The 139,185-nt window shown below is 55.8% G+C and overlaps 6 protein-coding genes across 7 annotated transcripts; 3 read left to right on the top strand and 3 right to left on the bottom strand.

Annotated features, from left to right (window-relative positions):
* Positions 1-4,561: 4,561 nt before the first annotated feature.
* WNT2B (Wnt family member 2B) lies at positions 4,562-23,500 on the top strand (the record flags this gene model as incomplete). Its single annotated transcript, XM_082494451.1, has 5 exons — positions 4,562-4,725; positions 18,691-18,911; positions 20,506-20,783; positions 21,208-21,472; positions 22,482-23,500. The coding sequence occupies 5 exons, from the start codon at positions 4,562-4,564 to the stop codon at positions 22,709-22,711; spliced, it is 1,158 nt and encodes a 385-aa protein (XP_082350577.1). The 3' UTR covers positions 22,712-23,500.
* An 8,242-nt stretch (positions 23,501-31,742) lies between these two features.
* On the bottom strand, positions 31,743-55,620 carry ST7L (suppression of tumorigenicity 7 like; the record flags this gene model as incomplete). Its single annotated transcript, XM_082494721.1, has 16 exons — positions 31,743-32,275; positions 32,528-32,605; positions 37,446-37,585; positions 40,403-40,495; positions 40,653-40,803; positions 43,899-44,001; positions 44,645-44,717; positions 46,541-46,655; positions 47,490-47,587; positions 48,109-48,263; positions 49,101-49,179; positions 50,807-50,922; positions 51,593-51,647; positions 52,641-52,800; positions 54,394-54,476; positions 55,422-55,620. 15 exons carry the CDS (start codon positions 55,618-55,620, stop codon positions 32,552-32,554), a joined length of 1,674 nt encoding a protein of 557 aa, XP_082350847.1. The 3' UTR covers positions 31,743-32,275; positions 32,528-32,551.
* Positions 55,621-55,978: 358 nt separating this feature from the next.
* CAPZA1 (capping actin protein of muscle Z-line subunit alpha 1) lies at positions 55,979-68,705 on the top strand. Its single transcript, XM_082494673.1, has 10 exons — positions 55,979-56,020; positions 62,203-62,266; positions 62,524-62,575; positions 63,408-63,471; positions 64,312-64,518; positions 64,926-65,005; positions 65,455-65,533; positions 66,028-66,099; positions 66,737-66,799; positions 67,373-68,705. The coding sequence occupies exons 1-10, from the start codon at positions 55,982-55,984 to the stop codon at positions 67,511-67,513; spliced, it is 861 nt and encodes a 286-aa protein (XP_082350799.1). The 5' UTR covers positions 55,979-55,981; the 3' UTR covers positions 67,514-68,705.
* Positions 68,706-71,087: 2,382 nt separating this feature from the next.
* On the top strand, positions 71,088-78,202 carry MOV10 (Mov10 RNA helicase). The gene is given in 23 exon segments (XM_082494614.1): positions 71,088-71,269; positions 72,338-72,434; positions 72,556-72,689; positions 72,781-73,019; positions 73,098-73,338; positions 73,580-73,702; positions 73,810-73,963; positions 74,044-74,198; positions 74,329-74,505; positions 74,573-74,720; positions 74,810-74,971; positions 75,066-75,224; positions 75,226-75,357; positions 75,359-75,494; positions 75,586-75,705; positions 75,791-75,893; positions 76,091-76,214; positions 76,295-76,486; positions 76,629-76,703; positions 76,790-76,915; positions 77,067-77,155; positions 77,326-77,447; positions 77,702-78,202. Coding segments are annotated over 22 exon segments (3,135 nt in total). The 5' UTR covers positions 71,088-71,135; the 3' UTR covers positions 77,441-77,447; positions 77,702-78,202.
* Positions 78,203-78,588: 386 nt separating this feature from the next.
* Positions 78,589-100,128, bottom strand: RHOC (ras homolog family member C). 2 transcript variants are annotated; one of them, XM_082494722.1, is made up of 6 exons: positions 100,117-100,128; positions 86,977-87,049; positions 80,450-80,607; positions 80,062-80,182; positions 79,592-79,722; positions 78,589-79,410 (listed from the first exon to the last, which is right to left on the bottom strand). In XM_082494722.1, exons 2-6 carry the CDS (start codon positions 86,981-86,983, stop codon positions 79,237-79,239), a joined length of 591 nt encoding a protein of 196 aa, XP_082350848.1. In that variant the 5' UTR covers positions 86,984-87,049; positions 100,117-100,128; the 3' UTR covers positions 78,589-79,236. The 2 variants fall into 2 exon arrangements, with proteins under 2 accessions (XP_082350848.1, XP_082350849.1); XM_082494723.1 differs by lacking the exons at positions 86,977-87,049; positions 100,117-100,128 and adding an exon at positions 88,314-88,334.
* PPM1J (protein phosphatase, Mg2+/Mn2+ dependent 1J) lies at positions 91,563-99,192 on the bottom strand (the record flags this gene model as incomplete). The annotated part of the gene is made up of 10 exons (XM_082494674.1): positions 91,563-91,710; positions 92,024-92,175; positions 92,324-92,431; positions 92,597-92,660; positions 92,884-93,002; positions 94,574-94,658; positions 96,011-96,123; positions 96,685-97,008; positions 97,529-97,655; positions 98,951-99,192. The coding sequence occupies 10 exons, from the start codon at positions 99,190-99,192 to the stop codon at positions 91,563-91,565; spliced, it is 1,482 nt and encodes a 493-aa protein (XP_082350800.1).
* Positions 100,129-139,185: the final 39,057 nt, after the last annotated feature.

Consider the following 139,185-nt stretch of genomic DNA (forward strand, 5'->3'; position numbering starts at 1 on the left):
GCGCCTGCCAGACAGCACCGGCACGGCCGCCGTCGGTGGGAGGGAGAAGCCGAGAGCGGAGGCCGGCAGGATTTATGGCCGGTTTCTCCCCGGCACGCTCTCCCGCGCTCCCCGCCGCACACACAATACACAGATGCCTCTGGAGGATGACGGAAACCGGGGCTGCTTTGCGTGGCGCGGGTATTTTTAGGTGTTATTGCACCGTTTCTGGCCTTCGGTGACTTTTATGACTAACGCAGCTGGCTTTGCGGCAATCAATCTGAACCTGGGCGCTGGTGCACACCGAGCTGCGTTTCGCCGGGCGAGAGGAGCCCGGCGGGCTCAGGCGGGGAAGGGAGGGATGGAGCCAGGTCCAAGCTGATGCCATGGTGCAGGACGGGTCCCGCGATGGGAAACTGGCTCTTCCCAGGGCACCGCACCCGGCAAAGGCCTCCAGGAAGGCACAAAACCTCCTGGGTGGAAACCCGGCTCTGACACCAGGCAGGGTTTTGATTTTACTTTTCAACCTTTACCCCTGCTTGCTGCTGGACCCGCTGCCCGAACGCCTTCCCACGCTCGGCGGGCAGGAGCTGCCCAGCGCCGGCCGGGCACCAGTGGGCACGCACGGGAGGGGACTGTCCCCACGGTGTGCGTGCCCAGGCATCAACGGGGGCGGAAGGGGGGACATCAGCACACGGCTGCAAAGCTGGGCGCTGCATGTCCACACAGCGATTCGTCAATTAATCTGAGAAGGAACAAAGCAATTAACAGGGGAACCAGGGGACAGACTAACAAAGCACATGCCGTGGCTCTGCTGAAAGGGCTGCCTCGTGCCTGTTTGTTTGGCTCCTGTTTCTATGGTGGTGGAGGCTGTCATGAAGGGTCAATTCATCGTTCTGGTTATTTGTAGCTATATCTAAAGTGTATTCTTGGCATCTCGGACCTCGCAGAGATAGCCAGGGCCTGACCGGGGACTGCTCGGCCGTTGGAAGTTGTCGTTCTTTTGGGGGATAAAAGACCTTTCTTTCATAACCAAGTACCGAAGCCGTCAGGGCTCAGCACTAACCCCACGGTCTCCGTTACTGCTTGCAGAGAGCACTCGGCTCTCGTGGCCGCTGTGTCCCAGTGCTGCCCCCCGCAAGGAGCCCCTTACCTGCCTCCAGCCAGCCTGGGACTGCTTCGCCCCACGCATCCTCCTCGGCATCCTCCTCCACCTCGCTGGGCGACGCGGGGGCCCGGGGCCAGCTCTGCCGGCAGCGGAGCCCCCAGCATGGAGCAGGACACCCTGCCACGAGCACGGCTCCCGCCTGGGGCTCCGCTGGTGCCGCTGTGCTGGGCAGTGATGATGTCCAGCACCGCGTCCCCATGGTGCCCAGGCCCGGCTGTGCTGTGCTCGAAGAGGACAGGGGCATGGCCTCTGCCATGGTCACTTTTGCACGAGTTCAGGAGCTTGGTTGGGCCTTGCTATCCATCCCAAAATAAGTTCCCAATAAATATGTTTATAATGGGGCTTTGTTGCCTCAGAAAGTAGGTTTCCCGTGAGGTCAGCAGGCCTGGCACCGAGGGTTATCTCGGGACAGTGATTTTCCCCCTTGGGGTTCCAGGCGGCTGCGATTATGCAAGGCTCTGAGTTATTCCTGGGGCTGCCACATGAAAGGTTAGCGTCCTCGCTGTGCCCAGCACGGGCATTTTGGAGGTGCAGCGATCCCTCTGCAATCTCCGCTCGCTCTGCGCGCTCCTGGCGCAGCCCCAGCACCTGCGCCTGCAGTCAGAGCAGGAATCCAGCGCCGCGGCGGGGGGAGACAGCTGGGGAGGGAGAGCGACCTCCCCGCTCGCGCCGCCGGAGCCGGCCCTGCTCACCCACGGGAACATGGCGCAGGCAGGCAAGACCACGCTGCCTTCGCCCCTGTGGAAAGATGGGGAGACTCCTGCAGTGCCGGCGTGGACCCGGTACGCGTCCCCGGCTTGCAAACCCTGCCCGACGGCGCCCCAAGCACGCTGCAGGCTGGATGTCACCTATGGGGCAGCTCTTTGGGGCAGGGAATGCCACAGACTGTTCTCGCCTGAGCGTTTCCTTACCCTGCTTTCCTCCCCAGGGGTAACACCCACCGTGGACTGTCCCTCTGCCCCTCACCGCAGCGCCATGCCACGCAAGGGGTGGCACCGGGCCCTGCCCGGCGTGAGCAGCCGCCACCTTCAGCTCCCGGAGAGAGTCTCCAGAGTGACCGACCTGCTAAGAAAATAGAGAGCCCGTTCCTTTGAAGTTAATGAATCGTGAAAGCCTTTGAAAGCAGAGCCTTGTTTATTTACCCACCGCAGCTCATGTGGACGAAGCACCCAGACATCCTGAGCGCACTGCTAATTTGAATGGAAGATCAAATGCGAGTCTCTGCCCGGCTGAGCCGCAGCCGGAGGAGCGAGGGCTGCCTCCCTCGCCACTGAGGGCAGGCAGACACGGGAGAGCCTGACACAAACCCGGGGAAGTGGACGGGACAGTCCATGGGCTGTCAGTCAGGTCTTGTGGAGGAGAACATCGAAATAAGCAACGAGGTTGACAGAGAAACTCAGCACGCTGGGTGCGAAGCTCTGTGAAACCCGGCGCAAGCATTCCGCTTCAACACCTACGACCCCCCATGCAGACACCCATCGCCCTCCCCTCCCAGGGCTGGCACCACTGCCTGCACCGCTGCCTGCACCGCTGCCTCATGCCCTCATCCCAGAGCCAGCTGCAGCCCGACCCAGAGGTCTCCTGCCCAGCACCACGTCACAGCCGAGACCCGCACGCCCAGATGAACACGGCACTTGTCACCTCCTCCCCTCCCTTTCCCATCAGAGCAGGATACAGAGAACTCCTCTCTCTGAAAACAATCCAGTAACAGAGAAAAGCCCATGAAACGGCAACAGCAGAGACCCCAGCACGCTATCCGCTATGATGGGTCTTCTAAACAAACGCACAGCCTTCCACACCAGTCTATAAATATCCGCCTTTTCAGTGCAATCGCTTTATGAATAAGCTGCAATGCAATATTCCATTTGGGCTGTCAGACAAAAGGACAGCACCCTACCAGCACCGGCTTTCTGTCGCTGCAGTTTTCCAAAATATAATTGGATTATAACCGAGTGTGAGTTTCTAGTCCCCGTTTCTCTCGGGCCGGGGCAGTCGCGCTCTGATCTCCAACAGGAATGGGAAGGAAAGAGCAGAATGAGCTGAGCTGGGCAGAGGGGAGGGGGTGGCTGCCGCCACCATGCAAAAAGGACTTTGGTGGATAATGAGGTTTACAATCCCAGTAAATAATTAGGCCTATTGGGAAGTGCCGGCAAGGAGAGGTTACCCATTGCAGCCTCATGCCCGCTCACCTCCAGGGTGTGGACGGACCAGCCAGCCAGGGACCACTCGGGGAAGAGGGAGCTCCCAGGTAAGGTTGGTCTTCACCAGCTACCAGCCAGCAGTTCTAGGGCGCTGAAGGAAGGAGAGCTTAGGGCCAAGGGCAGCTGGTCCACCAGCGCTGCCAGTGCGGCAGCCACAGGCGGCAGAGGCGCGGCAGAGGTGGGAGACCTCTCGCCAAACCGGCACGAAGGGCTGCGGCTGCTGCTCAGACACCGGCCGGCCCAGGGGAGGAAGGCGGTGGCGCTCGCTGGGGACATCACCGCCCCAGGGAGTGCATGTCCTTAGAACAGCGACTGTGCCCCCCCGTCCCCGTGCAGCTGCGGGGTCCGCACCGCCCCCGGCGCCCGCCCGGCTTCCGGCAAGCCGACGGCGCCGCCCGCACCGGGCCCGGAGCAGCCCGCGGGCGCGGTGAGGGGCGGCGGACGCGCGGAAGGCCGCGGCGGCGGGCGCCCCCCCCCCCCCCTCAAGGGGGTGCGGAGCCCCGCGCAGCCCCGCGCAGCCCCGCCGGCCGTTTCCCACCCTGCAGTGACACCTGGCGGGGGCGAGCGCGGGAGGAGCCGGCGGCGGCCCCGGCCCCGAGCATCCCGCCGCGCCGCTGCGCCCCTTCCCCGGGCGGAGCCCGACGGGGCGGCCGCGGCCGGCGGCTCCGCGCCGCGTCCCCGCGGGTGCGGGTGCGGGCGCGGGCGCGGCGGTGGGAGCGGCCCCGCCGGCGGTGGGCAGGGGCCCGGAGGGGGCTGTCCGACCTGCCCTCGGGGAGGTGGGGGTCGGTCCGGCCGGAGCGGCGGCTCCGCGCCTCTGACTCTGCCCAATGAGAGCCCGCAGCACGGCGGGCGCTGTCAATATTTGGCCGCGGCCCCCGCGCTCCCATCCCCAGAGCGTCCTCGCCCTCCGCGCAAAGACCTCCATGGCCCGGCCCGGCCCCGCCGCCCGCCCCGCGCCGCTCGGGGGGCGCCGGCCCCGCTGAGCGCCCCGGCCCGGGACCCCGCGGGGAGCGCCGCCGCCCGGCCCGGCCCTGCCCCGCCGCCCCCCGCGCAGCAGCATGCGCCTGGCGGCGGGGGCCCAGCCGGGGCTCGCTCAGCAGCGCGGAGCCGGCAGCCGCGCCGCGGGGCCGTGACGGGCAGTGCCCCCGAGGGGAGCGCGGGCAGGACCCCCCTCCCCGGTCATTTCTGCGCCTGGACCCCGCCCCGGAGAGATATGCTCAGCCCAAACCGCCTGGAAGCGTCTCCTGGGATTGCCTTGGCCCCCGGGCGTGCGGAGTGCGGAGCCTTCCCTCGGACGGCGGGCGCGGCCCCGCGGCTTTGCCTCCCCCTCGTCCTCCTCCTGCTCGCCCTGACGCCCCGCGCCGACTCCTCGTGGTGGTGAGTCCCCGCGACGGGGCCGCCGCCCCGACGGTCCCCGGGCATCGCCGGCGGGAGCTGCGCGGGGCTCGCCCGCGGGACGGGATGGGACGGGGATGGGGATGGGGACCGGGACGGGGTGGGATGGGGATGGGGATGGAGCCCGGCCGGCGGCTGGGGCAGCGGCGGCGGGAGCGCAGCGATCCCCGCCGAGCCGAGCCGGGGCCGGAGCCCAGCGCCCGACGTGCGGCCGTGGGAGCCCCGCGCGGGGCTGCGGGAGCCGGCGGGGACCGGCCGGGGGTCCCCGGTTCCCCCCGGTCCCGGCTGGGAGCCCCGCGGCGGGACGGGCTCGGGGCTGCTCCGGCTCCACCTGCGCGGCGGCGGCGGCGGCTCCCGGGGAAGAGCGGCGGAGGGGGAACCGCCCGCGCCCCCGACCTGCCGCGGCGCCGGGGCTTTCCCCGAGGCGCTGCCCCGCGGTGCTCCCCCCTTCCCCGGGCACCCCGCGCCCCGAAAGCGCCGTCGCCGCTCGTTTGCCCCCGGTCCGAGACTTGCCGCGGGGACCCCCCCCGCCGCCCGCCGCCTCTGCCGGGGCGCCCAGACCCACACGCCGCGCCCCCCCGGCAGCCACCGCTCCCCGGGCGGGGGCAGGATCGGCCCCTCGGTGCGGTTGGACCCGGGCAGCGGCAGCAGCGAGCGGCCCCCGCGGTCCGCCCTCCGCAGCCGGAGATCGCTGCGGCTCCCGGAGCCGTCCGGCGGCGGGACTGCCCCGCGCACTTGCCGTGCAGTTTCTCGTAAGGCGGCAAGTTGCGGTTCTCCCCCATTTGGATAAGATGAGGCTCTGTAACGGATAGAAACGATGCCGCAGAAAATATCAGCCTTCTAGAAATTAATCTCCTTCTGTCCCGATTCCTGTAACAATGAAAATGCATGTATGCAGAATGAGAATAATTAGGAAAACGGGGAATGTGAAGTTTTCTAAGTGACCCTGTGCTGCTTTAGTAGTTCAGTAACACTGGATAAAAAACCAGTTTGCTGGAGAAAAGTTCTAAGTGTCCTCCACCTTCTAAAAGTCCTCTCTAATCTTGTGGAAAACACTGTTTTCCATGCCAATCTCATCATCGTTAGCACATTGCAGTGGATGAAGCAGAACTTAATCAAATTCAACCCATCTGCCACCAAAAGAGAACAGTTGTTTCTGGAATTCCTCAACTACTGCTGAGCACGTTGCAAGGGCCTGGGAGCACTTAATAGTCGTGCCGATAGCACAGGTATTCCTAGCGCTTGAGAGCACGTCTGGGCGTGTGGCAGTCGTGGCCAGGCTGGCATCCCTGGGAGAGCGGTTCCAGGGTGAGGAAGGCAAAGAGGGAAGCTGTGGGGCTGGGAGGGAGTGGGGAGCCCAGGGGGATGTGCCGCTCGGGCAGCGGGTTGCAACCAGGCGCAAAAGGTGGATTGTGTGAGGAGCAAATTCTTGCAGGGGGCACCACAGGCTTCGGGGGGCACATCCAACACAAACCAGCAACAGCAGTGCCATTCCCAGCCATGCCCGGAGGAGAACTCCTGCAGCTCACTAGGAATTGAAATCACTGGGCAAGAAAATGAGTCACCGTCAGCGAGTCTCAGGTTGATCCAGGCGCTGGCGTGGCTGCCAGCCGCCAGAGCTGCCCCCACCCAGCGGGGCAGGCAAAGACAGGACGGCATCTCTGCGGAAGGTGATGTTGCCGACACGCTAAAAGCCGAGCAAGGAAGGAAGGAAGAGCCTTAGGGCAGCAGAGAAGTTGGATTATTTCACTTCATTATCGAGGAGGCAAGAGGAGGGGAGGCTCGTTGGAGCTGAGGAGTGGGTGCGTGGGGTAAAGTAGCAGGAAAAAGATGAGCTACTGAGTAGTCACAGCATCGTCTGGCCAGAGCTGGGCAGTTCTGGTAACACACTTGGATGCTGGCTGAAGGGTGAAAACTCTTTCTTTAGGAAGAGTATGAAAACCACCTCTTTCCCTTGTTCTTGGGCCCCACTTCTCCCCACGGTGACCACCGCGGTGTCTGCCCTAATTCCAAGCGCCCGGCTCTTCCCGACAAGCGGGAGGAAAACCAGCCACATTTTAAGCCGCAGTAGCTGTGGCTTATTTGGAGGCAGCTAGATTTAGCTCCCGCAGCAGTTTGTGTTCTCAGCTTGCAGACCGGCCCCTCGGCTGGCGGCCTCTGGCCGAGGCAGAAAGGGGAGCGGGGGCAGGAGCCCAGCCCGGGGTGCCCGGGGCCCCGCAGCTCCTCTGCCGTGGCGCACCCACGCGCGGTGCCTATCAACGTTTTCGGCAAGCAGAAATGGTCCCAGGGACCTTAAGTCCGTGACTTTTAAAACAACAAAAATTAGAAAACAAATCTGTTAAACTCACATTTTTTCACTTTTTCGATCGCACTCTCTCTTCTGTAGACCAGAATATTCCTAAGAAAAGCCTTCGCTGAAGCGAGCGCCATTCTGCTGGACGTGTCAGTTCTGATAAAATAGGGTGTTTAGATGAAATTTGTGTTTTACTGAAAATGGTTTCAGCCAGCTGTGGTTTGGGAAAAAGTTATTCAGTGATTTACATAGGTTTCCAAGCACATCTTTAGCACTACTGATATTACAGTAAATACATTTGGTGGTGCATCATCGTTCCTTATTTTTATTATTATTGCCAAATTCTTCTAGGGATTCACACACAATAAACTTGTGGAAATAGAGGAAATGCTTCTCATTTTCAGGGTTGACTTTTAAAGTAGATTAATAGAAAAAACTGGGTCAGTTCTGATCACAGTACATGGAAAGGAAATATCAACCAAATGTTTCTTCTAAACAACTGCAAATTATTAATTTTCAGTGACGTCAGGCATGGCCCGCGCTGCCGCACAAAAACGCCAGGAATTGGTGAACTTTGGCGCTCGAAAAAGCGTTGTGTATGTGCGCGTGTGCTCGGAGCATGTAGCGGCGAGACCGGGGTTTGCGCGGGCCGAGGGGACGGGCTGGGGCTGGCCCCGGGGGCTGGCGTGGCCGTGGCCGTGGCCAGCGGCGCTGGTCGGGCTCCGAGGCCGCGGTGGCTGACCACGGCGGCGCGATGGCCGTGGCTGTGGGGAGCCGCATCCATGCAGAACCGCTCCCAAACTATAACGCGTTACTTAGCAACAAAATACCAACTGAAACACAGACGGAAATTAAGAAGGAATGCACCGGGAAAATCCCTAAATCCCATTTTCGCTTGAGCGCACTCAGGCAGAGAGAACGGCATCGTCGGGGGACGGCAGCTCTCCCCGGGCGGGCGCCCGCCTGGCAGGGCTGTGCCCCGCGCGCCGCCAGAGCACGGCGGGCCCCAAAAGCGGCCTCTGAAATTCCTTCTGAAAGATTTGGAAGATTAGACAAATGTTGCTTATAAACATCAACTGTGCAATAAACAAACTTGGTGTAAATAACTAAGTAGAGTTTACTCGCGACTGAGAGCCCCGCGGGCGGCGCTGGTGTGGAAAGCCATTCCACGTTGAAGGTTTGGTTAAAGAAAAATGTACACAAAGCCGTATGCACACACCCCCCTGCACCCCACCCTCACACATACCCGCTTGCCTGCGAGCCCGCCTGAGCCCCCCCAGCCCCCGGCGCACCAAAGCCTCGTTAGCTAACTTGTTTATTGCTAACCACAGCCCTTGGAAACTACAAATATTTAATTTCATCTGGCATTGGAACAGATGGGAGGCATCAGGCCCCCAAAGAGATAAAACAAATCTGTGGAAGGAAGACTAGCGCGAGCTTGGGCGCGGGTCGGGGAGCGTGCGGGAGCTTGGGGGCCACGTGGGGCTCCTCAAGGCATCGGCGGGTTACGGGGGCTCCTGGGGAGCCGCTGCACCCTGGGGCACGATGCCCGGGCGGGCACTCACCCTCAGGGATGCTCTGGTCCAGAGTTCGGCAGCCGCCCTGCTCCGGCTCCCCTCCTGGGCCGGGGAAGGGGGTCTGCGCGCGCGGGCAGGGAGAACGCACCCGGGGCAGAGCGAGAAGGAGGAGCGCCCATCCGGCGACCCCGGGAGCTGGCGTCAAGCCTGTCCCATGGCCTTGGCGAGGCCACCCCCGTCGCAGGTGGAGAAGGGGCCGTCCCCGCCACAGCTCCCGCGGCTGTGCCTCTCCGGGCGTTGCCGTGTGTTTCTGTCGCGGCACCAGTGCTGCGTCCCGGTCCAGGTGCAGCGGACGGGCACAAGGAGCGATGGAAAAATCGAGCCGCATGTCTGTGGGTACAGGAGAGAGGGGCTCGTTTAAACAGGCATCCCACTGAGGTGTGTGGGAGGGGAAATAGCATCAATAGGAATGTTTGAAATTAAGCCAAGGGAAAGACAGCTGCGTGGAGGAACTCCACAGCCCTGTAACCCTTTGGGGCGCGCGGGGGTGTCGCTGCCTCCCCTCCGTGCCAGCCCCCGCAGGGCAGACCCGCAGCTGCCCCGGGAGAGCTTCGCTAGCGGAGGGTCTGGCAGCTTACGCGGCGGCTCCGAGGAGCGCGTGTCCGTAGCTCCCGATGCCACCCTGCACCGCGGACGAACCATTCCCTCCTCCGCGCGCGCCCCCGCCGCAGAGCAGCTCCGCGTCCAGCCGGCCCCGGTGCAGGCGAGGTACCGGGGGGACCGGCCGTCTCGAAGGGGAGAGGACGTGCAGCGCGGCAGCGCTCGGGGCATCTGCGGGGGGTTCGCACCGGCTGCACGTTTGTTGTTGCAGAGCGCTTCGCATGGCAATAAAAGCCGGAGGTCAGCGACCAGGAAGTCTTTATCCCGAGGCGCTCCGCAGCCCCGGCTGTCCGGGCAGCCGCGCTTTGAAAAATAAGTTTTAAAGTAACGTCAGACTGATGGAGAATGAACCCTGTGGCCTTTGCAGCAGCGCTGGTGTTCGTGGTTGGGGTGTATTGAACAGATGGGTTCTCTCAGTCACTCTGCGCCGTTATAATAATCCTAATTGTGTTTCTTAGTTCATTTTTCATTAGGGTCACTTTCACCTATAGGAAATCTTTCTTAGAAAGAAATGCAGAAGAAAAAATCCTTCTGCTCCTCCAAACTCATTAGCTTTTGCTATGACTGATACCGGTTTCAGCAGTGCCTGCAGCTCACCGTGAGGAGCTCGGTGCTGGGCTGCGTCCTGTGGAAACACGCGGCCTCTGCCCTGGGCAGCTCGCGCCCGCTGCACAAGGAATGCCACGGACCAGAGAAGACTCATCCGTCCCACTTTAGCCCCAGAGACTGTCTTACCTCCCCACGTCTTAGCAAAGTGCTTTGAGATTTGGGGAGCAAAAAAAAAAAGATACTTAAGGATAAAGCATATTTTTGATGAGCAATTTGTGTTGTATTCACACATCACCAACAACGCCGCCGAGGAATAGCTTTCACTCAGCGCCGAGTGAGATTTTGGCCATTCCTGCAGAAGGCACCAGAGTCCTTTTCTCCCGCTGCTTTTATAACCTCCCTCCCTCACCCCTCCTCCGGCTCTGCAGCGGCCGCGGCACTCGGGGCCTTTGTGCTCACCCGATATGTGTTCTGCACACACCGTGTCTCACCTTTGCACCACGGCACGCAGAACAGCCCTCGATACGAGTCACTCTCCATACGAGGTGCCAACAGCAAACACTCCCACGTCAGCCGAGGGGCGCAGGGCAGGGCGCCCGTTTGGGTCCAGCTCCCCGGGACCGCAGCATCTCCCGGACAGTTCAGTCCTTCCCACAGAAACCGCATCCCACCGACTGCGCGTGGGTGCAGGAGAACCAGAGGGGGGGACCGACACGGAACCAAAGGCACACAACTGGGGAAAGGGAGACACACAAGGAACAGAAAGATCGCGGTGCAGAAAATGAAAAATATGTCCCTTGAATGGCACTGGTAGTGGCTCAGCATAATGATATTAAAAATTATTCAAGTGAGACTAACACTCTCAACATACAGAGTAGTGGCTCTAAGTGAGGAAATGAGGACTATTAATCATTCCAAGGCGTTAACAATTCCAGCAGGCCAGGATGGCCCCGTTCCGAGAGGGGCTTAATAAAATACTCAGAGTTTATAATAATAAAATAATATCTCAAATGTCTATAGCACCTTGCAACCCGAAGTGCTTTGCAGTTGGCTATAAATTGTCTGCCCACAGCCAGGGAGAACAGAGGAAGGAAAGCGCAGCATCCTTGGGAAGTATGCGAAGAACTTGAGGAGGTGCAATGCTGCCAGGCGCGTTGGAATTCGCTCTTTATCAGGCAGAGAGGCAGGGATGTTGGATTTGATCCTATCTGAACGAGGTGTCTCCAACAGCTGCCCAGGGCTTTCCAGCCTCCCACCAAAATACAGGTTTTGCGTTGACTCAACGGGAAGGGAAGAGAACAGAAGCCAAGACAGTTTGGCTCCCACGTGGATCTTTCAGGACTATCGAAGTGGTTACGAGGGCAATGGGGAGGTGAGTCAGTTTTCCAGGGGAAGGACTCCAACAGCCCCGGATCCCCCGGAGAAGCCAGACCACGCTCTCATCTCGGGCTCAGCAGCAGAGCTCTTGGAGCACCAGTCAGCAGCGACGAGGCTCCGTGCGAAAGGAGCTCACGGCCCCTGTGGGACGGGTTGCACAAGAGGCTGAGCCTCTCCCGACCGAGGAGAGGGGCACCGGCGCTCCAGCAGCTGCGGGGGCTCGCGGCACTGCCGTCCCCCCGTGCTGAGCCGGGGGAAGAGGCTGGAGGTGTCACAGCACAGTGCTCGGGCACACGTCGGGTCGGGAGAGGCACAGCTGGACCACGCTGCACCCCGGCACGGACAAGGGGAACTCCGGGGGTTTCACAGCACTCGGCTTGCAGAAAGACCTAGAGAAACCCCCAACGCCATAAGTGGTGGTGGAGCCTAAACCAGTGCCAGGCCTCCCCTGCCAGGGCTGTTTTCGGGAGCAGGCAGCGTTCGCAGTTGATCGCAGCACAGCATGGTCGGGGGCGAGAGCAGAGCCAGTGCCGAGGGGAACGTCCCGAGCCGGGACCAAGCCCCAGTTAGAGCTGGGCTCGCAGGTGTCTGATGGCACCGCCTGGGGCTGCGGAGGGGCCCGAAGCTCAGCGTTTCTCCCAAATGGGGCTGAGGTTATTTGCCCGAGTCACGTTAGGTGTGAGAGCTACGCGTGACAGGCGGTCGGTGGCCATCAGAGGGTACGGAGCTGAGACTCAATGCGTAACATGGGCAGGAACAACACCTTGGCGCTTTGCTTGCTTGCTTGCTTGCTTTTTTGTTTTGTGGTGGTTGTTTTAAACGTGGTTTGGTCAAGTTCAGAGCCCCTGAGCGCTGCTCTGTGCGTCACCGGACAGCAGGAGGCTGCCCACGTCTCTGTACTGCCCGTAACGAAAGAGGGAGCCCGTTAGGAGCCCCGGGAGCAGTTGACGTGGCCGAGGGTTCAGGGATTTAAGCTGTCCAAACTGTCCTAACCGAGTTGAGAACGCGCTGCACGTGATGGGGAGAGGCGATATCGTAGAAGGCAAAGTCTGAAGCTGCAGCCCTGTTAGATGGGATGTGAGAGCCGAGCCTGCCGCCTGCGCCGAGACCCGGCTTCAGGTCGGAGGAGCATCTCTTGGTGATTGCAAAGCCATCGAGCTGGCGGGGTTGATGGTGCTGTGTCTATCCAGAGCACCTCCTGCCCCCCCCGGGCGCTGCATCCCCCCATGCTTCTGTTCCCCCCCTGCTCTGCCGCCGAACAAGGAGCTACAAACAGTTGGCAAAAGGGTTTTGGGATCCTCGGGAAGAGAAGCCATAGGAAGGAGACCTGTCAACCTGCCATCATTTTTGAGCCATGAACTCTCTCTGCATCAAGCAGTGGCAACGAGGAAGCCTCGTGCCTGCGCTCTCGGCGTGCCGCGGCGGCCGCAGCAGCCGCAGCCACCCGGGGCTGCCCCGCGCCTGGAGCCTGGCTCACCACCTCACTGCACGGACGTCCTCCTCCCAGCGTCAAGTCAACCTGCGATAGTCACCTTACATAACCTCAGCTTGCATTAATCGAATTTAAAACTGTGCCCCTTAGTGGTATCGGTGCAACCACGATTTCCCCACAGTGGGAACTTCCAACATTTCAGCAGCTGTTTTAATTCTAAAGCAAAGCACAAAAATTGCAAATTTTAAGATTTGCCTGAGAATGGCAATTCCAAAAATTTCCCTTTTGAAATCAAGTAATGCCCAAATAGGTTTTTCAATGCCATATAAAACGGAGTCAAATGAAATACTGGATACAGCAGACTGTCTACTATAAATTTCGTTAGAAACTTAATTAGCGCACTAACATACTTCTCAACAACGCCTTGGCATTACAGAAACGCAGCAACCGAGACCGAGTTCCAATTCCACTTAATTTTACCCGTTCCCATGAAATATTCCCTGTCTTCAAAACCTCATTTTCCAGGAGACATTTTCCACCCGATATCCACGAGTGAGTCCAGAGCAGTGGCAGGACGCCAGCCAAGCCTCTCCTGGTGTGGGACCTCACCGGGGCGCCGCGGTGCGGGAGGCCGCCGTGCGGCACAGCCCGGGCACGCGGTTGGCAGTGCCGAGAGCATCCCTGCTGGTCGGGGGAGCCGTGACTAGCGCACCCCACACCGACACGCCTGGGCAAAGGCTGACACCATCCACGGAGACGAGCCCTGGGCTGGCACCAGGAGGGGACGCAGAGCTTTCCGTGGCCACCGCAGCGCCCACAGCCCCACAGTGGCCGGTATTTCCATGCGACGCTCGTCCCAGCCACACGCAAAGCAAGCGGCAGCCGGGCTCGCCGCAGAGACATGAAGAGCAGGGCTTTGCCTCTGCCGGGCTGACTTACCGACTCCCCGGAGAAATGCCGTTTCGCCGGTGGCTGGTGACGGCCGGAGCTGGGTGCACACCGGGGCTGAGCTGCCGTCGCCTCTTTGGGGCTGGAGAGCCGCCCCCACAAACCACTGGGTCAGCCGGTAGGGTTTTAGCGATTAAACAAAATTACTGCCAACAGCTCTGAGTTACGAAAAGAAAATAATCTGGCGGTGGCCCAGGTCTACATTGCAGAGGGCCGGTTATCTGTAAGGAAAGGGTAACTGAATTGCCCGTTGCGGCATCCTCCTGCTTGGAGCACTGCAGAGCTGTGGTTCCCTCTGACCGCTGGCTTTGGAGAGCGGCTCCCAAGGCCCCACGAAGGCAGCCTGGTGCTCCTGGCGTCTGGAGAAACCCCTCAACAGCCCCACAGCTGGTTCGCTCGCCTGGCCAGGCTTACGCCGACACGTTTGGGGCAGGCTGGCCCGGGCTGATGGAGAGGGCCCCTTCCTCCGGCAGCAGACATTCCCCTCTGCCTGTCGCTAAGGTGCCTCAGGCGCTGGCTGTGCGGTCGATCTCCCCACTGCTACCCCTCGACTACGGGGCCTTTCCCGGGTCTTTTGGTGTTTCCTATTAAAGAGCTCAGCAACTGGGAAGCTGCCTACACTGTGTCGGGGCCAAAAGCACGGTTTGCTGATCCAGGAAAAGATTCCAGTGCAGTGAAGGCTGAGAAGGAACGGGGTGTACTGGGATCTGATCCTTGGGACAAGTTGCAGCAAATCCCGGGAACTCGCAGCCCACACGCGACCGGAGGGATCCCCTCCTCGCCCGCGGGGAGCTGCACCCACGGGCAGGAGGATAGGAAAGCCCTGAGCTCTTCAGAATCTCACCAGAGCGGTCTGAGCTGAGGGCAGAGAGGTGACGCGGGGCACAGGGCTCCGCGAGAGCGCCCTGAGGAGTCTGCAAGTCCTTTGGGACGCCGGGCCAGCTCTCGTGGGGAGCGCGGGAGCAGGACACATAGAGCACGGAGGCAAGCCTTGGAAGGGGGTTAGCGCAGAACGCATGCTGCCAAGTAAATAGATGCGTCTGCCTCTGATTTGCATGTTTATCTTAGAAGCAATTTAGGTTTCTCCTTGTTTACAAGAGTCGAAGTCAGCAGACTCTTAGAACAAGAACAACAACTGGGAGCCAACATGTGACAGTTGTCTCCTGTTCCCCGGCGCGTCGGAGCGGCCGGCGCTCGCGGGCTCTTGGGAAAGGGCCTCAGCTGCGCCGGTGGATGCGCCCGTGCGGGAGAGGTACTTGCAGAGAGGAGGAAGGCTGGCGGGGGGGCGAGGAGTACTTTACCTGCTTTACCTCGCGGGCTCGGAGGACGCTTGCCTGCGTAACGAAGTCTCCGGCCTCTGCTGCGGCTGCGCAATTGCTCCTTGCAGGGAACGGGGGGGACGGCAGAGCTCCGGTGCCACACGCGGCAGCACTGCGGCTCGCACCCACCTCCTGGCAGCGGAGCTGTAGGAGCAAATGGGAAATAATACAGCAAGCGGGAAATACAGCAAGCTTGCGATTGCACGCGTTGGGAAGAAGCAAACGGTGCAGCATCACGCAGCCGAAGTCGGCCGGAGGGATCGGTGCCAGTCCCTCGGCATGAGCTGAGCAAACAGCTCTGCCCTCGGCAAGAGGGCGACGGAAGAGCTTTGCAGGCACTGCGGGAGGACCTTGCAGCCTCCCGTGGAACCCATCTGATGGGGGGGGGGGATCGTTATCCCCACGTGCACTTAATTGCTAACTCCCTCCCAGGCCCCCCCCGCCGCGGGCTGCTCCTGCCTCGCTCCCTCTGGCCACGCGGACGTCCAGCCCCAGCAGCCTCCAGCATCAGGAGCAGTTCCCTCTCACTGACTTTTCTGAACTCAGCCCTTGGGTGTTTTGTTTTTTTTTTTCTGCTGTAAAAATGCAGATTCCCCAAGAGAGAGAGGCATTTCACAGAAATTTGCCACTTCCAGCACAACTTCATTTTTAAAAATGAAGTTCTGATAAAGCATCTGGGGACTTCTCGGAACATCCATTGTCTTTCCTATTTCAGTGTTTTTAAAATGCCATAGATTTTTTGAAATAAAATCGGAAGGGATGCTTTAATCAATCCAAAACAAATGTTTGGGTTTTTTCCCTCCCAAAATTCTGCTTGGCAGAATTTTCTGATGTTCCTTGTCTCGCTCCATTTCAGAATAACCGAACCCAACTGGAGCATTTCTCACGAAATGGAAGGTCTCGGTCCTGCCGAGATAACCGCAGCCTTTCCAAGACACGTGAGGAATTTTCCCCCTTCTCGTGCCGTGCCACTTCCCAGCGCCACTGCAATCGTGGGACAGATTTCAGTACATAACCTCGGATGGAGCCCGTGGGTAGCGCAGCAAATACGCTGCTTGTTTGCGGCCCCCGGCGGGTCCCTGGGACCCTGCGCGGCGAGGGGCTCCCGCGGCAGTCGGTGCCCTCCGCCCTGCTCTCCTTCCACTTTCTCCTGCTGATAGTGTTTGCTCTGATCTGGGTATTTGGCAGGAGAATTAACGAGAAGTAATTAGCTCTCAGTGTGAAAAAGGGAGTGCCTGGTGTTTATCTTGTCTGGAGGGTTTTCCTTGATCTCAGTCTCCCAGGGGATGGTGTCAGCCAGGGCTTCATCCGCCGCTCTCCGGTTGTGGGCGCAGCTCCTCGGCCAGCCCTGCTCACAGCCCGCCGCCGGTACCGGGGACCAGTGCCGCAGCACTGGAGGTGGCAGGGGACGGGGTCCCCGCAAGGTTCCCGGTGAGACGGCCCGTCAGAGGACGTTTTCCAGCTTTCCCCGCATCTCCTTCCTCCAGTGAAGAGGCGCTTTGTCTGCTGCTGCAGCCTCCGTCCTGCAGCCTCGTCCCAGCTCTCTGCAGCGCACGCAGGGACACGTCGGCCATCCCCGTCCTTGCTGCGACCAGGCGGGCTGGGCAGAGTGCAGTCAGGGCCAGGGTACCCGGCCACGCTCCCCCATGGAATCTCTGCATCCCCACTCGAGACCGCTGGCCTGTGCCATGGTCCAGCTGGTGGGATGCTCCTGCGACCTGCGCGCCACGGGCAGGAACCGGCCGCCCTCACAGCCCAGCACGAGTGAGGCGGTTAAACGCCCACAGTCGGCATCGCTCGATGAGCTCCTGCTGGCTTTTCTTTCCTAAACGGCTTCTGCCATCTCCCTTGTCCCACTGCTGCAGGATGAAAGGCTGACAAGCGAGCCTGTGAAAATAACGCTCGCGGGCCCTCGGTGTCGGGGCTTGCAGAGCCATGGGGAGCCGGGTTTATTATCCTCAGCTCCAGCCTGAGATGACCTTGTGCTTCTGCCAGCATTTAAACAAAATATTTTAAAAGAGGGAACAGATCCCATTGCTTTCTGTGCTCGCAGGGTTTTCCTGAGCCTGGGAGCTCTCTCTGGGGCTGATAGAATTGATAGAACATGGCCAGAGAGAGACAATGAAATATTGCCCAAGCTTATTGCTTTTTACTGTTATTAAAGGGAGGTTCTTACTTCCAGTCTGGGGGGGGTTGAAAAATTTGAATCCCACCCAAACCTCATCCCTTCCAGCCAGAATCACAGCTCCGCGTGCTGTGGCAAACATCATCCTCCGGCACACGCAGCCGCTGCCCGGCTGGGGCGAGCGGGTGGCGCAGGTGGGGGCCAGCCGGGATGGAAAATTCCACGTTGTCACCATTGTCCAGGCTGGTGCGAGGCTGCGGGGCGCAGGACGGGGCTCAGGGTCCCTCCCCCGTGTCCGTGGAAGGCTGCCCGTGGGGCTCAGCCAGGCTCCACCAGACTGCTGTTTGCACATTGTCTTTCTGCTTCGAGCTCCCGCCCTCCCCTGCGGGAGGGGACCGGGATGCAGGCAGGGTACGGGCAGGGTACAGGCAGCGTATGGGCAGGACAGGAGACACAGTGCAGTTCTTCTGGTTATCCAACTTCAGGGCACGATCATAAACGTTCACCAGTGCAAGAGATGCCCAGGGAGGACCAGAGAGCCGGGGGATGCAGCAACAGGAGGTGAAGCCTGCTCCTTTCTCCCCTACCTGAGCATCGCACGTGTGCCTGTGCCCTGGACCGTTGTCCCCGCACTGTCCCTGACCAGGGCGCGGGCAGGAGGCAGCGCAGAGCCTGCGCCAGCACCGGCATCTCAGCCGGGCTCCATCCCGCTGCACTCAGTGGGGCCGGGCTGGGATGCAGGGATGAGGGCGGGCGGGAGGGAGGGAGGTTTTGCACATCAGCAGGTTCCTCCGCTGCCTCCCCAGGAGCTCACAGTGAGCCCGGGCTCTCAGGGCCACGGGCCACGGGCCCCACAACTTGCAGCCCCCATGGCCGCCTGTCTCCCGGGGGAGATGGGCTCCGCAGGGACCGCTGCTCCCTGCCGCAGCCGTGCACGCACCGAGCAGAGCTTCCCCCACCCCGGCTGGTGCGGCTCGGGGTTATTTTGTTAAACACAAAGACCACAGCCCAGCGGCTGTGATGGCTCAGCAGCGCCCTGTCCCTGTGTCCTGCCTGTCGGAACCACAGCGAGCGACGTGCCCCACGGCCCCCGGGCTCGCCCACACCGAGGGGATGCTGCACGGTGGGCACGCCGCGGCGGGGGGACGCCCTCGGCAGAGCCCAGAGCAACTGTGACACAGCTGGAAAGAACGGAGGGAAAGGTGGGCTTCAATATAAGCCCCCCCAGCAGGGTGAGGGCCCGGGGGGGGCAGAGCCCCGCACCCTCCCCCTCTGCGGGCAGCACAGTAATCATAGAATTGTCTAGGTTGGAAGAGACCCTTGGGATCATCGAGTCCAACCATCCACCCTACGCTACAAAGTTCTCCCCTACACCATATCCCCCAACACCACATCTAAATGTCTCTTAAACACATCCAGGGATGGTGACCCAACCACCTCCCTGGGCAGTCTATTCCAATGCCCGACCACTCTTGCTGTGAAAAATTCTTTCCTAATGTTCAGTCTAAATCTACCCTGTTGGAGCTTGAAGCCATTCCCTCTTGTTCTGTCATTAATTACCTGTGAGAAGAGACCAGCACCGACCTCTCTACAGTGCCCTTTCAAATAGTTGTAGAGAGTGATGAGGTCTCCCCTCGGCCTCCTCCTCCTCAAACTAAACAGTCCCAGCTCCTTCAACTGCTCTTCGTATGATTTGTCTGCTAATGCATCGCCGTTCTCTCTCGCAGGTACATCGGGGCGCTGGGCGCAAGGGTGATCTGCGATAACATCCCCGGGCTGGTGAACAAGCAGCGGCAGCTGTGCCAGAGGTACCCCGACATCATGCAGTCGGTCGGGGAGGGAGCCAAGGAGTGGATCCGGGAGTGCCAGCACCAGTTCCGGCACCACCGCTGGAACTGCAGCACCCTGGACCGGGACCACACCGTCTTCGGCCGCGTCATGCTGCGAAGTAGGTTCTGCCCCGTCCCCTTCCCAGCGCCGTGCGCCCTGTCTGCCTGGGAGAGTCTCTCCTCTCGCCGGGCTGCCGTGCCCGGTGGCTTGGATCGCTCCCTTAGGAGAGCTTTGCCTTTCCCTGTAAATTAATCAAGCAGTAATGGGAGCAGAGCACCGCGATTGAAATAGCTGCACCAGATGAGATGGAGCAGGGGGAGCACTGGGGGAGAAGGGGGAAGGAGGAGACACCTCCGGAGAACAGGCTCATATGTAAACAGTAATGGGATATATAAATATTTGGAGAGCGGGGTTGGCCAGGACTCAGCCGTTCACGTGGGAACTGGCTGTTCCCTTGCGTGGCAGGGGAGGCAAGGCAGCGCTGCGGCTCCAGTCCTCGCTTCGGGCTCCGAGGTGGAGGAGGACGACGGCTGCGGGGCAGTCGCCAGCCCTGCAGGCCGGGCCGGGCACAGCCCCTGCCCCGGGGGGACCTCCCGCTCCAGGTGAGGGACGGGTACAGCAACAGCAGGGACGTGCCCGAGGAGCCAGGAGGAAGGGCGCGATGGGGACAGGGACGGTTCCAGAGCAGGAGCAGCATTGTGGGCTCCAGCCACCCCCGGGAGGGCTCCGGCAGCGAGCGGACCCCGGGAGCGCATCCAGCCCCGCAGTCTCCAAATCAAAGGCGGCTGGAGGAGCCTCTCCGCTCGCCAGGAGCGGCTCATATGGAGGACATGTGAGCGCCCGCGCAGGGAGCCGGGGAGCGGGGGGCTTGCTCCCAGCTGGCGGGGGGATGGGCGGCTGCCCGGCGGGGCGAGCGGCAGAGCCTGCGGGCCAGACCCCCGAGAGGAGCCGCCTGGAGGGAAGGGGGCTGGACGCGCCGGGACGCAGCACTCACCCTGCCGGGACGCAGCCTGCCCGGTCTCAGCCTCTCCATCCCCGCCACGGCACCGTTACTCCCGCCCGCATCCTCTCCTGGCGAAGGATGGGGAATGATGAAAGCTCCTCGCCACAGCCCCATCCTGCGAGGCCCAAAGAGAGCTCTGCTCCCTTTGAAGTTGCTTTCAAAGGCTCTCAGAAATGAAGATGAACATGGTTTTGATTTGCAGCTTCTTTTACAGCATTATAAAAACAGCTGCGAACTCGCACCAGAGACATGAAATAGCGGGCGGCACGCCGTGCCACGCAGGGAAAGCTGAACCCGGCCAGAGCGGCCGCCAGCTCCCGCGCTCGGCATCGCCCCGGGAGGGAGGCGGCCCCGGCCGAAGGGCACTGGCTGGTCCTGCCGTCTCAGCACCGAGGGGCACCCACACGGCCCCCGAGCTGTGGGTCAGCGACGGGGACCGGTGGGGCAGTCCCGAGAACAGCCCGACACCCTGAGCTGCTGAGCCCCGATGGTCAGTGCGGAATTCCCCTTAGTGTGAAAGGTGCCAGGGATGCCGCGGCTGGACTCGGCGGCCAGCAGAGATGACTGGGTTTGATTTCCCCATGTGCAGGACAGTGTCCCTCCCAGCCGCGAAGGTGCCACCGCACCACGCCCCGCTCCTTGGCACGCTGCGGGTACCGGCACAGCCCCGCACGCTCACTCCCCGTCCCCGTTTCTCTCCCCGCGGCAGGCAGCAGGGAGGCCGCCTTCGTCTACGCCATCTCCTCGGCCGGAGTGGTCTACGCCATCACGCGGGCGTGCAGCCAAGGGGACCTGAAGGCCTGCAGCTGCGACCCGCTCAAGAGGGGCCGCTCCAAGGACGAGCGCGGGGAGTTCGACTGGGGCGGCTGCAGCGACAACATCAACTACGGGATCCGGTTTGCCAAAGCCTTTGTGGACGCCAAGGAGAAGAAAGTGAAGGACGCCCGGGCGCTGATGAACCTGCACAACAACCGCTGCGGGAGGATGGTGAGTGCGGCCCCCGCCGCGAGCCCTGTGCCCGGCCAGCCGTGCCACCGGCACCTCCCGGCACGGGAACGGGCAGCGGGAGCAGCTCGGGCAGTGGCGCAGGACCCTGGGTGGCCACGGAGGGCAGGTCCTGCTGCAGACGGGGGCAGGACGCTGCGCTGCCTTCCCAGTGCCCCCCGCACGCTCTGCCTGGGGAACGGCCCCGTGGGGATGGCAGGACCCCGCTTACCTTTGCCCCCAGCACGTGTCCTCACTGATGCTGGCGTCAGTGACCGTGGGAACGCCTCCTCCGTCCGCAGCGCCCCTCTCCCGTTGGGAGCCCCGTCCCGCACAGGCGAGGGCTGACAAGCTGCACCAGGGACCAGCAGACGCAGGCGCGGTGTGTGGGTGACTGCTGGTCCTCACGGCATCCCTCTTCCCACAGGCTGTGAAGCGTTTCCTGAAGCTGGAGTGCAAATGCCACGGGGTCAGCGGCTCCTGCACACTAAGGACTTGTTGGCTGGCAATGTCAGATTTTCGCAAAACAGGGGATTACCTAAGGAAGAAATACAACGGGGCCATCCAGGTGACCATGAATCAGGACGGCACTGGCTTCACGGTGGCCAACAAGAACTTCAGGAAGCCCACGAAAACAGATCTGGTGTATTTTGAGAACTCACCTGATTACTGTGTGATGGACAAGTCAGCAGGTAAAAACCAAAGCTCCATTTGTTGCCCAAAAGCGGCTCTTCCTCCCCTCCTGACAGGCCAGCAGCTCCCACCCAGTCCAGCCTGGCCGGGCTGCTCGGGGACGTCGGCTCCCACCGCAGCCCAGTCCCCGGTGGGGGGGTCACGCCATGGGGGGTCACCCGACCCTCAGCGGCTGCTGATGCTCACTGGGTTCCCGCAGCACCTCGCGCCTGTGCAGACAGGACCGGGTTTGTCCAAAATCCCCAAGCTTTACACCAAAGATCCAAACCCATCAGGCCTCTTGTAATGGATGTAGCGCAGCGTTTCCTCAGAGCCTTCCTCCTGCAGAGCAAAGCTCCCCTAAACGGGCACTAAAGAGCCCGTTTCGGGCGGCAGGCTGCCGGCTTCTCCTCCGAACACAGCCCAGGCTGGGACGAGAGCGGGGAAGGCGGTGTCGGGGCTGCTCGGCCCCGGCAGAGGAGGTCAGTGGTTTCCCAGGCTGGAGCATCCCCGGTGGGGGGTTGGCAGTAGCCGCGGGGGCTCGGTGGGGAAGGCAGCACGTGCTCCCGCCGCCCGTCAGCGAGCCCTTAGCCCGAGCAGAGGGGGCACTTCCAGCTTTGCCGGCCGCAGAGCCCGGCTCGGCGGGGACACACTGCCCCAGGGCCCCCCCGGGCACAGAGCCCGTCCCCGTGTGCTCTGGGCAGCCGCAGGCTCCGGCAGCGGGACAGAGCCACGCAGAGGGTCCCCAGAGCGGCGTCCCTGGCCGGGCTCGCTGCAAGCCGTGCCCTCACCGAAGCAGGCAACGGCTCCGCAACCCCTCCCCCGCAGCCCGTGTCCGGCCTTCGGGAGCCGCGCTGCGGCACCGGCTGTGACAGGGACGAGGAGATTTCACCGCTGCTAAAGGCAGACGTATCGGAGGTCTCCGTGGCCGAGACCCAATCTTGGCGCTGCCAACAACCGCGGGGCGGGGGAAGCATTTGGACGCGATGGAGGGGGAACACGCTGACCTGCTCTCGCTCCCCTCTCCAGGCTCCCTGGGCACCGCCGGCCGCGTCTGCAACAAGATGTCCCGCGGGACGGACGGCTGCGAGGTGATGTGCTGCGGGCGGGGGTACGACACCACACGCGTCACGCGCATCACCAAGTGCGAGTGCAAGTTCCACTGGTGCTGCGCTGTGCGCTGCAAGGAGTGCGAGGACACTGTGGACGTGCACACGTGTAAAGCGCCGAAACGGGCCGAGTGGTTGGACCAGACCTGAGGAGACGGGAGCACGGAGGGGCGAATCCACTGCCACCCCTCCTTGCAATTTTTTAAACCCCTGTGCCCTGAGGGCCATGACATTCTGGGAGCTGTAGTTCAACTGCATGGCTTTTATTTAATTAATTCTGCAAAGCACTAAAGAAAGGACTACATTTCCCAGGAGGTACCGTGGACCCTTCTATTTGCTCAGCAGAACTAATCCCCTACCCAGGAGGAGTCCGCAGTCCCTGCTTGACCCGTGAAACTGCCGTCGCCCATTGTTCTCTTTGCAAAGGGACGGTGCAACCGATACGGACTCGGAGGACCGACCGTCGGGAGGCGATGGCTGAGGAAACCTGCGCCTCCCCAGAGAATTTACATTGCAGTCAAGTCTCACCGGCAAAAAACACTAGTTCAGAATAATCCACTCTTGCAGAAAGCATTCTTGCTTTTACTTTTTTCCAAGGCCAGGGAAGGGTGCTGCCAACCCCTGAGACAGTTCCGTGATCCCCGCGTTGCCCTCGAGCGGCCCCGGCCGCGCTGCCGACCCCCCAGAGCAAGGGCAGCCTCTGCACGAGGCTCCCCCGGCTCCCCCGCCAAGGTGACAAGCGGAGCTGTGAGCTGGAACTGACACCTGAGGGACTGCACAGAGACCAGGGCCACCCCCCGATGCTGGCGGCCACAGAGGGCTAGAGGAAGCAAACAAAACCTGTGAACTTACTGGTAGGTTCTGAAGTCAATGGATACAACAGCATCTCTGTAAAACTCACTTGTATGTTGTGTATACTGCTTATTATTTTAAGTCAAAAGTTCATTATAAACCTATATCAGAAAATTACGTTCTTTGCTTTTTGAATTCCTACACACCCAGTTGGGCACTTCCCCCACAGCGGGAACGAGCCCACAGCATTTCTTCTGCCGGTTTGTGGCCTTCCAGCACTTACAGGGGGCTCAGGAGAAAGATGGGGACAAACTTTTTAGCCGGACCTGTTGCAATGGGACACGGGGTAATGGCTTTAAACTAAAAGAGGGGAAATTTAGATGAGATAATAGGAAGAAATTCTTTCCTGCGAGGGCGGTGACCCCCAGCGCAGGGTGCCCCGAGGAGCTGTGGCTGCCCCATCCCCGGAGGTGCCCAAGGCCGGGATGGACGGGGCTGGGAGCGACCTGGGCTGGGGGGAGGTGGCCCTGCCCGGGGTGTGGGGGGGGAACTGGATGGTCTTTATGGTCCCTTCAACCCAAACCCTTCTGTGATTCCATGCTTGCCTGCAGCTCCCATGATCCTAAAGCACAGACCTCCCCCCCAGGAATTGGCCGTTGTTTCCCGCAGAGCCACAGCATCCAGCGTGCAAAGCCCGGGGAATCCTTCCTAAGCGGCAGCACACTCTGGGACAGCCGATCCCATAGCACTGGGTTGAGCAGGACGTGCTAGGTTAGGTTTCAAATCTTTCCCAGAAAAAAACCCACACAAACCAAACACCCGAAACTTCAACTATCAGCTAAAGCTGAAGCTGATGAGAGGAGGGACAGGCAGCTGCAGAGCTGCCGGGAGGTACGGTACAGAGATAAACCCCTCTCATCTCCCGAAATTTCCTCAACTCTTTTTTCCCCCCAACTTGGGCGAGCAACGATTACAAAGATGCTTTATTTAATGTACACATATTTTATAGACTCTGGTCAAAAGGTACCAATCCACACAAACACTTAATGTACAAGTAGTACAGTCGAACCTGCAAACTAAGTTGGCCCCAGCGAAAACCCCCTTACCTTAACCATTGGGACTGCTGAGCACGCGCTGCAGCCGACGGGGACGCTTCGACACTTCGCTCCCAGAGCTCGGCTGCCCGTTGCCCAGGGCAGGGGACGCTTTCCCCCGACCCAGGACAAATGGTCATTTTCCTTATGTTGATCATCATCGTGCTGGCGGGCAGGTAAGGACGTTTCACACGCTCAAAGCAAGTTTCCATAACAGTTAGAAGCTTACGACAACAATGGGAAAGGACAAGTCAACCGTAGCATTGATCTGTAAATACTTTTAAGCGGCGTCTGCTTTCGCGCTGCTGCTGGAGGGGCTGTCGAAGCTCTCCGAGGGGTCGGGGCTCTCTCCCGGCAGCAGCGAGACGTGTGGGCAGAGGGAGCTGAGCGCGCTGCAGCCACGACAGCTGAGGGAAGGGCAGAGCGGCAGGATGGGATTAAGGCAAAGAAGATTATTCCGGTCCTAAGCCACCCATCGGCTACTGCACAAAGAGCATCTCTGAACGGGGATTTTACCCAGTGGCCCTAGAAACATTAGTTCAAGTGGTGAGAGAAAACCACTCTGAAAACTGCTTTGATGGGAACAGCTCAAAGAATTTAAAGAGCGTGCCATGGGCCAGATCAGAGCACTTTACTCCGTGCCCCACCACCGAGATCGCTCGTGCAGAAAAAGGACCTTCAGCAGAACTGCCGCAGAGCCACCGACGAGCAAAAAGGTGACGTTTTAACAGAGCTCTTAAAACAGTTACAGGAACTGCACCTCCCCGCTGCCCAACCCGTTTCTCATAGAATTAAACCATCTCCCTTTCGAATCCCGGAGCGACAGCACCAGAGGGCTGAGCAGCACCTCCCGCCCTCTCGGCTCCTGCAGACTGCGCTCAAGCTGACGTTTACCTGGGAGGCTCCGGGGTCTCACCCCAGGCCCTTCGAAGCCCTCTGAGTTTCAAGGGGAGGCGATTTCCCGCAGATCTGCTCCGTCCCAGCTGTGCCGAGGAACGCTGGCAGGTGAGCGGGCGGTCTGAGCCGGGCCAAAGGCATTTCAAGCCGTAGCACAGCATCCGTCAGCGCGCGGGCTAATCTACCGGGAAGAGCTCCCTCATTTATCTTCATTACCGCTCCACCTACCATCAATTTACGACAGGCTTTAAAAAAATGCTGCCCCCTCAGCAATCAATCCAAACCTCCCTCCCTCCCGCTCCCAGAGCCGGACACGCTCCGCGGGCTGGGAGGGACCCAGTGCCCGGGGAGCCGAGGGCAGCCGCCGGGGAACGTTGCCTCCTCTCCAGAGCACCCCCGGGAGGTGTCCTCCAGCAGAAATACTGCTCCGGAGCAGATCTGTAGGCCCACCTGACAAGTGACACCTTAATCAATGGCTGCTGCCAAAATCTCTTCCCTTCCAATGCAGACGTTCAACATTTTAAAACAAAGGAGAAAACTCCCGAGGACAGGTTATCCCGGGTTTATTGGCTGCCCCCCTCCCCGTGTCATCACCGAGATACGGGGACGGGATGCCTTCAGCGCTCTGTAGAATAGCCACAGCTGAGCGGGCGGCCAACGCGCCGTAGCCCGGCCGGGTCCGCCGGGGGTCCCTGCGCTGTCGCAGCCCGGCAGCGAAAACACCCCGACGCAGGTACCGGTGTCACCGGAGCAGCCACGGAGGAGCCTGACAAGCTCCAGTCTGTCCGACAGGAGAGGTGAGCGTTTCTTCTGCAAAGGGCCACGCGGAACTCCGCTTGCTTCTTGTTTATTAACAAGCAATTAGCAAAAGCAGAATGCCTGAGCATCTGGTTAGCCAGAGCTAACTCCCAGCGCTTGTGCAAGACGACGTCCCATCGCGGGCCGAGGGAAATTCGGACTGGTCTATGTCTTCCCGCAGATGAGCCCCACCGAAGCTCCCCTCCAGCACACTCATCCTCAGCAAGCAGATGTTTTCCATCCAGCAACGTTTACGAAGGCTGCAGCCTCGTCAGGAAACACTCAGTTCCTCTCACAAACCCCTCTTCAGTAATCTGCCTAAAATGTGGAGGGAGCCTTTCATGCAAGACCATCTTCTAATTATCCATCCTCCAGTCAAAAGCGTGTCTGAACTCAAGGACAAGGAGCAGAATCGATTGCTTAATGAGCTTCTGAATAAATTGCCTTCTCTGAAGCAGCTGGGCAGGGCACACGGGAGAAGGCGGACGGCACTGGAAACACGGGACCCACGTCAAGGCAGGGTAGTTCTCTCCCAACCCACGTGGGAGCGAGAGCGGGCCTCGGCCCGGGGGACACCCCCTTTGGATGGAGGGACGCAGCGCCAGGACGGATCCAGGTTCGGAGCTCCGACGCACTGCTCAGCTACACCCGGTCGCTGCCGGCGGCCCTTTCTCCCCACCGCCGCGTTGGCACCACACAGGCGGCTTTGCTCCTGTACCCGGGCCGGCGACAGCGTGCGCTGGGGGGGCATCTGCTGTGACGGGGCCAGCTCAGCGACAGATTTACTGGGGCATTTTCACTAAATTTACATAACCCGTCAAGCTCCGCGTGGGAGCTCTCCCATCCCGTACTAGCGCAGCCGAGTCAGGGGGCGCAGCGCCAGCCGGCAGCAGGGGGGCTGCTGCTCTGGAATCTCAGCCCGTGAGTCAATGCAGGAGAATGCAATAGTCACACACTGTGTCACAGTTTTATAACTGACGATAGCCTGCGGCCAGACTAGAAAAGAAATCAAGAGGTTGTTAAGAGGAGGGTCCGAGCTGACGAGGTTACGCTGTGATTGCACAATTCAGTGCATCCAGAGTAAAAGGAAAATGTCACCGGCCAGAAATAACCAAAGCGAGGAGATCCCCGGTGGAGAAACGCTCACCGTGGTGGGGGCAGCCTCACAGCCTTAGACAGGGCGTGCTGTCTGCCTGTCCCCAGTGACCGCGCTCACCAAAGGGCCTACCAAAAAGCACAACACAACAATCGAAGCTGGAAATGAAGAAAATTCCAAGCCCATGAGCAGCATCCCTGGTCACCGTCGTCTTCCCACAGCGCTGAGGGCTGGGGCACGCAGAGCGCACCCCGCTGCGGCGACGCGGGGAAGGGAGGAGGGAGCCGGGAGACCCGAGACACAGCGGGGCACTGGAGCTGCCGTTCCCCTCTGTCCCCATTTCTCAAAGCACGGGGAATTCAGACCACAGAGGACAGCACCCAGAAGCCCACTGTGATGGCTACTGACCACGTCACCTCATGTTTAGATTTTTGACCGCTGAGCAGAAGATCGGAATAGCTCGTACGTCACCTCCGCGGCCAAACAGCCCTGACGGCAGGGGAGAAGGGAGGAGCCTCTCTGCCCCTTTTAAGAGCAGAACAGGGCAGGGTGGGAAGCCTCCGGGACTGGCAGCGCAGGAACCCACCTGCTCTCTCTGCCCTGGCTGCCAACACTGTCCTCTGCTAAGCGTACCGCACCAGTGCCCATCTGCTCCCTGCCTCCACCGCTGGCCCCATCCTGGAAGGCAGCACAGCCCCGGGCGGCCCCAGCCCCGCACCCCAACACACGGGCGCTCGGGGAGGTGCATCTCCCCTCCGTGTGCCATCTCCGGGCAGGGGAAAGGCAGCGTTAATTGATGTCTGTACCGGCCCCGTACGTACGTACGTCTCCTTTTCTCCAAGGGAGATTGCTCTCATATTTAACCTCTTCATCCCGCTGGCACCGGAGGCGGATGATGCAGTTCGCAGAGAGGTGCAGGCACTTCTCTCCCCCTCCCCCTGGAATCTTCCTCTCACTTGTGGTCCTTGGGATTCACCCAACGTTTCTCCGAAAAAAAAAAAAAAGAGGACCTCAAGACAAGTATGCATTTAATAAGTAGTGAGACAAATAAGCTCCAGTTATCCCAGCAGAATTACAACACCAGAGAACAATTTTCTGCATTCCTCTGAAGGCCTGAAGGAACCCAATTGCCTGCTCTCAGCCTAAATAGGTACCAGACACCAAGAGCTCCATAAGCAAACAGAGCCCCCAAAGTGCAAAAATGAAATAAGTAAAAAGCTTCACGTTACATATAAACCAGCCGTTTGCACCTTGTTATTAATGGTCTTGACTATGACCTTTAAACCCTGCCTTGCTCGGAGTCGTGGATCTACGAGCCTTGGCACCCTCACAACAATTCCAGGACGAGGAGTAGGGAATAAACAGCGCTGGCCCGCGCCGGAGGGGCTGCGGGAAGGGAACCGGCCCGCGACAAACCCGGCCGAGAACCACTCCAGCGCAGCACCAGGGCCAAGGGGCGACCGTCTCCACTAGGCATGTCTCAGCGTAACCGCAGTGCGCAGGGTTTCTGACGGCGTGAGAAGCCCTCTTGCCACATACATACACGCACCAAAGCCAGTAACGCACACGCGCATCTATCCCCGTTTCAAAGAACGAAGGGCTCACAGGGCGGCAAATAACTGCAAGAGGGCTCGTTCCCTAGAGGAGAATTCTGATGTGGCTTATAAGCCCCCATGACCTGGAGTTGCCTCGAGCAGACCCCGTTACCCAGAAATCTGTAGTAGTCTAAACCGCCTCACCGCTGCTTTAAGAGTTTTATTGTTGCAATAGCGCCAATAGCCAGTGGAAAGTTTCACCCCTTGGAAGCTGTTCCGTACAAACGCCGCCTCTGGAGGAGAGGACCCTGCGACACCAGCGGCTGGCGGGGGCCCTGGAGACACGGGGCTGGGCTCAGCCCTGCGTCCTTCCCCGCGCAGCGGCACCGGCCACCGCAGAGCCCCGCCAGCCCCCGCTGTGCCAGCACCGCTCCGCACCGAAACGGCCCGGCTCGTGAAGGGGCCCGCGGCAGCCCGAAGCCCCGGCGCTCGCTCTGCCGAACTCAGTAGTAATTCCTCCAACGAAGTAGGTACAGAGGAGCAGTACGCCCGATGGACATTTGTCAGGCTCAAAGGATTAGTGTGTCGAAATGACATCAAATAGCCCACAGCATTTAGGTATTAACTTCCAAAGACCTCATTTAAAGTCAGCCAACGTTAGAAAGTTGTTTCAATAACAAGATAACAAATCACGCTTGTGTGATCTCTCCAGATGCATATGCAATAAAATTCCCAATCCGCAAACATCTTTAGACACTTGTCATTAACATCAGTGGTGAGATAGACAAATTCACCCAAGAATTTAGTTGCTTAATTGCCTCACAAACAATAGCTCTACTATCTCTGATAACACTGCCCTCTTTCCTTCCCTTTCGGTCCTTTTTGGAGATCACTTCTGGAAAAGTAAAGCGGTTGGCAGGAAGAAAGGCAGCATTCCTCTGCCTGGGCATTCCCATCAAACTGATCTGTCGCAACACGGTGAGACTGTGAGCAACAAAAGCCAGAAAGGAAACCCACCCACCCTCAAACCCTGCCGGAATGAATCAGGGACTGTAACTACCCTGTTTTACAAGTACACGTATTGGCATCAGGTCTACAAATAAACGCTGGTTGTTGAGTTCCTTGACTTTCACTGCCTACTCTGACTAAAAGGAAAATTTGAAAAGTCTACTAAGATCCGTGCAGCCTCGTGTGGCTTTTGCCATCCCACTGCCTGTAAGGTCACCCTCACGCCTGTCTCAGGGAAATGGCATCAACGCTTATCTGTCCCAAGTCATAATTGTCTTTATATATCTATATACGTACATGCACGCACTTTAATTGCATGGGTACCGATAGGGCGTTACTCCAGTATGGATAGGTGGTAAGTCCCTGCTCCTAAGTGGCAAAGGCAGGTTCCTACAAAGCACGAGCACTCCTGCTAGGAAATCCTACCGAGAGCTCCTCCTTCCTCGGGAATTACTGGCACTTCTAGAGAGGCAGGAAGATTTTCATTACCTAGCCTGCTGCCAGCTATACTTTCAGCGTAAGCCCATCCCCTGTCTGTTACTGCTATGTCAGGGGCGGACAGTGAAAGAAAGCAGCTCTTGGGATGATGCATGGGAGGCACTGCTTCATTTGTAACCCCACACAAATGCTGGAAAATGTTCAACTTTAAAAAGCATTAGGTTGGTTACCTTATGGGCCCCTGCGGACCAAGAAGTGAAATTACACGAACACAACATATCTATTAATCACCACGATGATTCCACGGTAAGAAACAGCCCCGATGGCGTCCATTCAACTGGAAAGTTGAGAAAATTACCTACTAGTAGTTAGGCAACTCAAAAAAATTTGGTAGTACCTTTCTGCAGGGCTGCCCTCTTGACTCCTCAATGAATTCAAGTATTTAACTTGGATTAATGGCGAGTCAACAGAAATACACAGTGGAAAGTAACAATGGCATTTCTACCTGAACGCGTGTGCCTCCTCTCCACCAGAGTTACAGAGAAACCGCACTGATGAGATGCACAGGTGACTGTCTGCTTTGCAGTACTTTGTTTATGGGGTAAAGAAGGATTTAAGGACTTGAAAAAAAAAAAATTTGCAGGCTTCTGCGTCAAGACAGATTATAGGTCAATTCAAATTGACCTGTAATTGATTGATTTAGGTAGTTTTTCAGAGACTAGAGCAGGCTACAGCAAGCTTCTGCCATCCAGGATTCAGTAAATAGAATAATTTACAACACCTTTGAAAGAAGCCATCGACATCACAGCTTACATCAGTCCTTCACAAAGACCAGTGAAATTAAACATGTAAAATCTCCATAGTTATTATAGGTAAGTATATGTGTTTATCTGTAAAATGTAAGATGACGGACAACTTTTCGTGTGCTCAGAACGAGCACCTATCCACAAGCTGGTGCTTTTTTTAATCATTTCCACTTTTAAGAAGCCTTGGCGAACACGACTCTGCTTCCTCAGCACCGAGCAGCGGACCCGAGCGTGCACAAGTAAGGCGTTTCCTCTAATGGGAGAGAGTGGAAATGGAGGTCGCACCAATCGCCTCAAACCACTTGGCTGCCACAGCCATCTTTTCACCTTTGCAGTAAACAAACCCTTGTGGCGGGTCTGTATGTGAAGCAATTCCTTTGAAGAGGGCTCCAGATCTCAGTTCTCTTCAAGTCTTGATATCAACAATGACAGTACTTTGGACTAACACTTGAAAGTTCACATCTCCCAAAGACTCCCATGCAGATATCGCAACCACTTTTGGCAGTTTCAGAAACCCTCTCGTTCTGCAAGGCAAAGTGGTTTGAAAGACAAAAGATGCACAATTAAATCTAAAGAAGTAACAATATGAAATAGAGGAGTTTATACTGCAATTTCCTTGCGTAACGCCAGCTTATAGGATACAGAAGAAACAACTCTTTGCTTGCACACTATAATCTCTATTAAACAGACGCTTACAAAGTCAACAAATTCAATGTGTTAGGAAGCAACCTTTTAATAAAGAAAGCAGAACCATACTTTGCTGTTAACAAATATTTTGAAAAAGGCTTATAAAATTAAATCTAAGCCAATTATCTGGTGCATCTGCAGCTGAGAAGGAAGCATCAATATTCCAAACATCTGCTCGGTTTGTGTCTTCTCCTGTCTTACAGAGGAAGTATTAGCTTCCAGTTGTACAAGTGATTAAGAGAGCAACAAGGTATTGCTCAACAAAAACTCTTTTCTTAGATGATCACAGACTAAGGCCAAAGAAGAAATTCATATGTTAAGCACCTTTCCCAACATGGAAGCCCGTCAAAGATACCAGTTTGAACAGCACAGCTTTCTTCCTCGCCCCCAAGTCTAGGGGTGAGCTGAACACCGGGGGTGAGACTTGTGAGAACAACAAAATCAAACCATCGTGGAAAGCACACTCCAGTCACTGGGGGTCTGCTGATGCCAGAGACGGGACAGCAGGAGGACCTCGATGTCTCCACAATGAAGCTGAGGGGTGAAAGAAGAGTCCCAAAGCACTGGAAGAAACAGAACACAACAACAACAAAAAATCAGATCAGTTTCAAAACCAATGTACTTTTACAGGCTCAAGGGATGAGCAAAACCCCACCCTCTACCTGTCCCTCACGGCAACAGAGCTACGACGCCCTCAATGCCGATGCCATGAAATAGGCTTACAGTAAACATTAAACATTAGCCAAGACACACCAAAAGAAAAAAAAAAAAAGAAAACCCCTCTGGAAGCCACGGCTCCAGCCTTGTCCACTCACCCCTGCGCCCCGCGGCACGGTGTCTCAGCTGGAGGCCAGCACGCTGGGAGCACTCACGGGCCACAGCACCCGCAGCACCTAGGCAGAAGCAGGAGGGTTAGGACGGCGCCTCTCCGCGCACAGCTCTGCCCACTGCCCCGAGCGCTGCGCCCTCCGGGCTGAGCCCACCGGGCAGGAGGGCAGCGGATCTCCTCAGGCATTCAGGGATGGAATATTTATAGGTCATCGACTCAAACGTGCGAAAACTGAACAGACCATCCACCAAGACCGGCCCGCGCTTCCAGACAGGACCCGTCTTCTAGATGCCATCCAAACAGTTCCAGAAATAAAGATTAGGCTAAAACACATGGTGCAAACTGCCCTGCACCTTCTCAACCCATCCCCCAAGTACTCCGCTGGGACTCGTGTTATCCTCGTACACACCCGCTCTTCAGGAGGCAGCAATGACAGGACTCATTTACTTTGAGGGCTTTACTTTGGCCCTCCTGGCTTCTATCATAACCTCAAATATTACATTAAAAAGGCTTTTAAAACATAACATTCACAGCAGCGCAGGAGCTTTTCATTGCAGCGAGCTTCTTCCCTGCCTGTTTGCGTGTGGCACCTTCACATTAAGTGCACGAGTTAAGATGTAGATTAGCAAGGCAAGAAACCTTTGCCCTTGGCATCGACACTCAGCTGTGACAGGAAACTTCAGGCTTTTTTTCTATGAAGTGTAGAACCACTCATCGCACATTGGCGGGGAAGTGCACATCTCCAAACTATACACATTTTCTCTTAGATAAGCAAAAGACTCAAGTGTTTATAAATATGAAAAGTTCAGCAGCTGGCTAAAAAGTTAATTCTCCAGTCTCACTTAATGAGCTTTGGGAAAGTGGTAGGGGGATTTGTTCAGAAAGTAAAGCAGAGTGTCACAGAAAGCAGGACGTGCCAGACGGGCTCTGTTTAGTCCTATTTTCTGGCTCTAGATGGCTGCTATCAGCAAAACAGCGAGGAATCCTCTACCAGGGAGCTGCCGAACAACCAGAATGAGAAATGTTTTCTTCCAGTCTTGCAATCATAAGAATTAGCCAATTTTTAAATTAAGTCCCATGACTTTTCTTTCTTGTGAAAATATCAAGCGATCCATATCAAAACCCTCTGGAACATGGACAGTCTTCGGATTTTGTCCAGTTCTCTGAAGAAGGAAGCTGTTTTCAGCAGGATTCAGCAGGAACACTGCTGCAGTATTTTTTCAACGCTTTAATGTTAACTGATACTGGTCTATTCCAGTAACATAAGGCTCGGACTTAAAAAATGGAATTGATTTGTTTGGAAGGTAAACGTGTCGTCTGTTTTCAGGAACTTCTGAGAAGACTATTTACAGTGCCCACTCTCACTCTGCATCTCTAGTTTTCTTGACAGCAGACTTCTCCGTGTCTTTACAAGATATTACAGAAGGAATTGCGCAACATCGCTTTTGCACGATGATACGGAGCTACCCAGTTCTCCACCTTTCTAATTGTCGAAAAATAAAAATACATACTGAATGGAAAAACGACCAGACCCTCTCGTCTGCAGTTTCAACAGAAGCTGGTTTATGTAACAGAGTATTTTTCAGCTTGCTCAGCGAACTGTACAGGTGACTGTCGTCCCTTTTGCGTACCTCCTCCCTTCTGTCCCTCACTGAGAACATTCAACAGCAACTACTTAAGAAACAGGGCTGTCTCTGATGATCAAGAGCAGAGTGATTCTCCATGAGATCAGAAATCCGGCTGGAACAAACAGCAAGGCCGAGCTCTTACCCGCACCGCAGGTCGCACGGAGCTCTCTACCACTGCCCGTTCCCCTGTCCTCCCCGCCACCGACTCAGGCTACAGCTGCCCTCGGGCAAAGAACAGCAAAAGCCCGAGTTGCAAGAGAACGAACAAGCCCCAGTTGGCTCCAACTGCATCCGTGAATGCGAAGCACATCTGCCAGCACCAGCGCCTGGTGTCTGCCAACCTGTGCGAGACACCGAAAAGCCCCGTGGCGCCCGGTGCCGGGGCCAGGGAGCGCGGGGGGAGCACTGCCCCCAGCCCAGGGCAGCGCGCTCCCAGCCCTGCCCGCGCTCCGCTCTCTGCCGATGCCGGATTACACTGTATACATTGGAACCAGCAAATGCTTCCTTGTGATTTTTGGCCACTTGGAATATTTTTAGCAATCTGCCAAGGTTTACCCTGTGATTTATTATGGAGGAAACAAACTCAAGCACTAACAAATGAAAATATGTAAACTCAGACTTTTCAAGTCAATAGAAAGGTATTCAACCTCTTAAAACCCTTTGGAGGCATGCAGTTTGCTGTAGATTCAATTACTGGAAACAACAGTTTGATTAAGATGCAACTGAAATGTAATCTAAGGAGTCATATTTAAGTCGCTTAGAGATTTACAGTGAAAAATTCCATATACACAATATTTTCCAAATGTGATTCTGAAAACTGTGTTCTGGATTTGTTGGAGATTTAACAATTCAACAATTTGTTGGAAATATATTTTGTATCGCTTTTCCACTAAGGCCAAAGCACTCCAGGTATCTACCATCTAGAACTTTATCATCTCACATTACTATATTAAATAAGTTAAAGCACAGTACCATGAAAAAACACTTGAAATAACGAAATAGGTAAAAAAAAATCATTTAAAAACTTTAAAGCACTGGAATTACCTGCAGATATAACACTAGATCCAGCAAATAATAATTGTGTTATTACAGTATTCATGGGTGCAGAGGCAAGTGTCATCAAATAGAAGGTAAACTTCCATTTTCCATATGAAAATTCAACTAGTGCTGCCACAAACCTCCATAACACAAGAGATAATGCTTTATAAAAAGTGTTAGCAGCCATTACCTACGCTTAAAATACTGAAGCAACCTATGAATAAAATCAGAAGTGTTAGTTTGATATTTAATATCATTATTTCTTACAAGTTTTCTGAATGCATCTGAAAACGTCAGGAATGGGATCAAGAGTACAATAACCTAATAATTAAAATAAGGAAGACTATTAGCCATTAGAGTATGATTGGGAGTTAACATTAATTCTATCTAAAACAGCCGAATACTGGGCGATGGCATTTCCTTCTCAGCTGTCAATCTCAAGAGATGAATACAGAAGTCACTTTTTGTCTGTTCATCTCAATACACAGTTCCCACTTTTGCCAGTATTAAACCAGCACAGGGAGCGGCAAGAACCCCCTTGTCTGGGCCTGCCACCACCAGAACTTGGCTGGTGGAACGATCCGGCAATACGCACGCTTCTTGATCTTCATCTCTTCAGCGGAATAGACACTATCCATCCTTTGCTATAGAAAATAAGAGAAATAAACGCACTGCCAAATGACCAAACCCTGGGATTTTTTCTCCCACATTTGGACACACCACTTGACATTCAAAATGCCATTACGCAAAGCCAACTAACTCGAACCAAAAAAAAGACTTTGTACAAGAAGCCCAGCAGAGAACTTCACCAAGCAATTCTTTGTTAGCATAACATTTGACCTTGTATCTCTTTGGAAATCATACAACTTTGCTAATGCAATCCTTACAGAATTAATCAAGCAGATAGTTAGACCCTAGTTACTATCAACCCAGCCAATTATGAGCAGCACTGAAATTTGTCACTGGCATGTCCAACTACATTTTCCAACATAAAGATCAACAGAACTGTGTGGAAAAGAGGCCCCACTCCGAGACCTGCATGACTTGGACACTGTAGACTGGAATCGCTAGCAAAGCCAACGCTTTTAGGAACGAAGTATTCTTAAGAAAAAAGGCTCACCTCCCGGCTCTCCGTTACCTGCTGCATGAAAACAGCGAGAAAGCATAACGCCTTTCACTCAGTGTTTTGTCTTGCAAAGCTAGAATAAATGATTCGCTGAGAGTTCGGAGCTCTTGATTTGCCAGTCCGCTCTGCGGCACAAGATGCACACTTCAATAAAGGCCAAACACACCGCACGGCTTAGTTTGAGAAGTGGGGAGGGGAAGCTGCCTGCGCAGTTTCTCCTCGTCCGAGTAGGACAGCACAGCTTTTGGAGCCCAGGGAAAGATGACAAGGTTCCAGCCAGCAGCAATGTTAAGAGGTAAGCAAGGAAAAGAAACCCTAAAAAGAGCAGTGCAGGCGGAGGGAGAAAGGGGATGGGCTCGGAAGGCACGCATAAGAGCACATGGCTCAACGGCAGACCTATTTAGATATATTTAAAGCAGCACAGATTAGAAACGTATCTAGCTAGAAGCCTGATTGCCACTGTCAAGTCCAATTTCTATCCTTGAACAGGTACTCAAATGACAGAACTGTGGTCACTGAACACGTTCTCCATCTAGTAACCAGAACCAGATGAAATAGAAAGCTGTCGGTCTAGTTCCCAAAAGGTACGTGACAGCTAACTAACTTCTGAACCCGCCTTGGAAGTCAACAGCTACTCTACCTCTGTTCTCCTCCGTTCCCTTCACAACACGCTGCTAGTTTCCAGGGCTCAGCAACAGACCCGTTTTTGATGCAGTCCGGCCTGCCTTTTACTCATTTCTCAAAATCTCCAGTCAACAGATTTATTTTCTGAGGCTCTCACACTGCAGTCTTCCACTTCTACGAAAATAAAATCCATACTCACCACAGTGCTCTGTGGCAAAATTGCTCTGGTGCCGAAATGCTGCTCTCTCACCATAAGAGTGCAGATAAAAGCCACAGCATGTTATAGTAACAGTTTGCCTTCTTGTCAAAATAGACATTTTGTCCAAATTTCAACCAGCATTTGTCACTAATTAGATTCTTACAAAGGGAGATAAAATAATTCATGCCCCACGAGATGAGACTGACTAGAGCCGACTTCACCACGGACCTCAAAAGTCCCAAAGATCCCGCGGCTACCTGAGCACGCCCCGGAGAGAGACAACACTTACAGCTTTAGCAAAAATGACCATCAGCTCCGGGAACTGGTGCGTAAGGAGGGCGAGCATCGCCGAAAAGGAACATAGGCCTGCTGTGAAATGGATGAAAAAGGGAAGTTCCTTCTGTGGGTAAACGGAGACTTCGTGAAATGCTGAAATGAAAAAAAAAAAAAGAAGAATATTGGCATTGGTAGCTGAAGACAGTTTTCTGCATTATTTACAGTCTTGTAACTCAGTTCTCAACTTTCAGGAGGAGTAAGCATGGACTCAAGACTACTGTGCAGCACGTGTTAGGGCCCAGTACTTAAACCTCTCAAAGAGGTTTTCCCTACATTAAATGCTTTTCTTCATTATTAATAGTGATTACATCTTTCTCTTCCCAATCTTCGTTTTCACTTGCACAGGCTTTATTTTTAAAGCACTTCATCAGGCTTCATTTTTGGTACCTGCTCTTCTAACAGGACAGAGGGAAAAACTGTAAGATTCACAAGCTGTCAGAATTACCCAGACCAATTTAAACAATTTGGGTGTTTTCAGCCCTCTGAAGCATTAATCCTGTTATCTGAAGAGAACAGCACGTCTCCCCATCCTATGAGCAGCTCAGCAAGTACAAAACCACCATCGTGTTATATATACGTGCAAGGTAGCTCCTTAATACTTTTCGAAGATTCCTGGTCGGTAGGCTACAGTAAATTTTTCAGAGCAGCCGACAGAGTAGACCTCAAAGAAAACAGTACCGGGACTAGGTTATAAATTCTGTACATAGCAGCTCCTTGCAATTTCCAATCTGTGGTAACAAAATCAAAAGCAGGCGATTAGTCGGGCCGAGGGCTGGCATATGGGGCTTTCAGCACTCAAGACACTACTACTGGTTACCAGCTGAGGACCCCTTTGGTGAACAGGCAATTACTTACCGGCGCTGAATACCTGCAGCTCTGACTTCCATCCAATGATTTTAAAAGGTTTTTACATGACAAAAAACATCATGTCTATAGACATAAGTAATTATGAAAGGGCTGCACGATTCTTGACGAGCTGTTTTTAAAGTCTAACAAAAGCATCAAAATTTAAGTAAGCCTTTTTGGAAAACAAGAAATACACCTGTATTCATTTTTATTGTATTTGTTTTTCATCTTGTACTCATACTTTTCGGCTTTTGAGAAGCAGTAAACTGAAGCCTGAGGAGGAAAGAGCCACTTTCCCCTCTCAGTTACTGTTTCTCAGTGCTGGCACACAGAAAGCCATCGTTCTAAAAGCAAGCCCAGCAAACCTGGCTGGCGCTGTTGCGACTCATTAGTGGCAGAGCACTTGGGATTTGCTTCACTTTTAAGTACATGACTTTGGAGCACAACTAGGCAGACCATTTGGAGTTCCATGTCTAACGCCCATCAGAGACGTTTAATGTTATCATGTTATCCCACAGATTATCAGTTGTTCTTAACATGCAACGCAACCAGCCCTGCCAGGCCACGACGCCTACGAGAGCACCACACTCTGCTGAGCGACCAAAGAAACCCCTTGTCTCCTATGGAACGCTGCTCAGCGCTTATACTATGTAGAAACTCACCTGATTTTTAAAACATTGAGCTAGATAATTTAGGAAAGGTCCCAACCTACATTAGGAAAGTGTTAAAAAAAAAAAAGGGGGGGGGGGGGGGATAGATTCTTTTTGCACTAGATTTTCCTACATCAGGAAATTAAGATCAAACTCAAAATAGATCAGGACAACTAAAGATAATTCTATACGTTCAGAGCCATTTGGGAATTGTTACTAGTTAGGCCAATACAGGATTTTTGAATCATTAATTTGGCCAACATTATTATAAATAGATAAATTTTTAAAAAATTAAGTGTCAAGATTTCTCAAAGAAGTACTGCAATAAAAGTGTTAAGATGATTTTATTTATGGGTAGTTTTATATTTAAAACACAACAGGAATGCGTGAGTGATCGTGTTGAAATATCTGCATGTGTTGGTGTTTAATTATGCTGGGAAGTCTACAATTTAGGGTTAGTCACTAACCGAGGAATTCCTTGTGCAATATCCTGCATAAGTGCGAAACGAGTAATTTAAAGCAGTCTGGGGGCAAATTTAAATTACACATTTTAAATATAACTTCAGGCTTTTAAATAGAAACACGTATGTATAGTTTTCCTTTCCACAGCTGTGGTCTCAGTGGGTCTGATGCTGCTTTTGCAGTAGCCCTTTCCAGTCCCACGGGACTTGCGTTTCCTTAAAATGTAGAAGTTCACTCCCAAAGGAATTCTATTAACATGCACAATTAACAGTCCAATGCTAATCTATCTAATGCTATTTTCCAAAATAGGATAAGCATTGGCCCAAGTGGTTCAGTTTGTTTGCCTTACCTAGAGAAAAAAATAGGCAGGCTCATAATTGCATAAATTAATCTTGAAGTAACGGGCAGTTGGAGATGACTCACTGCTCAGCGTCGAGCGTTAGTGTAAATCCGTAACTGTCCAGCAGATAAACATGCACCAACGAATTAATGGAAGAGAGCAATACACAATCTACGAAGCTATAGATTAACCAGGGATTCTCTGTAGGATCACAGTTCTGCCAGATACTGAATGCAGGACCGAACCATGCATTTATTCCTCACCAAAAGGAAACGGCTTCTCTACGACAGTGGCCAAATCCATGACTTCTTTTACAAGTCATTGAAAGAACTGGTCCCTTCTGTTGTTCTCAAAGTTGCCCAAACAGAGTCTGAACGCACCACACACAAACTTCATCTTCGAAGGACTTCGGTTATTACAGAATCGACTGACATTCTACCGCACACACGTCAAGTGCTTCAGGATCATTTGGGAGGGACATCAACAAACAGCCGAATCCCCTTCACAGGAAGCTCAAACTAAAATATCACAGTAAGGTAAATAGAGAATACCACAAACTGAACATGTCCTTAGCTTATGTTTTATTATCATTACTGCTTAGAAACCACTTACTTGGCAACAGTTCTCTGTCTGCTGTTTCTGTGCAACTCGGGTAGGGATAGAACAGATGACCTTTCTCTAACGGGTATGGGATCATCCTAAATGCTGAAAAAAGAGTGAGTGACATTAGATCTGTATCTACACTAAGCGACCAGCTTCTCACAAAGAGAACCAATCGTGTTTGAGGGGAATAAAGGCAGAGATTAGCCTACTGTACAGAAAAAAAAAAAAAAACCCCAACCAAACAAGGAGATATACTTACTGCCTTCCCATGTGCAGTGTAGCAGATTTAGAGCCCCTTCTATCCTCTTCCAGTGCTGGAGGTGAAAAAAGGCATACGCGACTGCCTCACTGTCCCCTCGTTTCAGAATATGCTCTGGAGGTAGCACTAAGCTTTTCATTTCTAGTAAATACTGAAAGTAAAAATGGAAAGCACACACGTTTACATGGAATACTCTGAAATTTTTAATTGTGCAACTTAAACGATCATTTGAGGCATTAACTCATCACATCACACAGGGGCCGACTTCTACCTGTCGAAGAAAAGGCCCGATCCTGACCCGGCGCTCCCGTGGGACGTGAAAAGCGGCAAAATACACATCTGTGGATAAGACTCTTAAATTGGGGTTTTCACACATGAAGAATCAGGTAAAAAGACACATCTTCAGTCAGGCAAAATAAGCATACATCCTTGTGGAACAGACATGAAGTATAACGCTGCAGCTACAATACCGATGAGCTACAAGGCTAGGCTAATAAAAACAACCCCGTGGTATTTTTGCTCATCTCTGAAACTTTCAATGTCGGAGGCCGAGTACTTGTTAGCTCTCGAGCACGAGCAGCAAACCAGAAGTGTCAGCACACTAACCAAAGGAAGAATAATACACCAAACCCAGGAAAATCTTGTTTTAATGTGGTTTTGCTGAACAACCACAAAGTATCTCTGATTTCAGATTTTTTCAATTTCAGCCTTCTCTGTACATCAGCAGAATCTCTGATGCACAAAAAGGTCAAAACCCACCAGGATTTATCATTTTCCATTTCCTCTGAAACACAGGACATGAGAGTTTGTTTTCTCATGGTACATTAAAAAAAGACAGGTATTCATTAAGCATTTTAGCTCAGCAGATGAGTAATTTTTTCAAGAATGAAATGACAGCTCCAGCTCCAGTATTTACCTGCGGGTTGTTCTCTCCTACCATATAGTGTCTCATTCAATAACAGCCAAAGCTAATCCGCATCTTTGATCAATGTAGCTGGCAATTCCTTTGACTGTCTCCCCAAGTGTAAGAATGCAGCTAACTCGCCGATTTATTTCAGCAGATGCCACAAACTATGAGATTATTTACTAATCCAGTTTGAGGACTTAACTTTTCCCATTCAGTTTCTTGAAGGAATGTAGGCGGGGTTATGCCCTGGCCAAATAAAGCACATTTACTGCCTGGCTAGGTTCTTCTCTTAGTGCCTTGGGCCTGCACTCCGGAGGGTAATATTCTCGCTAATCCCCTCTAATCCTCTTCAATTTTTTTTTCTTTAATTTTTTTTTTTTTTTAACACAGTAAAGGATCACTCACACAGGGCTGCTGTGGGAAAATGGTCTCAAATATCTGACCCTTGACCCGACTGCTCCTGCTCTCCGCAGTGCCCGCTCCTCCATTGTGCTAACTGCCCGGAGAGCGAGGGAACGGCGGCGCAGCGGGATGGGGCAGCTCCACCGCAGGGACTGCCACAACACGCCAACGCCGACCTCCACGCTCCGGCTGGCTCTGCACCCGTCTTACCACATAAACAGAAAAATCCCAGAGTCTGATAGGCTTTCGCGTCTGCGTTTAACCGTAAGACAAGCAAGGCATCGGCACTGAAAGTAGCTCGGGTTTTGCAGATTTAAGTCTTTCTACACAATAAAAATTTGTAAGATATTCAGATGATGATTGGAAAAGACTGTTCTATACGTTACCAAAATGTACTTACAGATCTCTAATTTGAAACGGCTTAAGACTACCGCCAGCTCTCTAGCGCTGTAAAATGCCCTTCGCGCTCTCCAACCAAAACCCACCCGTGTAAAAGCATAACTCAGAACAAAGAGAAACAAACATTATCTCCCTTATGCTAAATGTTATGTGCAAAGACAACCACTTTCATCAGATGTGAGAACAAAGGGATTTCTACTTTACATGCTCATTTATTTTTATTCTATGGGAAAGAACAGACTGCAAATTCAAAAACCAGATTTTCTTCCCCAGTAGTCCACTGTTACCCATTGGGCAAATTACTTCCCTTGTTCGTGCCCTTGTTCACTTGTTTGCTTTGACTATGAGCATTTCAGAGCTCTAGATAGCCAGCACCACTGAAATTCTGCCCTGCCATCTAATGAATTGGTATTTCCAGGCAGTATTGTAATAATAATAATAATAAAAAAAAAAAAACACAAAGACAACAGGATAGGTATAGAATTAGAAGAGAAGATCAAATTACTGAATCAGTTTCTGTGATTGTCTGTAGAACTATGGAACACGTTTCGCAAACAGCCTGTTTGAAATGATATCTAACTTCTTTAAAAAGGTACATGAGGCTCCTGAAACAACCGAAGGATATGCAAAATAAAAGAACTTTTAGATAATGATAATGCGTTATAATCTTCTTCCCCTAAAGGCAGAGGCTAAAGGAAAATCTGTCTGAGACTGTCTGAAATGAACTTGCTACGCTCTTGATCAGTCATGCAAACAAGCAGCAATTTCTCCCAGCAATTAGCTTTCTCAGTGCACATTCTATTAGATTGGACAGGCAGACAGAACGGAGCGGCTGGATAATTCGAGCCTTCACAGCAATAGTCACTCGGACTCCATGATCATTTGCAGAGGATTAGGTCCAGGACTAAGCCAACCTCCTGCATGCAAGGTTTCAAACCGAACGCATCGCAATACTAGTACAGTAAAAAGCAACATAAGATTTTATTTTCACCCAGTGCTGAGTGGCATCCGTATCTCGGCCACTTCAAGCAATGCCAGACATCAACTACAGCCTGTAGCAGTACTGACTCTGAATCTTGTTTACACGTGGATGAAGAAAATAAGCGACTGTAGATCTTTCAACAACCCAAGTTCTGGAGCCATGCTGGCAACCACAGCAGAAATAAGTATTTTGAAATTCTGAGTGGTTATTGTTTGGAGAACTTAATTTGGCTTCAGGGATTTTAGATTTCTATTTGTTAATGCTTACCCTTACCCACCAAAGGGCCTTCATTAATACATAGTGGCTTTTCCAATGAGTTAGAAAATGTTGGGTTTAAATTTTTTGTAAAAAACACAGTTTAAACATCACCTATTGCACACAACTGATTCTGGCCACCAGCTACTTGCCATACAAATACTAGCGTGTTTAACAACTCAACGGCTGGAGTTGTAACCAAGAAAACACAGGGCTAGAAAGGCTCAAGTAACAAGACGATAACATAACTTCTTTCAGAAGACAATAAAAAGTGGTCCAATAAGAAATAAAATACTTTTACCTTTGGAACATGAGGGTTAAATTCCACAGCTCTGTGAATTGCTTCCACAGCATTAATTTCTGCTGTACTGAGCCCTCTTTTGGAGGCAGTTTCTGGGGAGAACCTGAAGTGAAAAATCCATGCTGAGCAAAAGTAAATAATAAATGCTAACGAGGTGTTTATTTGCATTGTAAACTTGGAGTTCATTAAAAATTGGCTGATTTATCAAGGAAGATAAACAAACCCTTCTAGGAGTCAAACGTTCACGTTAATTTAGGTATCTTGATTGTCATCCATGCCCATATGACAAAGTTATGTTTAACTTTTTGAAACTTAATGTCAATCACGTGAGGTAATTGAGTGCCCACATTGTTACAACATCACCTCCTCGGAGGCAAAGCCAGAATGGGCTGTGCAAATAGACCAGAACGAAAGTGAAATGCCAACATGAACTACTGCAAATATCCTGCACCCGATCCACTAAACAAAGAACTCCCTGAACATCACAAGCATGACCCTGAAAACAGAATTTACACAGAAGCACACATGCCTACCTGGCCTCTCGAAAAACGTCTTCACCCGTATTAACTTTAGGGATGCTTAAAAGAAACTTCAAATTACATTTAATTACACACACTCAGATATATATGTATATATCAATACACTTCACTCGCTCTTAGAAATGTAACTGCTACACACTGGATTTAGACTTTTTTAGTTCTTATTTTACAGCACAACCCACTGTTTTCACAAAAGTGCTTCCTTACCTTTCTGAAACAGCTCTGGCTTTTAGCAGGGCTGCTGTGTAACATATTGCTGCCGATTTTGGAAGACTGATATCTATGATAAAATAAAATAATTAAGCTGTAAGATTCTAAGACGAGACAAACATTTTAAGCTCACATCCTTTGAGCTTAAAGATTTTTGCTTGGGCAGACAATGAATGTAACATCTGGAACATTTCAGCTATGATTAGAAACTTTGAATTTCTTTGTACAGTCTTCTTTCTGGTCACCGGTCAGTCTCAGATTAAAAACTCAGAGTTGTAGTTAGGTGGTAAAGAGTGATTTTTTTCTTCTAAACATACCAAGACACTGAAACCGAATTCAAAGAGAAATGCATGTACAAATACACACTTAAGAACAGTCTACTTTCCCTGTATTAACTCACGAAGGTTTAAAATAAGCTTCTAATCTTTACCTAATTTTGCAACTGTACATTAATGCAGAGTTTTACATAACACTGAAAGAGAGACCGACTAGAAGCTGACCAAAAAAAGTGGATTACAGACAGGCAGACAAATTTTAATGAAAACACAATTTCCATTCTTTTCCAGTTCCACAGGGAAAAATTCTATTAGTTGTAGGTTTTTTTAGAATATCTGAGGCCAAGTTTGAGCTGACAATTATAGATTAGAAGGTTAGCACTCCACAGCACAAGTTTACTTTAAAAGCAGACAAAGTCTGGGGTCTAATTCCCAAGTACCATGTTGTGTATAGTCAGATGGCTCTGCTTTTTTTGTAAATCCCATCCTGGGCTTGTCCATCACTTACTAGAAGTCTGGCTGTCGCGTCAAGCAAAACACAGGGGCGCTACAGAGAGTTTGAAGCTCATACTCATTTTTCCAGACACTTAGAAAAAAATCAGCAACTTTCTTCCTTTCTTAAGGAAGGGGCGCAATTCCTGATGTTAACATAAAGAAGCACCAGGAAAAGAGCAAATAGTTTTGTTCAATTCATAAGAATCCGCACAGAAGGACGTGGACAGTGAAGTACCAGGAGCGGGCAGCTAGGGTGGCTGCGCACGAGGGGCAGAGGATTTGGGCGAGAGTATCATAGTTTCGATTCCCTGAAGCAACAAAGAACAGAGACACAAGAGAGAACATACCGACTTCTCAAGGGCAGGGAACGATTGCCACAAAATACTGCTTCTATGTCCCTCCATTCTGAAGATGATTTAAGGGACAGCTTTGACAGCAGCACTTTGTACGCTAATGATGTGGGCATTATCTAGGTGGCAAAACTCTGAGGACAATAAGAAAGTAAGTATATATTTTATTAGCCTTTATCAAGACTTGCACAACACCTGAAACGTATTTGTTGAGACGGAAAATGAAAGCAAACTACTGCCATTTCACGGACCAAAGCTCACATACCACCCACCTCTGGCAAGCGGTACGCTCGCCTGTTGCTGATCTCTGGCTAGCAACCTCAGTGTTACAGACTCACGAGGCCAAGCCTGGAAGATGACAGAAGAGAAAACTACCTTTTCCAGCTTAGTTACATCAATTGCTTAGGGGGGCTACATGCTGACTGAAAAAGGCTGAGGAAATTAGGCATAACCAGGGATGGAGAAGAGATTAAAAAATTAAAATAATCCCTGAATTGAAGCAAAGTGAGCTCCAAGATTTCTTTACAGATTAGAAGTAACTTAAAAACATTAAAAGTAATTTGTATGCAATTTAGCTTGCCTAAATTTGACCTCATCATTCAAAAAAAAAAGAGAGACTTGCACTCTGGAAGTGCCTATTTGTGCCGATGAAGAAAATCTAGTCAAGTAGCTGAGACCATGGGTAGACATCTGCTTTTGGATAGGCACACCTTGCCCACTCCACCTGTACTTTTATACCAAAACACCAGTATTTCCCAATAGCTATCACTTACCATCGTACTTCGCTAAAACTGCCTGGACATCTGCATAAGCCTGTAACTCCAGTAGTGCCTCCAGGAGGTTTTCATGAATATTCAGCATGCTGAGAAGCGGAAACTCTTTCATCAGCTGCAAATCAGTAAAGAGAAATAAATTTGGCACATATAGAATTGCACCTGAATCCCTGCAATACTTATTGGAAATCAGGACAATAATACACGGAAACACTTCTTTACGGTGAGGGTGACAGAGCACGGGCACAGGCTGCCCAGGGCGGTTGTGGAGTCCCCTTCTCTGGAGATTTTCAAGACCCGCCTGGATGCAGTCCTGAGTGATGTGCTCTGGGCAATCCTGCTTTGGCAGGGGAGTTGGACTAGATGATCTCTAGAGGTCCCTTCCAACTCTGAAAATTCCGTGATTCTGTGTGATTCTGTGAATACAGGCTTTTTCAATGTTCTGTTCTTTCACAGGGTTAAAAACTGGCGTGTAAGCAGCATGAGAAGAACTGCATCATTCTACCTTTAAGGCATCGCTTTTTTCCTGTGTTCACCTACTAGAAAATAAGCATACTGAGCCCAAATTTGCACACCTTCCACAATGAGTTCTTTTGGTCAGTAATACTTTCCTATGTAAGAATAACTTACGATACACCTGGGGCAAGTGAAAGAAAAACTACAGTGAAGTACGAAGTTGGCTATTTTGACAAGTTAGTTGTTGAGTCAAGCATGAAGCAAACTGGAAAACAGAACTGCGAACATATGACATTATATAATTAAAAAATTTAAAACCTAGGTGTAGGAACTAAAACACCTGTTCTCAAAAAAATAATGAATCATGATGTGCAAATCTCATTGGAAAATAATTCGATTTGATTATGATGACTAGAAAGGAAATTTAAACCATCAGTTAGGACAATGTGACTGAAAACAACAGGAGTTGCACACTTTTTATTTTTTTACTTACATCTCTCATCATTTTTACCGCTTCTCGTATTCTTCCAAGTTTTCTCGCACACATAGCTAGTCTCCTTTTCACATATACCAATACATTGGTGTCTCTTCCTGATTAAAAACACACAAAAAAAATTAGTCTATCAGTTTCAATCCTCACCTCACTCTCCCTCTCTCCCCACCCCTCCCAAAAGAACCCCACTTTTCTTAACCATATGTAACGGCACAAAATAGTTACTACTGCTGTCCCAGCCAAGGCACATCGAGACCAACACCAGCAACTTTTAACTAGGTTGAAAGACAAAAAATTCTGCTTCTTTCCAAAATGTTGGGTGAAATAAAAGAAGGCGCTACTGACACACACTAACTGCTTCATTAGCCTGCTCCAGCTAGCCAGCCTTCCGCGACAATGTCAGCGAGACAACCCACGATGACCGCATGGCGTAACTGCCACTTCTTAGATTCATCTGGGTGCTGGAAAAGATCATACAGCACGCCACGCGTAAGCACAGCTAAAACAGTAGGAACCGCCTCACTGAATTGGGACTCAAACCAGAATCACTAATTATAACCTTAGTTTTACATTTCTGCTCACACAATAACAAGAGGTTATACGATTCAAAAGTGCTTACTCAGCTGTGCTTCGTGCTGGGGGCTTTGGGAATGGCAGTTCTGAGACTTTCTGTAAATCATTTCTCCTGCTTTCAGAGCCTGCTTGAAATACCTCTCAGCATCCACAATAGTTGTTGCTTCTTCCTCAGCCAAGAGGACATACGCAGTGGCACAACTGCAATAAGGAAAAAACACACTCGTTATTCTGAGGGACAAAGTTTACTGTTTTTTAATAGGTGTTAAAAGCATTAGAAATGGGCAGCTTTCGCTTATGTTTAATACCTAAGCACTGACAATATTAAAGCACCAAAATACTGACTTGAGTTCAAATGGTGAGTGTCAGGAAAACAGAAACCTTTTCCACTACACAGAAAAAACCCACACATTTGGAGAAAGAACAGAAGAAAGAATTGTAACAGCAAGTCAAATTATTTTCCTTGAAATATCAGAAATGCTCTGGTGATTATCTGGAGGGTTTTCTTGTGTGTGGTTTGCCTTGCTTTCTTAAAACCAGGAGGTAGACATCTTACACAAAAATAAAGAGACTAAATAACAAAGGGGATCACAGAAGTGGTGAAATTCTTTGGCTTGTATTATAAGAGTATTTTAAAATCCCTTACAGGAGTGGCATCTGTGAACTCCAGCTCATCTGTGAATAACTGTATTCAGTTATTACCACAATTCCACCTCTTGAAACACATATGATCTCGTATTCAGTTTAGACTGTTCCAGTCTGAGTAAGATTTCTCATTTGTTGTTGTTACTGATACAGAGACTTTTAAAAAAATCTTTCCCAAGAAAAGGGGAGAATAAAAGCTATTTTTTACAGAACAGTTTAATACTTCAGTGCAGCCGACAGTCCCGTGTGCAATTCTCGTAGTCCCTTGTAAACTGTTCAGAACTTTGCTAAAAGTAAATTATCAGAACAAGAAACCGATAGTGTACTCAGCATCACTCCACTCAATCTTTCACACTAGAAATATAGTGATGTGATTTCTACTCTGAAACTTACTCATTGTTCAACTCCAACGCTTGATACGCTGCTTTAATCCGGGCTTGAGGGTTTCTCTCTCGCCACGCTTTCTGCATAACTGTCGCAAAGACATTGAAAGGCTGGTGAGGGACAGAGACACCGGCGAAGCACCTGGGAGGCAACGGAGGCAGCGCTGCCTGCTCGTGCCTCAGCTCTGCGTTGCCATTCACTGCGATTCTGCAAATTCCTGTTTGCTCCACGATTGTTACAGGGAAGAGTAAACAAGTGTTTTAATCCCAGCATGAGCTTCTACCACAAGCAGCAGAATCTCGCAACTTCTCGTTACGCCCCAAATTTAATTTAAGAAAGCAACAGCAGCAGGAAGGTTATTCACTGACCATGCAGGAACTCCTCCACTGAGAAGCAAAGACAGCTTACATAACCAGGCAGATGTACAATTTCTAAATTGCTACAGATTTTTGGAAACATTTCCCAAGACTTGCTGAAAGCTTGGCAGGAGCCATTGTTAAACACAGGTTCTTGCACAGACCTGCACAGAATTTTAATTCAAGCTTTCAAACAGAACTTCAAAGAAAACAGTGACAGAATAAGCTGTGTCTTGCACAGGTGTAGTTTCATACTTAAGTATTTAGACAACCACCAGACCATAAAGGGTTAAACAATTTCTTTTTAAATTCACAAAGCACATTTGAGTGGCATAACATGGCAAAGCCAATTCAAGAGATACTATAATAATTTATCACCTTATTAGAAAGTGTTGTAGGAAACAATTAAAAAGGGTGAAATCCATTTATTCAAAAGGGTTGTTCCAACTCCAACATGAATTCAAAATTACGGTCGCATAAGGAGCAAACCAAAGTTCAATGCAGTGACTCTAAACCCCTCCCCACTATGCCTCCATTAGGGAAAAATGGAACTCCCAAACTGAAACCCAACTTCTAGCAACAGAAAAACAACACACTTGGAGCTACCATTTTCTGTGCAGAACTAATAGCTTTCACACTAAGTAACAGTTCTAAAAGAACTCCAAAACCTTACGTTTATGGAGGTACATATCTGGCCTATCTCAAGTACGGTAAGAAAACTGAAGAATCTATACATGTTTCTTTTGGAACAAAACCTTCTGCTGTCCAGCAAGAAAAACGTGGAAAAATGTTTGAGCTTTCTTTTGGAAACAAAATATTAGTCTTGGCTTAGTAAGGGAGACAATACACTCCATTTGTGAAATAAAAACACATCGTTCATATCAGGCATGTCACAGCCAGCTGACAAGGAACGCTTCCGGAACCTGACAAATGGACAATAGTTCGCACCTAGTCTGACAATAACCAGTAGAGAACATTTGCTGCACTAAACATGTGGAACACAATGAAAAAATTCTGGAGACTGCACTATTCATCACTAAGGTTTAAATGAGACCATGTCTTTGGCTGTGGAGAATACAATCCAGGTTTTCAATATCACACTGTTCATTATTCGAAAAGTGTGAGATCTTAAAATATGTCAGGATCCCGACAGCCTTTAAGGCAGTAAAGAAAGCTCAAGGTAAAAAAAAACCAAACAAACGTATTTTCACTAAATACATCTATTAAGCCTCCTAAGCAGTAAAGAAAGACTATCATTACACAAAATATTTGACATAACTTGTGCTACTCAAAGCATATTAAAAGTACCCACTTTACACTCTCCAACAGTTATATACCTCATGTGTACGACATCGGTACCTGTATCGGAAGGCCGAAGGGCATCTGTATCGCACGTGAAAAAGTTTTGATGATCTTGAGCAGACAAATTCATGTCATAGTATGTGAGAGGCTCCTTCCCAGTCACCCACATGTATCTTTAACGGGAGAAATTTCAGTAAGAGGCACTCCTAATAAGTAGTAATGCTGATACCAAGGGGGAAATCTGATGTGCTTAACAACTGAAGCTAGTGCGGAAGCTCTTTATTAATAAGAGACTGGAGCCACTAACCAGAAGTTTTCAAGTACTACTGCTCCATAATCTGCACAGGTTGCCAGAAGGCTTCCCGCAGAGGGGAAAAAAGTCTTTTTTTGATCCTAAAGTTCTAAACAGTTTGGGAACTGGCTTCCTAGAAAGCTGCTTTTCCTATGAAATAACACCAGGAGTCTTACAACACAGCCGTATCAGTTTAATAAAAGAATTTAGATTCAGAATCATTGTCTCAACCTCTGAATAAAGCAATAACAGCTGTAAGACCGTAACTTTCATAGAGTTTTGGAAAAGAGGAGGAAAGTAATTCTGGGAATATTTTTCTCTTACTTAACTCTCAAAAAAACTGATGATGTTACAGTAATATTTGCATTCTTAACATTGAAACTGCCAAAGCTTAGATAGACACCTTTTAAACACAGGATTGGCATCAATCACCCCATAATCTTGCAAGTTTCATCTGTCTCCCCACATTACTAGAGCAAGCTCTCTAAAGAAGTCATGTGTATACTCCCAATTAATTTTAAAAATATGCAATGATAAGTGATAATTAATACCTGCTATACTCTGCCCCTCTGAAAAGATTGAGAGGATTTCGCCACACTTTGCACTCTGAAAAGAAAAAAAAAAAAATGTACTTTTTGAATTAAGAGCACAAGAAATACTACCTTGACTTTAAAACACAGTAATGCAAATGCAATTTTAACATTAAAGCGGCTTTTGAAAGTATTTTTATACAACCTGACCACAATCATACAATCATCATCTTCTCCCTAAGCTTCTGCCATCCCATAAATACTTTTGCTCCCCAAAATTGCCGGAGTACAAAAGCACACGGTGGAAAGATTAAACACTGTAATTTATAATGATGCAATGTTCATCTTCCACATATTTAAAATAGCAAATATTGCATATTACTGAAACAGCTTTAGCTAAATGTGTAATATATAGGGCCACAAAAATGCTCTGAGGGCTGGAGCCCCTCTGCTGGGAGGACGGGCTGGGAGAGGTGGGGGGGTCAGCCTGGGGAAGAGAAGGCTCCGGGGAGACCTCAGAGCCCCTTCCAGTGCCTAAAGGGGCTCCGGGAGAGCTGGGGAGGGACTCTGGGTCAGGGGGGGCAGCCATGGGATGAGGAGTGACAGTTTTAAACTTTAAAGAGGGAAGACTCAGACTAGATGTAAGGAAGAAATTCTTTACTGTGAGCCCCCGGCGCAGGGTGCCCCGAGCAGCTGTGGCTGCCCCATCCCTGGGGGTGCTCAAGGCCGGGTTGGTCGGGGCTGGGGGGAGGTGGCCCTGCCCGGGGCGGGGGGGACTGGGTGGTCTTTAAGGCCCCTTCAACCCAAACTATTCTATGATCCTATATATTTTCTAAAAGATGTTTTTAATAATGAATGTTTCAGATCAAAGGTACGTTAATACTTACTTTATCTTTAACATTATTAAAAAAAACACATTGTAAGATGTAGGCCTTTCTCCAGTCACTACAGTGACTGCACTACATCTAGTTTAAAAACTAATGTAGAGTCAAAGCCATTTAAAAACCAGTTCACATGAACCAGCCGCCTTGAAGCTCAGGGAAAACTGCTGAGAAACATTAACAATCACCTGGCATATTCTGCCTGCTTGTCTCATTCTCCCCAGCCGAGAATGCTGCTGGTGCTGGAGGGCTATTTTCTACGCCGCCGATGAGGGGCCTCAAATGACTCACAGAAACCTGCTCAATGAAAGACGTCCCGTATTTTCGGAAATGCCACCACTCAAACACCTGTCACAGGAGAAAAAAGCACCACAAACTTCCTTAGGCAACGCCCTTCCAACATAAACATCAGCGATGAAGAGCCAGGTGTTTACAGCCAGGACATCTGCTTGCAAATGACTTTAGATGGAACTTTTGACTTATCCACATACAAATCAATGCTAATTATCTGTTTTGGCCTGTCTTGCCATGCAGGATCACCCACATAACATGAAAGAGACTGAAAAAAAACAGTATAATTTTAGTCAAACATGTTCCTCTCTCCCCAAATCATAAGGATAATTTCTAAACCTTTTCAGAAAGTGCCTGTACAGGGAAACCGTGCATAAAGGCAAGAACTGCAAGATGGGTGTAGTTGTTTTTCATTTCACAAAAATAATCTAAAAGAATAAAGCACAAAATGGACAGTTAAACTTACATATTCTGCCAGTCAGAAAAGCCCAAAGAGAGAAGGTTGAATTAACAGCAATCAAGTTGTCTTACCAGGAATTATGTGTCAGAAGTATTACTCTCTCACTCTTTGAAGCTATTACAAATACCTGCACATCACAGTCCCCGAGCACTATACTGTACTGTCAGCACTGGACCAACTTAGCTGAGTATTTTCATTAACACACAGAAAGAAGGGATATTTAGATAAACTGTATTCTTTGCTAAGCATTAGTATAAATAGCATCTGATCAATAACCACTTGTTGCTCTTGAGAGCAAACCTACATAAAAGACCCAAGCAGAATACATCTCCTTATATGACTTTCCTCAAATCCTTCAGCCAAAACCCAAGCAACATTACTTACAGCAAACAATTTGTTACTGACACATAAGACTTTTTTTTTTTTTTTAAATGGTGGCTACAAAAAAAACCCACCTAAGAAACAGATGTTGCACATTCTGGTAAATTGCTGAGAAGAGACATTTTCTTTAGCTTTTAATACTGAAAATGAAGATTAACCCAAAAAATTCGTAGGTAGTGTCACAGGCTGCATCAGGGTCAGCTGATGAGCACTGCAGAACAGCTGCGATAGCAGAACTGACCGTGCAAGTGTGCCCCTTTCATTTCGTGCAGAGTCAGCCACATCCACGCACCCTCTCATCTGACGATGACCTGAATTATTGGCTCATTTTCACACCACAGTTGTTAGGAAAGTTACATGATGACACGTGCACAAAAAAAAACCCCAAAATTACTGTGGGAAGCTAACCTCTTAACTATCTAGTTTAAAAAAGATTAAAATCTCAGTGTTTTCTTTACATAGAGAGGTCTGCAGAGTTTGCACGTGTATTTCGCACGTGTATTTCGCATTTGTTATGTATCTATGCGTATACACACATATCTGTATACACGTGGACACTGACCTCCTTAAAACAAGGCTGAGTTTCTAAAACAGGTACAAATTGTTTTCCATAGGATCCCACCAATGTACACCACACTTAGCAAGAGAGTATGTATAATACAGCAGAAAAGCTACTCGATGACAAGTTCCTTCCTAGCACAAAGGCACCCTCTAGAGTCTGATCCAAAAAAGGCCGACTGCATTTACCCCTAATTAAAGCATCCTAGAGGTGCTACAGTTGTCTACAAAAATAAAAGTGGACTACTTACAAATATAAGTCCAGATATAAAAGACGACGTCACTGTAAGAGCAAAGTAGAATTTTGGAGTCAAAGTGCTTAAGAACACAGTCACTGTTAAGAGAAACAAAGACAAAGACTTAACAAGCTGAACTGGAAAAGACAAATTGCTTTTTATTAAACAATATCAAAGGAAATATTGTGCAAATATGTAATACAATACAGCCCTAGTAACTTTACAGATAGTGCTACTCTGTTAGAGAATCCTTTCATATCTTATTTTCTGTTTGTAACTATCCGTGACAGTGAATTAGGTTACATACCCAACCTAAAAAATTCAGTGTAAGTTCTTGGACAAAGCAGCCCCCAGCTTCAACCGCACCACGGCTGGTGGACAGCAACCGGCCAAATCAACGTATTATTTCAATCTGAACCGAGAAACGTACTGCTTTGATGCAGGTTTACATTTAGTGTCAAGAACAAGCCCTGTCCCTCCCGGCGTTCCCAGCGCCAGGCGAAGAATGCGGGTTTTTACCACTACTCTGACCGTGCTTTTGACCCAAATCGCGCACCAGCTTTGTCACCCACCGCCAGCCCGGCCCGGGGGGGAGCTCGGCGTGACGCTGGCGGCCAAGGGCAGCCCGGCCCGGGGGGGCGGTGAGGCGGCTCACCCCCGCGTCAGGCTCCGGCCGGACAAGACACCCCCGGGGCGGGGGGTGCAGGGACACGGGGCACGGCCGGCACCCCCCCGCGGCACCGGCCGGGCAGCAGCGGGGGGCTCCGAGGCAGCCGCCTTACATCCCTCCAGCTGCCCGGGCTGCAGCCGCGGGGGCGGCCCCGGACCCCGGGGTGTCCCCGGGGGCGGCGGCACAGCGGGACCCCGGGTGGTCGCGCTCGGTGTGTCCCCGCGGGAGGCGGGGACCGGCGCTGCCAGGCCCGGCCCGCACCGGCGGCCCCACAGCCCTCACACAGGAGCCCGGCCCGGCCGCCTGCGGGGCGGGCAGGTCAGCCTTCCCCCGGCGAGCCCTCAGCCCCCCGGCGCGGCCCGCCGCGTCTCACCGGCCGCCAGGCTGTCCCGGAGCCGCAGCGGCACCCGCAGCACCAGGTAGAAGAGGCCGAGCCCGGCGGCCACGGCCAGGAGCCCGCGGGCCCACGGCGCCGCCGCCGCCACGCGCCGCCGCAGCTGCTCCCAGCGCCGCAGCACCGCGGCCGCCCCCGGGCACGGCGGCCCCCGGCCGCTCCCGCCGCCGTCCGCCATGACCGCCGGGAGGGAACGCCGGGAGAGGGGCGGGCCGCGCGGCGGGGCGGGGCCCGCTGAGCTCCGCTAGGGCGGGAAGCCCGTTCCCCGAGCCCATCACCGCTCCCCCGCCGGCGGAGCGCGGCCCCAGCGTCCCCCCACGCCGCGGACCGGGAGCCCCGGAGTGCCCCGCGTCGCCGCCGGCCGCTGCAGCCCTCCCAGGCCCCGGCGAGCCCGCCCGCCCCTACGATGGCCGCCGCGCGGCGTCTGCCCGCAGTCAACATGGCGCTGAGCGCGCTTCCGGTCCAGCCCGGCGGCGACGCCCTGGCCGCCGCTCCCGGCATGCTCCGCGCGGGGCCGGGCTGGGTCCAGAGCTGCCAAAATGGCCGACTTCGAGGACCGGGTGTCGGATGAGGAAAAGGTAGGGAGGGGGCCGCCCCTCCGCGGCGGGCCGGCATCGCCGCCCCCGCAGCACGGCAGCGGGCGGGAGGTGGCAGGGAGGCTCTCCCGGTGCCGGCGGGTCAGCTTCCCGCTGCCTTGGGGCGGGCGGGCCCCCGAGACCGACCGGGCCGCCGCTGCCCGGGTGAGAGGCCGGCCGGCGATCAGCGGTTTCTTATCAGCCCAGCGCTTTGCGTTTCCACTTCCTTATTGCCTGGGTGCAGCTGAGCTGCCTCTGCGCGTCTTTGTGCATGAAAATATATTTTCTGCTCTTCGGCTTTCTTTTCCCAGGTCAGGAAAGTTAGCGGCGTCTTTAAAAGGTGCTGTGAGACTGTTCGGTTCTGAAACACCTTCAGAGCGTTTTTTCACGTTATCTGCTTGCCCCAGCTGCAGATATTAGCTTTAATGTAGATGCTACCATTTATACTGGGTGGAAGAGACTAAGGAGGAGCAAATAGAGCAATATTTATTTTACAAAATGGCAAAATGAACAGATTGTTCTTTTTGTGTAGGAACGCAGAAATATGACAGCCTTACAAGGAGCACTGAGTTTCATGTAACAAATGAAAAGGTAGCCTTTTCTGCAAGTCTGTAGACAATAGTTACCTACAAACGGTAGTTAAAAAATCCACTGCTGCTCTGCCTTACATTATAAAAATATAACATGTAGCTGTTTCTTTCTTCTTTAACCTTCTGGAGTGATAGGCTGATAGATCTTCAAGGATCCTTGAGGTTGGAACCTGCTTTCATTTTTCCCTTAAACTACCAATTTCAGCCTCATTACAGTGAGATTCATTGTGAAACAAGCAGGTAGAGCTTTAAAGATTCAATTCATCCCTTAGTTAATATTTTAGGTCACATGAGCATTGTTTGAAATGAGTATTCCAGGACAGAATTCATATGTTCTTAAACACTTTACTGAAATCTGTCCAGTGCTGTATAAAATATTTCACTCGTAGGCTACTCCTGGACTGGCCGTTTAGCCTGGGAATGAGAGTCAGTGTTGCCAGAAACTGGGGTTGCGGTGTCTTTCTCCCCCTCCCACTGCATTCACCTGAAGTCTCCAGTTCTTTCAAAGCAGTTGTGAGGAAGACTTGTCCTTCAAGAAGAGACCCTTCAGCACTTCGTGCACCCAAGTACTTTGGTGGAGTAGATGAGATTTTGCTTCAATTTGGAGTCTGTGGTCTACTTTGTGTCCCAGTTCAGGCAACCTCAATTCAATTTCAAGTAGCTCCATGCCTAGCACAGGTAGAAAAGAATAACCTTAAGTGAGGATCAGAAAAAGCAACGTGCAGCAAGTATTTACTATAGTATCCATTTTATAACTATTGATATAGGTCTAGAGCTTTTATATATGTTTCTTTTTTTTAAGTCTGAGTTTACTGGTGCTTTAAAATAAAGCAAAGAAACAAAAAAAATCAATAAAGCAACAAAATTAATTCATTTTATCCCCCCCAAGCCTCACTTCTTTATTTGCTATAGGCATATTTTAGGTAAGCTAAGGGATTCATTTTAGTTCAAGGTCTACCCTATTGTCTACTTAAGTTCATTCTGCTGCCATTCTGACAGCTTAAACCAGTGGTTGAGCAGCTTCCCTCCCACTTTCCCCATTTTAGAAACGGGAAGTTCGTTTTGTTAGCGTGCTGTGAGCTACCTGAAATGGCAACGATGGCCAGGAAGTAGGTCGGTTTGCAAAGTCTTATTTTCGAGCTTCTGCAAAGGAACATCCTGCCACTGTGCTGACACCACTTTGAAACAAGTCAACTCTAAAAACGAACAGCGATTCAAATGCTTGATATTTAGAATTAATTACTCCACAGCCTGTTTCCTGCACTTCGCTCCTGATTTCAATAGTTTGACTTAAATGCTTTGTATTTTTTTGCTCCACAAGAGAGGCAGGGCTAGGGATACTTTGTAAAAGTGAACACTTCTCATTTGCCGTGTTTGCTTTGTTTATGGCTGGTTTTGTGATAAGATTTGATTGAAATGCAGAGCCCTTTCTGTGTTGATTTAATTTTGTTCATTCTTCCAAGTGGGAGAATTTGTGGAAGACTGTAAAAATCTCTCCTGTAGTATTTGTTTTTTCACAAGGATCCATTTATGAGAATCCATTCATCTAGAAGTCAACCTATTAAAACAGTCCTCCCTTTTATGATTGTACCATGTACAGTACAATTCTGCAGCCACAACATTGTTGCAGGAATTTATAAGATACTAAATTTTGTGGCTTTTTAGGGACCTTATTTTTCCATATGTTGAAGCACCTTATAAAAATAAGCAGTCTCTTCCTCTAGGGAGTTAATTTGTGGGATGTATTCTAGTGCCATACTCCCACTGACAGGCATCATGGCATGACATAGTCCATATTTGTAACCGCTTTACCACAGTCTGATGTGCCTGTACTAGTGGTTACACTTGTGCTTTCTTAGAAGAGCGCATGGTGTCATTTCAGAAGTCTTTTAGCCTTTTAGGGCTGACTCTCTGCAAAGTCCAGATATAAAGCAGCAGTGTCCCTCTTAATCACTGCTAGGTTATCTTTATTGCCATCCAAGTTTCTGATTGTGAAATCTAATAAGATTATAGCATCAATGTGTCCTAATTACAGTGAAAATTTTTAAACAGTAAGAGCTACATTTTTAAGATTGCTGTGTGCATAGCAACCTTATCTAAAAGCAGAAAATTAGGAGAAAACAGTTTGACAGTCTGTATTGTCTCAACTACACAAGTTACTGACTTTTTAGTTTTTCATTAATGTTGCATAACTACTTAAAGCCCAAAGAATGTATATATATATATTCTTTGAAATAGATGCTAATTTGGAAAATGATCCATTTTTATCTGAAGCTCAGTCCAGTTAAGGCTGAGTTGTTACTTGATACTGTTGGAATGAGTACACCCTTTGTTTGGAAAGGTGTTTATTTCCTTTCATGGCTTGCATTAAATTATTATGTGACAAAAAATACAAACAACAATTTCTAATTAAAACAGGGAAGATGGTTGAGAGAAGCAAGTTATTTCCAACTCGGGCAATAATTCAGCTGAAATAGTTGGATGTATGCACACTCCTTTGTTTTACTGATCAAAATGAAAAGTAGAAAAAGTGAGCACTGTTCTGCAGTCATCTTCAATAAATGTATAGTTGAGCAAGAAAGGCTTATTGCACAGCTTTGTTATCTGTGCTTATTGGAAGAAATGTGACATTTTTATTATTCTAAGGGAGAGGTTTAATTTTGTGACATTTCCTGTTTCAAGTCTTCCAAGATGATTTTGTTCCCTTTGGTCCTGTAAAAACCATAAAGGATTTGATTATGAAAACCATAAACTCTTACTAGTTTCAGCAGAATCAATACCTAGACCACCTAAATTCTAGCAATGCAAGACATGTATATTGTATTTCAGAACACAGTGCAGTTTTATTACTTTTTAGAAAAGAATGCAGTTTTCCTTTTCCAACTTCAGAGTTTGCAGATATCCAGGTATTTTCCTTACAGTTGACCGTTCAGTTATGTTTTGTTTCAGTCACAGTTCCACATGCCTTAATTCTTCTGCTACTGTAACAGTTCGTGTCTGGACTACAGTACAGTTTCCAATAAAATATTACTTTAAGATAAGAGGAATAAAATGCCACAGAATGGCACAGGTGGTGTGTCTGCTGCTCAGGGTTAGAAGTGACCAAGACAGCATTAGAAGAGGATCAAGAAAAAAAAATCACCTACTGAAACTTGATATTGCATTTGGAGGCTTTGTCTGACCTCTCAAGTTCATTTTGGCACTCCCCATCACCTCCCATTTCTGTCAGTTCCCATCTTTTTACTTTTCTGTACCCATTTCTGCACTCTGATCACATCAGTGGCTTTTCAAAGTCCATGAGCTTAATTAACTCTGGAAGCAGTCCCATGGCAGTTGACGTAATTGATTTACTGCTCCATTTCTAGAGCGATCAACCTCTCATTCTTCACATGCTGTTTGCTGTGAAGCAGTGGCATCTCCTTCAGCCAGTGATCAGCAACAAACAAGTTGCATCACGGGGAATCACACTGTCTTGCAATGTATGTCAGACACTCTGTAGCTGTGTGGTTGTGCTGTAGGTTACCATCTAGTTGCAGTGTCACTTTTACTCTTACTTACTTACTTACTTTCTTACTAAGTAAAGAGTTTCTTACTCTTTATATACCTTGGCATTTAGGTTTCTGATTACTAGCAAGGATCAGGAAAAAAACATTGTTTAGGAATGTCACCAAGAAGAGTGGCTAGCCAGCATTCATATTCTTTAAATAGGTTAATACTATGTAGGTTGAACAGTTCCCATTTTTGCAGGTGCCCATGTGAAGTTTGCATTTCTTCCTGAGTGCATTTGGAAATCTTCCGCTCAGTTACACTGAAAACAATCTGGTCTTTATGAGACTGACTATTTCCATATTGACAATGCATAGAATCATAGAATGGTTTAGGTTGGAAAGGACCTTGACGATCATCAAGTTCCAACCCCTCTGCCATAGACAGGGACACCTCCCACCAGACCAGGTTGCCCAAGACCACATCCAGCCTGGTCTTGAACACCTCTAGGGATGGGGCCTCAACAACCTCTCTGGGCAACCTGTTCCAGTGCCTTACCACCCTCAAAGTGAAACACTTCTTCCTAATGTTTAATCTAAACCTGCCCTCTTCCAGCTTAAAGCCATTCCCCCTCTTCCTATCGCTACATGCCCTAGTAAAAAGTCCTTCCCCAGCTCTCCTGTAGGCCCCCTTTTGGTACTGGAAGGATGCAATAAGATCTCCCCAAAGCCTTCTCTTCTCCGGGCTGAACAGCCCCAACTCTTTCAGCCTCTTCTCATAGGAGAGGTGCTCCAGCCCTCGGATCATCCTCATGGCTCTGCTCTAGACACGATCCAGCAGGTCCATGTCCTTCTTCTGTTGGGGACTCCAGAGCTGGATGCAGTAGTCCAGGTGGGGTTTCACCAGAGTGGAGTAGAGGGGCAGAATCACCTCCTTTGACCTGCTAGCCACACTTCTTCTGATGCAGCCCAGGATACGGTTGGCCTTCTGGGTTGCGATCGCACATTGCTGGCTCATGTTGAGCTTCTTGTCAATCAGCACACCTAGGTCCTTCTCCTCAGGGCTGCTCTCCAGCCATTCCCTGCCGAGCCTGTATTTGTGCTTGGGATTGCCCTGACGCAGATGGAGGACCTTGCAATTGGCCTTGATGAACTGCATGAGGTTGGCTTGGGCCCACCTCTCCAGCCTGTCCAGGTCCCTCTGGATGGCATCCCTCCCCTCCAGCATGTCTACCTCGCCAAACAGCTGGGTATCATCGGCAAACTTGCTGAGGGTGCACTCGACCCCACTGTCCATGTCACCAACAAAGATGTTGAACAGTACAGGTCCTAGTACCGACCCCTGAGGAACACCACTCGTCACTGCTCTCCACTTGGACATCGAGCTGTTGACTGCAACTCTTTGAGTGCGACTGTCCAGCCAGTTCTTTATCCACCGAGTGGCCCGTTTGTTGAATCCGTGTCTCTTCAATTTAGAGACCAGGATATCGTGTGGGACAGTGTCAAACGCTTTGCACAAGTCCAGGTAGATGACATCTGTTGATCTTCCCTTGTCCACTGCTGCTGTAACCCCTTCATAGAAGGCCACCAAATTGGTCAGGCATGACTTGCCCTTGGTGAAGCCATGCTGGCTGTCACCAGTGACTTCCTTGTTTTCTATGTGCCTCAGCAGAGTTTCCAGGAGGATCTGCTCCATGATCTTGCCAGGCACAGAGGTGAGAGTGACTGGCCTGTAGTTCCCTGGGCCTTCCTTGTTTCCCTTTTTGAAAATAGGGGTTATGTTTCCCCTTTTCCAGTCGGCAGGAACCACGCCAGACCGCCAGGACTTCTCAAATATGATGGCTAGTGGCTTAGCGACTTCATCTGCCAGTTCCCTCAGGACCTGCAGATGCATCTCATCAGGTCCCATGGACTTGTGCGCCTTCAGGTTCCTCAGGTGGTCTCGCACTTGATCTTTACCTACAGTCTATATTTCTCCCTAAAGCTGGCATTTCCTATCACTGTCAGGGTTCGTTTTGTTGGTGAGTTGCTTCGGTGTATGTTGCAGTACGTAAATTATCAGTAAATTATCTTTTGTCTTTAGTTTAATTAGTTTTCTGCTTGACTGTAGGTGCGTATAGCTGCAAAATTCATCACTCATGCACCCCCTGGAGAATTTAATGAAGTATTCAATGGTAAGTAAATAAGGAAAAATGATCAGTGGTGTTTTCTTCACATTTCATCTATTATAAGTTTAAGGCTGTGCCATGGTATACTGCTTTTAAGGTTAAGAAGTGGTGAGGGAAAAGCACGCTGTCATTCTGTGACTATATATGCTTAATTAAATGATTTAATCATTTTAATGTTTGCACTTGTACAGTTGAAATTCATGAAGAGAAACATTTGATTAAAAAGAAAATCCAATAACCTACCTGAACTCTCTCTTCTCCAGATGTCCGGTTATTGCTTAACAATGACAATCTTCTCAGGGAAGGAGCAGCACAGTAAGTACTAATATTTCAAACAAGTCAAATTACCATCAGAGATGCGTATGTTTTCTAACACCCATCATTCTGCGACAAAGGAAGCCATTTGTTGTATTGAGAGCAATCTTCTGTCATTCCTAATGTCCCCAACAAAATACATAATGAAAGGCGTGGATTATTCTTTTTAAAAGCCCAAAATTGAAATTTGTGCTGTAGAGGCCTTATAAAACTGACAGGAAGGCACTCTGCCAAAAAGTTTAACAGCAGGAGTGTCTGATCTTGTTGAAGCATGATTTGTAAAGCAAGGGAAGTCTGAAATACTGAGTAATCCTTAGCGAAGTTTAGAAAAAGGACTGCCCTCAAAAAAAAAAAAGCTTTCAAAATACCTTGTTTACTTGCATAGGCTCATCAGAAGGTGTGTAAAGGTTACGCATACAAGCTTTTTGATGCTAAGATTTTACTTCAAGCTAGGTGACATGTCACTCAGCAGGTCTTTACATAAAAAAAATGTTGTAAATATTAGTGTACTCATTTGTTTACCTTGCTGCTGTCTAAATTGTGGCTGCGGTGTTCCTGTTTTGCCTTGGCTTGCTCATGTTCCCCCAGGCTGCCTGCTGTTCTGCTTTTGAACTCTGTACTTTCCTAATCATCACTAAATAAACCTGGCTTTAGACCTGGTTTAGCTATTGTCAGTAACAGGTATTGACAAATCCTTTAAGAGTGCTCATGTGTATTATTTGCCAAATTGAGTTGAATTTTTCTGTAATACAAATCACACCGTATACTTATTCTTGAGTCAAAATAAATATGCATGTACAGCTAAAGCTCATGTTCTTTTAATTCTTAACAGTGCATTTGCACAGTATAACATGGATCAGTTCACTCCGGTGAAGATAGAAGGGTATGATGATCAGGTAAGAGTTGTCTCAGGTTGCCTCTTTATGCCTCAGGTTGGTATTACTACGCAGTGCAAAACCAATAAATATGTTGTTTCATCGAGATCTTGACTAGTTGCATTCTACTCACAAGTTATCACCTCTCCTCCTTCCCCCCCACACCATTATATTACCAAACTTTTGTTCTTACAGAAGCAGCATAGCTGAAATGTTCTCTTAAAGTATTGTCTGATACTACCTAGTAACTCTAATTCATTGTTACTTAAGTAAAGCTCCTTGCTGAAGTCACTGGAATTCTACTTAGAGTATGAAGGAGTAAAGATTACTGCGTATTTTAAGCTCACTTACAACTCCTTATGTTGCTACCTGCTTTGGTTCCTACTGACAATCGGTAGTAGATTCTTAATAGGTGGGCGTTTTTCCATTTTCTGCATTTTCCAGTTACCCTAAAAACATTGTATCGTTGATTGTACCAATCAAGTCTATGCCAGCAAAACAATTTTTTGTAAGAACAAGAAGCAAGTCCTACAGAAGATAGAAAGCTGGCCTGACCATCTGTTCCACTCTGAGCCGAGTACTGACCTAGCTTTTCTGGTGTCCCACATATGTTCATGGGAGGCAGATACTTTTAAGAGGGTTGTCCATAGAAATAGCTTTGACAAGAGAAAGTTACAGCACTCGGCCTCACTACAACTACTCTTAGTGTAAATTATTGCTGAAAATCCTTGTTTATGTATGGATATTATAGCTCAATGAAAGAATATTGAAACATTGATACCTATTCAAATAGTCAGGGAAAACGCAAAACAGCACGTTCACAGCAGCATAAGCGTATCTTAATTTCAATTTCTTTTGCAGGTCTTAATCACAGAACATGGTGATCTGGGCAATGGCAGATTCTTAGACCCAAGAAACAAACTTTCTTTTAAGTTTGATCATTTAAGGAAAGAAGCAAGTGATCCCCAGCCTGAGGACACAGAATCAGCTTTAAAACAATGGAGAGATGCCTGTGACAGCGCATTGAGGGCTTATGTGAAAGATCATTACCCCAATGGCTTCTGTACTGTTGAGTATCCATCTTGTTTCACTGAAAGTTCATTGCTCCGTGTCAGTCCATCCCTTGAGCGGACTTAGTGCTGGTTGAATCCTCCATCCTCACTAGTGTTTTTGCTAACTTTGGAATAACAAGGTCCAAAGAGGGGGAAAATGTCTTGGTATGCAAACAGTGGTAAAGGTGCATTAGACTTTTTTTTTCCATCATCATGACTACCAAGTACCTTAACACCTGCAGTTAATAAAGAAGAGGCATTATTTGCACATATGTGCAAGTGGAGGTGTTGGACAATGTAATTAGTAGTACATGTTCTCAGTGAGATACCACAATAGCAAGCTTCCACAGTGCTGCCAAGAACAGAAATTAAGAATGGCTTTCTTCAGCTCTTGGGCCTTTTTAACTCTTTTTCTAAATGCAGGTTTATGGTAAAACTATAGATGGGCAGCAGACAATTATTGCCTGTATTGAGAGCCACCAGTTCCAGCCCAAAAACTTCTGGTAAGACTATTTCAACATAGTTTATCTTCTTCCTTTACTAGTCCTCAAACAAACCCATCCACTATGTTTTCTGACGCAGTCTGAAGGACAGGTAGTCTTGGGCTTCCCAAGAAGTTCTGCTTCTCATTCTGTAGTCTGTTTTCCTTGCAGCCCTCTTGGCATTTGTCTAAAGCCTTCAGTGTGGCTCAACGACCTATCCAGAGAGGAGGGCATTAGCAGAGTTAGATAGATACTCCCTTACGTGTTCCAGAGCACGAGTGTACTGGAGCTAGTCTGTACTGAAACAGCATTGTATTCAGCTATGCTTCCAAAATTTAATTCAATGCCATGTAAAGCACTGTAATATTGGTCATAAGACAACAGCAGAAACAACTTGCTGTTGTTAATTTGGTTCATTTTGTTGTTAGAGCTTTTTGGAAACACAGTTTTCATGCTTTAATTGTTTTTAGGAACGGTCGTTGGAGATCAGAATGGAAGTTTACCATCACACCACCAACAGCTCAAGTGGCTGCAGTGCTCAAAATCCAGGTGAGTTACTTTTTCTGGCAATAGCAGGAGAAGCTGCATTGTGCTTCTTTTACACTAGTGCATTTAACTTCAGAGATGCCGAAATACAGACGAGATGTCCTTCTCAAGTCAAGATGCTATTAAACTATACCATTCAAGAAATTAATTGTTAAAACTAGTGTTTCAGGCATAGTCTACAATCTGGCCTGTGGCTTATTATATAGCATTATCCTGTTTGCCTCCAAGTCTGCTTCACTTTATAGGGCTAAAACCTATTCTATGAATTCTTTTATAATTGCTCTTATTTCAACTCTAGGCGTTTACTGCATTAACATAATCTTGAACAGTCTTGACAAAGAATGAAACCTTTTAGAAAATCCATCCTGCTTTTAGTCTCCACGTAAGCAGAGAAGACTGGCACAACAATGCCGTTGTGCCATTCTGGTAGCATTTGGGGGCTCTAGGGATTATAAAATGAGTGTTAATGATAACCTGCATTTTGTCTCTTTGTTCAGGTTCATTATTATGAAGATGGCAACGTTCAACTGGTTAGTCATAAAGATATCCAGGACTCTGTACAGGTTTCAGTAAGTATGCTAAAAGATCGTTTTTTATGATAAAGCAACTCTTTTATTCCTTAAACATCTCCTGAAGCATACACTTCTATGACTACATTCTCTTGACTTTGAAGTAATGTGATTTTAGGGTGACTCGTCAGTGTAGTTGTAGTGTTAAGCGTCACATGGCAAACCCAGATTCTCAATTGCTTAAAGTTAGACTGTATTAGAAAGTACAGTATCTGTTGCAAAGCTTATCTTACGAGTTTCGGTTTAAGAGGGTAGAATATGCTTTTCTTTCTATGTGCAAGGGAAACGAACAGTAAGAGCGGTGTATTAAGGGAAAATAACAAGTCTTGTAGTACAGTAGAGGGAGCAACAGTCACAAAATCCCCAACCCATACCATGAAGGGCTACCTCCCTTTTGCTCACTAGGGTGCAGTCCTGTTTCAGTTTGGAGCAGAAGCTCTAGCCAGGACATCCCTCTGTCTTGACCCTCACTAAGACATCCACAGTGAGTGAAAGGAACCCAGCTGCAAACACGTGATGGAAGCTGCTGATATTATCCACTTCATCTGTGCTCAGCCTATCATTTGAGCAGAAATCTATCGTGTAGCTTTTGTAAGTTGCTCTTAAAAATATAAACATTTCTTTTTCCCCTTCGCAGAGTGATGTCCAGACAGCTAAGGAATTTATTAAGATAATAGAAAATGCAGAAAACGAGTATCAGGTAAGATCAGTGGTTGTTAAATAAATAGGATGGTATCATATCAGTCTCCATTTACAGTTAATAAAAACATGGAAAATTGACCTCTAATTCTGTTTCTGGCTGAGTCTCATATTGACTGTAAGAATTACTTAGAAAAGGGCAGTAGTGTTTGCTTAACGACTGTAGTTGTAAAGCTATGTGTAATTAATAATCAAGTTTGCTGTATAGTTATTTTAAAGGGTTACAAATGATGCCTGGAACAAGCATGGAAGGGGAGTGGGTGAGTCTAAATGTTTTCCTCTGTGACAGTTAAAAATACCGAAGAGGAAATGTGTGACAGCTTTTTACATTGTCCCAGCCTGTGTGCAAGGAGACTCGACACAGATAATTCAGTGACACACTTCAGGAGACTCTGCTACATTCACAGGGGATTTTAATAGAAACCCTTTTACTTGCACGCACACTGGCGACCGCATTATTAATGTAGTTAATAGTGTGCCTTCACCTTGTAGAAAGGGTTTTGTGCTTTAACACCGAGTCATGCTTTCTCAGAGTGTCTTATGATGCTGTAACTGAACCTACTTGCCATTGCAGACAGCAATCAGTGAAAACTACCAGACTATGTCAGACACCACTTTCAAAGCCTTACGCCGGCAGCTGCCCGTCACCCGCACCAAGATCGACTGGAACAAAATCCTCAGCTACAAGATTGGAAAAGAAATGCAGAATGCTTAATGCAGAAACAAGGAGATTTATGAAATGTTTGTGTGCAAAAAACAAATGTGGTCCTATGCCAAGTAGATGGTTTCTAAACCAGTGCAGCATTTTTCTAGGGCTTTCAGAGTTAACGGGTTTTCTAGCCTCAGAGAGAACTGTGGAACAGATAGCATTGTCTTTGTGTTTTGTGTTTCCTGCCGCATAAACTTCCTATTGTGACTGCATTTACTGATAGGTCGTTTTAATTAAGCCACATTCATGGTTCAGGAGTATAGCTGTTTTCAATCACTGATTGTACTGGTTGGAAAACTTCCTAGCTGGAAAAGCCCTATTATAAATACAGCTGAGGGTGCAGAGCATTCCCTTCACCTGTATACAGCACTCCAGGTACTCCAGTAAGTTTGTCAAATCTGCCAACAGCTTCAGGCGCTATGCTGCAAGATGGGAGAAATGCAAAAGACAGTAAGTCCTCATGTATCCTTGTTACTGACCTCCACAAAGCAAAAAGCCTGCAGGCTTAGATTTTACTATATAAAATGAGTTTACAAGATCCTTTACAGAAATCCCCGCACAGCCAGCTCTTTCAGGGATGTAATTATTTTTTTTTTAATCTGAAGGTTTGAGCCATGTTCCCTAAAAGTGAACATTTTTGCTCTTCCCACCCCTCATGTGTGTACGGTTATCAGACATCTGCATTTTTGCAGAACTACAGGTTCCTGTGTCGAATCACTGCTGATCCATGTAGGCTGGATGGTGATTAAAAATGCAAATGTCTACAGAATAATAGGTATGTTGTGCTTTAATGCTTTGTGGCAGGTTCATAGAATTTGTATCACAGGTGTATGGATGGATTGTGTACAAAATAAATAAACTTGCACCAAAGTGAGAGAAAAAAAAACTCCGTTTTGTCTCAGTTGTGGCCAGTTTCTTGTCATACTTGAAGGGGATTTTGAAATTAATCTCTTCGTTGCTCTCTGAAATGTGTGCTTTATGTTACTTTTTTTCCCTGTAAAATCAAAAATAGAAGTCCTGCCAGTTTCTCTTAAGAGGAGTTGAAGGGGCAAATGCGTGCCTTTCTCAAGTCAGAACATGGATTCACTGCAAAATGAGACCCCTTTGGTGAACTCACATTGCTTCGTTTGCACACAGTTACCACGGGGCCTTCTTGCAGGTTCTGTTTTTTAAATGGGCTGGTGTCTTCCTATTCTTAAATACACAAAGGGGTTGGGAAAATAGGGCTGGGACTGCCTGTGCATTACACTTCAGGTTTTGCACAGTAGTACCACAAAATGAGTGTGTTATCTAAATAAATGTATTTGCTGTTGAGACTGACCATCCATCCTACAGACATCCTCTGTATCAAGTAGTCTAGTAGAAATACACCAGTCTTTGTTTTAATGCCATTTGTGTCTGTTCTTTCATGGTCTCGCTTCTGTTAGCTCCCGAGGAAGGCAGATCTACGGGTGACAGCCTGAAAGCAGGGCTGGTGTCACTTGCAAGGCCACAGGTGATGCTCCCACCCTGGTATGCAGAGCAGGGAACTGGAGGACTAAGAACTTCCAAATTAAGAGAAAAAGAGTCGCACAGCTCTAAAGCAGCACCCCAGGGTGCTTTTCACCCCAGGGAAAACAGCAAACGAGGTTATTCCCCTCACCACCTGTGTCCTGCTGTTAACACCTTCCTCGCCTGTTCTGCACAGCTTGTGAAGCACCCGCCGCGGGCTGCGTGCGACGCTGGGCGCGCTGGGCAGAGCCGGGCTGTCGCTGGAGGGTTTGCACGCTGTGGTGCAAAGAGCCGCTCAAGGACAGTGCTGCTGCCAGCGGGTGTTTGTAGAACGGGTTTCCTCCCTGCCTGCAGTGCCTAGAGGAGATGAAAGGTTATGTGGATGAGCACCTCAGGTGCTGTGGTCTGTGGCCGTGGTCCCAGCCAGACAAGCGCTGCAGCAATTCCAAGAATGTGACACTGAAGCGGGGCCCAAGATAAGGCTGTGCACACAACAGAGCTTTTATCTGCCTCAAGGCTAGTCTTTTCTTGCTCTGACCTACACTGCGAGTAGCTCACTGCCACTTATTCCAGTCTTAAGACCATTTCTATCTCTTTGTCCTTCTCCAAATCTGTAGCTAATCATCCTTTAGGCCAACTCATTCCCTGCCTGCCTCCCTCCTCGCCCTTCTCCCCCACCAGCCTTCTCCGCAGCAGGCTCAGCTATCCCAGTCCTAGCCCCTTCCGGGCTCCTCTCTCTTCCTTGGAAAAGCAACACTTGGTGTGACTCACTGGGGCACTAAGCAAGTGCCAGCCCAGCGGTGACACATGCCCAGAGGCATTCTAATCTTTAAAGCCATCGGCTGTTGTCTGCTGGAGACCAGAGGCTTCAGCTTCAGCAGAGCCAGCTCCAGAGCAGTGCATACCCTGGGCTGGCTCTGCCGAAGCTGCTGAAGTCAAACCCTGACCCCAGACGAATCACCGAGAGCAGGCGGTGCGGCTTGGCTGAGCCGGGGGAGGCAGAGGCAGCCCAGCCCAGCGCTGCAGGATGGGTCCCGCCGGCCCTGACAGCAGCCCGGATGCTTGCCAAGGAAAGGGCTTTCCTACCCGTTCGCAAGATCAAAGCTTAAAGCTCCAGGGTTCTGCCTGCAACGCATGACAGAAAGACTTAAAAGCAACTTCTCCAAAGGCAACACCCCCATTTTTCCAGCCTCAGAGCCCTCCCACAACCCACCAGGGGCCCTACACCGTCACAGTCTATCAGCCACCGCCAGACAGTGGCAGGTCATTAGCAGAGCTTGGGTCAGGGGAAAAGCCACCTGAGCTGAGGTGGGCAAAATAGTGGACTTACCCCAACGTCCTCGGGCCGCAGGGAAGGCAAGAGCAGCACCGTGAGCAGTCCCAGGGTCCTGAGCCGTTTTACAGGGTCAGGTTGGGGGTCACGATCCTCGCTAGGCAGGCTGGAGGGTGAAAGCAGAGGAAAGCAGAGGCAGAGACCAACACAGACACCACCTCTTACTGCTGCTGCCCCGCTGTTTACAGACCTGCAGGAGCTCTCGCCCCTCGTCATTGGGTACGGCGGTGCAACGCACCCGGACACCTCTCCTGCCCGGGCAGCCCCCGCTCTCCCTGCCTGGGGACACCCAGTGCTGCAGCCCCGGGGGCACCAGCCCAGACCCTCGGCACTGGGCAGCTCTGTTGCCCCCCGCCCTGCAACCCCGCCCGGTTTGGGGACACGTCTGTCACTTCTGGGGGAGCCCTGCGACCCTGCAACCCCTCGGGGTCCCGGGCTGGGCCAGCCCCCGCCCCAGCCCCTCCGCAGGCGGGTGGGGGGCAATTCCCACCCCCTGGTGCATCCCGCAGCCGGACCCCCGTGGAGCGCGGGACCCCGGGCGAGGCGCTCCCCTACCCGGGCCCGGGGCGATGCTGCGGGGCCGGAGGCGCGGGGCAGGAGCCGCCCCTCGGTCCCCCCGACCCCCCCAGCCCCGGGCGGGCGGGCCCGCAGGGCGCTCGGCCCCTTTCGCTTTCGTTTCTCCGTGCGGGACCAGCCCCGGCACAGCCCCGGACCAGCCCCGGCACAGCCCCGCTCGGCACAGCCCCGCTCGGCACAGCCCCGCTCGGCACAGCCCCGCTCGGCTCGGCTCGGCTCGGCTCGGCCATGCCGCGGTTCAGCGTGGCGGAGGCCAGGCGGTGGGGGGATCAGTTCGTGCAGTTCCTGCGGGACACGGGCCGGGAGCAGGAGAGCCGGCGGGACACGCTGCGGAGCATCTACACCCAGGAGTTTCGGGGCAGGTGAGAGACAGACCCGCGCAGCGTCGCCTGGGACGGTCCCCCGGCCGGCACCGCCCGTTCCCCCGGCCACCACCACTGGCCCCCGGCCACCACCACTGGTTCCCAGCCCGCGCCGCTGGGGCTTCGCATGGGGTGTCAAGCCAGCTCCGGGCGGGAGCTGGGGGTGAGTGGCACTGGGGAGCAGGTGGGGGCTGCGGTGGGATGGAGAGCGTGTGCTTTCCGAGCAGCTTGGGGACACCCGGACCAGTTAAATTCAAGCGCTGGGGCTTCATTCTCTCCAGGCACGGAGAACACTGAGCAGCGTTGCTGGGGCAGCCCGCGTTCACTGGGCTGTGGATGCAGTGAGCGGCAGAGCTGCCTCTCTGCACACCAGCCCTGGCTGCCCCCAAGCCCCTCCAACTGGCCACAGCCCTGCTGGGATGTTCCCTGGCTGCAGGGACACCCCCCGGCAGCCTCCTGGGCACGGCCTCGGGCACCCACTGCCCACCACACTTCCCGCTTCACCCCGCTGACACCAGTCATGCTGACCCCTGTGCAATGTCACCGCTGTTAATCATTGGCAAAGCCGGGGTTCAGCCCACTGCAGGCTGCGGGGGGGACGTGCCCCGGGGTGCGGCAGGAGGTGCCTGGGGAGGCACTGCTGTTGGAGATCAGTGGCCCTGCCGTGGAGGAGCTCCCATCTGCACCAGCTGAGCCCCTGGAGGATCTGGGGACAGAGATAAGATCCCTGCCCCGCTGCCGCCTGTGCACTGGCAGGGACAGGGACTGCACGGCCAGACAGCGGTGCCGTGGCACTTCCGGAATGGCCATGGCACAGCTGTAACAGCCATGCCACTGCATGGGGTTGCGGGAGCATCCTGCAGGGATGTAAGATTTGCACAGGGCCAGTGAAAAGTCCCAGTCCTTCTCCCTCTCCTGTGGCAGAGGGGAGTCACCATGTGCTCCTCACCCCAGCCTCAGTGCCCCGCTTCACCCTCCCTTCCCGCTCGCCTCCTCTCAGCCGCCTGTGCCCCGGCAGCCCAGCCGTGCTCCAGCCCACGTAGAAAACCCTCTTTCTTGTCTGTGCAGGACCGACACAAAGATTCCCAACTTCTCCTGCACCTTGTACGCACTGAGGGTGACCCACCGGGCCCAAGTGCACAGGGATTCGGTGCACTTCAAGAAGGTGAGGGAAGCCCCGGGCTGGGGCTGTGCAGGGGCTCCCGCGCCCACCGGGACTGGCTCCACGGGAGCCCCTGGCCCTGGCAGGGCCCCGGGGCCACACTGATCCTGGCTGCTTCTCGCAGGAGAAGAGGCGTGTGGTGGTGGCAGACCAGTACCGGAGATCCAGGACAAATGCAGAGGCATTGGCATCCGCATCTGCCTCAGGCCAGCAGCCCGTCTCGGGTCCAGAAGCACCCCAGAGCCATGCCAAGAAGTGGTATGACCGGCAGCACCCTGCCCATGCCTGCCCCATCACGGCCCGGGGACCCCGGCCCTGGCTGGGAAAGCCTGACCCTCCCTTCCCGCAGCGCTGAGTTCATCCGCGGGAAGCATGGGGTGGAGATCGTCTCAGACCATGACCAGGGCAACGGGCACATCCGCTTCCCGGTGGTGCCCGGCGAGCCCCGGACAGTCACCCTCCTGGTGCAGAACCACGGGGTGGAGGCCGTGACGCTGCAGCAGTGCCAGCCGCGCCAGCAGTCGCGGGAGTTCTCCTTCACGGACGAGCAAGGGGTGACGCAGGGCCAGTCCCTGCTGCTGCACCCAGGTGGGGCCCCGTCCCTGCCCCGCGCGCTGCCCCGGCGCAGGAGAGGCAGGACCCAGCTCTCGCCTCTTTGCCTCGCAGGTGGCACGTACCCCATCCAGGTGCGGTGCCTGACCGCCTGCAACGGGTGCTTCCGCGCTGTGGTGGTCTTCGAGTTCATGAAGGAGCCGGATGAGCCCTTCAGCATCGGGCGCTCCATCACTGCCGTCGCCGAGAGCCAGCTGGCCAAGGACCTGGGCCCCTCGGCGCCTTTCCAGCCTTACCAGGCCAGCCTCCAGCACCCTGTCACCGTCATCACCGAGGACGGCATTCCCCCTGACAGGTACGTGGCAGGGTCACCTCCTGCCATCCTGCGCAGAGGGCCCTGCCCTGTTCTCTAGCTGGGGCAAGGCTCAGCGCCCTGGGACCCGGCTGTCCGGCACTGCGGGACAGTGCTTCATCCCCGTCCACTGGCTGGTGACGGCAGGGTTGGGGACATGCTGTTTGCCGGGGCCGCGGGTGGTTGCAGCCCGGGGGGAGCCCATCCCCGCGGTCCCTGTGGCACTGCTGTCCCCTCCGCACAGCTCCCTGAAAAATGAACTGGAGAGGGAGATCCCCCTGGGCACCTACCACTACCCAAAAAGCCTCAAGGACACCATCCTGCTCGGACCCAACGCCGGCACCAACTCCAGCTGGGCTGCCATGTGGTGAGTGCCGAGGGGTGGGGGCAACGCCACCCGGCCCTGCGCCTCCCACCCATTGCGCCTCAGCCAAGGGGTCCCCCGGGAATGGTGACGTCCCTGCTGCCCCGCAGGTCGCTGCTGGAGGCCCCCCTGCAGGCTGGGAACTACCGGCAGAAGTTCCAGCTGCTGCTGCACCTGGAGGAGATCCAGATGGAGGTGGACATCCGGCGCTACGACATGCAGGATGTGCCCATGGAGCAGGACAGGGGGCTGCTGGTCCTCCACGTGCGTAGGAGGCGCCAGGGGGGCGGGAGGGGTTGTGGGGCTCCCGGGGTGCCCAGCATCACACCGGCCGTTTGGCGCAGGTGCCCGGCGTGGCCGAGAACCGCCCGTCCGTGCTGAAGGGGGACCACCTCTTCGCCCACCTGAGCAGCGAGCGGGGCCGCTCCCCGCTCGTCCAGTACAAGGGCTACGTGCACGGCGTGGAGCTGGAGAAGGTCAGGCTGGGCTTCTCCCCCAAGTGAGTGGTGTCTGGCCCTGGCCGGGCTGGCGGGGACCCGGCAGCCCCCTCAAACATGCCGAAGGCTGAGCACGGGCTGGGAGGGCGTGGGGGAGCGTCCCCGTGCCCTGCTCACACTGCTCCTTCCCAGGCTGCAGAAGAAGTTTGTGAACAACCTGAGGTTCGACGTGACCTTCACCTTCAACCGGCTGCCACTGCAGGTCCGGCACCGGGCTGCAGAGCTGGCCATGCAGCGCGGCTTGTCCAGCCTCCTCTTCCCCTCTGCATCCTGCCACAAGTCCCTCTTCACAGGCACCTTCCAGCCCCGGTGAGTCCCCGTGCCTGCGGGACGGGAGGGGACGGGGACCCGGCACGCTCAGCCTCTGCTCCCGCAGGTGGTTCGACCGCAAGCTGCAGGCGAACGAGGAGCAGTGCAGAGCCGTGACACACATCGTGACGGGGACGTCCAGGCCAGCCCCGTACCTCATCTTTGGCCCCCCCGGGACTGGCAAGACGGTCACCCTTGTGGAAGCCATCAAGCAGGTGAGCGGCCAGAGCCCAGGCCCAGCCCCGGCATCGCTGCCCACCCCGGCCCATGGGGCTCAGTGCCATCGCCCCCTCCTCCCACCTAGGTATGGACGTGCTTCAAGGACGCCCGGATCTTGGCCTGCGCCCCTTCCAACAGTGCCGCAGACCTGCTGTGCCAGCGCCTCATCAAGGACATCGCTCCCCGGTACATCTACAGGCTCATCGCCAACTCCAGGAACTACCAGGAGGTGCCTGCCGATATCAGGGTATGTCTCTGCCCCTCTGTCCCGGCACCCCATGGCACGGCCGGGCTGGCGGTGCCCAGGGAGAGCAGGATCCCACCGAACGCCCGTGTTTCAGCCCTGCTGCAACTGGGACGATGAGCAGAGCTGCTACGTGTACCGGAGCAAGGAGCACCTGGGGCGCTACCGGATCCTCGTCACCACGCTGGTGACAGCGGGAAGGTTGGAGGACCTGGGGGTGTCCCCACCACCCACGGCGGGTGGACCCGGGGCTGCCTCGTGAGCCGGCTGTAGGGCAGCCCCGCCGGGGAGCAGCAGGGAGGGGGTGCGGAGGAGGGTGGGCAGCAGGGGGTCCCCTCCTCTGGGGGAGGACGAGGGCGAGGGGAGGAAGGATGGCCAGCCGGGGCAGGGATGCCGAGGCAGCCACGTTCCACCTCTCTCTCCCCCAGGCTGGCATCGGCCAACTTCCCCCCAGGGTTTTTCTCCCACGTCTTCATCGATGAGTGCGGTCAGGCGGTAGAGCCGGAGAGTGTGGTCGCCATCGCAGGTGAGTGGTGCCCGGCTGCCGTCTCAGGGACCAGTGTCTCTGCCTGGCCCAGGGACCCTCCTGTCCCCCGCTGAGCTCTCCCTCTGCCCAGGGCTCCTCACCGCCATGGACCAGGAGACCAACCCCAACGGGGGACAGCTGGTTCTGGCAGGGGACCCCCAGCAGCTGGGCCCTGTCCTGAGGTCGCCGCTGGCCACCGAGCACGGCTTGGGTGAGCGGGGAGAGGGGTGGGAGCGCTGCTGGCGCCTGGGGGCTGAGCAGCCTTGCAGGGAGCCACGGGGTCTCGCTGGGCACAGGCACCTCGCTGCTGGAGAGGCTGATGCTGCACAACCCCCTCTACAAGAAGTCCAGCGGAGGATACGACCCGCAGTTCGTCACCAAACTACTCTGGAACTACAGGTGGGGATGGGGACAGCAGGAGGACAGGCACAGGCAGGGATAGGGGTGCTCTGCTGCATGCAGGATCTGTGCGCGCTCCCCAGAGCCTCGTAGTGCCCGGCTGGTGTGGGAGACAGGAGCGCACCCGCTGTCCCGACTGCCCGGGGGGGGCCGGGGCCACGTGGCACCAGTCCTGGGCACTGTCCTGCCTCTGCCAGGTCCCACGAGGCCATCCTCAAGATCCCCAATGAGCTCTTCTACGACAGCGAGCTGAAGGCCTGCGAGAGCATCGAACTCGATGTCCGGAGTCTGTATTGTGCCTGGGAGGAGCTTCCCAAAAAAGTGAGGGGGGCAGCGGGGAGGGGGCCCGGGGGGAGCCCGGAGCTGCAGGCGGAGCAGAGCCCGACGCTCTCCACCTCCAGGGCTTCCCCATCATCTTCCACGGGGTCTGCGGGGAGGATCGGAGAGAGGCCAAGAGCCCTTCATTCTTCAACACGGCCGAGATCGAGGTGCTCGTCCACTACCTCAAGAAGCTGCTGCAGAGCCGGGGCAAGGGGGGCTGCCCCAGCGTCTCGCCCAAGGAGGTCGGCATCATCTCTCCCTACAGAAAGCAGGTGAGGGGCACGGCTCTGCGGGCAGGGGACTGGCACAGACCTCCCCGGGGGACAGGGGGCACTGGGGCGGATGGGCGGCCCCAGGGTTGGCATGCGAGGACAGCTCTGTGGCGGCTGGACCGTGCTGTGTGCCTCCCCCCAGGTGGAGAAGATCCGGAAAGCCATCACCTCCCTGGACCCCATCCTGAAGAAGCTGCCGGACATCAGCCTGCTGAAGGTATGGTCCTGCGTGTGAAGACGGAGAGGAGCCCACCCCAGCCCGGGGGTGCTCCCCGGGCCCTCATCTGCTGTCCCCAACCCCAGGTGGGCTCCGTGGAGGAGTTCCAGGGCCAGGAGCGGCGCATCATCCTCATCTCCACCGTGCGCAGCTGCAGCGAGTACCTCCAACTCGACCAGACCTTCAATCTGGGCTTCCTCAAGAACCCCAAGGTACCGTGCTGCCCTGAGCGGACTCGTCTCCCTCAGCCCCCCGCTCCCCCGCAGTGCCCCGCGGGCAGGCAGAGCTGCTCCAGCTGGGGCTGGGGAGGGGGCCGAGGGGCGCTGCCGCAGGGTGAAGCCCTCGCTCTTGTTCTCTTTTCAGAGGCTGAACGTGGCCATCACCAGGGCCAAGGCTCTGCTGATCGTGGTGGGTAACCCGGCCGTGCTCAGCAAGGACCACCACTGGCAGAGGTGAGTCCAGCCCGCCCGTGCCTGGCCGCCTCCACGGGCACCGGTGAGCCCTCCCCTACCGCCTGCGCGCAGTGCCCGGCCACGCCGACGCTACGGAGGCAGCGAGGCCACTGCGGGCAGCGAGGCCAGTGCCACCTCCTGCCCACGCTCCCCTCGCGCTGCGCCCGCAGGTTCCTCAGGTACTGCAGGGAGGAGGGCGGCTACACGGGCTACCCCTACGAGGACGAGAGCCCGGCGGAGGATGGCCTCGCCGCCGACCTCCACGCGCTGCACCTCAGCAATTAGCAGCCGGGTGAGCGGGGCTGGGAGCTGCCAGCGGAGCCCGGGCAGGAGCGGCACAGCGGCCGCGCTGCACCCGCACCCTGGGCAGCAGCATGGCTGGGGACGAGCCGGGGCGCGGGGACGAGCCGGGGCGCGGGTTCGCCTGTGCAAGGGGCACTGGGGGCCTTCTGCAGCGTGTGACAGGGCTCGGGATGGGCTCTTGCTGACGGGCTGCCGGTCCCCTCCCGAGTCAGCGGCCAGCTCTGCCATGGGGTTTCTCTGCAGGAAACCCGCCGGGGAAAGGAGGAGAAGCCCCGTGGAGTTCCAGCACCCCTCAGCCGGCCCCGGCCCGCAGCAGCCGCCTGCTCCCCCCGCCTCGGTGCCGCGGTGCTATGCGCCGTGCATCCCTGCGGCGACGGGCTGAGCCCGCTGGGCAAGGGGGTCCTGCCCAGGGCAGACACCTCCCCTCGCAGAGCCGGACCGTGCCAGCGCTGGACTGGGACCACTCTCCATTTTGAACAGTTTTTGGCACGGCTGTGGAAAGCTAATTCCCTGTGACTGGTCTCACCGTTCAGTGGATGGCTTAAGCGAAAGTCCGGCCTGTGAAGAGCACCGCTGGGTGCGCAGGGGAGCTCGGTGCTGCTGCAGGGGGCGACTGGGGCGCAGGCAGGGACCCGGCCAGGCGCAGGGTGCCCAGTTTCACCGCCAGGCAGCTGCCTGGCCCGAGAGCTGGCACGGCCGCGCAGGCACGCTTCACTTCTTGTTTCCCTGGAATAAATGTTTAGAGAAAACTGGTGTATTGATGTCGAGTCCTGGGCCCTGCCACCACAGCTGGGGCTGCTGGAGTAGGGACAGGCTGGCTGCAGCCCTGCCCCGACCTGCGCCAGGACGGATACGGCGGAGGGACGGCTCCAGCAGTGACCGCAGCGCCCGTCACACCAGGGACTGAGTGCGGCTGGGGAACTCCTGCCTGTCACGTCCCACGCAAGCTGCTCCCCGGGGCTCGCCCAAGCACATGCTGGTGAGCCCTGGTCCTGCACCAGCGGCTGAAACGAGGGGCTGGGGGCCCAGCAAGCCCCCCACCCTGCGGCGTGTGGACCCGTCCCCCAGGCAGCAGCCTGGCCCAGCCCAGGGGCACAAAGGACAGCCAGAAGGATGCCACACAAGCAGAGTTACCATTACTAAAATACCAGTTTGCATTTATTCTCCCAGTTACGCAGTTCAATCTACTGGTGCTAAGTCCATGACCAATGCAGGCTCGAAGGCGGCGTTACCGGCAGAGCTGGGCAGAGGCGCTGCTCCAGCACCGGTCCCGGGAGCAGAGTGCTTCTGGCAGCGGCCGAGCCTGGCTCTGCCCACAGACGGGGCTGAAAGCTGCCCTGGGCAAGTCTGTATAAACCACTGGTCCGTGCTGCCTGCACAGCCGAGGGGAGCGGGCAGAGCGCCCCAGCAGACCCCACACATGAGCTGCGGGCACCCCCCGCTTCTGTGGCACCTGCCCGGAGCTGGGGAGGGAGAGCAAACACTGCGACAATCCCCACGGGAGAGGCAAAACTGGGGAGATTGGTACAAAATGGGGCAACAGAGCGCACTACACAAATGCCCGGCCCTTAGGGAGCAGCAGGGGCTGAAGGCACTGGCCCCTCGTGGCCCCGGGGCCATGCAGGGACACCCCACGGGCTCGGGCAGCAGCTCGCGAGCAGAGGGCTTGGGGCAGGTACTGGCACCATGGGGTCCCGCTTGGGCCGTGCTCTCCCCCCAGACGGCGCAGGGCAGCCGGGTGCCGGTGCAGGCAGCTGCCTCTGGGCCCGCCGGGCTGCTCACAGCAGCGGGCAGCCTCTGCGCTTCTTGTTCTTCCGGACCTGCAGGCCTGCGCGCGTGGCCATCTCGAAGACTTCCCGCACGCCCTCCTTCGTCTTGGCCGAGCACTCGAGGTAGCCGAAGGCATTGATCCTGTTGGCCATGTCCCTCCCCTCCTCTGGCTTCACCGGCTCCTAGAAAGCATGAAAATAGGGTACAGAAACATCGCAGGAAAACAGCAGCAAAAGCCCAGTGACCGCCCTTGGGGCATCCAGCCCTTAGCGCCAGGATGCAGCCCGGCAAAGGGAGCCCCGGCGAGGTGGCACGGGGCCAGGCGACCGCTGGCCAAGGCAGCGGGACCAGGGCTGCCCCCACCTGCTTCATCTTCGCCAGCTCCCGCCGCGTGTGCTCGTCGTTCCGCAGGTCCTTCTTGTTCCCCACCAGGATGATGGGCACGTTGGGGCAAAAGTGCTTCACCTCCGGCGTCCACTTCTCGGGGATGTTCTCTGCAATGAGCACACACGGACCCCCTGAGCCGTGGGGCTGCTCCCCCCCTCCCCCGGCCTCCGCGCAGCCGTGGGAACTGGCACCGGGCTTTTCCCGTAGGAAGTGGGGAAAGCTTATCCCACAGCATCCTCCTCTCCCACCACCTCCACCACAACAGCAAGTTCCCAGGATTTCCCTGGAGCACAGGCGAAGCCAGGAGATGGAGGGGAGGGACCGGCACCCCAGAGGGCCAGCACAGGGCTCCCCGAACCAGGGGGGGCTTTAGCAGCAGCACCCGGTCCCATGGGAGCCCCAGGTGCCCCTCGCTCCCTGGTCCCCCCTCACTCCCTGGTCCCTACCGAGGCTATCGGGGCTGTCGATAGAAAAGCACATGAGGATAACATCTGTGTCCGGGTACGAGAGCGGCCGCAGCCTGTCGTAGTCCTCCTGTCCCGCCGTGTCCCACAGGGCCAGCTCCACCTGGGAGGGGAGAGGGACGCAGCTCAGCAGCTCACAGACAGCACCGCAGGCCAGGAGCGAGCAGGTTTACCTTCCTCACTTATAACCACAGTCTTAGTCAAACTGGGGCAGGTTCAGGGTGACCCAGGAACGCGGGAGCTCTGGGGCTCCCCCGAGCGCTGCGGGTGCGTCTGAGCCACACAGACCAACCCGGGCGGTGGCATTGCCAGCACGGGACCACGGGAGTGAGGGGACAGGAACAGCTCCAGCACCCGTGATGGTTTTTACCTGCTTCCCGTCCACCTCTATGTCGGCAATGTAGTTCTCGAACACAGTGGGTACATAGACCTCGGGGAACTGGTCCTTGCTGAACACGATCAGCAGACATGTCTTTCCGCAGGCACCGTCTCCCACGATCACCAGTTTCTTCCTGATGGCGGCCATCGCTGCAGGGACGAGAGCGGGTGAGCGGGACAGAGCAGCGGCAGGCAGCCCACGCTCCCAGCCCCTCCTGGCCCCAAAGTCTCTCGCACGACTGCCCGGGAGGGTACCAGACATGGGCACCTGGGCACATCCCAGCGCGAGCAGCTGGTGACCCCCCGGACAGAGGCTCTCCCGGCCCCCCGCCGCGCACACCTCCAGCTCCCGTGCACAGCCCGCACGGGCACCGGCTCACGGGCACTGCAAGAACCAGCCCGCCTGGAACCATTTACATCCATCACCGCAGCCGCGGCCGGGACAACCGTCACACTGATGCCCCAGCGAGTGCCGGTGGCTGCACGCAGGACCTCATGCAAAACGACGAACCGCTCTGCCTTGCCCACCCGCCGGGCAGCAGGGCCCCCGTCCGGCCGTCCATCCCCCCCCGCACTGGGTGTCCTCGCTGTGCCGCCACCCCAGGCAAACGGCTTTTCTGACAGCCTCGGAGCTGCACACACCCACTGGTTTTATTTCAGATTAGAAATTCTTCAGGGCAGAAACTGTACTCCAGGTTTCACCCGGGCACGCTCACCGGCTCCCAAATAATCCGATCAGCGGCAGGAACGCGCCAAGCTGAGCTCTCGGAGGTCCGGGCAAGCACGACCTGCGCGCCTGGCACCCGGTGCCGGGCTGGCTCGGTCCCAGCCCGTTTGACAAAGGAGCCTTTGCCACACAACCGCTGAGAGCCGATGCTGGCACCGGCAGCGGGACAAGCTGCCAGCCATCACTCAGCAAACGGCCGAGACCCCGCAGTAAAGCGGGCTGCTTTCTGCCCAGCTGAAAAGGAGGCAGTCCTGCGAGTACAACTATGCCTCGGCACCCTTGGGCTTCAAAAGGGGATTACAGCCGAGCCTGGGAATCGCCGGGGATGATGCCACGGAACGCCTGCTGTGGCGTCTGAACGAGGCATGAGAAAATCAGCCGTGGCGGGATCACATCCCTCCCCGACCTTGGGCCCAAAAGCTCTTTCCCATCCCCAAATCCCAGATGCTTCAGTCCAAAGAGCCCGACCCAGTCCCTGCGCACCCACCGCACACCACCAGCTCTGTCCCTGTGGAAATCCCGGGCAAGATGCACAACGGCAGCTCAGGGTTTAACCCCCAGAGCGGCATAGGCTGCTCTGCGGGCGGGGGGAGACGACAGGCGACCAGAACACTGCCCAGGAAAGCAGCGACACTGCACGTCCTCCAGCGGTGCCCCTCTCCAGACCCCTCTGCCGGGGCACCGGACTGGAAGGGACAGGTCGTGCTTGACGCGTCGGGGAGATTCAGGGGAAATAACCCCGCGGGAAGGACGCACACACCCCAGCTAATGCACCGAGCTGCGAGCGCTGGGAGCGGATCCCGCTGGGATCCCGCCGGGAAGGCCCGGCTGTCGCAGGCTCTGCGTTTCACCGGGGTGCCGACACTGAGCTCTGCCGAAGATCTGGCGCCTGTCCCCCCCCGGGGCGCCCGCGCCGCACCCGTCTCTGAAATAAAAAGAAGGAAAAGAGAAAAACCCAAGTAAGGCTGCATCGTAATTAGCTGCAAGTGAGGGATTAAGAAACTGGACTCAGCGGCTGACTCACATTTCAAAAGCGGCCTGAAGAGAGCTCCTCTCATCCGCACGCTTAGCAGGTCACCGCTGAGCTCCTGCGGAGACCTCCCGGGGCCGCCACACAAACCCCTGGGAAGTCTCGGCACCACCTCAGCTCTCACAAACTGAACTACCCCACTGACCGCATGGTCAGGGCAGAAGAGAGAAGGGTTTCACCCAAATCTGGGCACGATCCCGCCATAGCCCCGGACCTTTACGGGTTACAGCACTCCAGCGCACAAGCCGGAGCAGGAACGGTTCGCGGCTGCCGAGTGCTGTGGAGCCATTAATAAAACCAGTAAGCCGGCACCTGTAAGGTGAGAAGAACGAGGACGAAGAGCCGCATCTGGCAGGATCCGGCGCTCCTCGACCAGGCACCCCGGCGCTACACACACATCCCAGTGGTGCAGCACATCTGTGCAGAGGCCGAGCACATCTGTGCAACACTAAAGTTGGGAAAAAGCCCTAAAGTGCCCAAAGGGCCCCACTGCCAGGGGCTGAACGCGGAGGGGAAACCCGGCACAGCTCCCGTCCCCTTTCCTTGTGCCCTCCCGCTCCCGCCTGTCCCCGGGATGGCCGCAGCCCCAGGCAGGGACAGCCGGCCGGGAGCTCATCCCCAGGAGATGGGTGTTTGTGTTATGGAGGCAGATAAAAGGGCCGGAGGAGTCTGCTGTCTCCTGCCCACTTGAGGAGGGAAAGCTCTCGAGGACAGTGTATCCCCGGGGACACAAGAAACACGTCACCCCTGTTGCAAACCATCCTTCTCGTCTGAGCAAAGGCTCATCCTCTCTCCAGCCATCACCTCCACAGCGCGGAAAAGGGAGAGGTCATGGGCAAAAAAGTTTATTTACTCAGAAAGTTCCTCTGTCCCCAGGAAAATGTGATTTGCTGCTTTGCGACTCCGTATCTCAAAGAGGAACGGAGGAAGAAAGGTGGTGTGGGACGCGCCGCTATCTGACCTGCAGAACACAGAGGGAGACACATCCGCAGCACAAGGAACAGCGGATGCCCGGGGAGACAAACACCCGCTCCCAGACAGACACTGAGACCTGCCCGTGCCCAGTCTGCCGGACACCACACCCACACCAAAACCAGCCGGAGTGGCGGAGAAGGCGCTGCAGCCCGTCCCGCACGGCTGCCGGCTCCCCTGCCCGCACACTGCCCCGGCAAGGAGGGCGGCCGCTGCCCGGGCTCCGGCTGGGCACGCAGCCAGGCTGGGACGGGGCGGGAGGAACCGGAGATGCTCCAAACCAAGAAGCGTCGCCGCACCCAGAGCTCCTTCCCACGGCCGCCAGCGTCCACCCTGACCTGGGACGGCTCCGGGCGCCGGCAGCTCCCGAGCCCGGCGTGATGCCCAGCGGTGACTCAGCGGGCAGAGGCCCTGTCCCCACCCAAAAATCTCAGCACAACTCATTCCATTACTCACAAGAGTGGCCCAGAAATAGCCCATTACTAATCCGGAGCCGGCGCGCAAAGGCGAGCGGCGTGAGGAGGCTGCGAGCACTGTGCTCCTCGGCGGCCGGCCGCGCCGCCCCCGCGCGCACCCTCGCCCCGTGCGCCAGCCGGCACCACACCAATGCCAGATGCCGGTGACACTCTGCTCGGGGAGAGATTAGCTCCTCTGCCGGGGGAAGCTTTGTCACCCAGCAGGACGGGGACAGTCCCTGGGACAGGGGTGCCCCATGCAAAGGGCTCTGCGCTGCTCCCAGACCGCGAGCGGATGAGAGTGAGTGGAGAACGTGGAATCAATCTGAGGAGAGCTTTACAGCTGCCAGAGGGCCAAATGATTAAAGGGACACAGTTGCCCACATCAGACATGGAAATTCAGATTTTAACCTCTGCCGAGTGTTACCCACCCTGAGATACAGCACAGGGCGCTCAGTCACGCTGGCAACCCAACCCGGCCCCGACAGCGACCGCGGTTTTCGGGCGTGAGCAGCACTTTGGGTGCCTCACTGGAGATGCCTCCTGCTCATTCACAGAGATAACCAAAGGGAGCAGCAACCTCATGCCGGCACCTCCCGCAGTGCGGCACCGCCAAACCCCGCCGGGCTCCCGCTGCTGCGCACACCGGGGCCATGCTGGGATGGGCACGGGCCTGGTCTGCACCGCCTGACCCTGAGCGGGCAGCTCCCTCAGCACAGCAGAGATCGCAAAATGAGACCAAATGGCTCTGCTCTACTTTCCCAGCAGCTATTCTAAAGCCATCACCATTAAACCAGCCAGGGCTCTGGGACAGCCCTTCCGGGCCTCTCCCGGCTTCGTGCCTCAAAATGTGAAGTTCCTGCTGAGCAGGAAAAGGGGAATTCCTCTGGCAGCAGGATGCGTCCGTCATCCAGTGTCTGCTACGGGATCTCAGGAAACGGCAGAGAGAACATTAACGCTTTGAAGAAGGAATCGCGCAAGGGACAGAAATCTTTCAACAAACCTCCTTGGCGAGGCTCGAGCTCCCCGAGCCAACAGAGGGGGTTTGTGCCCGAGCAGGAATCCCCAAGCGCTGCTGCAGGGGCCCCACCCCGGCCGGACCCGTCACACCACCCACCAGCCAAACCAGCTCACTTCTGCTCTGCCCACAGCCGCGGCCGCAGGCACAGCCCCGAAGCCGAGCCGGGCTGGGCTGGCGGGGACGGAGCCGTGCCGGGAGCACCTCTTTTGCAGGGACACCCCCGGCACAGCCGGCACAGCGGTGCCAGCTCCCCACAGACATCCCACCCCAAACAAACCCCCCTCATCCTGAAGGAGCAGAGGGAAGCGCAATATGGCCAAGCCTCCAGGCAGCGCTCGTGCCGCCGCCAGCATTGCCCCAGTGATCTTCTTGGCCCCGGCGCCCGCCCGGACCCCCCGGCGCCGCGACACAACCACAGAAGGAAAACCACTTTGAACAGACGGAGATCTCCCGGGCACTGCTGTGTCTTCACCTCTGCTGAACTTTTCAATGGTTTAACAAACAAAAGCACCCGAGTGCTCGGTCGGGACCCAGCCCTGGCTTGGGACGGAGCGGGGCTACCGCAGCACAGCCCGGGCTCAAGGCTGCAGCAGCCAGGAGGCACATCCCTGGATTTCAGAAACCCCCAAACACACACCTTCAGCCCGGGCTGCCCAACCTCTAACACAGAGGAGACCTGAGGCAGCGCGCGGCGTCCACAGAGCACGGAACACCAGCAGGGAACACAGAAAATGTTTTCTAACCAGCGCGGCCAAGGACAAGCTGTCTCCGCTTCTAAACATGGCCCTGTGTGTGCACAGGGCTGCTGCCACCGCCCGGGCGAGGGCACCTCGGGACAGGCCCCCGGGGAGGCACCACTGGGCAAACAAGAGCCGCTTTGGGCAGCCCCAGGCCACCGCGGGCACTGCCGCAGCCCCAGGGACGGGGGACACGGGGGTGCCTCCCTCCGGAACCCCCCGCAGCAGCTCTCCTCCCACCCCACCAACCGGTCCCGGCTCCCATCAGCACAAGCAGGGAGCCCCAAAAAAATGTGTGTGTGTGTGCATGTGTGTGTGTCAAGGCCACAGCTGTCCCCACGTTAAAGTAATTGGAAGGGGATTGAAGGCGTTTGGGGACAGAATGACAGAGGTGCACAGGTCATTCACGTGCGTTACCAGAACGCCCCGCAGCGCTGTTTCACAACAGAAACAGTTTTAGCTGGTAAAACTCGCGGGCACAGCTCGGGCGGTGAAAAACAGAGTAAACTTCCAAATTAAGATCTGACAGCTATGCCCATCGAGGGGAAGTTAATTTGCCGAGACATCTAAATCACGGCCAAGGTAGCACAGGACAAGTGTCCCGGCAAGTGTCTCGGGTATCGGAGGGACTCTTCTGCAGAAGAGAAGAAAGTTCCGAAAAGGGCTTGAAGCGAAGAGCAATGCCAGAGGGAAACACAACGGCCAAGGCAGAACTCGGGCTCCAAGCTCGCGGGCAGATGGCCACTTCGAGACGATCCAAGTGGCGCTGGTTTTGGCACAGCAGCACCTGCGGTGTCAGGCTCGCGCCGCCCCCGGGCAGACCCAGCGCACATTTCTCTGGAGCACAGAGGAGAGCAGCCTCCAGCTCACGCCAACAACCATCACCGACACCCCGAGCACGACCCACACGCACCAGCAACGCCGGCTCCCGCGGCTCACAGCCTCCCCCTCTGCCTGCCACCGCTGCCAAAGCGCCGGCACTGAGCACCGAGGAGTGTCTGCATTCACCCCCAGGAAAGCTGCCCAAAACCTTCTTGAGACCGAGACCTGCCATAGCAAACGAGGAGCGACCACCAAAAAAGGAGCTCAAACTCAGTGCTTCGGTTTTAGATCTTACCAATTTTCTCCTAAAATTGTGAGCTCTTCCTTGGGCATGGCCGGACAGTCGGGGTTTACAGCGCGCTCCAGCGCAGCAGCAGAGTGCCACTGCCCGGACCCGGAGCACAGGGCCAGGCTGGCCTGTTTTCATTGCTAAATCCCACAAAAGCATCCACAAGCAAAACACAGAAAGGGACTTGGAACAGAAGAATTTTAAAGCCTAAACAAAGCTTGAACCACAAGTGCTTCAGCTTTGTGGGAAAACGCTGCCTGCCCTTCCCTCCTTCTCCAAAGGACATCGTGCCATGTTCTTATTTTACCTCCCGCGGAAGTGACAGCCTTCCCAGACTCACGGCAGCACAAGTGTCTCGCTGAAAGCTTCAGATACCGTGCCCCAATCTCAGCAGATGCCTGTACTTGGGCAATGCCTGGCTGCCGCTGCCCCAGCGCCAATCAATATTTGCTAATACATTCCTTACTTTTCATGTCAATACGCCTCTCCAGTGTAAACAGCAAGTTAGGAGGTGAGCCTGGTTAAACGCTCCCGATAACCTGTTGGAAGACAGTGACTTGGCTTATTTTCCACTTAAAAAAAAACATTTCCCTGGAGAAGCTGTAGTTGTCAGGAGTGTGGGTTCAATTTGAAGTCCGTAAAATCTCACAGTCTCTACCTACACTACTTGTAGCTGAGAATGAGGAGCTGAACATAAATTGAAACTGTTTGGACACCAAAAGGCACTCAGCAAAATAAAAATAAACCGCAACCGGTCTCAGTGAAATACAGACCGCCACAGCCGCTACTCCCCGGCTCCGGCTGCACGGCCCGAGCGCGTCGCGGGGAATGTGGCAGTGCTGCAGCTCAGCCGGGTCCCGCTCCCCGCGGAGAAACCCGGGGGTCACTCTCCCGCCGTCCTGGGGGGTGTTGGGGTGTTGAGAGGCTGAGCCTGGATTTCGGGGGTTTGGCGGCCGCCGGGAAGACTTGGCTGCCAGACTGTTAGTGCTGGAAAGGGCCGCGCAGTCATGCTTTTGGAATGCTCCCTTGCTCCTAAGACATTACACAATTATTTCTCCTCCCCGCAAGCCCCCCTAACATAAATGTTTAAAAATGAGCTCAGCAGTAAGCAAAGGGAACTTTTTTCCTTTTTCTGAAGAAAACACAGAGCGGCCGCTCCGCGAGCAAGGTCACGCATGGGGAAGCTGCTGGAGCAGGGGCTGTGGGAAGACTGGCGGGACAGGGCAGCAGCCCCTGGGCTCCCACCCCGCCTGGCCCGGGTGGGTCACTGGCTGGGGGGCAGCGGGGAGCCCCATCCGGGCGGCGCCCGTGAGTCAGGACCCACAGCCCAAGGCCGCCCTCAAGGGGTGACCCATGGCGGCCAAACCGCCACTCACCCCTCCCTGCCCCATGCCCAGGGACCCCCACCCCACCCCAGGGACCCCCATCCCGCCCTGTCCCGCTGTGCCCCACTCAGCCCGTCTGGGGCATCCAACCCCCACACTCCACTCCCTCAGCAGTGCCCCGGACCCCACATCCCCCCAGTAACCCCACACCCCAGTTCCCCCCGAACCTACCAGTAACCTCAGACCCCACCAGTAACCCAAAACCCCGCTCCCTCCCACCCCAGCACTGACCTCACACTCCACCAGTAACACCACACCCCAGTTGCCCAGACCCCACCAGTAACCCCAGACCACACCATTAACACCACACCCCAGCTCCCCAAGACCCCAGCACTGACCCCACACCTTACCAGTAACCCCAGACCCCACCAGTGACCCCAGACCCCGCAGCCCGAGCCCAGCCCAGCCCAGCCCGCACCTCTCGCCGCCGCCGCTCCCGCTCCCGCTCCCGCTCCGGTCCCGGCTCCGCAGCGCGGCTCGGGCGGTGCCGCCCCGTCGGGGGCCGCGCGCGGAGGGCGGGGCGGGAGCGTCGGGAGCCGCCCCGCCCCGCCCCCCGCCCCGGCCCCGCCCCGGCCCCGGGGACCCCCCGGCTCCGCCGCGGGCGCCATCCCCCGGGGCGGTTTCGGAGCCGGCGGTCCCGGCGCCGGGCAGGGGGCGTCTGCAGCCCCGCCAGCCGGGGCCCCCCGAGGGGCTCCTCCCGGTTTCGGTGAGCGGCGCCGGGGGGGGAAGGGGCGATCCCGGCGCCGCCAGGACGGGCTGAGCTGCTGCTGCCCCCCCCCCCCCCCCCCCGCTCCCCCCAGGTAGGACCGAAAGCAACGACCCCCCCGCGCTTTGCCCCCTAACCAGGACCCCCCCGCCACCGGGGCGCCTCTGGAGGAGACGCCTTCCCGCCCCCGAGCGCTGGTCATGGCAGCGAGGGAGCCCCCGAGCGAGCGGAGAGCTCTGCCGGGGGGCAGCGGCCGAACCCCATCGCACCCCTCCTGCCCCCCCCGCGCCCCCCGCTCGCTCCGTGGGGAAGGGCCCGTCTCCCACCCCAACAGACAGCGGGGGGAGCGGGACGTGCCCTGTCCCAAGCACGTCGGGTCCCCTCCCCAGGGGCAGTGGCAGAGGGGGGCTGTGACACGTCGGGCCCCCCCGTGCCGAGGTGTCCCCGCGCTGCAGCTCTCTGTGCCCACCGCGGGCGAGGGAGGACGGGGCGGCCGCGACGCCCCCACCACAGGGCCGAGTGCCCGTTGCCCAGCCGGGGAAGGGCAGCGCCGGGGCCCTGGCTCGGGCCCAGGCTCATCCACTGCTGCTATTTTAAGGGCTCGGAGACAATTTTTCTTCATTTATCAAGCCCCGGGCCAGGAGCCGGTTCCAAAGGAAATGTTTCCTTAGTGAAAAAGGGAACCACAGAGGAAGCTTTAAACGCAGCCTCTGCCTTACCCAGCGGCTCCCGCGCCATGAGCTGGAAAAGCAGAGCCAGTTCTCAGCCACCGGCACGAAGAGCATCGCACTGGGGAACGGGGCTGTGCCAACAAGCGTGGGGGGAGCTGGGGGCGTGAGGAAGACGTGTGTGAGTATCAGGAGCACCAGGGGTACCAGGTGGCAGTCAGGGGGACATGGGACAGCAGGGATGCCTCCAGCAGGCAGCCCACCCTAGGGGCAGGGGGTAGCTGCTGGTGGGATGCTGGAACTCCCAGAGAGGGGTCCCACCGCTCCGACGCAATCATGCAGAGCTGTGCCTCCATCCACAGCGCACCCCCCTCCCTGAAGGAGGGACCCCGCGGGCAGGAACACCATCAGCCTCTCCTCCCCTCCGCCCCCTGTCCGTGCCCGGGCGCTGCCTGCAGCAGGGAGCAGCCGGGGAGGGCGCACGCTGGTCCCTGCTCTTTTTCAATCCTCATCCAAGCCCAACACAGTGCTTGCCAGCCAGGTCCCAGTTTGGATTACTGGCCTACCCTGCAACCCTCCCCCGGGGGCTGTGCCCCCCAGCCAGCAGCCCCCCGGCAGCAGCGAGGGAGGGACACTCCATGGGGTCCAGCCCGCGCCAAGGGCAGAGGGACAGCAGCTCACATGGCTCTGCCTGGGCCTATTTGCTACCAAACCTGCCTACGTCAATTAATCAGAGCTAATTGGCTTTTAGGTAAGTCTTCTTTGCAGGAGCTCTGCAAGAAAGACTTTGAAGTGGGATTGTGAGTGGCAAAACCTTTATTTAAACACACGGTGCTAGGCAAGGACAGGCTCCCGGCCCCAGTATCGCTCCCTGCTCCCTTCAGCACAGAAGATGTCAATAGGTTAAAATCTCACTGGATAACTTTCGCTTCCCATTAAGCACACCCAGTTTATTTACATCTTACTGATTACAAGAGACAAACAACATTCACCAGAGGTGACACTTGACAAGAGCTGGCTGCACCCAGCGGCAGCAGGACACCAACTACTGGTGCCACAGAGCCTTTCCAAAAAACGGGACCACGGCCCAGCTCCCCCTGCCGCCACACTGCCAGGATGGGCCACCCCTCCTGTTTTGGGAGGATGCAATGCTCTGCGGGGGTGCAGGAAATGCATCCTCCGGGTCAGAGCGATGTAAAGATGCAGAGATCCACTGCTGCTACAGCTCTGCTCAGCACCAGCTTTGGGACTGTTAAGAAAAAGGAGGGAGTTGTCTTCCTCCCCCCCAGTCACAACCAAGCTGCTTTTATTGTGGGTTTCCAGCCCTCGGCTAAGCAGATCGCGCAGCACGCGTAAGCTGTTAAGCTCGGCTGAATGGGGCTGCTCTGTGTGCAGCTGCGGCTCAGCAGCGGCCCACTTAGAACCGCTCAAAAATATAGACATATATTTGTACAGACTCCCCGCACCAAGAAGGTATTTAGACATTTTCCAGCTCAATTCTCCAGTTAATAATAAATAATTGGCTCCAGAAACAGCAGTGATCCCAGGCACGAAGAGGGGTGGGGGCAGAACCGGTGGCACAGCCAGTGCAAGTGCGATAGCTCTTTCCTTCCCGGGGGCTCTTGGTATGCTGCAGTGACCGAGCGCCGCCCCGTCCTCCCAAACCAGAGACTAAGAGCAGGTACGTGACTGGGACAAAGGCGTGAGGGGCCGGAGAGGGCAAGCACGAAGCTGGGATGTCAGTCGTGGGGCTCGCCCACCACCGTGCCACCCACAGCTGAGCACTGCCGGCTGCCAGCAGGGCTCCACTCCCCCCACGGCCCGTCCCAGCACTGGTGCCCAGCCCCAACAGCAGCTTCGGTGTCACCGGTGCGGTGCCACAGGGCAGGGGGAGAGGAGATGATAGCAGCAGGAGGCACACGCTTCTCCACATAAGAGCGCCCCGCTGGCCACGGCACACTGCTGGAACCAGTGCACCCAGCCCCAGGTGAGGTGCAAAGGACGCACGGAGAGGCCGGGCAGCTGTAGGCTTTTCACAGCAATCAAGAAAGTGGCAGCATGAAAAATATCCCTCGAGCCCAGTCCCCACGCTCTGTCCAAGGCCCCTCCATCGGGTGCAGCAGGGGGGGATGCTCCGGGCAGGGGCGCAGACAGAGGCTCCGGGTTTCTTACACTTTCTGTGGTCAGCCCTGGAAATAAGTGGTTGGGGGAGAGGTGGCCCCGAGGCAGTGCCAGTGTCCCGCTCGTCTCCGTCCAGGCACGGTGAGCCCTGCTGCCCCGGCGTCATCGGGCATCACGTGTAGTTGCCCGGGCCACCCAGAGGGATCACGAAGACAGAGATGTCGTCGCCGGAGCCCAGCTTGTCGTTGGCCAGCCGCCAGCCCCGCTCCTTCAGCACTCCCCTGGACCGCACCACCAGCTCCTGCGCCACCATGGTGTACCTGGGGGGCACAGCACAGCACGACATGGCTCAGCAGCGACCCCAGACCCCACAGACTCCCTGATGCAGCAACCTGCAGTCCCTGGTGAGGAAGCAGAAAGCTGGAGGAGTTAGAGGTGCAGGAAAGGGTGCCCTGGAGAGGAGAGCTCTGGGCTCAGATACACACAGCCAGGGGAGCACTGAACGCTGCGGAGCAACAGCACCAGCCCCGGGGCCAGAGGGACACATGGCCACAGCACTGCTCCAAGGAGCAAGGCCACGGGGAGGTGTTAGGGTGCAGGACACGCTCCTCCCCCTGCCCACTCACAGCTCACCTGCATGGGTCGTTGGGCTCGTAGCTTGTCAGTACCTCCATCACCACACCAGCCACCTCCTTGTCGTTGGTGACATCCCAGAGCCCGTCGGTGCCCAAGACCAGAACGTCATCAGGGCAGTGCTCGTACTGCGTGAGGTCGTAAACCCTGACCTGGCAAGCAACGGGGCAAGACGCAAGGGTGAGGGGCAGAGGCGGCTCTGGGCACCGCTGCACTGGGCACACTGTGGATCCGGTCACCCCGACTGGCTCCGGCCACTGAAGGAACCCTGGGCACGGAGCAGCCGGCAGCCAGGCTCACCTCTGGGAAGCAGGACAGGAAAGGCTTGATGTGGATGTTGGAGCTGAACACCTTGAGGTCGTGGTCTCCCAGGCCCCGCGTGACCCCGATGGTGGCCATCACCCGAGCCTGGAGAACGGCAAAATCAAAAGAAAACTTTAAGCTGCTTCATCTCCACCTCCATTCCCAGCTAAGAATCGGTGGCATTGGAGCAGTGACAGCATTAGCAAACCCCCGATTCAGTGCAGGCAGGAGGGAAGCGACCCCCACACAGCTCCTGCCACAGCACTTCACCTTTTTGCCTTCCCCATAGATAAGCGGAAACTTCAGGTCATCCTCTTCTATCTTTTTGTAAGCCCTGGGTAAAATAAGCCAGAGACAAGATGTCAGGAGGCTTCCAGCACCTCCCCTGCCCGCCCGGCACACAGCGGCCCCCGGGACGAAGCCCTGTCAGATCCGGGTACCCCACGTGCCACAGCCCCCCGCCCCAGGGGAAGGGATGCTGGAGCGAGGCGGCCGCACACAGCGGGAGCCCAGCGCCGCCCTCGGCACGCAGCCTGCCAGGAGGGCCGGGGAGTTACCAGCCGTTCATGTTTTGGTCTCTGTACAGCATCTTCTTCCCCAGCTCCTTGGGCTGGATCCTGCGGGGGAACTCGAGGTGGGTGAACTCCTTCCCCAGCAGCTCGGGCCTCAGGAACGCCTGCGGGACGAAGCGACCGCTCAGCTGCGGGGCCGGGAGAGTGGGATCCGCACAGCATCGCCTGCCCCGCCGGGCGCGCAGCACCTCACCGGGCACCAGCACTGCAGCACGGGACCCGCCAGCCTGCCGGGACCTCGGCTACGGCATTTCGTGGTGGGGATAACATCAGCGGCTCTGCTGCAACTGGAATGGGTGGTGGTAAAGCAGCGTCAAACCACCCATCTGTGCTGCGCCCCGAGGGGAGACGAGCTGGGACAGCCATGCCAACACCCAGCAAGAAGAGGAAGCTTTTGCATGGAGAGTTTTGGGATCTCCAAAAGGGATCAAACCCCAGCAAATTCCAGGAGAAGCTGGAATTTGCCCAGGAGGAGTCTTGAGTGGAAAACCTCCCAGGACCCCAGGCTCAGCACAGGGCACGGCACTCGCCTGCGGAAAAGAGCCGATGGATCTTTTCAGAAACCGTGTCCCGGCTGCTGCCGTGACAAGGGACAAGGAGCAGCAGAGCCCCTTCCCGCGACAGCACCCGCAGCCCCGGGGCCTCCTGGAGCACAGTGTGCAGCGGACCGGGCATAGGGACAGTGTTGGAAAATGCAGATGGAGAGAGAGAGAGGTGAAATAAAGGAGCAGAGCCCTCGGGAACATGGGAGGTTTCAGCACAGAAGCATGGAGAGCCCCGTCCCACTCCGGAGGGGGCCCTGACATGGTGTGGGCACTGTGCAGCAGAGCAAGCGTGCGCTGGCCCCCTGCCTGCGCCCTGCCTGCGCCCTGCCCAGCGCAGCCAGCTGCGGAGGATCCCACTCACAGCAGTTTCCTCCTCTCGGTCATTCAAAAATAGACTCAAGAAAAAACGCCTCTGTGTTTTTCCAAGTACGCTGCAAGCCAGGAAATCGCATCCAGCAAGACCTCCTCCAACACAAACGCCTCCTCCTCTGCGCTGCCGTCAGAGAGGTCTTTATAACCTTAAAAAGTCTCCCTGTGCGGCGCGGGGGGGTTTGTCCAGGCCAGGCAGGAGAGGGAGCTTTCAGGAAGAAAACTAGAAACCCGTTGGCACGTGTCAGCTCCGTGCTCCCCAGGGAGCAGCCAGGCAAGAAAGTAGGACTCAGTGCGAGCGCTGCGGCTCCTTCGACCGTGCAAGGGAGCGTGACGAGTGGAGGGAGCGGAGCTGTGCTCCCTCCGGTCACCGCACCAGCCGGCCCGGTGCTCCCGCAGCAGCAGGCAGGTGCTCAGCCCGGGCAGGCGATGCTCCCGGTTCCCCAGGCAGGAGCAGGACAAGATGGACCGAACTGGCTCCATGCAACCGTGCCAAACCAGCCCCACGCCGAGAGCCCAGGACGCCCAGGCTCGCGGGCACGGCCCCTCACGCCGACCCCGCAGCAAACCAGGGCTCCGTCAGCCACAAGTTGCCCCTGCACCAGTGAGCCAGGGCAGCTCCCGCGTCCCAGCGCGTCTCCCCAACCCAGCGAGCTGGCTGGGATGGACAAGTGCTGTCAGCAGGTCCCAGCCGTGGGGCTGCCCCGTGGGGCTGGGAGGTGGTTCAGCAGGAACGAGGTTAGAAGAAAGGTCTTTCTTACTAAAAACTGCAGCCTCTGCCTCTCTGTCTCTGGAGTAAACTCCCTGGACATTGGAATGATTTCCCCGTTACGGATGATAATGGCCCTGCAATGAAACATGGAAGGATGAGATTAGAAAAGAGGAGAGGAGAGGTGGCGGGGGAGCGAAGCCCGGCTCTCCGGTGCTGGTTCCCTGCATGGCTGCCCAGGCGGTGCAACCCCGTCCCCCGAGCCGGGGGGCTGCTGGCTGGCCCCGCTGCAGCTCACCCCCCTGGCCCCACAGCCCCGGGCGGGCAGGGCAGGCAGGGCAGGCATCCCTCCTGCGCAGGACGGGGCAGGGAGTAAGAGGAAACGGCAGAGAGGCGTGGGGCAGAGGGGAATGAAGCAGAGCAAACCAAAGGACAGAATATGGTTAGAAAAGGAGCAGCACAAAGGTGGTGAACCCCCCTTTAGGGGGGAGCCGCACACGGGAACAGCAGAAACCACCAGCAGCAGGACACGGGTGCAAGTGCCCGGCCCACGCCAGCACTGTGGCTCGCTGCTGGGGCCGGTCTGATTGTTTGGTGTGTTAAAAAAAAAAAAAGAGTCTGATTATGAGATGTTTCTGGAGGTCATGGGGGGAATTGAGGATCTGCAACACAGACCCTCACCCAGAGGCACGGTACAGCCTCGGGACCCTGCGCACGCTGCTGTCCCACACAGCCAGCGCCTGGCCACTGCTGCCATGGAGGGACCCCGCATCCAAAAGCGGAGGCACAAAGGATCTTCTCTTCCTCCCAGAGCTGGAAGCGCATTCTCCAGCCAGAGACAATTTGCAGAACCTGTATTTGCTGGCCTGATACTGGCAGGGACGAGCTAACCCTGCAGTAAATACAGGGCAATTCAAACAGCTTGAGCCTCAGCGTAAGGTGGACTTGCCTTCCTGCCATTGCCTGGGGAGTGTGAGCACACCCACGCACAGTTACAGCAGCACGCCCAGGGAAATGCACGTATCGGTCAAAATCCTTGGGCTCCAAGCTCCCACAGGACTCGTCTGCACACAGATTTGTATGTCCTTCTCCTGGAACAGTTCACTGGTATAAAGTGTGCCCTAAAATGACTTGCACATTTTTGAAAGCTTTGCTGAGGGCAATTTTCACTCCCCAATTTGCAGCCCGGGGCCAGCGTTGGCCACAGGGGCTGGAGTGTGATCCAGAGCCATCTGGGAAGCAGACGGGATGCTGCCAGGAAGGAAGGGAGCAAGTCCCAGATTCTGCAGCCCTCTGTGCACCGGGCAAACGCAGAGATCACGGCAGGGCACGCCGTCCCCGGGGCGCGCAGGCAGGCAGGGGTGGCTCTGCCCTCCCCAGGACAGCCCAGGGTCAGGGATGGAGCCGGGTGCCTCCCGCACCGCCCTGCTCTACCGGGGTGCTCCCCCAACACTGGGCAAAAGGCCGGGGCTGCCCGGTGGGGCTGTACCTGCTGTCACCGGCGTTGGCCACGTAGAACTTGCCCATGAGGTAGACGGCAGCCAGGGCACAGCAGCCCCCAGACAGGCGCTGGGACGCTCGCTCCCGCTCAATCTCGTCGTCCTGGGGAGACAGAGAGCGGCTCCAGGCAGGGCAGGGCGGGCGGGCGGCCCCACACCAGCAAGCAAATCTGCAACCAGCCCAAAGTAGTGCCCGGCTGCTCCAGCAGCGCCTCGGCTGCTGGCTGAGCTGAGACCCCGCTCCAAGGGGGGAGCATTGGCCAGTCGGGGCCCGGGCACCTTTCCCCACGTGGCCCGGGGGTGGCTGCAGGGCTGGGGGGGGACAAGGGTCCTGGGTGGCAGCCGGGGACGGGGCTTCACCAGGGCAGTGGAGTGGGCAGGAAAGGGCGAGATGGGAGGGAAGCAGCTGGGGCTGCTGGAATGAAGTGCAACGGAGCCCTCTGTACCCACACAGGTCCAGGGCCCAAAGTCTCTCTGTCCTGAACCCCTGAAATATGGCAGAGCATCGCAGTGCCCTCTCCGAGCCCGTCCTGCTCGGAGCCCGCAGCCCCCTCCTCACTGCAGAGCTGCCCTTTCCCGGGAGTACAAGTCAGTGCAGATGCAGCCAGCAAAGGGATGCTCCCAGGCGATACCTGGGCGTCCCCGCAGGCAGGGGCTCACTCACCATGTGCTTAAAGGCGTTCTCGATGGCGCCGATCACCAGGCTCTCATGAGAGACCGCTTTCTCTAGGTGAAACCGTGGCACAGCATTGTTGGGGACCTCCCCGTCATCCTCTGCAAGGGGGACCCGGTTTGGCTCAGCGGGGCCAGCCCTTGCATCGTGCGGGAGACAGATGGGAGGTGGAGAGGGGTCCTGCAGGACGTCCACAAGGTCCTGGAGCTGCTGGCAGATGTGCAGATGGAGCCTCTTGGATGCCATGACAGCAGCACCACTGCCCGCGTGGCCATCAAACAAGGCCCAGTAGTGGAAATAAAAACCCTTCCTGCCCTGCGGGGAGAGACAGGAAGGTTTAGCGAGCCTGTGAGGAAGCAGATGGGACAGGGAATTCGGAGCAGCTGGGGTCACCAGCTGAGGACATTGATACGGGGCTTTGCCTTCAGCTCACAGGTCCCAGCCCAGCGCAGGCAGGAGCGATGTGGGCAGCTGATCAAGGGTATCCGGACACGGCCAGTCCCTGGCTCAAGCCCAACCCTGCGTCAGACACCTCATGCTGCCAGCAGCACATCTCCAGCAGCCGGCTCCTCCGAAGGGGAGACACAACAGGGCCAGTGTGGCAGCCACCTCCGCGGCCCTCCAGGGCACACGGGCCAGTGGCCCCTCTGGGCCAGCCAGCCCTGGCGCGGGCCAGCAAGGATGACGGCAGGAGCTGGCAGGGAGCAGGGGCAGCCAGTCTGGGACCTGAGGGAATCCCCAGGAGGGCAGTGGTGCGCACACATCGCCATGTGCCCCATCTCACGTCCTGCCGCTGGGCATCCTCCCTGTCTGCACGCGCCACCCCAGCTCTCACCCCGTCCGGCTCCCCGCTGCCTTCCCTGGACGGCAGCCGGCCCCTCAGGCTGGGCCTCCTCTCCACAAACACCACCTCACAGCACGCCTGGTCCTCATTGTGCTGGCTCTTCCCCGCATTTATCACCCTGCCGGGAGGAAACAAGGTGTAAAGGCTCGCTCTTTCACATCACGCTCCAGCAGAGGCCACCCCGCAGCACCTCATGCCCCCCAACATCCATTCATGCCCCCACATCCCCGGGGATGCTCTTCTCAGTGCTCCTGCTCTGTCTGGCGCAGCAGCCGCCAGGCAAGGAGACGTCCCAGACCAGTTGCAGGGGTTGATCTGGAGCCAGTGGCAGTACTCGCATCCACCAGTACATCTGGATTCAGGGGAGAGCGGCCGTCCAGGCACCCACCGAGGGAGGTGACCAGAAAAAGCCAGGGGTTTCGCTGCAGGTCCCTAGCACTGCCCCAAGCACAGCAATTGCCTGAAAACCCAGACCAGCCTCAACGCACACACACCCAGCCCGGACTCATGGACACAACAGAGGGGTTACAGCCTCATCCGTGTCCAATCACATCCAGCACCCCCCCAGAGGGAGCAGGTGCCTCAGAGAAGGGGGAGAGAAGGCGACAAAGATGACATTAGGAGAACTTTTACAAAGAGATTCACACTAATTTTCCACAGCCTATGCTGGCAGAGCAGATTTCAGGTCTAGACTGCAAAAACTGCTCATGGGAGGAAGCTGTAAACGTGCACAACAGGATGAGCTCTTCGGGCACAGACTTCTCAAGTGGTTTGCAGAAAGAAGTCTTGAGAGACAGAAGAGAAGTCTCACTGCTGAGCAGAGGGTGGGTTTTGCTCTGGGGCAAATTATCTCCTAGGGCAAATTAATACCTCAAAAAGCTCCCTAGGACATCAGGAAGGTCAGCTTGAACAAGGGATGCAGGCCCGGACTGACAGCACTGAGCAGCAAAGGCGGCCTTCAAAGCCTGACCTTCCCCACCTGCCTTCAGTTAAGGGTGAAACTCGCAGCGAGTAAAAGGAGAAGAGAATCGGGCCCTTGAAGGGGAAGTCGAAATCAGGTCCCGCTCCCAAGGCGGCTTCAATTCCCTCCTCCCCCCGAGTCCTGCGAGAGCCGCCGCAGTTCCCTCACCCCGCGGTGTCAGTTCCCCATCAGTGACACCGGGTACTGTGCAGATAAGCGCAGAAAACAGCGAAGCCGGAGGAGGCTGAAAGCCCCGGGGGTGGGGAGGAGCGCGGCCCCGCCGCTGCCATCGCGTTCAGAGCGCGAACTGCCCCCGGCTCCTCCTGCGGCCGCCGACCCCGCTCCGCTGCCCAGCGCTGCCGGTGCCCGCCCGCCCCCCGGGCTGCGACCCCCCGAGGGCACCCCCGCCCCGAGGGCACCCCCTCCCCGGCCCCGGCCCCGGCCCCGCTCACTCGGCGTAGCCCGTGCTCCAGGGCAGGCGGCGGCCGCCGCGGGGGCTCTGCACCGCCCGGCCCGTGTGGTCGTCGGCGCGGCGGAGCTCCTCGGGGCTGAGCTGGAGGAAGGGCGGCCGGGAAAAGGACGGTCCCGCCGGCGACACCCCCCCGCCGCCGGGCTCCGCGGGGGGCTCCGTGCCCGCGCCCGCCCCCAGTCCCGCCACCAGCTGCGCCAGCGCGGCGCGGACCCGCGGCAGCATCGGGCCGAGCCGGGCCGGGCCGAGCCGAGCCGAGCCGGGCTCCGCCGCCCCGCCCCGCGGCCCGCCCCGCTGCCCCCGCTCCGCCTTCCGCCGGTGCCGGAGCGGGGGGGGCGAGCTCAGCGCCGCATCGCCCCGCCGGTGCCCGGTGCACAGGGCGGGACGGCCGCCAGCCCCCGGGACCCTCCCGGCTGTCAGCCCGGGCGGAGCGGGGGAGTCACCCGAAGCGCCGCCGGGGGCTCCGGTGGGGACCCCGCCGCGGGCAGCCCCGGGGATGAGCCCGAGCGGCGCAGCGAGAAGCCGCTCCGGGACAGTGTGTCCCCGGCTGCGGGGGGACCGCGCAGGGAGATGGGGCGCCGGAGGGACCGGCTGGCCCTGCCCCGCGTGGCCGTGGCCACGTCCGAGCGTCTCCCGGCTACATCCTCCCCGGGCTCCGGCAGAGCCACCTCCCCTGAGGCAACATCCCCGTCCAGCGGCAGGTGCTTTGTCACTCTCCCTGCGCCCATCCGTGAACCCCCCCCCCCCCCCCCCCCGCAGCCCCGCCGGGCTATTAATAAAGAGCCAGAGCCTGCGGAGGAGCAGGGAGTTAACCGAGAGCCGCCTCTCGCTCTCGCCCACGCTGCCGTACTCCGGCACCGGTCGGGATGCAGATTTAGCTGACCCAGAACAGCACATTCCCGCTGGCTGGGCGGTGAGGATCCGGCACAACAGCATCACTCACACAGCCCGACCTCAGCACCCCCCTGCCTCTGGGTTCCTATGACAACAAAAAACCTGCTGAATAAAACACGGTATTTGCCTACTGTAATGTAAAATTGAGGGTATTTCCTAAGACTCGTGTGCCCCAGTGCTCTCACTTCCCCAGAGGAACCGTTTATTCCTTTCCACGCAGCGCTTCTGCGCTGCAAGGTCAGAGCAGCAGCAGGGCTCTCGCTGCCACCTCTGCAAAGCCCTCCAAGATTTAACTGCCTTCTTCAGCCAGAGCTCTTCTAACTGTACCAAGATCACCCTATAGAAGTTAATCAGTACTCCCTGTATTCCCATCTTCTAAATCCCTAAGCTCTAAGCCGTTCAGCAGCCTGCCTTTTTAAGGTCCTCACACCCCCGAGCTCACATCCCCTTTCCGCTCCCTACTTGCACACCCGTTTGAAGCTGCTGCCTCCTTTCCTGCCTTGCCCTGCGCCCACTGCTCACCTGGGTGTCCCAGCTGTCGCTTGGCTCCAGTTAAAGTGTTCCCTGATAAATATGTCCCTGCTCCCCCATTATGGGTGCTACGAGACTGAGGGGGAGAGCCGAAAGCAGCTCTGATCTGCAGCTCTTTGCATTGAAAGCCTCGACGAGCCGCAGGCAGCTTTATCAGCAGAGAGACGTATGTTTCTTCATTACATCTTATGTTAGTGGGTCAGACTGTACCATAGTTTCTTTCGATCAATCGCAGCGATCCCTGAGCTCCTCTGCTGCTCGCACGGAGCTGCCCGGGTAAGAACATCCCCCTGCTCAGAGCTTTTCGTCCCTCTGTCTCCTCTCGGGGCCTCTGCTCCCTTCCCCAGCAGTGGGTGTCTGTGCCTCGGGGAGGGCTGTAGCCGCCCCCGGCCCCTCGCTGCCCCTCCAGCCCCGACTCTCTCCATCGCCCCCCGATCCCGCGGCAGCCGCCGGGGCCGGGCTGTGCCGGGGGTGCGCAGCGCTGCCCCCCCCGCGGCCGGGGAGCTGCAGGGAGCCGAGGAGGCGCTGGATGGCGACACAGGCTGTGTCACGGCCCCGGGAGCCGCCCCCCCCCCCCCCCCCCCCCCCGGTGCCTTCTGGCAGCCTGGACCCCCGGGGCTGCCCCAGCATGGGGGGGCTGTGGTGGGCAGGGGCCAACTGGGAGCAGCTGTGCCAGCCCAGAGGCCAGCGCCCCCCACCCCCCACCCCCCCAAGTCCCTCTGCAGCAGCGCTGGGTTCTCTCTCTGCTCCAGATGCCTTCCCCTTACGGCATCTCTGTCCTGCTGCTGGTCATGCAGGGGGGTCTCAAACATTGAGTGCAATATCCTTTGTGTTATTAAGGCTGAAAATCACCGGATTCTCTGGGGAATGTTTCCCTCCTCTGTAGGGCTGCCAATCCGCCCTGTGCTGCTGAGTCACCAGGATGCTTTCCTTGGAAAGAAGGAAATAGCAGTTTCCAAAACGACTTCTGTGTAGGGCTGATCCTGTTTCGTATTTGTTGTTTCCATTATGCCAAGCGCTGCACAGAAATAATGGTCTGACATAAAAACACACTGCAAGAATGCTCCCTGAAACAATGCAATGCTAATAACTGTTTTCCAAGAAAGAGGGCTACATTTCCTCCTATTCATCCCACCTGCCAGTTCAGTGTGAAGTTTCCTCCCTGCCTGCGAGTCCGGCGTTCCCCGTCCCAAGGCTGCCTAGCACCAGACCTGTGCATGTGCCCGGCACACAGACAGTTAGACTGAGTCACACTATGAGCCTGGGGAGGGAAATGCCAGTAAATGGACACTTTGGATGTCGCTGACTCTGCCCTTTGCCCTTCTGTCCCCCAGGGCTTCCTGCCTGGGATCCCCGAGCTTTCCCTGCCTCCTCGTCTCACCCAGAGCATCCCTCCCTGCCCGCATGCGGGGCCGGGCGCTCCCCTCCCGGGAACGGCCTCCGGTGGGCCTTCCCTGCTGTATTTGGCAGACCTGCTGCCTGTGTGATTCCTACCAAAGCCAGCAACTTCCTGCTTCCAAACTCAGCTCTGGAGATTGTTCTTCACCCTCAGGCTGCACTGAGCTATTTTTAGCAAAATTAAATGGGAACTGCTTCCCTCAAGTGGGTGCAAGGCTGGGGACACTCTTCCTGCAGCCTCCGGAGCTGTCGGCATTGCTCAGGCTGATCTCTGTAATAATCTCCCTAATCTCTGGGGGTTTGCCTGTGCAGAATAGAGGGGATGTAAGGTTATGACATCTACTCTGTTTCTGGACAAAGCTGTGTGAAAACAGTAATGAAAATGATTCCTTTTAATTTCTAGAGGGGGGCTGGAGGAGCAATTTTCCAAAGCCCTTTTTAAATGAAAAGCTTTATTTCAAAGGCATGGAGACTTTCAAAATTCCTTTCAAAAAACAATTTTTCTTTGAGAAGAGCAGCCCTTTTGCTGGTTCTACCTGTCCCTGTGCAGGGCAAGAGGAGCTGAGCTCACCAGGGCGGCAGCCGCCGCGCGCACACCAGGAGGAAGCGGCAGTGCATGGGGAGCACTGGCACCAGGACCAGTACTGCCCTGCCAGCCTGCTGCCATGACAAGCACCAACTTAAAAACTAGTAACACGGAAATTAGGCTTAAATTATGCTATTTTCCTTGATTTCTCATGCAACTGCTTAGCATTACAAAAAGCCTTTCTGAGTTTCGTCATTCACCTATGTCGCTGAGCCCCAAAGGAGGTAGAGTGAAGCCGGGGATATTTCTTTCTGAAAGAATGACGTGTTGGTGGCATTTAAGCCAGAACAGAAGTAAATTAAACATCTAGATCATAAAAGTACCAGAGGATGTTTTAAAACAGGCTTTTTGCAGCAGTGCATTAGTTGACTGCACAGCTTTACTGTGTAATGAGCAATATATTAATTTATAATTAGTGTAATACAGTGAAGCTCAGCAAATAGCTCTGTGCACTCTGGATAATTCATCAACAGAAGAAGCAGCTCTTAATGGTTTCCAAGGTTTGCCTGTCCCCTGTAATTGGGAAGTTCAGAATTTATTGTTATTTCTTTTAAGGGATAATTTGATTGCAACCACACATCTTCATCCCGCTCCTGCTCGAGTGCGGAAAAGCCTTTGGAGCGCCGCAGCTGAGGGCACATGGCCTCTCTGCAGGTGCTGTCCTCAGTGCCGTGCCGAGGAGATGACCCAGTGTTGGTGCGTGTTTCCTGCAGGGTTTTTGCCGCGGAGGGCAGGTCAGCGCGTTCAACCCTTGGGTCGCTTGGCTCAGCAGCTGCCAAAACTGCCTGATCCCTTTCTCAGCACCCGAGGGATGCTCATACTAAATTCTGCTCTCAGAGGCTTCATGAGTCTCCTGTTTTCATATAACATCACCTGAGAAACACAGAAGGATGATAAAAAATGTGTGATAAGGCGGCTAATTGGAATTTATGGAGCCCTTGGGGGTTTTGTTTTTCATCTTGGAAGCCCAGACCCACACCTCAGAGGATGCACGGACCCTGAGCGGGACTCATCCCTGCCTGTGCCACTGTGCCCCCACTCCCCAGAGATCCCCCTCCTGCACCCAGAGATCCCCCTCCTGTACCGTATCGTCAGGATGGGAATCTGCACTGAAATTCCCCGTTGTCAGCAAAGCCCTCTGAAAAGAGAACAAAACCCTCAGAGTTGGGTACTCTGTGCCAAGACAGCCTGGAGGCACCGGGGCCTCATCAGAGGACGGGGATAAATGAGCTTGAGTCTTAATTCAGTGACCTGCTGGAGACGGGTGGGACAAATCTTCCCCAGGAACATCAGGAATTCTGCTTTTTCAGCTTTAATGAAATAATTTCACACCTCTGCATATAAGCAGCTGCAGATAAGATGATCACACTGAGGATTTAAAGTCTTCTGGTGTCCCCGTCTGCCTCGGCGTGACCACCGAACCCGAGCCCTTGTGGTAAATCCTGGGTTTTCTTCCAGCAAAAGAGCGGGTTGGCCACCTAGGGGGTACAGAAGGGTTCCGGGTATGCCGACGGCCACCCAGCCTAAGGGGAAATGACTTCTGGTGCGGTGTCAGGAGGGTTCCTCACTAAGATTGTTCTAGTGCAGTTCCTCTCCTTGACAAACCTGTTTTGTTATGGGTAGGAAGAACTCTTCTTCCCCCCACAGTAAAATAATGGGCTCCTTGGAGAGCCGCAGCCGGGAGGGAGCAGTGCTGGACACTCTGCCGGACGCTCCAGCCAGAAGTCGGGAGGAGGAGGAATTACCGTGTTCACTTCCAGCAGAATTTAAATGAAATCAGTTGTACTGAAGTCTTAGTTCTACCCCTGCACTGAAATGCTGTGATCTGGAAAACAGCAAGTTTGTACTTCTGTACCATTGCATCAATAAAGAGCTTGATTTTTGCAGGCTTCCTCATTGAATAATGTGGCCTAATTTAATTGGAATTTGGCTGGTGTGAAAGGTAGTTTTGATTGCATTTGCTCTTGATCATTTCCATTAAAACTTTGTGATCTGAAAAGTAATATGTTTGTATTTACTTATCATAGCAGTAGAGACCTGAATTGGCAGACTCTCTGTCAAATTACCTGATGAATATAAACAGCCGATTTAATTTAGTTTCATATTGATTTTTGCCATTATTATTAAAACCCTCTGATCTGAAGAATGAGATGCTTGTATTTCCTTAATATCTTATTACTGGGGTTTTGGTTAATCTTGTAGAGCTTTTCCCTTTTCTTTTGAGCAACCAAGTCTAATTAATTGGAATTTTACATAAGACAATTTTCACTCTAAAAAGGGGAACGAGAACTCCGTTCCCTCAAATAAAATAGCAAAGAAATCTATTCTTATCATGGGCCTCTTAAAAGCAGGAGTACTTTCCCCTCGCTCCCTGTGTGAGTTTTAGGGTGACTCTTCCCCCAGGGAAGAGGTGGAGGTCTCGGCTCCCCCAGCAGCTGGTGGGTCACCTCGGGCCATCTGCTGCCCAGCCTGGGGCCAGGGGTGGCGGGGCCAGGAGGGACCGTGTGGGGGGGAGGTTACCCGGGGCCGGGCACTGCTGCTGCCCCCCTGCTGATGCTGGCCGTGCCCTGCTCTCTGCCTTCACCAGCGCTAATTGGTTTTATTGCTCTGATGTTATAAATCAAGCTAGGATTAAAGAGCAACGAGTCTGGGCTTCTGTAGATGCACGAAAGGGAGAGAAATCTTCCTCAGTGGGGGAACCCGTCTCTGCCCTGCATCCTTTCCCAGGAAAAAATGGAAACAGCTGATGAGAAGTGCTGAGAGGCTGCAGAAACCTGCTTGGATCAGAGGAAGGAAAACAGGTCAGAAGATGAGGCTTGTCAGAGGCGCGGAGCAGGAGCCAGGGCTCTGGGGAGCCGGACAGGCTGAGACCCAGCGTGCGCCAAAGCCCCAGGCGGGGGTGCTGGGTGGCAGTGGCTTGGTGGTGGCCTGTGATGTCCCTGGGCATACAGGGAGCTCGGGGGGCTACGGGGCTTGTACAAACCCGGGGGCTGGTGGGTGCCTGGTGAGGACAGCCCGAATGTGGCTCTTTGGTGGGGCTTTCAGCAGAGGCCTTTCCAAGGGCTGGTGCCTGGGTGGGGAGAGGGGATGCACAAAGGCTTTGGTGAACTCATGGAGAGAAAATTGCTGGGAGATTTGCAAACTACCCGCATGTGGTTTGTCTGAACAGCTGCTATTGATCTGTAACTCAGATTGGTCTTGGAAATCATTCCGTGCTTCCAGCTGAGCAGTGGCTTGAAAGGTCCAGGAGTAAACAGTGAGCTGTCTTCCAAAAACAAAGGCTTTCATCGATACACAAACGGTTTTGAGCAAAGCAAAGAAGATGAGTTATATGCAATTCCAGCCTCTCGTCACAGCTGTCCTGAGGCTGTGGGACCAACTCCTGGCAGCAATTGTTGTGAAAATCCAACCCTTGTGTTGGCTGTTCGTTGGCATTTCGCAGCCTGTTGCAGCAGCACCTGCAGAGCCGTGTCGCGGGGTGGCCCAGGCGGGGGCTGCTGGGCCGGCCCGGAGCTGCGCTGGGGAAACCGCCGTCCCAGGCGGGGGTCGGGGTCCCTGCGTCGGCCTCGGGACTCCCTGCAGAGCTGGGTCCAGGTCGGAACCTGTATTTTGGCAGTTCTTGGCTCCGGGAAAGCTACGGGTTTTGGTGGGCTGACCCTGCAGCCAGGCTCCCGCCTTGAGAAGGAGAGTGCCACAGGAGCGGGGCCAGCAGCCTGTCCGTCTGTCTGTCCCCGCACCGTACACTACCGCTCGTTGGGGCCATCACACCTTTTTTTTTTGGGGGGGGGGGGGGAGGGGGAAGTTGGTTTTCAGGTAAATTAGCTGTCTGACCAGTCCTCCCTACCGGCGACGTTAACGAGCACCGGGGCTAATTGGGGCGGGGCAGCGCCCTTCCAGCAGGGACGGGCGGTGGGGAGGACCGGTGCGGAGCCGCCCGGGAGCGCGGTGCCGGTACCGGGGTGGCGGCAGGCGGCGCTGCGCCCCTTCGCGGCACCGGGGCCGCTCGGCCCCGCGCCCGCCGCCCCCGCCCAGCGCAGCCCCGCACCGCGCCGAGCCCAGCGCTGCCGGCGCCGCCGCCGCCCGGCGATGCCAGCGGCCCCCGGCCGCAGCGGCCCGCGGACGCGGCGCTGACCCGGCGGAGCGGGCGGGCGGGCGGACGGACGGACGGACGGCGGCCATGGGCAGCGGCGGCCGCGGCCCGCACGGACGGCACCGGCAGGTACGGAAAGTTTGGGGCGGGCGGGGTGCGACGGGACCCCCGGTGCCGAGCGCGGCGCAGCGGCAACGCCGTCGGGGCGCCCACCCGGTCCCCGTCCCGGTCCCGGTCCCCGTCTCGCTGCGGGCTGAGACGTGCCGGGGGCAGGGCCGTACCGGCCGGGGCGGGGGGAGGGGGGCGGCGGGCTCGGCGTGCCCGCGGGCGGCGGCGGTGCCGGTCCAGGGCTCCGCAGCGGGGTGCGCTGCCGCCGCCGCCCGTCGCTGCTCGGGTGCGGCGTGTCCCGGTCCCGTGTCGCCCCCCCCGGGGCGGTGCGAGGCTCCCCGCGCTCCCGCGGGTCTTTGCTGGAAGTTTCCCCGCGTCGGCTCCTGCCGTGGGCTCGGTTACGGGGGCTCCGGGGGAAGCGGTCACCTCCGGCCCCTCCGCGCTGCCCCCGGGGGACAGTGCCCGCGGGAGGGGGGCCTGGCAGGGCGCCGCCGCGGCGGTGAGCTCGGGCCGGGGGTGCCGTTTACCCCGGGGAAACGGTTGTGCCGGCCCCGGCAAGGCAGTTCTGGTTGCGGCTGGCAAAGCGCTGCGGGAGAGCGCTGAGGTTACAGCAGCCAAAAAACGCTTCTTCGCCCTGGAAGGGGGATTCGGGACCAGCCGTTGCCTTTGGTGCAGGCTGTCCCCCGCAGCCAAAGCTTCAGGCGGGGCGGGATGGGATGTGGGCTGCAATCTTCCTCTACTTAGTTCCTCTTCGCTGTCGCTCCTTCAGCCGGGGTGGGTTTGCCGCTGGTCGATGCCAGGCTGGAGTGGGGCAGGGGCGCGGGCGTCCTGCTGCCTCCTGGGGTGGCCAGAGGGCCGCAGGACGGGGAGCAGCTTTGCATGGGCTGCGTGTCCCCCTGACGCCCAAGGGGAGGCTCAGCGGTCTGGAGGAGAGCAACAGTGGTACCAATCCCATTCTGGAGAGAGGCAGGAGCGGATCCATGCCGTGGTGTCGGACAGGGGGCAGGAGTCCCCTCCTCCTGCCAGTTAGCCATCCCTCGTGATGCAGTGTGAGGTTGGGGGGCGACGCAGTGTGCAGGTGCCCCCTTGCCCCGGGAGAGCTCATCTGTGCCGGGGCACCCACACCCCTGCAAAGGGTCTGTGCAGGTGAGATGTTGCATCTCCTGGGAAAACAATTTGAGCTGTCAAGTCCTCTGCTTTTCTCCACTGACAAGACTGACTGACCTTGGGTTTCAACACCCTTGATGAGTGGCCATGCTCTGCCAGAGAGAGGTTCCTCGCACTGGATGAGTTTGAGGTTCGAGCTGTCAGCAGAGCTGACCTTCAAAATGCCAGTGGCAGCGGGGCGGTGGGATTCACCGAGTGAGGGAGCAGGAACAGGTCCCTGCTTGGGCAGAATTAGAGTTAAAAACTCTCCTGCTCACCTTGGCTGGGAAGGAAATGCTGCAGACGCTGGAGGAATGAGCAAGGAGCTGGAAATAAATCAGCGTAGAGGAGAGGAGGAGAGATCACGCTTTTTGTGTGCTCCCCTGCCACCTCTTTGCTGGGTTGGAGAGCACGTGCCTCATGCTGCCCTCACCGGCACATCTGTGGGGCTGGACCGCTGTGAGTGCGGCCAGACTAAGAGCTAAAATGAAGTGTGCAAAAGGACTCAGCTGAACCTGGAGCTTGGACCGGGCTCCTCTGCGGTGGGGTTTCCCTTTGGGGAGGAGCAGTGCCGCGTTTGGGGCAGTACGGAGCGTGGGAGGGGGCAGGAGTTACTGCATGCAGCTCCCGTTAGTGCAGCTCGGAGCGGGCACGCCAGCGCCCCGGGCACTGCCCCCAGCTCTGCGGCCCTGCGGAGGGAGCCAGGATGTAGCCAGTGTGCCGGCCTGCGCTGCTGAACCCGAGGCTGTGGCTGTGGCAGTTGCTGCTGTTGCTCTTCTCAGAGGATGGCAGCCTCTTGCTGACCGGTGTCCCCAGGGACCCCCAGCCACGGTCAGCACTCGCAGCTTGTTCCCAGCACGGGCAGCAGCGGAGTGTCTTGGAGGTCCTGGGCGCAAACCTCACAGTTGGTGCGTGTCTGAGCGTTTCCTCGCCTGCCCGGCTGGAGGGTCCTGCTCTGGGCTGGTGTCCCAGCCCCGGGGAGAAGGGAGATGCCCGCAGCCAAGCCCGCTCTGCTGCTTTTGCCCTGTCTTTGGCTGCCGGAGGCAGAGCCGTACCGGAGCCTGTGCTGTGCCTTCCTGGGGGACTGTGGGGGCGTCTCTTTGCTTGTCAAGACCTTTCAAGGAGGCGTCAGCTTCCCGGGAGACTCAGCCGCCTCTCGGTGCTGCTGCCATCTCCTGTCGTGCAGCCCACGGAGCTGTGCTTCGGGGCGAGGGAAGGACACCCTCCCTCCGGGCAGCGCCCGCGGGCAGGGAGCAGGCAGGGTGGTCGGGGGGTCCAGCCCTCCCTCTTGTACCAGGGTGGCCTCGGCCACTGCTGTCACGCGGTTTGCCGGGTGGCCCTGCGGCACGGCGGGGATGCGCAGGGCGGTCACGGGGCTGTGTGCACAGCCTGTCTCCCCCGTCCTGTACGGTGGGGCGTTTGCTAAGATGGTCTGGCTTTTTGCTTCAGGGAAGTATTAAAACAAAATCGCCCTCTCCGAAGGCAGCGTAACGTCCCCAGCGTCATGGGAAGGTTTCTGTGCCTGCCGGGCTCAGGTTTCCTCTGTGCTCTGTGGCGTGGGAACTGTGGACCGCTGCATCGTGCTCTGTTGGGCCAAAGCCCGCGCCTCTTCCTGCACCAAACGAAGGTGCCCGGGTTCCAAGAAGTGCTGAAGCAGCAGGAGTATGAAAATAGCTTTCGGAAAACCAGCAGAACTGTAGGGCCAGATGTGCATGAAGGTTGACAGCGTTGGAGCTGCAGCGGGAGGGCTTGTGTCACTCGGCACAGAAAAGCAGCCGATGCGCCAGCCTCCCCCACCTCGCTCTGTTTCTTTTTTGGGTGGAATTCTGCTAACTGTCATTATCCAGCTCACACGGACCTTTGCAAACAGTGCTCCAGACTGGCAGGACTCGGAGCATAATTTGGCATGACAGAGAGTCCCTCATTAGCACCACGGGGCACCGCGCTGCGTTCCAGCCGAGCTCTGCCGGAGCAGTCCTGGCTGGAGGGTTGCAGTTCTACGCGTGGCTTTAATGAAGGAGGAGGAAAAAGTCTCTGGATTCTGTGGCCGGGCTCTGGGAGGGCAGCGCGGAGCGGCTCCCGGTGTGCCTGTGTGTGCGCGTGCGTGCGTGCTGGGGGAACTCGGGGAGGCTCCGGTGCGGGTGATGGCTGTACCTGTGGGGAGGGACGTGGGCCCGTGCAGAGGAACAGTCGTCTCTTGCCACGCTGGCTGCCGCTGAGATTTATCTTCAGAGAGATTTGGGCACTTTGCAGTTACTTCAGGTCCCAGCTCAGACCTGGAAGGCGGAAAGCAGCTAACAAAAAATGTTACTGAAAAATTCCACAAAATTCCAAACAGAACGTAACAGAAGAGAGAATACTGATATTTTCAATCAAAATTAAGTGCTTTGACATGCCAGAACACCACTCTTCATTTCAAAATGACATTCCAGGCTGAAAAATTTCAAGTCAGACCAAACATTTGTAGTCGGAGTCTCATGACGATGGAGGTTGATAACTGTCAAAATAGCAATTTCTGCGAAGCTGTGTTTTCTGATGGAAGTTTGTGCGTGAGTGGGCGCCCTGAGTGCCTGTGCCGCCGCGGCTGCAGGGAGGAGCAGCGCTCCCGTGGCCGCTGCCGGGGATGGTGCCTCTCGGCCTCCTGCTCCCCCCAACCCTGTCTGCTCCCCCCGGCCGCCGGCTCGGCTCCTGCCGCTCGGCGCAGTGGCTTCCCTTCTGCGTGTGGCATGGACGGTGTGGGCTGCATTATTGATAACGCCGTGATTTATTTATGCTTCCTTGGCTGTAGCAAACAGCTCAGCCTTTCTGAGCTAAATATAGTTTGCACTGGGAGCGTGTCCCTGTCCTGTGTGGGATGGAGGTGGCCAGCGCTCCGACTGCTTCTTGGTCCAGCTGAGAGATTCAGGGATGTCTCCTGGAGACCTCGTGTGGCCCGGAGGGTCCCACAGGCAGGAGCTGGGGCTGGGCACCTCCGGAGGGGCTCTGGCGTGTGCTGTGGGGCTCAGTGCTCGTGCCTGGGAGCCCGGCGTGCTTCCTGTGCGCGAGGGAGCCGGAGCAGCAGCTGGGACACCGGGGATGCTCGGAGCGGGCTGACCTGCCGCGGGGGCCGGGCTGCCCTGCCGGGAGCCGCAGGGGACGTGCGTTGGCATCGGGGGCTCATTGCTGCAGGAAGTGCGGAGGGTGGTGACAGCCTCGTCTGGGCTGCCAGATGTGCCCCTTCGTGGGGCAGGACAGATGTGTGCCGGGGCACAGCTCCTCGCTGGTTCCCCTGGCCCAGTGTGGCCGGGGGGTGTGTGTGTGTGGTGGGGGGGGTGTATGTACACGTGTGTGGTGTGGGAGGGCATGGTGCCCCGCTCCCGCCTGGCTGCCATGCTGACGCACGCGCTGCCCCTGGATTTACACGGAGCGCTGAGCAGCTCTGAGAGCGCTGTTTACTATTTCATTGAGGAAATAGTACGCGTTTTAAGCTGCCATCAATATTCACGTGGTGGGCTGTGACATCTCTGAAGGGATGCCGATGGTGCGGGCTGGTGTGTGAAAATCCCTCCATCCGAGGAAGCCTCTCGCAGAGCAGGTTCTGCCGACAGCCCCTCCGGAGCACCGAAGGTTGCCAAAATACGGCTTTACACGAGTGAGCTGGCGCAGTCTTGTCACATCAGCTCCTGCCCACTTGACGGAGCGATGGTTTTCTTGCACATTACGCCGTCTCGCGTTGGTTCTGGCACTGGGGGGGCTCGGGGCTGCCTCAGCCCGCGGCAGCGGTGCGGGTCCGCACAGCTCCTCCGGTCCCCACCGCGCAGGCTGCACCCTGCGCCCAGTTGTGCTGGAGCGGGGTCGGTCCCTTGTCAGCGGGCGGGCAGGGACGGAGCGGGATGCCTGCGTGTCCGTGCCCTCCCCGACCACGCTTCAGTCTGCTCCGGGCCAAGCTGACTATCCCGCAGCATTAATTAGGAATATTTTCTTACCTCTAAATTTTTTTCTAGCATAAAATGTGTTTTTGTCAAAATACCTTTCCTCTTTTTTTTTTTTTTTTTTTTCTGGGAAAATGTCAACGTTTTTGGTGACATTTTCTGATTTTTTTTTTTTTTTTTTTTTTTTTGCAGATGGGAGAATCAAAATGGAAAATACCATTTTAAATCAGCATTTTGGAATGAAACATTTTTCATTTTGAAATGTCAGTTTAAAACAGAACAATTCATTTTGAAATGCTTCAAAACAATAAATGCCCTTTTACCACCTCAAATCACTTTGTTTTGATTAAAAATGTCAGCGTTTTCTGTTCCGGCGCTTCATTATATGAGCACATTTCACTGTCTTGGCTTGGTCCAGACCAGAGAGAAATTTAGGAGATGGTTGAAAAGTAAAGATTTCTTCTCCCAGCCGCTCAGGTTTGTCCGGTGCACGGCCGCAGTCCCGTGCTGCGCTCGCTGCCCGCGTCGGCCCCGGTGGGTGCGGGCAGTGGGGGCCGGTGCCGTGCAGCCCCCGGGGAGGGGACCACGGGTGCAGCCTTGCACGGGGCAGGGACAGCCCTGGCAGCGCTCCCGAGCCTCCGCGTCACTGCCGCTTGTCCTCACGGCCTCCTGTTAATAAATTATGATCCTAAACTGAAGTTTTATGGGGGCCGTGGTTATTTGCCCCGGACCCGGTTAGGTCCCAGGGGGTGCTGAGCGCAGCCGGGAGGTTGTCACTTCACCCGGCAGATGCCGAGCGGAGACGCTGCTGTCAAAGCTGTTCGCGCCGCTGCCCGCGGAGCCCCCGAACCGTTTCCACCTGCGGGGCTGCAGCTGGTCAACAGTACAGAGAACGTATTTAAAGCAGTTGACAGTAAAACACTGAGTCTTTGGGGATTTAAATTTTTCCTTAAGGGCTCCAGACGATGTAAAACTCTGCTCCTTCCCAGCACGTCCTGCGTGGCGTGGGAGGGGGGGCCGGCGCGGCGCTGGTGGGCAGCGGTGGTGGTACGTGGCGCTGGTGTGCATGGAGGGGCCAAGAGAGGTTACCGGGGCCCGGCTGTGTTCAAAGGTAGGGGACACAGTTTTGTGTCTGTGTGGTGTTATGAACTTTGCAGCTGTACTGAGAGGAGAAGCAGCCCCAGAAGAGGGCATCGCTGTGGGACGGCAGGGTGCGGGTCCCGGCGCTGCCGCGAGCTGTGCGTGTCCAGCCGGGCATCGGCTGCCCCCTTCCTCAGCTCCCCGTGCAGCGCCGGCGCCGCCGAGCGGGAGGGTGGCTGGCCCTGGGACAGCCAGAGCGGTCCATCTGTCCGTCTGTCAGCGCGTGGTCTGAGGAGCGCCCAGCCCGCGAGAGCCAAACCTTGGGCGTCACTGCAAGGGACCTCGGTGACGCGAGGGCGATGACAGCACATAACCGCACGTGGAAAAGGCGATACCGGGAATGACTCACTGCTGATTTACTCTGGCTCTTCCCACACACGCTGGGTCTGTATTTAGTGTTTGTGATCTGCGTTAATAACGTACTACAACGGGCCGGATTTTGTGCTCTCAGCAGTAGGAATCGGGAGCAGTGCCCGTGAAGCGGATGGCGTCCCGCTGCCGTGACCGGGGGTGAGCAGGGTTACGGGCTGAGCTCCCGAGCGGTCCCGGTCGTGCGATGGGCGGGAGCGCACACGAGAGCGCGTGTGCGGACGTGGGGCCAGCGCAGCCCCGGGCTGTCCCCCGCCGCCCCCGGGTCCGTCCGGCAGGTATCGCTACCCGTGTTTCTCTTTCTCCTTTCAGATGCTCTGATGTCTGCCCCTCGCAAAGACCTGGCCTACCCGAGCTCGGCAGATGCGCAGGCGTTAGCGTGAAACCCCAGTAAGAGGTAACTGTCGCTCGTCTGTGCCACCGCTGTGCGATTTCTTTCTGTCCCGCTGCGGTGGCCGGTGCTGCTGAGCCTGCCCAGCGCGGTGGGGGAGTCCCGGCGCGTGCCCTGCCTCCCAGGGCCGTGTCCCCGCAGCCGGGTCACCCCGGTCCCCGTGGCCACATGTGTTCGGGGGCGGCAGCGCTGCGTGCAGCAGCATCGGTGCATGGGGGCTGCACCTCCCAGCCCTGCTCAGCCCCTCTCCCTTCACACGTCTCTTCTTGTTTTTGGGTAGAATGAGTGAGAGAGACATACAAAGCCTGAGCAAATGGGTTTTCGTGCTCACTCTCTGCCTTACCACGCTGTGGGGAAGACTGACGCTGGCCTCCACCCATCACAGAAGCCATTCAGGTAGGGGAAGCGACGTCCTCGCTACGTGTGTCGCGCCCCCGTGACACTGGTGGTACCTCGGGGTGTCCGTGGGATGCCCAGGGTGGGGGTTACGGGGGCCGAGATGTTTGGTGAGGGTCCGTCCCTCGTTCCTGGGAGGGAGGACGAGCGCGGGAGGTCTCGGGTCGTGGTGCGCAGCGGCTGCGGGGGCGGGCGGGTGTCTCTCTGGGGACCGGAGGCCGATGGCCCGGGGGACCTCGGTGTCCGGCCCCGTGGCTGGGGTGCAGGCGGTGAGGATGAGCGTGCCGAAGGCGCGGGGCAGTATCCAGCAAACAGACACCAAGAGGCACCACTGTTTGGTCTCCAGTGCCGCTGTGATGGCCGCAGGATTTGCACTCCGAGGGTCCGTGTGCGGGGAACTGCCGGGGCGGCTCCTCGGGGACAGGCGGGGACCTGGTGCCATGGAGCAGTAAAGCTGTTCCTCGGAGTTATGACCTGTAAATACCTAATGTGGGGCACTTAAAAGCTGTTGCTTGGTGAGCCTGACTGGTCTGAGGAGCTGAAAGGTGATTTTCTTCATGTCTGTAGCAAAATTTGAGGCACAGCTATGTTTTCGGGCTGTGACTGAGGTAATCCTTGATCTGTGAGCAGCCGAGCTGTGACTCTTTCCGTCGAAGTCATAATGAGTGTCACAAACCACGCTCGTTATGCAGTGGATACTCTCCATTTTAGCCTTTCGTTAGAAATACAAACATTCAGCCCTCTGGTTGTAAAGATCATCTCGAAACACGGAAGGAGTATAAACTGCTGTAGAGCTGAAAGTCTGTCTGGAGAGCACAGCCCTGGCGCTGGGGGTCGATTTGCTATTCCCAGCGGTGGCCTCGAGATCCCGCTCCATGCGCGTGTGTTGGAGCGCGGCTCTGTGCGATCGGTCTCGCTGGCGGAGGGGTTACGCGAGATCTGTCTTTTGTGAAGAGCAGCAGTTGGGGAGTCGCTCTCAGCCCTTCGTGCCCGTCCCTGCCTGGCACAGGAGCCCGATGGGCCGCGCCGGAGGGGGATACGGTCCTTCTCTTGGCGCGGGGTGGGAGGATGGGGGGTGGGAGGACGGCGTGGGTGGGCGCTGGGGTTGCTGGCGGGACGGCGGAGGCGAGCGCTCGGAGTACGGAGCGAGCCTGGGGCACGTGCTGCCTGCACCTCGTGCCGGTGTTTGCAAACGAAGGTATTCAGGGGTTAATTTAAAATTGTTTGTGCTCTTGGCTGACCCCACACCTAACCCTGTCCTCTTTCTGTCATTTTTGCCTGACAGTTAAAGCAGTTCTAATCCTGTAATCCCCATCCTCATTGCTTAAAACCAAAACGTATCTTCCGGAGCGGCTCCCTCCTCCAGCCAGGCGGCAGTTACCCGCCGTACCCTCTCTCTAACCTGCGGCGGGTGCACGAGAAGATAAAACTCCTCAGTCGTTCCCGGAGTGACTTCTCGGCACCAGCTGGGGACTCCCGGGGTGGGGGCGCGGGCGCTCGCCCGCACTGCCCGGTCCCGGTCCCGGAGACCCCCGCGGCTCCCGGCCGGAGCGGTTTGCGGGGGAGCTGCTGCTTCGGGGAAGAGTCGCACTGGGCATTAATAAAGCCGTGACTCACCTGGGCTTAAAGTGCCAATGCCCAAGGGTACTCGTGGGGCGTGAATCAGGGATGAACCTCGCTCCACGCGTGAGGAGACGCTCAAGTACTCGTGTGCGCACAGGCAGAGATCTTCACTCGCACAGACTTACCCACAGCGGACCAAATCTTATACTTTTTACTCAAGCAAATGCTAACCCACAGCGAAGAGGGCATACCAGGAGCAAAATCTTAAAAGACTGACCCCGCTCTGTGTCTGTATTAAGACGGTTTCCCTCCGCGCGCCCGGGGTTGCTGGCACTGTAGGAATCCTGCGTGGCCGCGCTGGCGGCTGCCGCCTCTCCGGGCTGGGTCTCTCCGTGGGCTCACACCAGGAATTCTCAGCCTGCTTGCGGAGTTCGCGGGCTTTATTTTCCTGTCGTCTACCCCGTGCTTTTGCTTCATTTGGGACAGTTTTTGGTAAAGGTTATGTTTGACATACACTTTCATAAGGTTGCACTCTCGGTGGCGGTGACGTTTTTGTCCCAGGAAACCCACAATTACATTTCTGCGTGTGGAGTTGATCTGGAGGTGGGAACGGGGATAGCCGTACCGCGGGTGCCTGCCCGCCACCCCCGGGGTCAGAGGTGCTGATGGATTGTGCATAAAAGGACAGACACATCCAGAGCTTTCAGCCGTTTAGAGCATTGTGTTTATTCGCAGCTAAAACCAGGTGTGGCACCTACAGATGAGCGACAGCAGAGGAAGACCCTTAATGGTGACAGCGTGGCCACGAGGTTTCAGAGCCCCCAAACCGATGAATTTCTTGAACAGGGAGCCCGCGAGCAGACCCTCTGTCAGCCCCCCAGGGAAACGTCGGGCGGTGGAAATCGGATCTCGCCACTTGTGCCCACCCAGCACACGGGGGATGCTGGTGCGTCCGGGCGGAGCGGCGCTTCCAGGGGTATGTGGTTGGATCTGAATAGCCGCGTGAATCAAGTGTGGACATTAAGTCATTTGGAAATGGAATAGGAGACTCCTCAGTGAAGAATGAGCAATTTAGTCCCCTGCGTGAGGCGGTGGGCTCTGCGCGATGAGCAGCGCTTGCTCGTCTGCAGGCAGCTCCCGCGGGGGTGGCCCCGGCGCCTTCAGACGAACCCCTCTGATGCTGACAGTCCAAGTGCCATCTTTGCCTTCCCTCACATTCATCACTCGACCCGGCGCAGAAGCAAAGACGTTTAGTCAGCCGGGATTTGCTTTCGGGAAATGAGGTTCTCCGAGTGAATGAAGAGCACCGATTTCTGATTATCTTGTAAGAAAGATTTACTGGTCCGCGCGTCGCTGCTCGGAGCGAAGATGGCAGCTCTACGGCGTTTGTTTGTGAGATGCTTCTGCGAGATTCCCTCTCGCTTGAGGGAGCATTGGTTTCTCCATCACGTGCAGCCTTTGTACCCGGGTGGAATATTTTCCTGAGCCCCCTTCTCTTGGCAAGGCGGAGGCCGCTCGGGTGCGTGGGAAGCACCGCTGGGCGCCGCGGGGAAGGCGGGCTGTGCGTCGGCGCTGTATCCTCATCCCGTAGCCGCAGGGTGCCCGTGCAGGTTCATCCGTCGCACAATGGCAGAATGCTTTCAGCTCTCCTTGACACACTCCAGGCATTTGGTTTTCCACTTGCAAGTGTGAAGTGATGGGATTTGCACGAGCAGTTCGTGGGTGTGCAGACACTCGCACATCCAGCGAAGGGGTCGGAGCATGGCGTGGAGTCCTGAGGTGACGAGGCAGTAAAATATCCCAACTGACACGCAGTGATAATGAGCAATAAAAACAAGCCTGCTTCTCTCCAAAACCCTCTTAAATAATACATGCGCCTAAGGCAGTAGTGATTTTAAGACTTTAATTATTTAGTGACTATTAGTAGTCGGGTTGTTGCAGGGCACGGAGTGCAGATCGCTCACGCCGCCGGCTGCCCTCCGAGCCCGCGGCCCCGCTCCCCCCGGCACCGGACCTCTGCCCCCTCCCGGGTTCTGCCCGTCCCCACTGTGCTGCGCAGCCCCCGCTGCGCACCCCGACCCCTCTAACGGCACATCAGCGCGCAGGAGGACGGGGTTTGGTGCAGGGGGTTTGGGCATTGCCCGGCATGCATCACACGCGTTCAACTTCTCTGCATTTTACAACTCGCCACCAGCAGCAGAGCGATATTTCATGCTGAACACGTGGAGCCGTGCCCACGCTTCCCCGAGACACACAAAATGTGTCATTTCAGGTTATGCCATAAAACCCCATGTTCTGCCGCTCACTTAAAGGTCAGCCAGAGTAGGACAACGTTTTTATTTTATTTTTGCATGCAGGATTCAAAAGCCTTGTGCTCTTACAATGCTTTTATGGTTCCATGAGATAAGATTTTTTTTTTTTTTTGAAAAGGGTTCCAGTGAGGAAATACCAGTTAAATGGGAGGGAGAAGTATGCCAGAATCTCTGGAACTTATCCCAGGCTCTCTGGGGCTTTCCTGTTCTCGGTGTTAAACACACCATCCGTCTGATTTGCATTTTCAGTTCAGTCTGGTTTGGAGTTTCCTGCTGCTCAGCAAAAGGAGGAGCGCCCACAGGGAGCTCCGGAGGAGCCCATCGCTCTCCCTGCGCTCCAGCTCTCTCCCGTCTCTTCCCAGGCGTGTGACAAATGCCGGTGTGGCAGGAGCCCCTCGGCACCGCTCTCCTGCCGGCACCCCTCGGCGTGGGGCTGCTCGTCTCTGCTGCAACGAGGAAACAGCAAAGTCTCCCGGTGAATCACTCCCTGGGAATCGCCATACCCGATGCAGGGGGATTCGTTTGCGTTGTTACGACCCCCCAGACTCCTGAGCTCGCTCCGGTGTCGGGGTCCTTGGCGCCCGCGTCTGGCGTGGTCCGCGGTGGATGGGCGGGGAGCGGCTGAATCGGTTTGGTGTGGCGGGAGCTGCGATGCTTTACAGCGGGCAGGGGGGCTCTGGCCCTGCGCCCCGTGGGGCAGCTCTCCTGCTGGAGCGCAGCCCGCGGCTCTGCCGGGAGCCGTCCCCCGCGGAGGGGCGCAGGGTGCCCGCTGCCCTGCCCCGGGCTGCGGCCGGCGCCTGCAGGGGTCTGTGCAGGAGACGTGCCCGGGAGAGTCTCCAGTGTCGCTGTGTCCCGGGGCAGCGTATCGGATGCTCACAGGACCTTTAGGCAGATGAACGTATTTCACGGCCCGAGAGAGGGCTGAGTCCCGGGGTTCCCTGCTGCTCCCCCAGCTCTGCCCTCAGCAGAGCCCTTGCTGCGGGGCTGGCGTACCCCGGGGGGGCTGCTGCCGGGGGGCTGCCGACCTCCGGGGTGCGTTGGTTTGTCTTTGAGCTGCTCACGGTTTGAATCCCAGAGCAGAGGGCGGCGGGTGAGCTGGGACCAGCCTGGCTGGGGGCGATGGGGTGTCCGCCCCGTGCACGGTGCCGCTGGTGGGCAGCTCTGCCCGGGGCAGAGGCAGCCGCTCCCGGCACTGCCCTTTGCTGCCTGACCCCGCCAGCGGCAGCTGCCCCGGCTTTGGCTGGCTCAAAGGAAAGCTGTACGCTTTTGAAGGAAAACAAAGGCATTCTGAACCTCTCTCTTCTGAGGCTCCCAGCTGCCCTCCGCGCTCCCTGCGCAGCGGCAGACCTGCACCCCTGGTACCGCTCGGCTAATTGCAGCCCCGGGCTGGGTCCCGCAGGGCTGGAGCACAAAGCGGCGTCTTATCAGCAAGAGCCTCTCTCCTCTGCCACGGGGTTGAGAGCCTCTCTCCTCTGCCACAGGCTTTGCCTTCCCCGGGTGGCCTGCGCGGAGGGCTGGGGGCAAGGTGTGAGCTGGAGGTGGATCACATCCATCTGTCCTGCTGGGAGCGCCTTCCCTCGTGTCTGCACACCCGCAGTCTGCCGGGACGGCCGCGGTTCCGTGATGTGACTGGCAGGGACACGGCGGGTGCCCACGGGCTCCGAAGCTGTGGGTCCGGTGCCGCGCTGCCGCCGCGCTCAGCCAACAGCAGTAAGGCAGCGGAGAGGTGGACCGGAGAGGCAGATTTTTCTTTATCTTCGTGCTGCACCTTTCTGAGCAAATTAAAAGGGCTTTGGCGTGTTAGCAAACTCTTATTGCATGGCTGTAATGAGCGATTTCTCAGTTCTGCCTGGCTCTTCCTCCGCTGAACCTTTTTAAATTAGCTGAAAATGAGAAGCCGGAGAGCAGAAGTGAGAGGGAGCAGAGGGGTCGTCTGCCCTTCCTCCTGGGGAGAGCGCCGCTAATGAAGCTGTGCGGGGCGGCTCTCATGAAAACAAGTCAAAACCACAGATAAGTGTGAGCGCTGAGCTCGGAGGGTACAAAATCCCCTCTTGGGGGGAGGGGGCTGCGCTGGGGTGGGCGAGTGGCTCCTCGTGGTCCTGGAGCAGAGCGCGGTGGGAGTGTGGGTTCGTAGTCAGCCAAAGCCACGGACCTGTGCTTATTCCTCAGATTGTTTGAAAAATCCCATTAACCCAGAAAACAGGGCAAAACAGTCATGTTTGCTCAGTAATGAGTTGCTTTCCTTCTCACTTTCACCAAATTCTACCAGTTCTGCATACAAAAGGAATGGAAATTGTCATTAAAGCTGAATTATGATGGCATTTAAAAGGAAGGATAAAATTTATGGCCAGAGATGCTATTAGAAAATACTTCCAGGATAGGTAATTATTATGGGCGGAAATGAAAGTGATGGTTCATTAAAAGAAAATGACCATGAAATAACAATAAATAAAGCCAAATTAAAGCCGTGGTAATTGCATGGCCCATCCTGCCCGTGTACCAGCGGATGCAGAGCACAGGGGTGTGCGGCTCCCCGACAGGGCAGGCTGCGAGGGGCGAGCAGTGTTGTCACTGCCCACGTGCACATCAGGACGTGGCCTTTCTGCACAGCAGCGAGTGTCTGCCCTGGCCCCAGGCCGGTGGCATCGCTGGAGAGCGGGTCCTGGGGCGACTCCTCGCGTCCTGCCCTATCCGCTATGGGCGGTGCTCTCGCGTGGTGGGAGCAGGCGAGGGGCGAGGGCTGCGTTGGCTGGAGGCTGGCACGGCCGTGCCCCACCGGTGCAAGCGGGAGGTTGCACTTGGATCGGTGTTTCTCAGCCGGGATGTGAAAATGCTGCTGCCGGGCAGAGGGATTCCCCCCGGCGCCTGGGGAGAGATCCCATGTCTCTGAGCTTTCCTTTGGGAAGGTGAAGCGGCTGCTTCCCAAAAGCGCCTGGAAGGCAGGCGGTGTTTGCTGGCGAGCGTGGGTAGGTGCTGCCTCTCCCCGGGGACCCACGGGAGCGCTTGCCGGGATGCCGGCGGGGGGCGTCACCATCCCCGGTCCCCTTCGTGTGGCAGAAGGGGTCCCCTTCGTGTGCCGTGTCTCCTGCCCTGCTCTGCAGGAAGAGCAGAGCTGGGCATGAGACACGGCACAAGCCTGCGGCACGAGCGCCCTGGGCCGGCCGCCTCGCTTCACAGGGTTGGGGGTGTGTGGGGCACTGGGACCCTCAGCGGGACCCTCCTGGCAGCTGGAGGCAGCGCTGGGGCTGGGTGGCAGGATGGCACGGACATGTCCGTACCTGTGGGTCGGAGCGACAGCCACAGCCACGCGCTGGGAAAGGGCTGAGCGTGGGCTTGTGCTCACACCACGCTGCTCCCCACCGCCCTGCCCGTCCTGCGTGCACCCTTCACCGAGCCTTCCCCGCGGTGGCTGCCGATGTGTCCCATGGGGCTCCTGCCCCCGATCCGGGCTATGGAGGGGGCCGGGTGGGCACTCCTGAGCGGAGGACACAGAGCAGCCAGGTCTGACAGCGTGTTGCGTGCTGGCCTGCACGCGTTTCGGGATGGCACGCTGCAGAAACGCAGCTTCCCCGCCCTCCCCGCAGCCTGGCTCCCGCTCGCTGCAGAAATAAAAGCCTGTTCCCGGTGACCCAGGGGATGTCTCGGTGCGCGGCTCTGCGCTCGCTCCTCCAGTGCTCATTAAACAGGACCTGCAGGGATCACCCGCTCTCAGGTCATGGGAATGAAGTCTATCCAGCCCCATTTGGCTAATTTGTATTGTGCTTGTGTGGGCCATTACCCAGTGAAAGTCATTGATTTGCGATGCTAACTAGCTTCTAAACCTGCATCCCAGAGGTGATAAGCCAGCACATTAGTTTTCTTTCTTCCTTAATATTTTAATGGCATAGGGAGGGGGAGCAGCAGAGCAGCCCGGATTTCTGATGAACACCGTGACATTTCTGTGTCACTGCAGGGCACAGACGTTGTCCGGGTCCTCCCTTCTCCGGCCAGAGGATGGTGTGTGATGGCGAGACCAGAGCGTTGGTTTTAGCTGGGGCTGGAGGTGGTGGTACTCTCTTTGAAGCCAAAGGCAGCACAATGCACCATCCCCTCTTGTGGCAAAGTGTGCATCTCATTATCAGCTGCAATTAACTAATGTGCTTATTCATTTCAATAAAGCTCTTGTCTTTGCTGTGGCAAGAGGCTGTTAATTCTGCGGGGTAGGATGGGTGTGGGCGCTGTTAGGAGTACCAGCTCAGATGCAGGAGCTCTGGAGCAGGACCGGTGCTTCTCCTTGTGGGCGGGTTGGGGCGATGCCGGGCTGAGCCGCGTGTGCATCGTCGCCAGCCCTGGGGCGATGGCCGCAGGCTGGGACAGTGCTGCCCGCGCCGGGCTCTCCCGGCGCCTCGGTCGCAGCACACGCTGGCAGCGCTCCCGGTGAGCGGGAGGTGGCCTGGGGGCTCCGGGGCACAGCCCTGCGTGACAGCGACTGTCTCTCTTCCCGCAGTGCACGTAGAGCCCGGCACGTGCGAAGTCATTGCAGCTCACAGGTGCTGCAATAAGAACAAGATCGAGGAGCGCTCCCAGACGGTGAAATGCTCCTGCTTCCCGGGGCAGGTGGCAGGGACGACGCGGGCGGCTCCCTCCTGCGTGGATGGTGAGTAGCCTGCGGCCACAAGCCGGGTCCTGAGCAACCCCTGACTGCATCTGCCCCATCGGTCCGGCTGGTGTGGGGCTCCTGTGCCCGCGGGGTTAACAGAGGAGACCTGCGCAGGGGCTCCTGCAGAGCAGAGGGGCAGAGGGGGCGTTCTGGGGACACTCCATTGGTGTGGCTGTCACCCCGTCCCGCGCAGCCCCAGGCTGTGTGCCGTGGGTGGCTTGTGGTGCTCCAGTGGCTCAAGCTCCTCTAGCGCATCGCTGCACTGGGGCCCAGCGCCGCAGCGTCGATCCCTGCATGTCTGCTTACTGCGCTGCTGCAGCCGGAGGCAGGGATGTGACTCCAGCCGTGCAGCGCCATCACCTGCAAGGAGCACTAAGCAAAGCTCCGGCCATGTATATTTTATTGAATGGCATCACGTGGCATCACTGAAGAGCCGTCGGGAGCAGCTGCAGCTTCTGCCAGCATGGCATCGATTTGCTTGTGAGCGCGGTTGTGTGCACCACCGAGAAATCCAGGGTGAATTGTCAAGGAAGGCTTTTGTTGTCCTAAACAGCTTGTGGATGTCGTCTTTCCCAAAGATAGGGAGCCCGCTCTGGTTGCCCCGGTTGGAGGCATCAATCACAGGAGCCTAACGGGGTCGAGTAGTGGTAGCCGGTCCCGTTGCCTCTGTCGGAGGAGCCTGCAGTGGGTTCGTGAACAGCGCTGTCTCCCTGCTCCCGCTGGGAGTGAGGACAGGGCTGTCGTGAGGCTTTTCACCTGGGGCGGGAGAGAAAGCGGGGCGCTTCGGGCGCGGGGGGAGCAGTCGGGTGCAGTGAGGCCGCGCAGGCGACGAGGGTCGGTCGCTGGGGTGGGCTGTGCTGGAGAGAGGGGCTGCACCTCCCGCCCTCCCCTCCGGCACCTCCCGAAGGCGGGCAGGGCTGTCGCCCTGTCCCTCGTGTGCTGCCGCCCTGTCCCTCGTGCGCTGCTGGCGGGTCCTCGTGCCACGGTGGCTGCAGCCCGGCCGCTGACGCCCGCTGACGCCCGCCTCTCCCGCAGCCTCCATCGTGCTGCAGAAGTGGTGGTGCCAGATGGAGCCCTGCCTCGACGGGGAGGAGTGCAAGGTACTGCCCGACCTCTCGGGCTGGAGCTGCAGCAGCGGCAACAAAGTGAAGACAACCAAGGTATGTCCCCTGGTGGGGTGCGGGGGCGAAGCCTGGCTGGCCTGTCCCCGGCCCAGGGCAAGCAAAGCCCAGGAAAGTGTCCCCAGAGAGTTCGCCGGGGAAGGGGAGAGCCTCGCCTGCTGCGGGGCACGTGCCGTGTGTTACGGATGCGCCGAAGCAGCGCGGAGGGTCCGGGCTGGGCTGTTGTCACCGCTGCGGGGGTAGCACAAGCCCCGAGTGGGTCCCACAGCTTTGCTGGTCGATGACTCCCCCGGGGAGGCTCAGTGAGGAGGGCGTTGCGCGGCTCAGCCCGTGAGCAGACGTGCCGGGGGCGCTTCTGTACCAGCCCAGGGCCGCTGCGCCGTCCGGGCTGCTCCCCGGCATCCCCCCGCTGCGCCGGGGCCGTAGGTTGCTCGTCCCAGCCGAGCGGCACGGCCCTCAATCCGTCACCGCTCCCCCGTCTGAGGCAATCATCTGTGACAGAGTGCTACATGATTATTATTTTCATGGCTTGCTGAATGCCCCAAAGAACAAGGTATAATTAAAATTTTATCAAACTCATTAGTAATTACATATATGCCACGGTTAATCAGTTGCATAATTTTGTAATCATTGTTCATACTGTTGAGTGTAATTATTCCTTATGCTTTGGTTTTTCTCACCCCACATCCCCTGCCATAAAATTATCGTATTAAGTGATGTTGGGATTTTTTTCATTGTTGCTATTATTTTTGCGTACAGAAAGCAGTTTCATGCTCAAGTATTTTTATGGATGTCCAAGAAGGTTCCCGTGGCCCTGGGCATCCATCGCTGATCAGTAACTGCAGCGCTACATTTAGCTCGTTGTCTCCTTCCCATCTTAGTATTGTTTGTTTGTGTTTCCCCCAGCTGCTCACTTAGCCCAACACCTCTGCTCTGGCTTTGCTCTGCGGGGCTCTCGCTGGGGACCATTCCCATCTGCAGGACCCCAGGGCTGCTGCTCTCCTCCTTCGCCAGCAGCCCCTTCCTCCACGGCCATCCTCCCAGCACCCCTTTTGGGTCCCTTGCCCTCCCCTAGGACGGCTGCATTTTGGAAATACAGACGTGTTTTCAAAAGGATTTTGGGTGCCCCATTAGGACTTGCCCCCGTGCAGACAGAGCCCCAGTGGAGGCTGTAGCCGGAGCACGAGGTTCACAAACAATCCTAAGCTGAAATTTGGAATGATGACCCCATTAAATGAATGTGAAGAACAAATCGTATTTGCGTCTCCTGGGGCTGTTCGCTGGCAATTTGTGGACGGGGGAATGGGCTGGATGTGTTGGGTAACTCGCTGCGAGCAGGTTGACCGTTTCCATTAGCAGGTGCCTGCCCACTCTTCTCCTCTGCCCGCAGGTCACGCGATAGCCTCCGTGCGGCTCAGCGGTGGCTGACTGGCCTCGGCGCGGGTCCCGGTGCTCTGCAGAGCCGTGAGCAGCGGGACATGGCCCGACCGTGCTGTGCCTGAGCCGGCGGGATGTACCGGGGCTGCCGTCCTGCATCCTATGCCTGCTGGCGGGACCCTGCCGGGTACCGGATCAGAGCATCCCCTGAGCCCCGGCTTCCCCGAGGCTGCAAGTATGGGACCCCAGCACAGCTGCCAGACTCCTGTCACGCCGCGGTCCTCTCCTCCCCCGTGGACGCACTTACTGACCAAGAAATGGGCTCATTCTCCCATCCTCTTAAATAAAATACTCCAGTCATGTAAGAGCTATTGACAATACAGAGACAGACAGACAGCGGTCCCCTAAAATGGGCTTTATTCTGAAATAGCTGAAATCATTGCTGTGAGTTGCCTTTCCCCATCTCCCAAGATGTTGGATCGGGGGCGCCGTCAGGAATCGGGAGGACGGTGGCTGTGTGAAGCCCTCCCCCGTTTGACTGGCAGCCCCTGGTCCCGGTGGGTCCCCAGGAGCCGGCGCTGAGCTCCAGGACTGTCCTCGTGTCACCCGGGGGCCGGGGGGCTGCTCCGACCCCGGCAGCGATGTCCTTTCCCTGCCCCGTGACTTGGCTGCTGTGACCACACATGGCAGACGCGGTGGTGTGGCCGGGGGTGTCCGACACCCCATCAGCCCCCGGCGATGGTGCGATGTCTCCATGGAGCACACTGCTGGTTCCTCCTTCCTCAGCAGTTGCGTTAATGAGGCTGCGAGTTCAATATCTGTTCTCTGCCGTGCAAGTGCCAGGCACCAAGTTACTGCTTGTGTTTGCAGTGGAATTTCAGGAAACCCTTTTTGTCTGTGGTGTGGTGTGCCCGACACCGTGCCGCCGCCCAGCCACTGGCCCGGCCCCAGCCGGGCTTCACTGCATCAATCAAAAATAAGGAAAAATGTACCTTCTCCTGGCCCTGAGCTCGTGACCTTCCCCAGGATGCACCGTTTCCCCTGGTGTGGCAGCTCAAGGGGGAGAGGACGGGAGCCCCGTGCACCCCGTGTCAGCGGGGCTGGGGACCCCGGGGGGGCTGCGCTGGGGGGGCTGCGCTGGGGGGGCCGGCAGCGCTCGGCCCGAGCAAGAGCATCGCTGCGGGGAGCGGGGCCAACGGCACCCCAGCCCCGCGCGGGGGGACGTGCCGGCTCAGGAGGGGCCGGGGGCAGGAACCGGCACAGGGTCGGCAGCGCGCGCTGCTCGGGGCTGCTGGTGTGCGTGCAGCTGCCGCGCTCCGGCCGCCGCCAGCGGGACTCATTATTCGGAGGTTTTTGTAAGGGGGTACGTAATACCTGCTCCAGATGTGATGTAAATAGCAGACTGTGAAATAATAAATTCATTTTAATCTCTGCAAAGGATCCTTTCACTCAGCAGCGGAAGGAGGCTTTGGGGGGGGCGGAGGGGCTGCGGGCTCTGCCCTGGCCGTGCCGATCCCAGCCGGCTCCTGCAACGGCGGCCGCTCTCATTACTCATGCAACTGTCATTCTCTGGCTCAATAAAATCTTTTGGCTGTGACTTACACTCTCTAATTACACGTTGCATTAAAAGGCATACTCTTTCAGTTAGCCGAACTGCAGAGGAACAGTTTGGGTGATGCTCAACGGGCTGATTTTCGTCTCAATTTCACTGCAGTTGCCGCAGGGCTGAGTCTGCCCCTGTCTCTCCGTTTCCACACGCCGAGATCTGACCGGCGACAACCTTCTCCGGCTGCGGTGGGCAGGTCGCCGTGCCTCGGGGCCACGGCCGCTGATGTGCTGCCAGCGCTGCCGCAGCGTTTGTCCTGTCCCGGGCCCCGGGCGGCTCGGCTGCTGCCTTACCCAGCCAGGGGGTTTCGTGTTCTGTCAAGTGTTTGGGTACAGGTTTTTTGTTGTTATCCGTTGCACTGCCTGGAGGGGTTTGAGGCGCAGCAGAGGGCAAAGCCCCGCAGAGGAGGAGGCGGCAGCTGCCTGTGCCTCCCCGTGTGCCCGGGGCTGTCGCGCTGTCCCGACACTGGGACGTCGCTGAGCTCCTGGTGGGACAGCGCTGGGTGCGCGGCTCATTCCGTCCTGGGCCCAGGATAGTTGAATGGCCGAAAATACCCTTGGGATGGCTTTCCTCCATCAAAGCAGTGAGACGAGCCTGGGCCACAAGTTATCCAGAGAAGGGATGCACAGCAGGAACCTCCTTCCCCGGGGAGAAAAGACTAAGATGGACAACAGATACAGAAAATACCACCATCAGCTTTCTGTACGTTTCCCAATGCAGAGTCATATCTGGCGGGACATCTTATCTGTTAAAAACAGCAAATGCGAAAAAAAGAAACAAATCCAGAATAATCAGCAAGAGATTCCTCAGCATTGAAAAAAAAGGATCTGTCCTCGCAGAGGAACGGCAGGACTTGTCCCCGAGCACGTGGCAGTGCTTGTGAGGAGGGAGGCGGAGGGCAGGGGACAGCACAGGACACCTTCTGCCCCGCTGCGGGCCAGGGCACGGGGCGAGGGACGGGGCTGCCGGGAGCAAAGAGCCGGTCAAGCTCCTTTATCGAGTGCTGTCGCAGCATGAATAATTTACCCGCTGCTCTCGGAGGACGCTGGAGCGCGCAGGGGCTGGTGCGGGAGGATGGGCCGGGCTGCGAAAACCAGCGCTTCCCTCCTGCCCCTTCGCTCAGCCGACACCGTCCCGGGGCAGCCCCAGAGCTGCTGCTGCTGTTCCCCCGGGTGAGGAAGGAGCCGCGGCCGGAGGGGCCGTGCACCCCGTGAGCGGGGGGGGGCGTGGGAAGGGGTTAAAGGCTGCAGCGCGGGGGCTGGGGGCAACAGGCAATCTGGCCCCAGGTGGCTTAAGCAGAGGCGGCAGGGGTGGTGGGCGCTGCTGCAGGAGGGACTGCTGTTAATTTTCCTCGCTGCTGTTCCACGCGGAAGCTGGGCTGTCCCCGGCGTCTCCCTGTGCCGGGCTGAGGTTTCCCTCCCTGCCGGGGCGGCAGGCTGGGGAGCAGCCGGTGCTGCTGGGGCTGGGGTGGAGCAACACCGCTCTAAGGTGATGCTCTTGTGTTGTGCTTTCTTAGCAACCTCCCTGGGTCCCTCTTTTCCCAGTTCTGGCTTGTACTGGGCTGGTGGGGGGCTCTGCAGTGTGGACAGGACACCCCAGGGCACCCTTCTGTGGTGTCCTGGGCAGTGGGGGTATCTCAATGCCTCGGACACGCTGCTCTGCTGCAGGGGGGGAGCAGCTCTCCCCCCAGACCTCATCCCTGCCGGTTCCAGCCCCGTGGAGGGGGGGCTGGTGAGCGCTGGTTTTGTACCTTCACCCCCTCCAATGTTGGCTGCAGCCCGTGTGCGTGTGCACTGGAGGGAAAGAGAAATGCGCAGCTCTGGAGGAGAGCCGAGAGCCTGTACCGGCCAGCAGGGGCTAATTAGCTCGTAGTGATCCTAGAGCAGCGTGCATTAATTTCTCCAGGACGCTTTGCCGAGATCTCCTGTCCCGTCCCTTCTCTCTTGCACGGTGGCTCCCGCTGCTGCCGTGCCATGTCCCCCCAGCTGCCACTGCTCCCCAGGGCCAGTCTGTGTCGGCACTGTCCCCACCCGGGACGGTGGTCCGCACCAAGAGCCCCCGCTGTCGAATGCAGAGTGGAAGTCTGCTGTTTCTAATGCCAAACACTGGGCTGCTGCCGGCAGCATCCCCGCCTGGCTCAGCGCATTTGTACTCAGCTCATCGTGTGAAGGATCCGCTCTGCAGAAGTGTTGAGCTTCACACCTACAGTGATATAAAAACATTTTATTGTCTGCATAATAGCCACCCTTAACGCTTATTTTTCACTTACCGCAATACACGGTTTAGTGAGGAAATAGCCCCTTGGTGTCTCCGCTGAGTGCTGACCTCGCCTGTTGTGTACCGCTATCACGGTAAAGTATACAAATATGGAAAATTGCTGCTCCCCTCCTGGCAGGTAAATGCCTTTCGGAGGGAAGTGCTGCAGCCTGCAGTAGTGCTGGTCTTATCTCCCGCCTCTCGGGGGGAGCCGGGGAAGGATGCTCCCGCTACGGCTCCTGGCACTCCTCCCTTGCGCTCCCTTGCTGTGTTTTCCAGGCTTCCCCTTGGCCGAGCAGGCAGGACAGCTCTAGCAGGAGCGTTCAGCCCAGGAAGAGGGTGGCGGAGATGGGAACGTCCCTGCGCTGTCGCTGCCAGGCGCCTGCTCCCGTGGCAAGGACTCTGTGCGATGCCCCGTGCCTTCGCTCCGTCAGCGGGATGGGGCCAGCCCCGTGGCCCCTGGCTGCCTCACCCCCCCGGCCCTTCTCCCCTTGAGGGACCACGCTGCTGGTCCCCGGAGAGCAGAGGAGCCCCTGCGGCCGCATCAGCGGCTCAGAGACCTCGACATCCCGGCCCAGGAGCAGCACCGTGCCCAGACCCCCCGGAGCTCAGTCCTGGCTCCTGGTGGGGAGCTTGCGCAGCCAAGGCTTGCAAGTTGACAAAGGGGCAATTAGTCAGAGGAAACTGTCACAGTTAAGGTACTTTCAATATCATTTCCCTGGGTATTATAATTACACCCCATTCAATTAGTCTTAAGAAAAAAAAGCCTTTTGTATTAAGGCTTGGTGTAGAATTATTAGAGAGTGAATTAAAAGACAAGGATTCCATTTTACTTCACAATAATAAAGGCATAATGTATAAAATACCCCAAAATTACAAGCTGACTAAATTTAGAGCTGTGCTAAGAGGTGAAATGAAAGGTAAAATGAAACCCTTTGAACAGCTACGATGTGCGGTACAAGGGGGGGTATTATCTGAGAAATAAGATGGAAACATAATTAACCACCCAGCATTATGCTGAAAGATGGCAAATTGAAATGGGAGACAAAATTAGGTGAAATTGCAGAGCAGACTCATTTATTTTTGCTTTATAAATCAGTGCTATCTGTCAGCAGTAGCGCAAAGCCGTTCTGGAGCAGGAGCTTCCAGGGGGATGCTGCTGGCGGGGACGTCCCCTCGTCCGAGCGGGGACAGAGGCGCACACGCCCGTACCGTGAGCCCCGTGTCACCGTGGGAGAAGCTGATGCCGCCGAGAGCCGAGTCCTTGGTGCCCCTTTGCCCTGCCCGGCCGGTGGCGCGCGTTGGCCGGGGCTGCTCTGGGCCCTTCCCCAAACCCGGTTTGCGTTCCCTGACGTTCTGCTGCCGTAACTAGTGACAGCCCTGTCACGTCTGCCAGCGTCGCTCCTACGCCACCTTGCCGAGGACTTGCATCCTGTGGCCAGTTTAGGGCTGGAGGAGCATTTTCTTTCACTGGCTTTAGACGTCCTCCTCTCAGACTTAATTGGCCCCGTTCCCTGTGGTGGGAAGAGGCAGAAGTGACCTCTGCCACCGCCGTCCTACTGCTGCCCTCGCTCTGCTCCTCTCTGGCCATTTGGTCTATTGCTGCTTTTACGATGAATTCAAACAAGGACAAGAAAAAGTTTTGTCTTTTCCGGAAGCAGCAAGATCTTTGCTAGAATCACCTCAGCAGTGGAAAACAATTACCGTGCAGCTCCCGTGCTATATTTTGGAATGTAGAAAAGCAAAATTGGCGTATCAGATGAGAAGCAGAATCCATTTCGTGCAGCTTATGTGCTTCAAACAGGCGGAAGGGGCACACGGCAGGTCTGGCAAGGGGGGGGGTGTTTGCACGTGAGCACGTGGTTCAGTATTTTTCTAGTTTGCTAATATTTTTCACTAAGGAGCTCTATACATTTTTTCTCCCTCTGTCGTGCTATACCCCTGTTTGACTGAGGGGGCTGCCGGGGGGTGAAGTGAATGGCTGCAGCGTTCACACGCGCTGCCCCATCCCGCCGGCGCTGGGGGCCAGGAGCAGAGGGCAGCCACAGCTCCCGCTACCAGGACGTGGGGACACGGGGCTGTGGGCACCTTCCCCGTCACCTCGCACGCGGCGGCACTCCGTTCGAGCCACCGAGATAAAAATATAACTGCCCAGTGTTTGCTCTGGTTAATAAACTATGATGGGGCTGTTTGAACCATTAGATGGCTCTGCCAAAAATGCATCCTCATGGTTTATTAAAATGTGCATTTGTGGAGATGTTCTTAAGGGAGCGAATAAAATATTCATTCAGATGTTACTGCGCAATAAAAGTGGAGTCAGGGCTCAAAGCGGGCTGCGGGGGGTCACCTGCAGACCTGTCCCCGCTGCGGGCAGCCTGCCCCCTGCCGTGCCCCAGGAGGGTCCCTGGGGACGGTGGCCCTCGCTGCCACCCGCTCGGGAGAGCCCAGCCACGGCCGGTGGCTCTGGCACAGCCCCCACTGCGGAAACCCCCTTCTCCATCCATCCCCGGAGCAACCGGTGCTGCTGGCAGCGCTTGTCCCCCGACTCTTCTCCCAGGCACGGCGCTCTCGCCAGGTTTGGGTCCCTGCAGGTTTGGAAAAGCCGGACGCTCTGCCCTCCCAGGCGAAAGGCGCACGGAAATGGGGGGTTCAGGGGCATCGGCTCCGTCTGGGCAAGCTCTGCTTACGGACTGCGTCAGGGATTAAAGTGCAGTCTCATTTTTGTAAAGTGATTTCTAGCCTTCTTTTCCTGCTGGGGAGGCTGCAGTGGCCGGAGCAAAGCAGTGAGGGAGATTGCAATTTAATTTGTGCATTTCCCAGCTTGTTGTTAATCTCCTGACTTACCGCTGGTATTTGATTTCTATAGCATTACTTCGTAATAAAGGGATTAGCTGGGACCATAGGTCTTCTCTTTGATGCTCATCTGCTGGGGATTACTGAGAAAATTTGTAGTTAGTTAATGGGTCAAATAGGTAAAAATGAAAATATGCGAATGATTTTGTTGACATTTGCAGGAATGTTCAATCTATGATCTAGCACTTGCTGTTCTGGCCTGTTCGGCATCCCCTGCCGCCTGTCTCACGGGGGTCCCGATCCTCTGCCGTCAGGTCCAGAGCCCCAGAGCCATAGAGCAGGAGCTGCTCTCCCGGAAGGGTCTCCTGCGCTGCTGCTGCTCCGGCAGCCCTTTCGCCCGTGGGGACCAAAGCCACCGAAAGACGCTTTTGGGAGACAAAACCTGCGCCGGGCATGGGAGGACTCAGCCCCCCGGGCAGCTCCCGCGGTTGTGGGACGGCTCGTTTACAGCGGTGGGAAACCCACGTCGCAGCACAGAGGTTGGTGCCGCTGCGTCACAGGGATGCTGACGGCACTGATGCAGAATCAGGCCCCGTCTCCGGGGCTGGTTCCCCCCAGGCAGGACAACCTCCCCTGTGCCCTCTGCCCGCTGAGCCCATGTGCTCCCCGGGGACGTGCTGCCTGGCACAGCATCTGCGCTGCCCACTCCTGCCCCCGGTTTCCCACCCCTCTGGGGAGGCCGTGTGTTTTCAGGCAGAAGGGATATTTTCCAGTTTTCATCCAAGTCAGCAGAACAAGGCGGATGCCATCTCCTGCCCTCTCCTCGCCAGCTGCGGGGCTGGCGCCCGTGCGCTGTGCTGCTCGGCCACGGCACCCCTTGGCCCAGCCGCTTGGCTCCCCCCATCTTCGTAGGGGGTCCCTCTCTCCAGGGACCTGCTCGGCTCACGCCGGCCGCTGGCAGCAGCCGCGGTTCTCGGGAAACGCTGTTTCCCCTGCGCGTACCAGCCCGGGCAGGGCACCCAGGGCGCTCCGGCCACGCGCTCTCTCGTGCCGGGGCTGCGGGTGCTGGGAGAAGCGTCGGCATCGCTCAGTGGCCGGGTGATGGGCCCGGCGGTGGGCGGCCAGCGGTGCCTCTGTCCATCAGCGCGCTGAGCGTGGTCAGGAGATGTCTTGGGCGGCATGTAAAAGCCCTGCGACGCGTGGTTTGAATTGTTCCCGTGCACATCAGTGGCAACAGAGGTTAATATAATATTAGGAGGTTGGCCTGAATATGAATAAGTCAGACATCCCTAATAGATGCCTGCTAACTGAAAACACGGGCACGTCAGCACACGCTCCGTTGCCTCCTAATGAAGTGCTTTCCTCTGGGCTCCGCTTCCCCAGGCGTGCTGGGAGCTGCCTCGGGTCCCGCGGAGTGGGACCGGCCCCCTCCCTCGCTGTCACCTTGTCCTTCAGAGACCCCCGAGCCGGACCAGCGCACTCCCCGCAGCGCTCCCGGCCCAGCCTGGTCCTCGGGGCCACCGGGAGAGAGGTTCTGAGAGCAGAGAGATGCATAATTGATTTATTGGTGATGTCATACACTGCACAGAGCCAGGATCAAGTAAAGATCCAATTAAATACTTGTGGATGTATTCATATTAGCGAGCTCTAAGTCAATCAGTTATTTAAATACACTGGGAATCGTGTCCTGTGTTTATTAGGGGCTGAAATCATGTTGCATTAATAACACTAATAAGTATTGTGGGCACTCAGTTCTTTAAGACAATGATCCCACGAGTTGTGAAATCTTTGCAGGAGCTGCGAGGCTGGGAGGTATGAATATGGATCAGCGGGATTATTACATGTACCGGCACCAAGGGACAAAATTAAAGAGTGTTTAAAATTCTCTGCAAAGACAAAATGTAGCATATGAAAACTTTTGCAATCATTTTTAATAATGAAATTTTGAATAGAAAGCCGGCATCATGCATAAGTTATTGCATCAGCCCTCCGGGCCAAACAGCGTGTGGGATCGGTGAATTCAGCGGGAACATCCCGGCTTTGCAGCAGCGGATGCGGGGCTGCCCGAGCCGGCCGGGAAGCGGGATGGGGGCTTGGATGCACCAGATGAACTGACCCTGCGCAGGAGGAGGAGGAGGAAACACCCCCCGGGGTAGGGGTGTCTTTCTGAAACGTCCTCCAGCCGGGACTTACAGCGCTGGTGGCACTGTGCAGAGGAAGGGAATCTTTCTTCTCTGTTTTCTGCTCTTACATAGTGGGGGAAACGGTATATAAATTATTTAAGCAGGCAGAAGATAATTAACTCTAATCAATCTGGATTCTGCCCAGGTTATAGCTCTGCAATAGCATTAATCTTACTAATTACTTAATATTACTAACGCAGTTTTCAATGAGTTCAACAATGCATTCAGTGAATCCAGTGTTGAGTAATAGATGTAAAGTGATTGATTCTGAGTTGAAAAGCCCTTCGGTACTGCAAATCTGACCATTTTATTAATCAAATTATTACTCTTAGGGCATTCAAGAAGTAGCAGCTCAGTCTCGCTAGGAAATTTTTTCATTATACTGATGGGTTATTCTCGGATTCCGTTAGGATGTTATTTCAAGACTATTAAGAAAGAAGAATTTAGACTAAATTAACAATATCTCTGATAAACAGTTATTTAGGTTGCAGGCTGAGGTTAAAAGCCTGGTGGAATCGGAATTAGAGCTTGTGTCCAGCTCCGCGGTGAGCCGCCCTGCCGGAGGGTTTGGGCAGGATCCGTCCAGGCGTCTGGTCAGAAACACAAGCCCCCCGCAATGCTCTCCGTCCCCGGGACGGCGCCTCTGCCTGCGCCGCGCTCTGCCTGTGCCGCCCGCCCCAGCGCGGGCTGTGAGCAGGGCTGGGTTGGCCCCGAGGGGCCGCGGCCCCCCGGGTCTGGGCTGCCGGCGGCACGAGCCCCGCGAGCACGCTGCGGTACCCCGGAGAGGGGGGACGGTGCCTGTCCGGGCTGAGTTACTCCCCGGCGAACGCCAGGCGCCGTCGCTAAAGCCACCGCACAACTCCCTCTGTTATTGCCCAGTCGTTCCGCCGTGCAAGTCACAGAAACCCAGGGAAACGAAAAGGTGAGAATGCCTTATTGATTAATTACTTAGTCATCTCCAAACGGTTATTGAGCACGGCTGTGATTTTGATAAATTACCCCTCAATTTTTGTGACTGATATGCAATTTGATTAATGTAGTTTTACGACGCTCCTGTCAGAGGGTGACACGGAGTCTCATTCCAGTGCTTTGCAAAAGGCAATGGTGTCGTGTTTTCAGTAATTGATGGCATTTGCAAATGGTTAGCCAAAAAATAATTAAGCCATGCGATATTTTGTTTGAAAGGAATGTTGGGTTAATAAGTCGAGCTGAAGGTGGAACACCAACTTTGTGCCGTCACAGTGACAAGTTGAGCTGGTGCGGTGGCCACGCAGCGTGTCTGCGCCCGGAGCCCCACCGACGTCCACATAGTCCCCACGTGGGAGACGACGCCGGATGGGACCGCGGAGGCGCTCGGGGCTTTCCCCACGTGACCGCTCGCCCCACGGTGCCGTGGCACAGGGGGGCCCGGGCAGACCCCCCTCGCGCTTCAGCCCTGTCTCTGGCTCTCTCCAAAGCGATGCTGCTCCTGGGAAAGGGACGGGGACGGGGGGAGGGGGGTGTCTGTGGTGTCAGATTAATATTCGGGTTTGGCTCCCCCACCTTCCCTTTGACTCGCGGAGCAAACCTCCCATCTCCACGAGGAAATGCTGCTGAAATCCTTTGCAAGACACGGAAGATTAACCACCTGTGGATGCGGCGCCTGGCAGTCCCCACCTGCAGCATCCGTCATGTCATCTTTAGATCCTCAGCGGTCAGCGGCTGAAGAGCAGGACGGCGGGGCCCGGAGCGGACGGGCTGTCTCTCTAATAAATAGCATCGGGGATAACAGGGAACATTAGATGCTGCAAAAGGCCATTCTCGTAGACCAGAAGGCAAGTGGCCTCATAAAGAGGGATTTCACACTATTTAAACAACAAAATCCCTGCTGGCTGCCTGCAGAAAATAGCCTTTTACCGTGAAAAAACTGTGATTTGGAAATAGCGACTGCCAGACACTGTCCCAGTAAAGGCTCATTGCAAAGGGAAAAGCCAGACGAGCTGGTGTAATAACGGCTGCTTCATGGACATTAATTACTGGCCTGCAGCCCGTCCCAGCCGCGTGCGCTCTCGCGCTGGCAGTGACCTGGGTGCAGTGAGAAGCCACAGCAGAGAGTCCGTGGGCACAGACCGAGCTGAGGGGCTGCGGCGGCAGCCTGGGATGGGGAGGGGAGCACCGAGGTCCGTCCCCGTGCCCCCTCCCCACTCTTCTCCCCCTCCCGGCCCCTCCTGCCCTGGGTGTGCTGCTCTGGCTCCCCTGCGTTGGGGGGGGAGCTGGCGCAGGACCCCGTCGCCGGTGCGCGGGCGCTGGCGCAGGCAGGAGGATGCTGCGGCGGGCGAGCGCGTTTCTTCCAGGGCAGAGCTGATGGTTGATGCCGCAGTTAACAGCTTTCAAAAATTGCCATCTGTATTCCCAGAAACGTCCATCACTCATGCCCCGTCCAGCGGTTCTGCTTGTTTTCTCTCCACAGTAATCAATAATTTGCTTTTTAAACAAACTGCCTTTCTGCTCCGCTTAGAGCTGTCTCCCTCTGGTTCCGCTCAGCGCTCCATTTACAACGTTACGCGTTTAGCAAGCTGCGCGCTTTGCGTTTGCCTCACCACGTTCACGTGCACAGAGTTTTTCTTGCTGCTTGTGCTCATCGCTGGTTGCTGACAACGTGCTGGTGCGGCAGCTCAGCTCGCTCTGGTGTGAGCTATTTCTGCACCTCTGACTCACTTCTGTTAGTGCCTTTTCTGCCTGAGACCTCGTCGGGAGAGCTGACATCCCGCGCTGTGCCTGCAGCGAGCGATTGGGGACGGCGCACGGGGAACGGGGAGTCTTGAAGGTGGCAGGACTAGTAATGGATATTTTAACTGCTTTGCTGGAATAAACTCCGCTTTACTGAAATAAACTGAAGCCAGTGGCCTAGCGCAAAGTGTGAACAGGGATGGAGCTTATCTCAGGCCGTAACGTCCCAGCGGTGAGTTTCCACAGAAAAGCTGCGTTTCAGGCAGAACGAGCCCCGGCCGTCAGACGGTGTCCCCGGCATCGCTCCCAACCGCGGCGTGGCTGCCAGGCTGCCTCGGAGCCGGGACCTGGCGATGTGCCACCAGATGTCGGGAACGAAAGAGAACAAGCAAATCTGCCTCTTAAAAAATAAGCCACTGTTATTTGGGGTGGGGCCGTGGGACTTGGCAGCAGGTTCCCTCTTCTATTAATCAGTATTTGTGCTGGTTGTAATTAGTTTTGATTGCAGTTTACAAATGTAAATGTGTCTCCCATGACATCTCCCGCACCTCCCGGGAATATGAAATGAGTGTTTGGTGGAACAGCATCTGAGTTACGCACAGGAAGGAAAACAAACAGAAAAGCTCCGCGTACAGCCGCAGCGCCGGCGCAGGCGCTGGTGATCTCCGTCTCTGCCCGTGGTGAGCGCCAGCTGAACAGAGGGGGAGAAGGTCCTCAAAAGGCAAAGGGAAACCCGTCTCAGTGGTCCTTCAAAGGAGTGTCTGATGCTCTGAGGAAAGGTCCAAGGACTGTCCCTTCGCCAAGGTGAAGTCTGTGGGAATTATCCGTCCCGTCACGCTCGGGAGGAGGAATTGTGGCCACACCACGCTGCGGGCGCAGGAGGAAGGTGTTCCGCGGCAAGGGAGCAGCCCACCGCTGCCACCACCGCTGCCACCAGTGCCACCAGGCTCAGCCCTCGCAGCAAGCTGGGAGATCGCTCGTCTCCGCCAGATGAAGGAAAGCTTCCTCGCGAGGAGGTTAATGTACTTGATTCACCACCCACAGGGATATCATCTTTCTTATTAGTGTTTGCCATTTTATAGTTTAATTAAGGTCACCCAGTGGGCCTGTAAATGACATCTTAATTAATAGCCTGCGATATCAGCCAGTGCCAGCCAGGCTCGCTGTAGCAGTACCCCAGGAAGAGAGCGCGGGAGCGGAGACACACCTGCGGTTATTAATCTGCAAGGAAAAGGCTGGCTGTGCTCGCTCTGTGCTCGCTCTGTGCTCGCTCTGTGTGCGCGTGTGTGCGGTCACCAGCGGCTCGGTGGCACAGGCCTCGGCACGGACGCGGGGCACGGCGAGGCCGAGCTGCTGCCTGCGGGCACCGCCTGTCTGCAGGTGGGGTGCTGCGGGGGGGCGGCTGCTGGGAGGGCGCACCCCCGTCGTGTCCCCTCCTGCTAACGGCTGTCACTGAGCCCAGTGACAGGGCCAGCGCGGCCACGCTGCTGCTGCTCCCCCCGAGCCCGTGCACGCTGCTGCGGAGTGCTGAGCGCAGGGCAGAGTGCTGCCGGTGGCGATCGCACCTACGCTGGTGGCAAACGTGGATGTCGCCCGCTGGCGACGGCCGAGGACACAGCCCGCCGCCCTCTCTCGTTTAGGCAAACGCGAGGTCCCGGTGAAAGTCTGACCTCGGTGCATTTGTGTGCCCAGGCTGCTCTCCTGCGAGCGGCCGCCCTGCCGCAGCGGCGGGTTTGCTGTTGGGGACGGTGCCGCCGGGGATCAGTCCCCGCCGGTAACAGGCGGATTGAAAGACCACAGCAGACCCCTTTCCACCCGGAACGGGCAGGCGGGTGGGGTGGGGGCGAGGGTGCAGCAGCCGCCCCTGCTAACGGGTAGAAGAGTGAGCCCGTGCCTGTCCTCGCTGTCACCTTCCGTTGGCATCCCTCCCTCCCAGACCTGCTGGCGGTGTCCCTGTCCCACCCCGGCACTGTCCCCCCGCCAGCGCTGTATCCCTCCTGGCGCTCGTGCCCCCCCTGCCCACGCCGGCGCGGCTGACGGAGCCGCTTTGGTGGCGGCAGAGGAGTTCAGCGAGCCGGCGCTGGCAGGTCGGGGAGCTCCGGGTGCCTCGGAGCCGCTCGCAGCATCTGCTGCCGGGTCAGGGCAGGATTTAAGCAGCTTCACACCCTGCTCGGTCCCTGCCGGAGCTGCTCCGGCGACAGAGGAGTTTGTCTTCAGGCTGACTGACAGCAGTGGCGTTTTGCACCTTCAAGTATCACCTCTTTCTCTGGTGGTTATTTCCCCATTTGCCCTTTCTCGGGCAGCGCGGGCGGGTGCGAAGGGCTCCCAGCGCCCGCTGGCTCCTCGCCCCCGACGGCAGCACCATCCCAGATTTACACCGCGGCGTTTACTCAGAGCATGAGATAATGCAGACGCCACCTCGCCCGCCCGTAAATCGCGGTGGGTGATCTGACGACACGCTTGCGACTCAGCGGTGTACCCGGATCCATCTCTCGTGATTTATGACTCAGCTTTGTGACTTATTCAGAGTCAGTCATAGTTCAGAGTCAACCTATAACTCAGATCCATCACATATTCATCAGTGACACAGGACTTAGATAACTCGGGGATAACTTCAGAATTAATTGTGTTACTTATGAAGTTGCTGACATGACTTATAAATTGCCACATGGTCAATAAATCAGTGAGACACCTGAGAA

Source organism: Vanellus vanellus (assembly GCF_965231255.1).
Source record: "Vanellus vanellus genome assembly, chromosome: 23".
Taxonomy (NCBI): domain Eukaryota; kingdom Metazoa; phylum Chordata; class Aves; order Charadriiformes; family Charadriidae; genus Vanellus; species Vanellus vanellus.

What these genes read in the sequence shown, in the direction of transcription:
- RHOC (XM_082494722.1), bottom strand. An exon ending in CGACAGCCCCGATAGCCTCG is followed by an intron (nt 79,723 to 80,061) that starts GTAGGGACCAGG and finishes TGCTCATTGCAG; the next exon opens with AGAACATCCCCGAGAAGTGG. An exon ending in AGCTGGCGAAGATGAAGCAG is followed by an intron (nt 79,411 to 79,591) that starts GTGGGGGCAGCC and finishes CATGCTTTCTAG; the next exon opens with GAGCCGGTGAAGCCAGAGGA.
- CAPZA1 (XM_082494673.1), top strand. Translation starts at nt 55,982, where the DNA reads ATGGCCGACTTCGAGGACCGGGTGTCGGATGAGGAAAAG. An exon ending in CTGCAGTGCTCAAAATCCAG is followed by an intron (nt 65,534 to 66,027) that starts GTGAGTTACTTT and finishes CTCTTTGTTCAG; the next exon opens with GTTCATTATTATGAAGATGG. An exon ending in ATGCAGAAAACGAGTATCAG is followed by an intron (nt 66,800 to 67,372) that starts GTAAGATCAGTG and finishes TTGCCATTGCAG; the next exon opens with ACAGCAATCAGTGAAAACTA.